The sequence below is a fragment of the Helianthus annuus genome, chromosome 7 (assembly GCF_002127325.2).
Source record: "Helianthus annuus cultivar XRQ/B chromosome 7, HanXRQr2.0-SUNRISE, whole genome shotgun sequence".
NCBI classification, from domain to species: Eukaryota; Viridiplantae; Streptophyta; class Magnoliopsida; order Asterales; family Asteraceae; genus Helianthus; species Helianthus annuus.
In genome coordinates, this window is record NC_035439.2 from 147,647,161 (window position 1) to 147,748,585 (window position 101,425).

General features: G+C 37.2%; 5 protein-coding genes, 5 long non-coding RNA genes and 4 pseudogenes across 19 annotated transcripts; all 14 read left to right on the top strand.

The window, feature by feature from the left end:
- The first annotated feature begins 9,395 nt into the window (after positions 1–9,395).
- LOC110867500 lies at positions 9,396–10,937 on the top strand (annotated as a pseudogene).
- Positions 10,938–11,201: 264 nt separating this feature from the next.
- Positions 11,202–13,054, top strand: LOC110869206. 2 transcript variants are annotated; one of them, XR_002552984.2, is made up of 3 exons: positions 11,202–11,430; positions 12,415–12,526; positions 12,625–13,054. It is a non-coding gene; the product is annotated as an uncharacterized LOC110869206 (long non-coding RNA). The 2 variants fall into 2 exon arrangements; XR_004863013.1 differs by having other exon boundaries at positions 11,334–12,526.
- Positions 13,055–16,774: 3,720 nt separating this feature from the next.
- LOC110867501 lies at positions 16,775–17,914 on the top strand. Its single transcript, XR_002551646.2, has 3 exons — positions 16,775–16,974; positions 17,168–17,222; positions 17,324–17,914. It is a non-coding gene; the product is annotated as an uncharacterized LOC110867501 (long non-coding RNA).
- Positions 17,915–19,876: 1,962 nt separating this feature from the next.
- Positions 19,877–22,446, top strand: LOC110869207. Its single transcript, XR_002552985.2, has 3 exons — positions 19,877–20,342; positions 20,866–20,988; positions 22,393–22,446. It is a non-coding gene; the product is annotated as an uncharacterized LOC110869207 (long non-coding RNA).
- A 215-nt stretch (positions 22,447–22,661) lies between these two features.
- Positions 22,662–24,392, top strand: LOC110869208. Its single transcript, XR_004863014.1, has 3 exons — positions 22,662–22,852; positions 23,456–23,921; positions 24,089–24,392. It is a non-coding gene; the product is annotated as an uncharacterized LOC110869208 (long non-coding RNA).
- Positions 24,393–26,805: 2,413 nt separating this feature from the next.
- Positions 26,806–28,717, top strand: LOC110867231 (pectinesterase 2). The gene is made up of 2 exons (XM_022116358.1): positions 26,806–27,499; positions 28,404–28,717. Exons 1-2 carry the CDS (start codon positions 26,806–26,808, stop codon positions 28,715–28,717), a joined length of 1,008 nt encoding a protein of 335 aa, XP_021972050.1.
- A 443-nt stretch (positions 28,718–29,160) lies between these two features.
- On the top strand, positions 29,161–41,846 carry LOC110867502 (annotated as a pseudogene).
- Positions 41,847–45,184: 3,338 nt separating this feature from the next.
- LOC110867233 (pectinesterase 2) lies at positions 45,185–47,514 on the top strand. Its single transcript, XM_022116359.1, has 2 exons — positions 45,185–46,076; positions 46,808–47,514. The coding sequence occupies exons 1-2, from the start codon at positions 45,185–45,187 to the stop codon at positions 47,512–47,514; spliced, it is 1,599 nt and encodes a 532-aa protein (XP_021972051.1).
- An 8,692-nt stretch (positions 47,515–56,206) lies between these two features.
- Positions 56,207–65,215, top strand: LOC110869209 (annotated as a pseudogene).
- Positions 65,216–66,621: 1,406 nt separating this feature from the next.
- LOC110869210 lies at positions 66,622–74,177 on the top strand. Of its 9 annotated transcripts, none has more exons than XR_004863018.1 (12): positions 66,622–66,885; positions 67,230–68,248; positions 68,318–68,377; positions 68,502–69,265; positions 69,359–69,411; positions 69,507–69,609; positions 69,717–71,284; positions 71,892–71,944; positions 72,025–72,087; positions 73,011–73,194; positions 73,285–74,003; positions 74,102–74,177. It is a non-coding gene; the product is annotated as an uncharacterized LOC110869210 (long non-coding RNA). The 9 variants fall into 9 exon arrangements; XR_004863017.1 differs by having other exon boundaries at positions 67,230–67,424; positions 67,551–68,377; XR_004863020.1 differs by having other exon boundaries at positions 66,623–67,037; positions 67,230–67,424; positions 68,089–68,377.
- Positions 74,178–75,047: 870 nt separating this feature from the next.
- LOC118480511 lies at positions 75,048–75,789 on the top strand. Its single transcript, XM_035975431.1, has 3 exons — positions 75,048–75,227; positions 75,315–75,383; positions 75,468–75,789. Exons 1-3 carry the CDS (start codon positions 75,066–75,068, stop codon positions 75,684–75,686), a joined length of 450 nt encoding a protein of 149 aa, XP_035831324.1. The 5' UTR covers positions 75,048–75,065; the 3' UTR covers positions 75,687–75,789.
- Positions 75,790–82,707: 6,918 nt separating this feature from the next.
- Positions 82,708–86,795, top strand: LOC110867235. Its single transcript, XM_022116361.1, has 4 exons — positions 82,708–83,731; positions 83,811–84,035; positions 84,121–85,029; positions 85,150–86,795. The coding sequence occupies exons 1-4, from the start codon at positions 82,708–82,710 to the stop codon at positions 86,793–86,795; spliced, it is 3,804 nt and encodes a 1,267-aa protein (XP_021972053.1).
- Positions 86,796–88,495: 1,700 nt separating this feature from the next.
- LOC110867236 (pectinesterase 2) lies at positions 88,496–90,615 on the top strand. The gene is made up of 2 exons (XM_022116362.1): positions 88,496–89,189; positions 90,248–90,615. Exons 1-2 carry the CDS (start codon positions 88,496–88,498, stop codon positions 90,613–90,615), a joined length of 1,062 nt encoding a protein of 353 aa, XP_021972054.1.
- A 2,964-nt stretch (positions 90,616–93,579) lies between these two features.
- Positions 93,580–95,373, top strand: LOC110867503 (annotated as a pseudogene).
- The last annotated feature ends 6,052 nt before the right edge of the window (positions 95,374–101,425 follow it).

Sequence of the window (101,425 nt, forward strand, 5' to 3'; positions counted from 1 at the left end):
CCAAAAACAAACGCAAAGCTTTTCAAGAACAAAAACATCTTTCTAAAACTGAAACAGCTAAAGTTGCACAACCGAAGGCAACAAATACGTTTGTTAAACCGAAACAGATTTGGAAACCCAAATCCAAAGCAGCAATGTCTCCAATCCTTGAAATTAAAGGGGACTTGTGTTTGAAAGAAGTGTCTTATTTTGATGCTTCAGGTAAACCCAGGACCACGATGGCCTGGGTACCAATGTCTTACTAATCTCCTTAATTTTCAGGAACAACCAAGGAGGAGCTGTTGACAATCTCTGGAATGTTGATAGCGGTTGTTCCAGAGATAAAAAACGGGTAACATTTCACTGTTGCAAAAAGTTCAAATTTTTTTACAGATGATATGTTTCCTTTGGAGGAGATTAGAGCAGTAAGATAAGATCAGCAAAAGGTACCGTTTAAATTCAGTATTTTGATTTGAATTTGATTAGTCTTCAATCTGATGACAGAACGGTTAAACAAAAATATTTTTCTCTTTTCTTTTTCTTAGTTTATACCTGTGTATATATAGTGTCCTTTCTCTAGTAAATGGTAAATTTGCGCAAAAATCCAAGATTTATGCACAAATTTAGGGGGAGAGAGAGACATATATAGAGTTTAGGGGGAGAAAACTCAGAAAAGAAAAATATAAAAAGAAAAATATAAAAAGAGTTTGCTGTATATATATGTATTGTTTTAGGGGGAGAAAATGAGAAAAATACAAAAACATTAAAAAAAATGAAAAAGCTAAAAAGAAAAATTGCATGAAATGGGAAGTGAAATAAATGTTCGTGTTAAAGGGTTTGACTAACACATGTAAGGTGCCATAGCTGAAAAGACTAGGATCTACTGCGATATGTCGATAGGCTTGACGCTTAAAATGATAAAAGATACTAAGTGATATAAACATAACGAACTATGTATCATGTGGGTAACATACCAACGGCGTATGATTTTATGGTCTTAAATCTTGCGCTGATAGATAGCCAACATCTGAGGTTTCGGGTCTTTATATTGTTGAATCATCCGGGGATATCTTGGCTGTTCTTCTGCTTAGAACTAAAATTGTACATGATCCCAGGAAAGAAAGTCACTTGGAATTAGCTCATTTCTATTTGAATATCTGTATGTTGTCCCGATACACACAATTTTGATCTGATTCTGAAATCTTCTCTGAAAAAGTCGTGTACCTCCTCTGCTGCATCCAGATATATGCTGACCTGGAGGTGCTAGGCAACGTCAGCTTCTGCTGCATCCAGATACATGCTGACCTAGCTGTACGTTGTCGCGCTATAGATCTAATACACCCGAAAGAGGCCCTCTAGTGCCCAAAAGAAACCCCAAGAAACCTATATCAAATTGAGAAAAACTCATTTGATCTGTATATTATACCATCTCTGCTTAAGATCTATTCTGTTCTCTTCTCAACCTACTCCCAGTTAAGATTTCAGAAATCTGGATTGGACTTGTGAAATATGTGGTAGGGAAGATACTTGCATGATAGAGTGTGCTGTTTATATTTCCAGGATTTGATTAGTATTTATTTGGGTGTTCATTGTTAAGAAATAAAAACATGATAAAACAGATTATATGCAGACCTAGACACAGTCAGGATATCTTAAAGGATGACTTCAGTATACTCACCTGCTACGATGAATCGTTGTGCTTACCTTGATCGCGGGGGTATGTCTTGGAATGGGACACACGGGTATAATAGTATAATATTACCTTAAGCATATCACGAAGTTGAAAATTGAAAGTTGAGCGTTAAAGTTTAAGTGGACAAACATATTGGCAATCGCATAGACCAGTTTGATTAGGCTCGTGCTGAAAAGTGTTCCTTAGTCTGCCTGAGAACGAATTTTGATCCCATTGCAATTGTAATTGTATATTATGGTAGTTGTTTATATTTTGAGTTTTTATTTGTTTCTAGTTTTTTAAAATAAAAAAAAAATGAAAAATTCAAAAATACAAAAATAGTGTCTTGCTTTTCTATAAAACCAAAAATCCAAAAATAGAGTGTTTATTTGTTTTCTTAAAAATAAAAAAATTATAACCGTTCTTGAAGATTTGACTGATCATCAAAAGTTAAAAGAATTTAAATTGTGAAATTTTATGTACCTAGTGTTCATGTGGTACTCTCCCTGTTGCATAAGAAATGTTTGCTTATGAGTTTGTGAGCATGTGCAGAACTTGATTTCAATCAAGGACAGGGGTTGATGAAGACTGAGATGCTGTTAGTTGCTAAAGAAGCCCAAAGCAGCACAACAACAAGATGTACCTGAGTCGGAAGAAACGGATACGAAACGCCGTCTGACAGTGAAAGTGCATTTGAAGAAGTACCGTGTACCTGCTTGAAAGATGAAGATTGAAGAAGAAAAGAGCTGCTGAGAATCCTCCTCTCACATTCTTTTTGACAAGATTTTCAAGCAAATGCTGATCGTGATCCTGATATGAAACTAACCACAAGAGCTGAAGAAAGAGACCCAGTGCTGAGAGTTCAGAAGTCAAGAACTTCCACAACATCTGCAGCATAGTGACAACCATAGATTTCGTTGAAGACGTTGCTGAATTCAAGTCATGAAGACAATTTGATGGCATCAGTCTAGGGGGAGATTGTTAGGCCCTAAAGTGTGAGACTGACGCATCAAATTAACACAACGGGTTATGGTTACGAACTGGGCTTTACCGGGTTAGTTTGTATTAGGTTTTGGACCTTTACAGGTCACTTGGGCCAAGCTATAGGCCATGTGGGCCAAGCAGGCCCAAGGGGAGCCCATGTAGGGATTTGGACTTGAGTTAGTATATAAACAAGTTTCTAACTTGTTTTAGGGTTTGAACTTCATTGTTACAGAATTCCTAGAGAGAGCTAGAGGAAGGCGATTTGGTTGTGATCACTTGTACTAGACGGTTTTGCTTATTCAAGTAATAGAATCGTGTGCAAGTGGTTAAAGGTGATTCGGTATTGTTCTTTGTTTTTCATATTTTTCGGTTTATCTTGAATCATCTTGTGATTGGATTCCGCACTCTCACAAGATTAGGTTTGATATCATTGAAAGATCCGGTTAAACGGGACTTACAAAAGTGATGATAAATATGTGAAATTGTTGTTGTAATAATAGTTCTGGATGATGTTTATAAACACTAGACATAGAGATTTGATTCTTGATGTAAATCTTGGTGAAAATAGCTAGTTATGAACTAGTTAGTAAATATGTAGAATTATGCCCATTAGGTGTTTGTTAAAATGCCTAAATGAGAGGTAAAGTGTTGAAATTCAAGTGAAACGCGTAATTGGCAAACTTGACTAATTACATGAGATATGAGATAAAACGGGTTCTAATCATAATGTTGATTTGCCGTAATCGTGCATATTATATGATTAAAGGTAGTTGACTTTAGAAAGTCGAACTAACCTATGATGAAGTCGAATAGAAGTTTCGACACAAAGTCCGTAAGATGAAATAGTCATAATAATGATGACTAATCTAACCATCTTACGAATTATGATGTTAGTTTGACTCTTGACAAGCTAGATGGAGGCTTGGGGAAAGAAGCGGGTCAAACGGATCATATACGTGGAAAAGAGCATAACCCGGATACAAGGTAAGTAAAGCTTACACTCTAGTTATTTAATACCTATTGGTTTGATAGGTCGTGAATAGTTAGTCTTGTTTTAAATTATGATGTTCCCACACGGCAAGTGCGGTCCGGAACAAAAGACAATGGTCATAAATCATGTTTAGTGGATAAAAAGGAGCTAATGCGGTTAATTAGTCATGAAATGACTAAAAGATAACGAGTTTTTAAATGGTTACCTTATAAGGTAAACCATTGCAAATAATAAGAGTAAAATGGTACTTTGGTCACTTGTTGACAATAATCATTAATTTGGGGAAAGACACGTTATAGCATGGGTCATAATGGGACAAAGGAATCAGTAGATGATTTACAAGTAAAACGACTATACGGTGTAAACCGGAGTTAGTCATATGGATAAGATGGTAATAAATATCATCTCATAGAGTCTCATGGTCCTTTAGACCAAAAGGGTCAAAAGGTGAAATTATCACCCTTTGACAATATCGACTAATGGTTTGTTGAGCTATATGATCATAGAAATAAAAATCAGATGGATATGTACATCGCTATCGCTTAGCGGCTACTAAGGCAAGGTATAAAAACAAATCAATATATTGATTCGGGCCAGGTATGTATATTTGGTCAATTCATCATTAGAACTTGAAGTTTAATGAGGGCTAAACAAGTTAAAATGGACATTTGGTTATCTTTTAAATAAGCCGAATGATTTAAGTTATAGACATTGTGTTTTAAAATCATAATGGCTATTTAAACAAGATCCTAGTTTAAAAACTGGAATTTTGGTCAATTACGACATGAAAAGTCTTTTGTTGTAAAGGAAGGATTTAAGATGACCAAAACGCCCTTGTAAGCAAAATCGAGCAAATGAACCTTAAGAGTTGTGTAAAAACAAGTTATATGATCAAGCAAATACTTTGAATAAGTATAAAGAGAGAAAAGGGTAAATCTTGGGTCAAATGACTCAATATGGGTCTTTGCCGTAAAATGATAGTCCGAGGGATAAAACTCGGAATATATGGATCTCCACATTAATCCACAACAAAAATAGTTGTAGTGGAAGATTACTTGGTAAGAAATGTGGAAATATAAAGCTAGATACAGATGGAAGCGAATCGTGTTTAAAATATACTTAAATACCCTTAACGGGTCAAAATAAGCATATGAGCAAAAACGGGTTTAAATTGTGTAAGAAACCTATGATTAGAACCTAACATGGTAGACAATATTAAATTGAAGAGGTGCATGTGAAATAAGGATCAAACAAATATGTTTGTTTGATAAAATGGATAAACGGTTTAAAATTCGGTAAAACGGTAATGGGTCGAAGGCTAGAAGTCTCAAAACTTATTATGTCGGATGTTGGATTTTAACTCCATAAGATGGAGAATTAAATTACGGACGCGTAGGAAAAAGAATCGGGTAAAACGGATTAAAAATGAGTGAGTTATGCTCGTTTTCGTGAAATCGAGTCTTGTTGGGAATTATGCAGCACCAGCAACAACAATCTGTCGAAACAAGATAGTGGCATAGCGCCACGGCCAGGCATGAAACCCGTCGCGTGACGCGACGGGTGGTGGCGTCACGCGAGCACCCCCCGTGGCGTAGCGCCACCGCTCAACAGTGTGGATTTTTCTTGTTTTGTTACGTTTAAGCACGGAACTTGTTTATACTCGATTATTAAAGTGTCAAAACTAATAATTTACATGGTTTTGACCGTAGGTGAAGATGGACCTAATCCGGATGAAGATCAAGCGGCGAGCAAGAACCGAACACACGTTAAATGAAGCTTCCGCGTCAAATCTTGATTTGTGTTGCTATAAGTGAATTATGTAAACACTTATAAATTGTTTTTGAAATGTTGTAAACATTTGGGAATGTTGGTATGATAAGTTTTTGTAAAGTCACATTTTAGCATTAAAATGTGTATCTTATTATATAAACCTTGATTAATTGAGACGGGCGTTACATATTAATAAAACAAAATAAATCAAACACACACACATATACGAATGTGTGGGTGCGTGCGACCAGAGGAAAAGAAAACAGGGACCAAACCCTAGTTCTTGATCAATTCCATCAAATTCAGCCCCTAAATCAAACAATCCTGAATGCATGAAGCTGAATTAGAGCCTATAACATCATTTTTCACAAGGTATGTTGAGAATTTGATGTATGCATATGTATTGAGTTGTTGATGAAATCTAAGATGCTCAATTAGGGTAAAATTCTGTTGAAATTATGATAAGATTAGTGAAATCTATATGATTCTAAACAAGTTTGATAAACATAAGTAGAACAAATGCCATGATTAGGTATTTAGTTGAATGCACAAGTATAAACAAATGGGTTTTGATGTATAAGATTGAAACTCATGAAATTTGAAGGTTAATAATGATGTTGAACAAGTTATAATCAGAAATTTGATATAAAACGGGGATAATAAACATTTCTACTTGTTAAGTAGGGGTTTTGGTGGTTAGAAAACTTCAATAACAAGGATGATATGGCTAATTGTAAAGTATACACATAAGGTGCTTGACAAAACGCCTAAAAGATGTTGATAGACATTAATTGTGGTGTTTGGCTAAATTAACAAGCTTTAGTTATGAGCCGAAAGGTTCTAATGACAATTGGCTTGTGCATTTTAGGCAACACGGCTGAGGCGTCGGGAAGTCAAGCCGGTGCGGACACTCGTTTGAAGGAAAAGCTCTAAGGTACGTGGCTAAACGCTTCGTTAATATGGTTGTTTAGTCTTATGCTATCGTTAATAATTGGTACGTTAGAATATGAGATTTTAGTGGTTAAGTTTGCTCGAATGATGAACTTCATAAGGGCAAACTAAACGGGTCAATAAGAGAAGGTACAAACCGGGTAACGGGAGTACCTTATATGTAGATCTTAAGCCCGGGTGACGGGTAGTGATTATCAAACACGTAAACCGGTAATGGGAGCGTGAGTGTTGAAAATAAGGAACCCGTGAATGGGTCTTCCTATTATGAAGTAATATTCCGTCCGTGTGGTTTCGAGTAAGATGGGACAAACGGGCTAAATCAGCAAAACAATAAAGTATTTGCTGCAGATTGAGTTTCAGGTGGGCTGTATAAGCTTGGCCTGGAATTACATGAGGCGTCTGGAAGCTACTGTTACGGTAGCAGATAAATCGATACAGTAGTTTTCTACTGCCTTACGGCAGACTAGTGATGCCCAGTGGCTACCGTAACTTACGGTGGCTACCGTATGTTACGGTAGTGCCCAGTCACTTTTGTTGAATTTTGCATATCTTAGTTAATCGAATCCGTTTTTGAGCATAGTTTCGATTATGCCAATTTCTAAGGACTATGATACTAATGTTTGTCAAAATTTCTAGCTTTTAGGTAATGCAAGCACGTGGATGATGAACAAGTCAATGCTTCCGAACCGAACACATTCAAGATCTAGTTCCGCAACTTTTTGTTATTATTAGTTATTAGTAAGACTTATGTAAAAGAAGAAATACTTATGTATCCTAATGTTGTCCTTAAACAATTGTTAAACTCGTAAGTATTAAGCTATCGGTATTGTAAATATTTTGGGTTTGACGTTTATAAGGATTAGTCTTATCTTGTCCATAAAAATTTTCTATTTATAAAAGTAGAGTGTTACAGATTACATGCTCTCATAATCAGAAGCATGAAAAAAAACACCGAGCACGTAATCAGAAGAATTCGATGGAAAAGCACCACGAACTTCCATGTTCTAACAAGGCTCTTTCATCTGCAAATTCATAGGATAATTAATAATCAGAACATTGTGCATATCCACCAAGGAGAAACTATCTCAGCCCAAATACTTGCTCTTCGATAGTTGCGTTTCGTACACGTCTAGCACATATTCCAACTTCTTCTTCACATTCACGACTGCATCATTGCAGTTCTGTCCAAATAAAAACCCCTTCATACACATCTCCCACAGTAATTTCGTAGACGCGGGTTCAAGTTTCTGAGACTCCACTTCCATCCACACAGATTCCACTGCAGCCTTTTTCGAGTCCTTGTTTACCAGATCTGTCCCCTTACCGATGTATGTGCTTGATATGTGCTGTATAATCGCCCTTGACTCTAATGAGAAATGTCAAGAACCAAAAAACAGAGGTCTAGGGTTCCAGATCTGAAAACCTAGAAACCAAGAACCTCAAATTGCAACAGAAGACTAGAACCAACTAAGTCACAACTAATTTCTCTTAAGATTCAACAGCTTATTGGTTCTCAACGATTACGATTCTTCAAGAATTCAAAAGATTCTTTCATTTAATCTCAGCCGATTCTTCAATTTTAGAACTCTAATCAAACAAGATAGAAGTAGCAAGAGGATTTTTTACACCCTAATCGCTCAATGAGATGACAACAGCGGAAGACCAAAAACGACGTCAATCTACGTGGCAGAACAACGAACAGAAACCCTAATTGGGGTTGAGCTTGACCAGTGTATCACTTATTAAACAAAAAATGAAAAAATTGGTGGTTTTTCCTTGAACAATCAAGAGCCCAGCCTAGGGCTCTGATACCATGTCAAAAACACGGATGTACACAAGAACACATAAAAAGCGACAAGGACGATGACGAAAACTTTTATTAAGTAATTATACCCAAACCAAAAAAGACCACCAAACCTTAGAAGAACTTACACATGTGAGTTCTTCAACAATACAAAACGATTAACTGATCAATTTGATCAGTAGATTTAAAGTACAAAGAGATAGACTAATTGAAAAACCTCAATACAATTGGTGATCGAACTTTTGGGTTACAGTCGACGAAGATGAGATGCAGCGACCCTTCTGAAAACAAGACGTGTGCACTTCTTTTATATACCAGCAGCTCCGCACACCCTAAAGCCCACGAACAAATCCAGCCAAACAATCTGCAGCTTTGAAGGATACCAAGACACACTTCTTACTATGGCCTAGACGCAATTCTATAAGGAATGCCAAATCTTTGGAACCATAGATTTCATTTTTGGTAGCGCGAGAGCAGTTTTCCAAGATTGCAATATCTTTTTCCGAAAACCATTACCAGGAGGCGGGTTAGTAGTAACGGCTCATGGAAGAAACAACGATTACGAACCTACTGGGTATTCATTTCAAGGGTGTAAGGTAACCGCCGCACCCTTAATCCGAGTAAGTATGCAAAAGCATTTCTAGGAGGGCCATGGTTTGGGCTGAGTCGAACCGTTTATATGCAATCTTTTCTTGATGGGTTGGTGGACCCACAAGGGTGGCTTGATAGTTGGGGTCACAAGGATACTGCTTATTGCGGAGAGTACAAGAATTATGGGCCAGGTTCTTCTACTAATCAAAAGGTCAATTGGCCCCATTACCATGCCATAACGGATCCAAAGACAGCTAAGTTTTTCATGGTGGCCCATTTCATTTCGGGTCATAATTGGCTTCCTAAAACCGGTGTGCCTTTTACACCAGGGTTTGAAAACCGTCCCGTTCTACTAAATTGAATACTGATCATGCTATAGGTGGGATTTTGTTGGGTACATTTACTAACTCAATAGTATATAATGAACACTATATTCCTCATCTTGAGAAATAAAACATGACGGAAAATTGGGTCCAAGATGTAAATCTTGATCAAAACTCAAATCAAAGAAGACTAGAGGATCATGGATTGGTTTTTGATATCATAGTCCCTATTATACGTGATTATATAATGAAATCTTGTATAGTCTAGTTTGTGGGCTTCCCCAGGCTTCGAAGATACCTTCATAGTCCTAAAGTATTGAAATATAATTCATGAGCAACAAGTCGCACAAATTCGGTCTTGTTATGGCCAAATCTGATTTTCGAAAGGCGGCTCTGGAACTAGCCATGGAAAGGGCACTTAACACCGAAAGCCACACCAAATGGCTCCGTCAAAAGTGTCGTAACGAGCACGAAAGGGCTGCATGGGCTGATTGTTTGAAGCTCTATGAAAACACAATTTTGCAACTAAACCAAACCCTAGACCCAACCACCAAGTGCACCACTTTCGATGCGCAAATATGGCTTAGTACCGCGTTGACTAACCTCAAGACTTGCCGCACTGGGTTCGTGGAGGTTAATGCTTCCAACTACATGTTAGCACTCATGAATAATAATGTGACTAAGCTTATTAGTAATACTTTGGCTATTAACAATGGTTCAAGGACGCCCGTAGAGAGTTACAAAGATGGGTTTCCGAAGTGGTTTGGGCCCGGCGATAGAAAGCTTTTGCAGACTGCGGCTCCTAGGGCGAATATTGTTGTGGCCCAGGACGGTTCGGGGAACTATAGGACTATTAAGGCCGCGAAGAGAAGTGGGAGTGGGAGGTTTGTTAATTATATAAAGAGGGGGGTTTATAGGGAGAATATTGAGATTGGGAATAAAATGAAGAATATAATGCTTGTTGGTGATGGGATGAAGTACACCATTCATCACCGGTAGCCAGAGTGTTGGAGGCAGCTCCACGACGTTTGATTCCTCCACCATTAGTAAGTAACCGTTCTCTAAATTTTTAAAAGACAATATGTGTGACTTTTAATAAGTTGAAAGTGTTTTAACACGTTTTGTTTCCATCTAACAACAGTTGTAACCGGGTCCGGATTCATTGCTCGTGGCATAACCTTCCGCAACACCGCGGGCCCACAAAACCACCAAGCCGTAGCTCTACAGTCCGGGTCCGACTTATCGGTCTTCTACCGTTGCGGTTTTGAAGGATACCAAGACACCCTCTACGTCCACTCGCAACGACAATTCTACAAAGAATGCTACATTTACGGCACCGTCTATTTCATCTTCGGCAACGCGGCGGTAGCTTTCCAAAACTGCATGATCTACCGAAGACGGCCCATGACTTCCCAAAAGATCACCATCACGGCCCAAGGCCGAACCGACTCAAACCAAAACACCGGGATCTCTATTCAGAATTCTCGGATCATGGCTGCATCCGACTTAAAACCGGTATTGGGCTCATTTAAAACCTTCTTGGGCCGGCCCTGGAATCAATATTCTCGAACAGTTTTTTTGAAAAATTATATGGATAGTTTGGTGGACCCGGCTGGATGGTTAGAATGGGATGGGAACTTTGCTCTTAATACTTTGTATTATGGAGAATATATGAACACTGGACCGGGTTCTTCGACTAGCCGGAGAGTCAAGTGGCGTGGGTATCGGGTTATCACTAGCTCGAACGAGGCTTCGAGGTTTACGGTTGCGAATTTCATCGCGGGCCAGTCGTGGTTGCCCAACACCGGTGTGCCATTTCTTGCTGGACTTTAAGTTCTAATTGAACTTTTGTTGGATAATTTGTGTATTCCTTTTGACTGTTTTTTTTTTTGGTATATTTGTTGACACTTGTTTTCTTTGTTACAAATTTCATTCATTCATATAATAAGAGTTTGCTCAGAATTTCTGGTTAATTATAATAAATCTCTGATTTATTTATTTTTTATACAATTACCAACCATTACTTGTATGATCTATAACTATGTCCCTTATACTTAACACATGCAAATTTAGATTGTGATATTATCTTTTCTACCTGATAAAAGCCATACCTAGGGGACACATGTCCTCCTACTAGGGCCTCTAAATCACATTTTCCCGTCCATTTTCTAATCCCTTCATTTCCCTGATGTGAAACCCGACACGGGATCCATTCACACTAATTCGGGTCCGCTTTACATCTCATATATAAACACACAACCCGTTCCTTTTGTTTCGCTATTCTTCATCTTCTCTCATACGTAACGGCGATTAGGGTTTTTTCATTCTTTTTCTCATCCATCCCTGAAAGATCTCCATCACCAAGGTACGATTCCCTTTTCTATCTATTCATCATCTTGATTCTTGATGCTTATTGTCGATTCTTGATTATATTTCTTTTTCTTCCATTCATCCGATCGTGCATTCTTATTTTTTTTATTCGTTTATGTTTACTGTATATTGTAGTTTAGATCTTAGTGTATATAAACCTTATAACCCGCTTCCACACCCAAAATTCATAAGATCATCTAGGGTTCTGCCACTATCGCGGTTCTTTCATCCAATACATCTCCATCAGTAATTCAATCCAGTCTTCATCATTCAAAAGATTTGTTTTTTTTAATAATCTATTTCTTTTGTATGTCTAAGCGATCATTAACAACCAACAATTTTGTACCTTCTTTATTTCTTTTGATTTCTCCCTTTCTTCTTCTGATTCACTTCCACTTAATCGTCCCCCAGCTTTGATTTTCTTTCCGTTTTTTTTTTTCATGTTCTTTGTTTCTAGGGTTATCACAGATCTATTGTATCTCTAATATATTGTCTCATCTTTGACGGTTTTAGGGTTTCCAGGAATCAATAGTTATTTTTGTTATTGCCATTGTTTCACCTTCTACGATTTTATGATTTTCAACAACTAGTGTTATTCGCTGTCGCGCGTTGCGGGATTACAAAATGTTTTTCCGCAAGTAGGGGTTTCATATTATAGTTAATATATGGATTAAATGTTGCATTACATGGTGTAGTTGTTGTTTCAAAAGGTGTTTTAGTTTCTTCTACATTAGGGTGTTACAAAAAACTTTAACTTCCTACTATTAGTAAAAAAACAGCAACTTGTTTGTCAGTTTAGGGTCTGCAGCTGGATTTAGGTGTTGATCTTCTAGTTGATGGCTATGTGACCCTTGTTCCTTTTATGAGTGGTGTTCTTTGTTACCTGCAATTATTATATATTTTATAGTTGGCGAATGTTTTTCAGTATGGTTATGTGTTATTGTTTGTTGAATTTGAATACCTTCGGTTTGGAGAATAGGCCTTTTGGCAGATGTTGTGATTTGGTTTCTTGGTGCGGGTGTTGTTGGTTGTGGGGTTGTTGACGTCGGTGTGTTGTTGCTGTCAATGGTTGTTTCCGTTTGTTCTTTGAGGTACGTGGCTCTGTTCACAGTGCATCGTAGTGTCCTGTTTTTGTTGTCTTTTTTTACCTGAATATAAAACCTAGCTTCCTTGTTTTTAATTACTGTAGCGAAAGAAGTGGGGTTTCTTTGTTCAACATTTCCTCGCATGGTGTTCCTAGCAATTGATAAGCAGGACGATCAAATATTGTTGCGGTGATGTTGCCTGTGTTGTCTGTGTGGTGGCTCGAATGCGATACCTGAGTACAATTTTGGTGGAAAGGTGATGTGTAAAAGAGAAGTTGTGCTTTGTTTATAAAGTTAGAAAGTATTTGTTGGTTATTGACTTACAGGTGATTTGCTGTGTTATGGTTTCCATCACGTGTGCAGAAGCATTGTTCAACAGTTTGCAATCATCCCTAGATAACAAACTTAAAGAGCATATTAGTTAGGTAACACTATTTGTTAATGAAAATTGAAATCAATTAGTTTCCACACATTTATACTGTTTTCTTTTCTTTTTTTCTTATTGGTTAACTCGGCAGAGACCAAAATGTTTAACACATAGATCAAAAAGTGAATCTGATATTTTTTTATTTTTTTTTATCCAAACCGCATCAAGAAAATGCAAACAGTATAGATCTTGTTGAACCTCTTTTGCCCTAAGCCCAAAGCATAAGCAGAAGAATTATATAGAACACAGACCCAAATCCATCTAATGAGTTCAAGATGCACAAATAAATTAGTTGATCATTTAAAGTTTTCTCATTAGAAGGTCGAACAAACAACCAAGTTACTTATATAATATAACCACACATTTACATACAAACGATAAATTTTAAAAAGAAACCGACAAAAAAGTTCGTTTAAGTATGCGTGTTGCGATGCGCTAGACCAAACTGTAGATTGCATTTTTCATGAGCTTTTCAAATAGAATAAAAAGATTAAAACTACCTTAATATTATAGATGTGGAGACGACACCGATCAAAGTGTTCGTTGAAGTACGTGTGTGGTCTCTAAGGCTCTTATCGTCAATATTCAACACAAATCCCGAATCCATCAATCAATGAAAGCGAAAAATGTTATATAAGAGAAAAAGACATACAACAAAAAAAATTCTAATACGAACAATAGCTGAAGAAATAAATTATAAATATGAATTCAATTTCGACCTATAAAATATGTGAGTAAAGAGGTTAGTTGAATGACATGTTATTAAATGCCTAGGGTTTACAAATGATACTGAGATTTACACGGGGCTAATATCTCTCATTCTATCAAATGTCTACCTAAAAGAGTGAAGTCATTATGACAACTTTAGCTTCAAGTTGGAGTCGGACCTGCAGTTAACAAACCAATTTGGTGTTGACTGAACTATATCTTCTTTATGTTAGTGACCATATGAAGGTAGACATATCAGGATTGGTATTTATATAAACCCAATCAAGAAACAATAAATAACAACACCCAATCAAGCCATCTAGACTGGATCGTTTTTGCTAGTCTTGTCGACCCAACAATATCAAGTGAACAAATAGACCAGACCAAATTACTGGGCCGAGCATGTTTGATGAAATGATCATTCTTTACAGTTATCAACTTTACTCTTACCTAACAAAGTGAAAGTTATTTGTTTGTGGAATCGTTTAGGAGGATTAGTAGTTTATCTAGTTCACATGAAACCCGAATCACTTTTACGACCCAATAACAATAGGGATGAGCAAATGGTACCGGTACCAGTACCGAATCGGGTACGTTTTCTGTACCGATTCGGTACCAACTTTTGACATTTTCGATACCGGTTAGGTACCGGTTTTTACGCTAAAATATTGAAACTGTACCGGTACCGAACTGTACTCTACTGTACCGTACCGGGTATATCCGGTACCGGTACCTACTTTTGGAGATTTTCGGTACCGGTTTGGCACCGAACGGGTACCATGCTCATCCCTAGATAACAAACTTAAAGAGCATATTAGTTAGGTTATATTATTCCTTAATGAAAATTGAAACGAAACTTGTTTCTACACATTTATACTGTTTTTTTTCCCTTTTTTTTGGTTGGCTAAGTCGGCAGAGACCAAAGTATTTAACACATAGACCAAAAAGTTAAGCTGATCTTTTTTTATTTATTAATTTTCCTATCAGACAACATCAACAAAACACATACAATATATTTTGTTGAACCTCTTTTGTCCTAAGCCCCACACCCAAATCCATCTAATGAGTTCAAGATGCACAAATAAATGACCTGACCATTTGAAATTTTCTCATTAGAAACTCGAACAAACAACCAAGTTACAAATATAATATAACCACACATTGACATACAATCGACAAAGTTTTGAAAGAAACCGATTAAAAAGTTCGTTTAAGTACGCGTGTTGCGACGCGCTAAACCAAATTGTAGATTGCAATTTTCATGAGGTTTTCAAATAGAATTCAAAGTTTAAAACTGCCTTAATATTATAGATGTGTGTGGTCTTGTAAGGCTCTTATCTTCAATATTCAACACAAATCCTGAATCCATCAATCCACGAAAGTTAAAACCCAACTACTAAAACATGTAAAAATGATAACAAATTTAATAAAATTAGAATTATTGATTTTTGCATAAAGCAGATTTCAACATTTAAAAGCATAGAGAGTCACAAAGCATCTGAAAGTGGATCTTGTAATTAGTAATAACCACAAAAATTTATTAGGTCAGGAAGAACGCAAAACTGTTTTGGTAAACGTTTGATTCTACTTTCCTGTAGCTATGAAGGTGGAAATATGCAGTTAAAAACCCTAAATGACACAGCTTCAAAATATACAGAATAAAACGATTCTGACGAAGACATATACCTGATCTTCAAATCTTGAGGGCAGAATTCGAAGCACCAAAAGAACTGAAAGGGGGAACATGATTTAGCGGGGGGTGGGGGCCTGGGGGGTTATAGGACTGAAACGTGTTAATAAAACACGTGCTCATACCCTGAGGTTAACACGTGCCGGCAATGGAGAACCTCATCAAAAACCGGAGGGAAAAAAATAAAGAAAACAAGAATCGAACTTGGACATTAATATTCGCATAGGAAACCATGAACCAGTATGCCAAAAGACCGTATATGAAAGAACGGTGAAGAAACCCTTTTTATAACAAAGCCAAAAGAGAGACAGGCAAAAAAAAGAGTAAACTTCCGTTTTGCTCCCTGTGGTTTGGTCATTTTAACGGTTTTGCTCCAATAGTTTAAAAATAGCCATTTTCCTCCCTGATCTTTTGAGTTTGTCGCAAGTTTGCTCCCTAATCTTTCGAGTTTGTCGCCAGTTTCCTCCCTGATGGAGTTAGAGGCGGGGGTAAATGAGTTAGAAAAATCAGGGAGGAAAATGGCTATTTTTAAACTATTGGAGCAAAACGTTAAAATAACCAAACTATAGGGAGCAAAACGGAAGTTTACTCAAAAAAAATTAACCAAACCAGCTGTCATGAGATGGTTACTGTTCAAACGCTACAAAAATTAATATAAGGATAATATTTTGTATCCTAAATTTGTCTTTTCACCTTCTTTGATTTTAGGGCTTTTAGGAAATAATTGTTATTTTTGTTGATTCAGTTGTTCACCAACATATATAATTTTGAAACTTTATTTATTTTCTATAGGAATTGAATTGGCACCCGAAACTACAAAAGATTATACATTTGCATTCAGCTTTCTTTTGGGATTTGCGATTGTAATCTTATAACATTAGTGTTTTGATTGCAGTGTATTTGTCTTTATGATTTCATTCTGATTCATGAGTTATTATGTTTTCTAAACCCGTATTAAGGTTTGATACGTGTATATCTTTTTGGTTAATCACATATCTGACGGTGTTTTTAAGCTATTAGGATTAGAACTTAAGATTAGTATCGTAATTATCAAATGATAGTACATAAGAAATTTATTATGTTTTTTAGTTTTGAGTTAATTTCTGTTTTCGTCCCTGTGGTTTGTCAAAAATCACTATTTCAGTCCATTAGTTTAAAAATTGCGATTTCAGTCCCTGTGGTTTCACTTTCGTAACCATTTCAATCCATTATTCTGTAAGTACAGGGACTGAAATGGTTACGAGGTGGATTGAAATGGTTACGAAAGTGAAATCACAGGGACTGAAATCACAATTTTTAAACTAATGGACTGAAATCACAATTTTTAAACTAATGGACTGAAATAGTGATTTTTGACAAACCACATGGACGAAAACAATAATTAACTCTTTAGTTTTCTTAGTGTTTACTGATTAATGTCGGTTAACAGCATCGGAAGGCAGTAGATGTGAAGTCGTTGCTTGCTTATGTGTTTTGTGATATTCTGATGTTCAATTGTGATGCTGCGTGTGTGTTGTTCTTTGGTAAATACGATGGATTTCGTTAGGGTTATGTTTAGGAGATGAGCAAAGAAAGCCACTGAAGCAACAAAGAAGGGGCCAGAATGTGCTACAGATATGTGGCAACATTGTAAGTTTCTTCCACTTGGGATTATTTGAACTTTATTATTTTATATATCTATATTGGTAGCATTGTATTAATTGTTAATAATAATAATAATGTCTATGTTAAATAAAATCCCATTTGATACGTCTTCAAACTATTTAATTCACACGAAGGCTACTATTCAAGCTATAACCCTTGGTTTTGTTCCGTTTTGTAGGGGATTTTGCCATACCAATGATGACAAGCACAAATTGTTTGTCCAGCTTTCTCAGGTAAACTTCATGCACACGACCCCTCCCCAAACACAAACGCACCCATATGTGTAGTGTGTACTGTTTTTAACTATCTTATTTGGTTGTACTATTACCTTCAGGAAAATATAGTTTTGAAGGAGCAAATTGAAGTTTATTGAGTTTCAAGCGATGCAGCTAAGCTTTTTCTACTAAACCATAATTAGAGTATCTATCGTACCTAATAAAAGCCATAATTAAGGGAGATATGTCACCCATCTATAGCCTCTATTCCTCATTTTCCCGCCAAAAGTTGCATCGCTTTGTTTTCCCTGTGGTGAAAGCACACGCGGGATCCATTTACAATTTCTAGGTAAAAAAATATTATGACCCGCCTTCATACCAACTTAACCATAATTCCGTTCCAGCCGCAATCATTCACCCATCTATCTTCTCTTTGTTCTCTCCATAGAACCAACTTTCGATCATCCAAAAACAAAAATCCCTAACGAATTTTTTTTGAGGAAGATGAATGTGTTAGCAGATTTCAATCTTCTGATTTTGTTCGGCCCAGCTTTCTTCTTCAATCTAAAGGTTAATTTTCTTTGATTCATCTAATTGACACTAATTTTCTGTATTTTGGGTTTTCTTTTGGAGGTATTTTTGCCTGTCAAGGAATGAAATCAAGGGAGCAGAAGTTGTGTGTCAGGGAAGCATACCCATTTGAAGTCATTCTCAGGCAATTAGATATTTTTGCCTAACATTTTTACTTTATGAAAAGTCAGCAATCGATGATGGTTACAGTGAAACCGGACTAGGGTTGGCCGGTTTATAGGGTTAAACATGAATCCCAATAAAGTCAAATAACTTTTCGGAAGTAAATCTATATATATTTATTTTTTTATTTTTGTCAAAAAGCAGGTTGTATACCTATCATTAACTTGGGATTCATGGCATTTGAACTTGGAGCCTACAAGTATTTATGTGGTACGATGACAAATGATATTTACTCTTTCTTTATGTGTTTAATGATGTTTATTATTTCACTTTTACATAATTTCACTACTATGATAATTTAGTGGATGGAATATTGAGCAGTTATTTGTAGGGCTGTAAACGAACCGGACGTTCAGTGAACAGTTCGTGAACTGTTCGGCGGGAAGTTCGTTTATGTTCGTTAAGTTAAACGAACGAACATGAACAGAGGTTGCGTTCGTTCGTTTATGTTCGTGAACGTTCGGTAATGTATTCGTTTATGTTCGTGAGCGTTCGGTAAGGAGTTCATTTATGTTTGCTTGTTAATATTTATTTGTGTTAGTTCGTTAAAGGTTTTTATATGTTGTATTTTGTTTTATTATTTATAGTTTTTAAAATTTTGAAACCCTAGTTATCTTACATGCCTCTCACAACATCCCTCATTTCACTATTTCAATTTTAGTTTGTGTTAAGGATTAACGAACTCTTATTTTGTGTTTATCATGTTTTTGATAATCACGCCAACTCTGTTCGGATAATTATGTTAAGTGTTTCTTTATTTTTTGTGGATTCTTCGTAATGTTTGTGATGAAAATGCAGATTTTATTCTAAAATGAATATTGTGTTCATAAACGTCGTTTGTGTTCATTTATGTTCATGAACATTTGTTTGAGTTCATTAGCATATGGTAAGTGTTCGTGAACAGTTCACGAACATGTTCGTTTCCTTAATGAACGAACACGAACAAGAAATCTCGTTCGGTAAGCATTCGTGAACAGTTCATGAACAAGCTTGTTCCTTAACAAACGAACACGAACATGGCCTTGTTCGTGTTCGTTCGGTTCATTTACAGCCCTAGTTATTTGTGTATGATATTGTCAAGAAATGCTTGAGTCATAAACTTAGAGAAAAGTAAAAGCCCTATGTACCCGAGCCATTAAAGATAGGTGTTGTTGCTGGAGTTAGCTCTACATTGTTTGCATCTACCTTCTTGAATACTGTTTACCCGTCTACGTTCGAGGTAAAAGGTCAAGCTTTTTCACTTATATACAAAAACAAGGAAGGTGGTGATCAATTGATGATCATATGGAATCATATTTAATATATATTCATCTACTACAAATCCACTGGTAGACTCCTCTATAGATGTGGCAAAATGGGCGGGTTGGATAACGGGTTAAACGGGTTAACAATGGTGGGTTCTGGATGACTGGTAATGAATTGTGTGCATTTGTTTTAAAATTATTTGTAAATAATAAATTAGTTACTTGTGATTACATTAACAGCATCATTACAATAGTGATGTCTCAACTAATTTACATAGGTAGCTACCAGAGATGGAATAACTATGGCACCGAAACTAATAAAAAAAGACACCGAGTAATAGGACATACATTATCTTGCAAGCTCTAAAAGCATTATAAGCATTGTATATAATAATGATGAAAAAGTTTGTATTGCAGATGTAGCGTGCAATTGAAGGTACCCATTATAAACATATTCTTTTCAATCATGGATCAATATAGGCATGTACCAATTTATCCATTTCTTGCGCACATGCATGTTCTTTTTTGCCTGACCATTTTGACCTAACCCATTTTATTACCTCAAAAGGGCCAATGATTTATAGTTCGCTTTGGCCACCCAAAATGGACCCATTTGGACCTAACTCATTTTATTACCTCAAAAGGGCCAATGATTTATAGTTCGCTTTGGCCACCCAAAATGGTTGAGTCAGCCCTGCTGATTGCTATCTAAAAATTCTTATGTTTTTTTAATTATGGAAAACAATAAACTTTTTAAATTTAAGGTACGGAAATTACATTTGAATTCTATTAAATGTGTTAAATGAGTTGTGTTCATGAGTTGGAGGGGTCGAATTTAAGTGTTTTTTTTTCAAAGAATAGGTTAACTGGGTCGACCTATCTTTTTTTGTGATTGGATAGCATACTCGATCCATAGCTCAATAGTAAGTTGTTAGATTTGTAAAATATGTACAGATTTTTGTATCCTCTTTTGATTATTTAAAGAATCTGATAAATGTTTAAAAAGTATTTTATATTTTCAGCCTATTTGTTGTTTGGTTTGTTTCAGGTTTGATATTTGTACGGGGATGCCATATGGTTCAACTTCTCTTGAGTCCTCAATAAGCTTTTTAAATTTTTATTTTTACTTCAAGATATTAAGGTAATCTTATTAACGATGCTGGAATTTTCTTTTCTATTTTTTGAGGAGTTGTGAATTAATTACTTCAATATACATATGTTTTGATCCAGCCTGACACGACTAAAAGGCTTAGAAAACGACTTTTTTTAAACCCGGTTCGTTTGACAAGATGTGTTGGGTAGTGTGTTGGCCAGTTTTATTTATATGCATCTTTAACCGATTCGGCGGTGCTTTAAAGGAAACATTTCGAGTGGGTCAAAAGTCACCCAAAATGTATTTTAAAGAAAAAAATCTTCTTAAATCGCTACCGAATGTAGAGAGTCACATGCTCGTTGTCGGTACATTTAAATGTAATCTTATATAACAACTAAGGTTTATTTTAAATAGCGTCTTGGTAGTTACAAAATGAATAATCAATTAACATTGAAGTTGTCATATACTCATATACGTTACTGAAAGTAGAGAGTCACATGCTCACTGTGGATACACACATATATGGTGGATATAAGATGATTGTAGTGCGATATTATTATTGTATTTGTAGGTGGCATGAGGCTGGAACATACAATGTTAATACGAAAACTGGAGCTCTAAATGGTTTGATAAGAAATGTGGAGTATAGTCATGGCTCTAACAACGGCTTGACGATTGCTATTGATTTTTTGCGGTAATCTTTGCCATCTTATTGCTCAAAATAGGTGTTTGTGTGTCAAGTAGGAAGTAAATAATTCTTTTGAACTGCAAGTTTTGGACTTTATATGAAGTATTTATTCAATTTCAGACTTGATGTTGGAGAACTAAAAGTACAAGTGGCTGCTAAAAGGGTCATAGAAAGAAGTTACTGGTGTAAACATGTAACAACTGCCACTAAAATCCATAATTAGGATGGTAATTAGGTAATAAGAAAACCCTAATTAAGAAACCCAAGTGATTCCGCATAAACCCTAAAATTTCCAGAACAATCGGAATCAGGATCTAGGCCCCTAAAACTCAGGGGGGGGGGGATAAACCCTAGCCAACGATTATCTTCATAACTTTCAATCAAATTCGAAAATTGAAAAACTGTCAACACAGCAAGCCTAGTTACACACGTAGCTACCCTATGAACATAGGTTACCACTCGCGTAGCGCGACGCCTATAGGGGGTACCCCTCGCGCTACGCGACGGTGTCAAATTTCGGGTATAAATAGAGGGGGTTGGGACTTGAATTCTGTCTTTGGAACGACGTAAATCCGAGTTACGTAGATCAAGTTATCACAGAAACAGTCCAACACACACACACAATTATCGAAACGCTGCCGCAATCAGGGTAATAACTCGATCGCTATTACGGTTCAACGTCCGATCGATTATAACTATCCAACGATAGTCCGGGTGCTGCTCAATTGAGCTTGTACTTTGATTATTCGTCGTGATTTCGACTTGAATATTAGAGTGCTGTTCGAATTCGGACTATGCTCTGTTATTCGTTGTGAATCCGATTGAATTATCGAGTATTGCACTGATTAATCGTTGTGAAGGTTTAATCTCGTGAATTGACGTAATTGTTGTATTAGTTACTAACCTGTGTGTGTGCATTGTGTTAAAACTAGGTGTAATCAAGGCTAATCAGTAGGCTTATATCTATTGCTCGTTAATCTGCAATGTGAGTCATTCTTCTTTTTAAATTGTTTTCTCACAGTTTGTGAGTAAGTATTACAATACCTCAAATTATTTTCAAGGTTATAATTACAGGGATTAAGTCTTTGTAATCATCAAATTACAGCTGGTATGTGGGGTATTGTGCACATTACTGTTATTATCACTCTATGTGAGTGAATATTACTCTATGTGAGTTATTATTACTCTGTGTGAGTACACCGTCACTATTAGGGCAACGGGACCCAATAGTGGTATGACCACAGTCACAGAAATGAATCGAGTGACAAATACCCATTCTTGATAATTGGTTGATAGAAACATTGTAATCGCTCTTAATACTGTAAATTATAACTAACGGGTCGTTTTAGAAAACAGAATGATTCACTCAGTATTTCCCCGCTGACAAAACCTTTTTCAAACATGTTTCAGGTGATCTGTGTGATCCAGGAAAAGTGCAGTAAAGCACTATCAAGCTCAGAGAAGTGGCTCAGTGTAAATAAACCAATAAAACGTGGTTTGAAAAATAAAGATTTCTGTGTGAAATCAACTTATTGTAAATTATGGGATTTATCCCTTAAACTTTGTGTAATATATTAAACGAGCATTTACCGGTGAAAAGATCCTGTTGTAAAAAGACTTCCGCTGTCGCATAAATTAAATACCACGGGAACTGCCTCGCGGGCCCCGACTCCGTCCAGGGTGGGTCGGGGGCCGTGACATAAACATTTGTGCATTCATTTATGATCAACCCTCATGTGTCAGATTTTGATTCTACATGAGGGCATGTTTCTAACACCAGTGATTGTAGGAACCCCAGCTACAAGGATGAAGAAGGTGGCGAGTAATGTAGTGAAGAAACGAGTCTTTGAATTGTTTGCACCTTTCAATGGTATGTAAACTTTTTTTTTCCTTTACATTTTCGTTTCTACAATTGATACCGTTTAACAATAGTGTTTAATGTCTTTAATTTGTTGAATATATTTCGACCCGTTTTGTCTTAAGTTTTTATATTTTGACCGGGTTAATTTTTATTAGCTATATTGTGACCCATTAAAGCATATGGCAAATCAGCAAGTTGTTTAGATTGTTCACAATAACCCCAGATCAGTAAAGTATATTTTTATTTCATATTTTAATTGTTCAATCATTTATGCTTTGTTGTGCGACATTAACCAGTTCGGTTTGGTTTGATTACAACAATGGTAGTACGAGACTATGAGGGATTGGTTTGAACACTGTTTAGAGTAACATTTTTTTTGGTTTTGAGATTTGGCATTAGCGCGTTAAATATGGTGAGAAAAATTATATTAGTTCAGTCATAGTCTAATTTTAGAACAAGATAACACCTTGGTGAACTTTGGACTCCTTTAACCGGTTTATTTTTAGCAATTCTTTTATATTGTGATGATATAGATTTGGTAGTGATCTATTTGGTAGCTTCTATCATCTATGATGTTTTATGCATTAATAAAACACTTTGGCATGTTGCTAGGCATATGTAGTCTGCTGCTGCTTTAGCTGTTGAATTATGCATATGGAGTGTAGTTGCTGATTTTTACAGAAGGTCGTCTGAGCCGTACAATGAATGTGGTAGGTCACAACCTACATCTGATGCGCTTTCAAAAGGTGCCTTGTAGTTGAGGAACATTACTATCTTTTTCTCTTATAGAATCTTTATAATATTTATGCGCCTAGCTAAGGATCAAATATTATTATTTAGAGGGAAAGAAAAAGGCGACGAATGAACGCCTAGATATGGCTGGTGTAAAGGACATGTAAAATTGATATTGTTGGAAGATCCTGCTAGCAAAGAGAGAAATCTTATTGGCAATAAATAAGAATGCTAATGTACAAGCGTTTAATGTAGTTATGAAAGTGAGAATCGAAGTGGGTAAAAATCAATGTATTCAAGTTTGTTTGACAAGGGCAACATTCGATTCAGGAGTTGGGAGCCTAAGGTAATTTATTCTTTTTCTTTTTCTTGCTTCTTATGCGTTTGTTCCTTCCTGTGTGTTTTCACATATAAACAAAGATGATTTTGTTCCTTCCTATGGCTGGTGTAATTTGATGTTTTGTTCTTACTCCTTATGTGTTTTAAATGCTTTTTTTGTTTTGTATTTGTTAGGATGACTGGCAGAAGGAGAAAATGGACTTTATTCAAGGCGTGAGCCGCATTTCGACATTACCAAGGACCAATGTAAAAGAGTCAAGCAAGCTTTAGAGCTAGAAGTTTAGGATAAGTGTAAATATCTAGCTCTCATGTTTTAATAGGTTCGTCTAGCATGGAGCTTATGCAAGTAGCTGATAAGGCAACCATAGATAAAAGGTTGAAGCTTATGTTGAGGTTTTTAGGACTCTCAATGATGCTAGACAACATGTTAGACAAAGATGTTGATTGAGTATATCAAGCCCTTACTTGATTTTTGTGATCAAGTGTTATTTTGTAAAAGAATATTTACCAGACACAAGACACAAACCTGATTACATAATATTTACCTGCTATAAAGATTTAGATAATATATTCCGACTGTTTTGTATATATAATTCAAAGATTTAATTAATTCAAGAATTTAAAACCACCCTTTCTTCGTATTTAGGAAAGTATTTTTAATCACAAAATCTATCACATGGTATATTATTATTTATTGAGTCTCAACCGAATTCTTAGGTATAAGATTGAATATATTGTTTCAACAGTATTGTCTAATTTGTTGAAAGTTTTAGATGGTTCAAAATTTTGAAAAAGTAAATTATTTGAACTAATATCATATAATTAATTTCAAGATTTAATTCATTTCAAAAATTTAAACCATCATTTCAGTGGATCGAATTGGGCTTATTATGTTTCCTATATAAGACCCAATTCCCTTTTCTTATATAAAATAAAATACTTTACTAATCTATATACTATAGTCAATTATTTGTTACAATCTTTTCTATATTTGGGTTCTTAATTAAAATTTTGGCGCTTAAATAGTGTTAAGAAAAAACTTACAACGAACTCTAACTTCCTATAGTCATAGAAGATTGCTTCCATACCTAATGAGTTTTATCTTATTGGAAACAAAATTAGCAGTGTTGTTGGACAAACAATGCATCAATGCAAGGGCACTTGAGTCAGCAATATTGCTATTGGACAAATAAATTGGGATTACTATAGATATATTTTTAATTGATTGCATTATTTATAGCCTTTGCTTATTTCACTTCACTTGTGTGATCTACATTTGGTTATGAGTTCATATGCTTTCATTATTCGCTTTTAGATCTGGGTCAAAATTACCAAGTAGTTTTCAAGTTGAAAAATTGTTTTCAAACCAAATAACGTATTTCCTTCATTTACTTATCTTTTCGATTTTGTTAGATCTATAGTACGATAGTTCGTTGTATTTTAATCTTCAACTTCAGATTTCTCTAATAAGTCCATGTGTACAGTTTCTTTATGATCAGTGTAAACGTATTTTTTTTCTAAGAATAAGAAACATATCATTTTTCAACACCGCGAAATTCGCAGGTATTATCACTAGTAATTCTCATATTCAACAAGGAAATACCATAAAAATAAGAAAATGAACTTTATGTGATTATTAGTTATTTGTTCTAGCGGTACTAATTTACGATGATTAAAGGCTTTGGATTCAAGTATGACACAAAGGTAATTCATAATTGATACAATCGTACTTTAACAAGCCAGATGAAGTGAGTTGTAAGATGAAGTGAGTTGTAACTGGTTGAATCTAAAATGTGTATGATTTTTTAAGTAGTAAATCAATACAAATCTCATTTTTTAAGTAGTAAATCAATACATTAGTATATGAATCGATTAATTTTGTAATTATTCCTTAAAAAGTGAGATTCACAAACTAAAGTATCGATTTACTATTTTTCCTAATCAAATGAGATTCATAAACTAATGTATTCATTTACTATTTAAAAAACAGTTTAGTGTTTACTAAAACACTAAAGGCTGTTTGGCAACTTCTGAATGGTTAAGTACTGAACCAGTAAGAGAGGTCTCAACCATTAAGAGCCATATAATGCTTAATCGTTCAGAGGCAAATGTCTGACTAATTCAAATTACAGGTCTTAACCATTCAGACTCAGTATAATGTCTAACCATTCATTGAGACATTTTCTCGAAAAACATACAATCTGAACCATTAACTATTGAAACGGTAAAATGTCCAAACCATTAAGAGCCACATTAAGAGCTACACAATCAGCTCTTAAAAGCGGAGGCTGAGCCGGCAAAATTCACCAAAACGACGGGCTTAGCCGACGCTTTTCACCAAACGTACAGGCTTAGCCAACGCTTTCTATCATAAAATGTAAGCTAAATCCTAGCTTTTTTAGTCGATGAAGTTGATGTAGCGGCTTCTGACCACAAAAAATAGGGTGATTACTTTGGTTAAGCCTACAACTCCGGGTCTGTTTTGGAAATATTTTGTTCAAATTCGACTATGCAATTTTTTTAGTTCCTACTTCTTTTGTAATAAAGCATGTAACCGTTGTGACACAAGCCATGCAATTAACTTGTTACTTAGTTTGATTTGAATTAGCATTATCTTCAAACTTTGAATATCATGATATAAATAAAGATCATAACATGAAGTTTTATCACCATTTAACATTACTTACAAATTAATAGTGAAAGTCACTCTTTTCCTTTGCTTCATTTCACTCCTTTCTTTTTCATCAAAACCAACCACTCTCACCGCCGCTGTCACCGTCGGCACCATAACCTGGTGGTGCCGCCAAACCCCGCACTGCAAAACATGCAACCACTACGTACCCAGATGCTACAGCTTCACCGCCCCCATAACGGCTAAATAATTCCTAGACATGACCATACAATCAGCCATTGATGAAGCACGTGCGGCTTGTTACAAAACTCGCGCGATCAAGTCCACGTATCCAAATGTCCCGGGTAAAAGCTTGTGGGGTAGCTGCGTTGACTACTTTGACCGGACCGCGTTCACACTTAACATGGTCCTAAACACTCACCATGACCTCCAACCCACCCCACTAGACGTCCAAACATGGCTTAGAGCGGGTTTAACCTACATAACTGTTTGTCACAAAGGGTTTGAGTTGATTAACATGACCAACACCATGTTACCCGTAATAACTACCAGTTTGACCGAACTAATAGTTAACTCTTTAGCTATTAGTGTTATTTTTCCATCTTGTAATACTAATGGGCTTGTTAATGTGAATTTTAGCGACGAATACAAGCTTGCTGATTTGGCGAATGAAAAGCCCGACGTTGTGGTGGCTCAACATGGTTCGGGTGACTTTAAATCCATTCAAAAAGCGGTTGATTATGCGATGATTCACCGCATGCCCAAAAAGAGGTTTGTGATTTACGTGAAAGCTGGTATTTATAAAGAATACGTGGAGATACCAGAGACAGTTAAGTATATCACGATGTATGGTGACGGAATAAATAAGACGATCATAACCGGTAACCGACATTGTGGTGGTGACATGCTCAAAACCTCCAAGGTTGGTGACTTGCAGGGATCAGCAACTTTTAGTGAGTTCATGTCTACACATTTTGTTTTGTTCATTGTTAGAATAATGGGCATTTTCCAACAAAATTTCCACAAAAACGATTTTATCATAAAAGGGCCGTGGGAAACAGTTTCCTACGCATTTCCCACGTAATTATTTTCCTATTAATTACCTTTTTTTTTTTTTCTAGTAGTGGTTAGACTATAAACAATAAACTTATTTTATTTGGATTATTTTCCATTTTCCTATGTCAATTTTCGTTGGTAATTCGTAGGAAACGCTATTTCCAGTGAATTTATGACGAAAACGCTTTCAACGAAAAAAGAGTTGATAAAACAATTTTTAATCGCCGGTGAGCTGGTAGTGGAGTGGTAAGGGGGAGAACTCGTGTTCCAAGTGACCCAAGTTCGATTCCTGCCCCCACTATTTAGCTTCGATGACACCTGGTGATGATGGAACACTAGGCAAGTAGGAGGCGATAGCTAGTTCGATCCTTGAACTGAGCAGGTTTTACCTCACCGCATTGTCGTGCGTTCGGGTGAGTCTTCATGGGCTTCGGCCCAAGGTGAGAGTTTTCACCGATTCGGAGGCGGGTGTATCTCGATGTGGTGAATTTCGACAGTAGATCATTTAGAGGATTTGTTGGATCAATGCAGAAGTCTGGAGCCGCAAATTTATCACCCGGGGCATCACATTCCGTAACACTGCAGGGCCACAGGGAGAGCAAGCCCTTGCGGTCCTATCTTCTTCCGACAAATCAACATTTTACCGCTGCAGCTTTGAAGGATACCAAGACACACTTCTTACTATGGCCTACACGCAATTCTATTAAGAATGCCAAATCTTTGGAACCATAGATTTCATTTTTGGTAGCGCGAGAGCAGTTTTCCAAGATTGCAATATCTTTTTTCGAAAACCATTACCAGGAGGCGGGTTAGTAGTAACGGCTCATGGAAGAAACAATGATTACGAACCTATTGGGTATTCATTTCAAGGGTGTAAGGTAACCGCCGCACCCGAGGTTAATCCGAGTAAGCATGCAAAAGCATTTCTAGGAAGGCCATGGTTTGGGCTGAGTCGAACCGTTTATATGCAATCTTTTCTTGATGGGTTGGTGGACCCACAAGGGTGGCTTGATAGTTGGGGTCACAAGGATACTGCTTATTGCGGAGAGTACAAGAATTATGGCCAGGTTCTTCTACTAATCAAAGGGTCAATTGGCCCCATTACCATGCCATAACAGATCCAAAGACAGCTAAGTTTTTCACGGTGGCCCATTTCATTTCGGGTTATAATTGGCTTCCTAAAACCGGTGTTCCTTTTACACCAGGGTTTAAAAACCGTTCCGTTCTACTAAATTGAATACTAATCATGCTATAGGTGGGATTTTGTTGGGTACATTTACTAACTCAATAATATATAATGAACACTGTATTCCTCATCTTGAGAAATAAAACATGACGGAAAATTGGGTCCAAGACATAAATCTTTATCAAAACTCAAATCAAAGAAGACTAGAGGATCATGGATTGGTTTTTGATATCATAGTCCCTATTATACGTGATAATATAATGAAATCTTGTATAGTCTGGTTTGTGGGCTTCCCCAGGCTTCGAAGATACCTTCATAGTCCGAAAGTATTGAAATATAATTCATGAGCAACAAGTCGCACAAATTCGGTCTTGTTATGGCAAAATCTGATTTTCGAAAGGCGGCTTTGGAACTAGCCATGGAAAGGGCACTTAACGCCGAAAGCCACACCAAATGGCTCGGTCAAAAGTGTCGTAACGAGCGCGAAAGGGCTGCATGGGTTGATTGTTTGATGCTCTATGAAAACACAATTTTGCAACTAAACCAAACTCTAGACCCAACTGTAGGTCCCTCGGAGGTTGAGGTTAAACCTTATCCTTGTTATGTATAACACACTAGCAAGTGCGGAATCCAAGCTAGAATGCAAACCGGTAGTTTATATGAGAACACAAGCTACAAAGAGAAAGGTAGACACACAAGATATCAAAGTTTTCTCTTGTATTTAAGTGGACACGGTTACAGCCCTTGACCAAACTGAAAATACGCTCTCTACAAGACTAAGTTCACTCACATACTGAAGTGAACACATTATATGACTATATATACCCATCACAGATTGTCTGGTCGAAGGATCAGATAGACTGATGTCACACCCTCAAATTGCCACTTAGGGAGTATCCCTGTTAGGCGTGTGACCACTAGTAATGAGCCACCAATTACATTGAATCCATAAGTTTAAAATAAAGTTTCATCATTTTCATAGTAATAAAATCCAAAGATAAGTAATTCGAAAACCATCAAGTTCAGCGGAAGCGTTAATGTATCATAATGTAAATACTTTCCAAACAACCATAGTAAATAACTGTTTGATAAATAACTCATCAATGCAGCCATGACCACTCACGCCCTCCGGCTAGTAAGTTCCTGTTCCTGAGTACCTAGCGACCTGCGAGCATGTAACAAGTGTGTCAGACAAAGCTGGCGAGTTCACAGTTTTAGAAAACGTTTGTTACCAGTTGTATGTAAAACAGTTCAATAACCAATGCAAGTAATATTGTTAATATCTCAATTCCGAACAAGACGGCTCCTGAAATACATGACTGCCCTTCCCACGTACTCCTATCTAGTACTGGGCCACGACTGGGTCATTAGTTCACATCCGTCCTCTCTAGGAGCGGTGTGAGGGTGCCAAACCTAAGTAGCGCTACTAACTAATACCCGTTACCCTCCAGGTAACATAACAAGGGACTTACAAGAATGATAGGTGAGATTATTAACCAATATACTCGTTTTTACCCAAACCACTGACTGTCCCCAACCACTGGGACACATGCTCGAATGTAGTGAACTCACCTTTGGTTTGCTCGGCAAGATTAGTTTCTTGTCTAACAGTTGACCACAAACGCCCTAATATGGTTACCAACAACAATCAGTCTCATGTGCACATAGCTCGCATGTTACACGTACAACTAATACACATAACCCTTGTTCACACAATACACAATTATTTTGCATGTAGCACCCTCATGCAATTCAAGTCGTAACAGTAAATCCACTGACCCAGTATCATCAAGCAATTCACTTAGCATGTAACACCATGTAGTTATACTAGATTATCAGTTCCATTTATAACATAGCTCAAATGCAAACCCCATTTTACAAATTAGACTAGCAATGGTCCGATAGCATAATACACACATACACATAGTATTCACGTACACTTCAAAGTCTAATATGAAATCGAGTTAATTACGTAATCCGTCTACCTATAGTCGAGGGGTGCGGCCTTAATACAGATCTGGCCCAAACGGCCCATAATCTCAATACTTAACCAGAAGTCTCGTGTTATCGGTCCATTAACTGTAATACATTTGTTCAATTAAAATACAATTCACTGCACGTGTATTGTCGGCCTGTTTATTAATTATCTGCCCAATAGGTCTTAGAAGGTCCAATAGCTTGTCACTAATAAACTAGGCCCATGTGATCATATTAGTGAGTCAGGTCCGTTATTTGATAAGTGGTGTCGGTTCTTATACATTAACATTGATAGTCAAAATAACAAATTAAGATTGCATGTGTACACCCAGGCCTAGTCCGTGCGTTTCTGTTAAAAATTAGTTTGCTTAAAGGTAACCTACTTAGTTTCTACCCCCCATTTGTAATTCCCTGTTATGCGAGCCCACCACTCAAAGCCCCATGTCTAACCCTCCTTAATATCCGAGTGCATGTGGGCGGTTTCACATGTGAAATTGGCCAGGTCATTCCCACCTTAATACCCCTTAACATCACTGCCAAAACTGACATGATGTCCCCCTATTTACATAGCTCAATGTTCAACACATAACACAATCACATAACCGCCACTTTCACAAGTTTCGCTATTCCCAACCACACAACATTTTATCATTTGTGCACATGTTTACTGACAAGGCTAATAAGTGTGCATATTATCCTTTGTTTAGATTTCACATGGCCACATCCTTTCAATGGTATTGCACCGATACTACCACATGTATGTCTATTAACATATCACATAACATCATTATATCACACACCTTTGATTACACCACTACCAACCTACCACATGTTTCATGTTTCCATACACACATTAAATCCAAGCATCATCATCAGCAATTTTTTTGATCATCACTAATGTCGGTTGCAATTTATTATCACATGGCACAGGTATTATTTCTAACATATTAACATGTGTTCACACAGAATCAATAGCCAATAATTAAACAAACAAGAGTTACACTAACCGGTGATGATGATGATGATTTCGACTGAGGTTTTGCTACTGCCGTCACTCAATAGATAGGTAGGGTTTGTTGTGTTGCAATTGTGAGACAAAAAGAGTGATCACGCACAATTGTATTTTAAAGCCAAAACCTAACAAGTGGGCCGGTGATGTTTGTTAAACAATTAGCGACATGGGCCGATCATTTTTACTAAACCACACAAGTATTCGTTAAACAAATAGTGACAAACAATGATTTGGGCCGATACTCCACCACAATTCGTATAAGTATTTGGGCCTAGACTCGAACAATCGTACACACAATGCACATCTACCAGTTATATTAGCACGCTAAACAGGGTTACGGGTCAAATAGATATATTAAAACAAGAACGGGGAAGTCACAACACCAAGGGTACTAACCTTGAAATTTCGAGTTGTCACATCATCCCCAACTTGAAAGAAATTTCGTTCCGAAATTTGACAAGTAAGCATGAAGGAGTGAAGCGAGGAATCAAGATTATTGCGGATTTTGCTCAGGTGTGACATCATCCCCAACTTGAAGGGGAATTTCGTCCCGAAATTCACTTGTTTCACCCAGTTTAGACTTGTCGTTAGGAAAAAGATGAGGATACTTAAGCTTCATTTGATCCTCCCGCTCCCACGTGAACTCCGGTCCACGTCTTGAGTTCCAACGAACTCTAACAATCGGAATACGACTATGCTTACGCACCTTGACCTCTCGGTCCATAATCTCAATAGGCTCTTCAACAAACTGCAGTTTGTCATCAATCTTCAGCTCTTGGAATGGTGCAACTAGTGTTTCGTCTACCAAACACTTCTTCAACTGTGAAACGTGAAAAACATCGTGAACATTGCCCAATTCAGCAGGCAACTCAAGCTTGTAGGCGACCTTACCGATCCGTTCCAGAATTCTAAATGGCCCAACATATCGTGGATTAAGCTTGCTACGCTTCCCGAAACGTACAACACCCTTCCACGGTGAAACCTTCAACATAACACGATCACCTACTGCAAACTCTAACGGTTTGCTACGCTTGTCAGCGTAGCTCTTCTGGCGGTCACGCGCTGCTGCCATGCGGTTCCTGATCTGAACAATCTTTTCCGACGTTTCCAGTACAAGCTCAGGACCCGTAATCTGACTGTCTCCCACTTCGGCCCAACAGAGAGGAGAACGGCATTTCCGCCCATACAATGCTTCGAACGGAGCTGCCTTGATACTAGTATGGTAGCTGTTGTTGTAGGAGAACTCTATCAATGGCAAATGTTTCTCCCAACCTTTCCCAAAATCAATCACACATGCCCGCAACATGTCTTCAAGCGTCTGAATGGTGCGTTCACTCTGACCATCCGTCTGTGGGTGATAAGCAGTACTCATGTCGAGGCGTGAACCGAACGATTTGTGCATAGCCTGCCATAACTCAGAAGTAAAACACGGATCTCGATCTGAAATGATAGAAGTTGGTACCCCGTGCCTAGATACAACCTCCTTAAGATAAACTGCTGCCAGCTGTAAATACTTATCTGTTTCTTTGATGGCCAGAAAGTGTGCTGACTTCGTGAGACGGTCGACAATTACCCAAATAGTATCGTTCCCCGCCTGCGTTCTCGGTAATCCCGTAACGAAATCCATGGCGATTTGTTCCCATTTCCACATGGGTATCTCTGGCTGCTGGAGTAGACCCGAAGGTTTCTGGTACTCTGCTTTGACTCTAGCACAAGTCAAGCACTTACTCACGTATGTTGCGATGATAGCTTTCATATTCGGCCACCAGTACAAGGCTTTGAGATCCTGATACATCTTATCAGACCCCGGGTGAACAGAGTATCGAGACTTATGTGCTTCATCCATCACAAGTTCGTGAAGATTGCCAAACAGAGGAACCCATAATCTCCCCATAAAATAGTAAATACCATCAGACTTTTGCTCAAACTTCTTGTTCATACCACGCAAACCCTCTGCTTCGATGTTTCCAACCTTTAAGGCCTCTACCTGAGCTGAATGAGTCCGTGTGGGTAGATCAGAGTGAATAGTAAGCTGTAGAGCACGAACACGCTTCGGCTTCTTTTCCTTGCGGCTAAGAGCATCTGCTACAACGTTAGTTTTACCTGGGTGATACTTGATGGCACACTCGTAATCATTGAACAACTCTACCCAACGACGCTGACGCATATTCAATTCTTTCTGGTCGAAGATATGCTGAAGGCTCTTGTGGTCAGTATAGATGGTGCATTTCGTACCGTACAGGTAATGCCTCCAAATCTTTAGTGCAAAGACCACTGCTCCTAACTCCAAGTCGTGTGTCGTGTAGTTCTTCTCGTGTACTTTCAACTGCCGAGAAGCGTAAGCTATCACCTCTCCCGTTGCATCAACACGCAACCGAGACCCTGAATCGAAGCATCACAATAAACCACAAAATCCTCGGTACCATCTGGTAGGGATAGAATGGGCGCGCTGCATAATTTTTGTTTCAACAGTTGGAAAGCATCCTCCTGTTTCGTTCCCCAAGAGTAAACTACCTTCTTCTGTGTTAACGAGGTGAGTGGCTGAGCGATCTTCGAGAAGTTCTGAATAAAACGACGATAATACCCTGCTAGACCGATAAATTGCCGCACCTCCGAAGGATTCTTTGGTGCCGCCCAATTTCTAATGGCGTCGATCTTGGCAGGATCCACATGTATGCCCATCTCATTAACTATATGCCCCAGAAAATGTACCTCCCGTATCCAAAAATCACACTTAGAAAATTTCGCGTACAATTGCTCCCTCCTCAGGAGTTCTAAGATAAGGCGTAGATGCCGCTCATGATCCTCCTCATTCTTGGAATAAATTAGAATGTCGTCGATAAAAACGATAACGAAGTCGTCAAGGTATGGCTTGCACACGCGGTTCATGAGATCCATGAAGACCGCTGGTGCGTTGGTCAACCCGAATGGCATAACCAAGAACTCATAGTGACCGTATCGCGTCCGAAACGCTGTTTTGGGAACGTCTTCCTCTCTGACCCGCACCTGATGATATCCCGACCTTAAGTCGATTTTTGAATAAAAACTTGACCCTTGCAGCTGGTCAAACAGGTCGTCGATACGAGGCAAAGGATAACGATTTTTGACCGTCACCTTGTTGAGCTCGCGATAATCTATACACATCCGAAAAGACCCATCCTTCTTCTTCACAAATAAAACTGGGGCTCCCCAAGGGGAAGAGCTAGGTCGGATGAAACCCCTATCCAACAACTCTTGGAGTTGGTTTGACAATTCCTGCAATTCCCCAGGCGCAAGACGATAAGGAGCACGAGCAATCGGGAATGCCGCTGGGGCGAGGTCGATCTGGAATTCCACCTGACGATGTGAAGGTAAACCAGGGAGTTCCTCAGGAAATACGTCAGGAAATTCACGAACAACTGGAAGATCCTCAATCTTCCTTTCATCAGACTGTGAATCAGTGACAAGGGCTAAAATAGCAGGATAGCCCTTACGCAGGTACTTCTGAGCCTTCATTGCTGAAACAATACTAACCGGGTCCCACTGCGATGACCCTGAACCGATAAAGATTCTCCACCAGGGAGGGGGATACGTACGATCTTCTCCTTACAGAGAATTTCCGCCTGATACTTGGACAACCAGTCCATACCGATAATCACGTCGAAGCTTCCAAGAGTAATGGGAAGTAGGTCAATGTCGAATACTTGACCCAGAAGATCGAGTTTACACCCAACTAGGACATGCGAAGCTTCGATTGTTTTACCATTTGCTATCTCTACTATGTGTTTCATCACGAGAGGTGTAGGACTTAACCCTAACTGAGAATTGAACCCCAAAGACACGTAACTCCAATCGGCACCAGAGTCAAATAAAATAGAAGCAAATACACCGTTTACTGAAAACGTACCAGTAACCACGTTGCCGTCTTTCCGCGCTTCCCCAGCTCCTAACACAAACCCGCGCCCACGCGCAACATTACCCCCATTGTTTCCAGCATTGTTATTCCCGTTGTTACCCCCTGTGTTCTGCTCAGTTGAGGGCAGTCTCGCTTGAAGTGTCGCTCGGCCCCACACTGATAACACCCTTTTTAGGTACCCAGGTTCTGCTGAGTCTGTTGACTACCCGACTGCTGTGATGGCTGCTGCTGAGCTGGAAGTGTAGCCCTACAATCCCTAGCCACGTGCCCTGATCGGTTACACCGATGACAAACCCGAGCACACTGTCCCTTGTGATGATAGTTACACTTGTTGCACAAAGGTAGCTTCCCCGCATATGATCCCTGCCCTGACTTGTTACTCTGGTTTTGATTCACTGATGATGACTGACTGAAACTGCGGTTGCTGCCAGTATCCATCTTCTTCTGAGGCTGTGCAGAGTTGGACCCCTTGTCCATATCGTTCCACTTACGTTTGCTATCAGCAGCAGACGCAGTGGAAGTAGTAGCGGCTGTAGCAGTGCTAGAAATACGTGGTGGTAATGAATTGCTCTCCACCTCTTGATCAACGATCTTGTGAGCCAAACGAACAATCTGAGTTAAGTTATTAAGGTTCGCCGCAGTAACCAAACCCTTCACCCGTGGAGGTAATCCCTTGATAAACAACTCAATCCTTCGAGGCATAGGTCGAGACAAATTCGGACACAAGTCAGCCAACTCATACGACCGCTTCACATATGCTTCAATCTCGGATCCCACCATTTTCAGATCGTAATACTCGTTTTCTAATTTCTGTATCTCATCACGAGGACAATATTCCTCCCTCATCAACCCTTTAAAGTCGTCCCACGTAGTGGCGTTCGCCGCCTCAATGCCCAACAACTGAACCTGGGCATTCCACCATGTCAGGGCACCATCCTCGAGCGTGCCCGCAGCATACTTCACTCTGTCCCCAACCGGACAGTTACACATCGCGAATACGGACTCTGCCTTCTCGAACCAGCGCAAGAGTCCTACAGCCCCTTCAGTTCCGCTGAAGGTCTACGGCTTACAATCCATGAAGGTTTTGAACGTGCAAACAGGCGGATGGTGCGGATTCTGTTGCACCTGTTGACCAGCCTGATAAGCCGCTAAGGCTTCAGCCACGCGAGTGTTAATGAGATCGGTTAACTCAGCCTGAGTCATAGCAATATGGCCACGTCCACCACCGCGGCCTCCACCATGTCCACCACGACGGCCTCCACCACGTCCGTTCATGATTCTATAAATATGAGAAAAAGGAACGAATTAACAGACAAGTTCAAGTAGATATCAAGTATTGCTATGGTATTCACAGTTTTCGACGTTCTAGTACAAGATTGACTAACAACGCGGAATTCCTTTTTCACACTAGTCGAGATTTACTGGGATTCACATGCACCCCACGTTGTTATTATGTGTGCACCCATAATAATAACCCAATTTGCATGTTTATCTCAGTTCCTCCCAACTCGTGTTAAAAGGTTTCCCCAAATTCAAGCAGCACGACCAACGGCATCACAACATAGAGCATGTAGTTCAAGAAGAGTCCTACTCTTAAAACACGTAGCATAGACCGTTAGCATATGAGTTCGTATTGTAATGTCAAGTGTGCGTTTGAGTGTGATACTAATCATGAGTATGTATTAAATATGTTATGCATTAGTAAATAAGAGACGAACCTTGCTGCCTGGAGCTGAGTGTCATGGTCAATGTCGGATCAGTTCAGTTATAGTCTGGTTTTATAAAACGTTTTAAAACCAAGTTCACTATAACCAGTGGCTCTGATACCAAACTGTCACACCCTCAAATTGCCACTTAGGGAGTATCCCTGTTAGGCGTGTGACCACTAGTAATGAGCCACCAATTACATTGAATCCATAAGTTTAAAATAAAGTTTCATCATTTTCATAGTAATAAAATCCAAAGATAAGTAATTCGAAAACCATCAAGTTCAGCGGAAGCGTTAATGTATCATAATGTAAATACTTTCCAAACAACCATAGTAAATAACTGTTTGATAAATAACTCATCAATGCAGCCATGACCACTCACGCCCTCCGGCTAGCAAGTTCCTGTTCCCGAGTACCTAGCGACCTGCGAGCATGTAACAAGTGTATCAGACAAAGCTGGCGAGTTCACAGTTTTAGAAAACGTTTGTTACCAGTTGTATGTAAAACAGTTCAATAACCAATGCAAGTAATATTGTTAATATCTCAATTCCGAACAAGACGGCTCCTGAAATACATGACTGCCCTTCCCACGTACTCCTATCTAGTACTGGGCCACGACTGGGTCATTAGTTCACATCCGTCCTCTCTAGGAGCGTGGTGAGGGTGCCAAACCTAAGTAGCGCTACTAACTAATACTCGTTACCCTCCAGGTAACATAACAAGGGACTTACAAGAATGATAGGTGAGATTATTAACCAATATACCCGTTTTTACCCAAACCACTGACTGTCCCCAACCACTGGGACGCATGATCGAATGTAGTGAACTCACCTTTGGTTTGCTCGGCAAGATTAGTTTCTTGTCTAACAGTTGACCACAAACGCCCTAATATGGTTACCAACAACAATCAGTCTCATGTGCACATAGCTCGCATGTTACACGTACAACTAATACACATAACCCTTGTTCACACAATACACAATTATTTTGCATGTAGCACCCTCATGCAATTCAAGTCGTAACAGTAAATCCACTGACCCAATATCATCAAGCAATTCACTTAGCATGTAACACCATGTAGTTATACTAGATTACCAGTTCCATTTATAACATAGCTCAAATGCCAACCCCATTTTACAAATTAGACTAGCAATGGTCCGATAGCATAATACACACATACACATAGTATTCACGTACACTTCAAAGTCTAATATGAAATCAAGTTAATTACGTAATCCGTCTACTTATAGTCGAGGGGTGCGGCCTTAATACAGATCTGGCCCAAACGGCCCATAATCTCAATACTTAACCAGAAGTCTCGTGTTATCGGTCCATTAACTGTAATACATTTGTTCAATTAAAATACAATTCACTGCACGTGTATTGTCGGCCTGTTTATTAATTATCTGCCCAATAGGTCTTAGAAGGTCCAATAGCTTGTCACTAATAAACTAGGCCCATGTGATCATATTAGTGAGTCAGGTCCGTTATTTGATAAGTGGTGTCGGTTCTTATACATTAACATTGATAGTCAAAATAACAAATTAAGATTGCATGTGTACACCCAGGCCTAGTCCGTGCGTTTCTGTTAAAAATTAGTTTGCTTAAAGGTAACCTACTTAGTTTCTACCCCCCATTTGTAATTCCCTGTTATGCGAGCCCACCACTCAAAGCCCCATGTCTAACCCTCCTTAATATCCGAGTGCATGTGGGCGGTTTCACATGTGAAATTGGCCAGGTCATTCCCACCTTAATACCCCTTAACATCACTGCCAAAACTGACATGATGTCCCCCTATTTACATAGCTCAATGTTCAACACATAACACAATCACATAACCGCCACTTTCACAAGTTTCGCTATTCCCAACCACACAACATTTTATCATTTGTGCACATGTTTACTGACAAGGCTAATAAGTGTGCATATTATCCTTTGTTTAGATTTCACATGGCCACATCCTTTCAATGGTATTGCACCGATACTACCACATGTATGTCTATTAACATATCACATAACATCATTATATCACACACCTTTGATTACACCACTACCAACCTACCACATGTTTCATGTTTCCATACACACATTAAATCCAAGCATCATCATCAGCAATTTTTTTGATCATCACTAATGTCGGTTGCAATTTATTATCACATGGCACAGGTATTATTTCTAACATATTAACATGTGTTCACACAGAATTAATAGCCAATAATTAAACAAACAAGAGTTACACTAACCGGTGATGATGATGATGATTTCGACTGAGGTTTTGCTACTGCCGTCACTCAATAGATAGGTAGGGTTTGTTGTGTTGCAATTGTGAGACAAAAAGAGTGATCACGCACAATTGTATTTTAAAGCCAAAACCTAACAAGTGGGCCGGTGATGTTTGTTAAACAATTAGCGACATGGGCCGATCATTTTTACTAAACCACACAAGTATTCGTTAAACAAATAGTGACAAACAATGATTTGGGCCGATACTCCACCACAATTCGTATAAGTATTTGGGCCTAGACTCGAACAATCGTACACACAATGCACATCTACCAGTTATATTAGCACGCTAAACAGGGTTACGGGTCAAATAGATATATTAAAACAAGAACGGGGAAGTCACAACACCAAGGGTACTAACCTTGAAATTTCGAGTTGTCACATCATCCCCAACTTGAAAGAAATTTCGTTCCGAAATTTGACAAGTAAGCATGAAGGAGTGAAGCGAGGAATCAAGATCATTGCGGATTTTGCTCAGGTGTGACAACTGATCGAAAGATCATCTATCGATCTGAAACCTACCGAAGGATCCACATATACCTCGAAGGATGATATCCTTCGAGGTCCATCTACATCCATCGAAGGTTTATCCTTCGAGCTCATCGAAGGATATAAACAATCCTTCGATGACTCATCCTTCGACACAAACATATTACAAAACTATGTTCTAACTGTTTGGCCAAGTCAAACCAAGAGGATGGTTGACTTGGTCAAACATACATCAAACACACATATTAACAAACATAAGACGTAAACAAGACTAACAAAAGACATCGTTTTATATCATGACAAAATACAGACAAAGTACAGACACAAGTGCACCAACACCAACCACCAAGTGCACCACTTTCGATGCGCAAACATGGCTTAGTACCGCGTTGACTAACCTCGAGACTTGTCGTGCTGGGTTCGTGGAGGTTAGTGCTTCCAACTACATGTTAACACTCATGAATAATAATGTGACTAAGCTTATTAGTAATACTTTGGCTATTAACAATGGTTCAAGGACGCCTGTAGAGAGTTACAAAGATGGGTTTCCGAAGTGGTTTGGGCCTAGCGATAGAAAGCTTTTGCAGACCGGGGCTCCTAGGGTGAATATTGTTGTGGCCCAGGACGGTTCGGGGAACTATAGTACTATTAAGGCCACGATTGATGCGGCCGCGAAGAGAAGTGGGGGTGGGAGGTTTGTTATTTATATAAAGAGGGGGGTTTATAGGGAGAATATTGAGATTGGGAATAAAATGAAGAATATAATGCTTGTTAGTGATGGGATGAAGTACACCATCATCACCGGTATCCGGAGTGTTGGAGGCGGCTCCACGACGTTTGATTCCGCCACCGTTAGTAAGTAACCGTTCTCTATATTTTTAAAAGACAATATGTGTGACTTTTAATAAGTTGAAAGTGTTTTAACACTTTTTGTTTCCATCTAACAACAGTTGTAACCGGGTCTGGATTCATTGCTCATGGCATAACCTTCCGCAACACCGCGGGCCCAATAAACCACCAAGCCGTAGCTCTACGGTCCGGGTCCGACTTATCGGTCTTCTACCGTTGCGGTTTTGAAGGATACCAAGACACCCTCTACGTCCACTCACAATGACAATTCTACAAAGAATGCTACATTTACGGGACTGTCGATTTCATCTTCGGCAACGCGGCCGTAGTTTTCCAAAACTGCATGATCTACGGAAGACGGCCCATGACTTCCCAAAAGATCACCATCACGGCCCATGGCCGAACCGACTCGAACCAAAACATTGGGATCTCTATTCAGAATTCTCGGATCATGGCTGCATCCGACTTAAAACCGGTATTGGGCTCATTTAAAACCTTCTTGGGCCGGCCCTGGAAGCAATATTCTCGAACTTTTTTTTGAAAAATTATATGGATAGTTTGATGGACCCGGCTGGATGGTTAGAATGGGATGCGAACTTTGCTCTTAATACTTTGTATTATGGAGAATATAGGAACACTGGACCCGGTTCTTCGACTAGCCGGAGTGTCAAGTGGCGTGGGTAACGGTTATCACTAACTCGAACGAGGCTTCTCGGTTTACCGTTGCGAATTTCATCGCGGGCCAGTCGTGGTTGCCGAACACCGGTGTGCCATTTCATGCTGGACTTTAAGTTCTAAATGAACTTTTGGTTGGATAATTTGTGTGTTTCTTTTGACTCTTTCTTTTCTTTTGGTATATATTATATGTTGATTTGTAATTGTTTTCCTTGTTACAAATTTCTTTCATTCATGTAATAAGAGTTTACTCAGAATTTCTGGTTAATTATAATAAATCTCTGATTTATTTATTTTTTATAAATTTACAAACCATTACTTGTATGATCTTTAACTATGTCCCTTATACTTAACACATGCAAATTTAGATTGTGATGTTATAATTCTCATATTCAACAAGGAAATACCATAAAAATAAGAAAATAAGGAAAATCAAGTCTAAAATGATGAAAACAATGAACTTTATGTGATTATTAGGTCTTTGTTCTAGCGGTACCAAAATTTACGATGATCTAAAGGCATTGGATTCAGGTCTGATACAAAGGTAATTCATAACTGACACACTAGTACTTGAACAAGCCAGATAAAGTGAGTTGTAACTGGCTGAATCTAATACGTGTGTGATTTTTTTTATTATGTAGGAGTAATGAGATATGTAAAATATGGATGAATAGTGGAAAATGACATAACGAGTGGGACGTTGTGGCATACACTTGTACTTGTAAGCTATATGCGTTGACTACTTTGACCCGATCGTGTTCACACTTAACAAGGTCGTAAACCATGAATATGACCTCCAAAGTCCAACCCACCTCATTTGGCGTCCGGACATGGTTCAATTGTAGTTTAACCTACATAACCGTTTGTTACAAAGGTTTCAAGTTGATTAACATGACCAACACCATGCTACCCGTAAGTTATTACCATTTTGACCTAACTAATAGTCAACTCGTTAGCTATTAGTGTTGCTATTCCAGTTAGTTATATTAATGAATCGTTGATGTTAAATTTAGCGACGAATACAAGCTGACTGATTTGGCGATAAAAAAGCCGGACGCTATGGTGGCTCAAGATGGTTCAAGAGATTTTAAAATGATTCAAAAAGCAATAGATCCCGCGGTTCATCGGAGGCCCAATAGAAGGAATAATACACCAAGTGATCACCCAATGACAAATGAGGTCTAATGCAAAATTCAAACTTTTTAAAAATTTTCCACTTGAAACTAAAACATATATAACCGTAACATTCCTAGTCAAAATAAATGTATTTTTATTGAGTGTTGTATTAATTAAAGTATTGTGTTTTCTAAGAATTATGATCTTTAGATATTACACTTATTCTAGAATATGAAATATTTTAATTCTACTCTAATGTATTGAAATCTATAACTATGAATAAGTTTTAGATTATTAGCATTTTTATTAATTAAATAAGGGTAAATTACATTTTTCGTCCTTTATGTTTGTATCGAATTGCAATGGGTGACCTTTAACTTCAATAATTACAGTCACAATCCTTTATTTGGAAAACTCGTTACATCTTTCATCCTTTAGCACTAACAAGGTTAAAATTTTAAGTTAACTTAAAACATGTGCCTTGCACATGAGGGTAAACTGGTAATTTCACTTTTTTTGTTTTTATAAAAACCCTGTCTCTTCTCTGATCCATCTCTTTCCCTCTTCCCCTTCATCCAACCTCCACCACCACTATCATATCCAGCCATCGCAGCCGCCACCACCACCACCACCGTAATCAGTAACACCACTTCTGTCTCTTTATAACAACTCCCCCACTTCACAATTCAAGATAAAAAGATACCTGTTCAAATTTCATACTTTACACTCCAATACAATGAAAGCCTCCAGAAAGAAACCTGATGCCTGCCTTATTATTTTTATAAATAAAGCATTAAAAAGTAGGCACCTACTTATAAAAATGGGGACACACACGAGTGCATAAAACCCATGAAAATAATTCTCTGCAGATTTTTTGGGATAAAAAAACTCAACAATCTTTCACCGTTTCTTGAACTTGGTTCTCAAAAAGGTTATGAATTGAATCCAATTTTTGCTAATTCTTGGTCTTTACTTGTTAAAATTAATAGTCAACATGACTTTTTAATATTTAGTTTACTGTACATATGAAATCTTGTTCTGGTTGAAGAATCAGCCAAACCTTGACTGCTATCACCGCGAGGGGACGTTGTGGCTGATGACCAAACTCCAAGTCTACTGCAATCGCTTCCAATAACACCTGTTTCCGAACAGATTTTTCTCCCTCCAACTATGGCGGCTAGGGTTCCGTCATGAACCCCCAAAGGCGATGGTGTTGCATATTCTAGATCTGTCGAACGAATGTAAGATTCGCATGTTCTAGATCTGATTCCAACATTTCGGAGGAAGGAAGGAATATGACACCAAATTGTATAGAGAGAGAGAGCTGAAGAACAGGGATGAGTTTATGGAGAGAGATGAGATATGATTATTTAATATATTTTATAAGTTTTTAATTTTCTTTTTTGTTTTATTTATAAAATATTTTAATTAGATTGGTAAAAAGACCAAAATGCCCTTATACATATAAACTTAACTGAAAATTTTAACCTTGTTTGTGCTAAAGGATGAAAGATGGAACGAATTTTACAAATAAAGGATTGTGACTGTAATTATTGAAGTTAAAGGTCATCCATTGCAATTCGATACAAAAATAAAGGACGAAAAGTGTAATTTATCCATTAAATAATTAATGTCTATTGATAGATAAAGTGGTAAAGATAATAAGTTTGACTTAGAAATAACGTTATTAGTAAATCAAGACATCAGTTTATGAATCTCATTTTTTAAGTAGTAAATCAATACATTAGTTTATGAATTTCATTTTTAAGGAAAAATAGTAAATCAATACGTTAGTTTATGAATCTCACTTTTTAAGGAATAATTACAAAATTAGTCATCTTTGACCATAATTTTTCCAAAACAGACACTGAATTAAACAGTCTGAACCATTAAGTACTAAACCAGTAAGATGTCTAAACCTTAAAGCGGAGACTGAGCTGGCAAAATTCACCAAAAGAACGGGCTTAGCCGACACTTTTCACCAAACGTATAGGCTTAGCCAACGCTTTCTATCATAAAATGTAGGCTAAATCCTAGCCGTTTCAGTCGATGAAGTTGATATAACGGCTTCTGACCGCAAAAAAAAAAAAAAAAAAAAAAAAGGGATGATTACTTTGGTTAGTCTATTTTGGAAAAATTTTGGTCAACTTCGACTATTTTCATAATTTTCCTTTATGATACAAACTCTTACCAATATATGCAATTTTTTTAGTTCCTACTTTTGTAATAAAGCATGTAACCGTTGTGACACAAGCCATGCAATTAACTTATTACTTAGTTTGATTTGATTTCGCATTATCTTCAAACTTTGAATATCATGATATAAATATAGATTATAACATGAAGTTTCATCACCATTTTACATTACTTACAAATTAATAGCATTTCACTATGAAAGTCACTCTTTTCCTTTGCTTTATTTCACTTCTCCTTTCTTTCTCATCAAAACCAACCACTGTCACTGTCGCTGTCACCATCGGCACCATAACCTGGTGGTGCCGCCAAACCCCGCACTACAAAACATGCAACCACTACGTCGCCAGACGCTACAGCTTCACCGCCCCCATAACGGCTAAACAATTCCTAGACGTGACCATACAATCAGCCATTGATGAAGCACGTGCGGCTTGTAACAAAACTCGTGCGATCAAGTCCACGTATCCAAATGTCCCGGGTAAAAGCTTGTGGGGTAGCTGCGTTGACTACTTTGACCGGACCGCGTTCACACTTAACATGGTCCTAAACCCTCACCATGACCTCCAACCCACCCCACTAGACGTCCAAACATGGCTTAGCGCGGGTTTAACCTACATAACTGTTTGTCACAAAGGGTTCGAGTTGATTAACATGACCAACACCATGTTACCCGTAATAACTACCAGTTTGACCGAACTAATAGTCAACTCTTTAGCTATTAGTGTTACTTTTCCATCTTGTAATACTAATGGGCTTGTTAATGTGAATTTTAACGACGAATACAAGCTTGCTGATTTGGCGAATGAAAAGCCCGATGTTGTGGTGGCTCAACATGGTTCGGGTGACTTTAAATCCATTCAAAAAGCGGTTGATTATGCGATGATTCACCGCATGCCCAAAAAGAGGTTTGTGATTTACGTGAAAGCTGGCATTTATAAAGAATATGTGGAGATACCAGAGACAGCTAAGTATATCACGATGTATGGTGACGGAATAAATAAGACGATCATAACCGGTAACCGACATTGTGGTGGTGACATGCTCAAAACCTCAAAGGTTGGTGACTTGCAGGGATCAGCAACTTTTAGTGAGTTCATGTCTACACAATTTGTTTTGTTCATTGTTAGAATAATGGGCAGTTTCCGACAAATTTTTGACAAAAACGATTTTATCATAAAAGGGCCGTGGGAAACAGTTTCCTACGCATTTCCCACGAAATTATTTTCCTATTAATTACCTTTTTTTCTAGTAGTGGTTAGACTATAAACACTAAACTTATTTTATTTGGATTATTTTCCATTTTCATATGTCAATTTTCGTTGGTAATTCGTAGGAAACGCTATTTCCAGCGAATTTATGACGAAAACGCTTTCAACGAAAAAAGAGTTGATAAAACAATTTTTAATCGCCAGTGAGCTGGTGGTGGAGTGGTAAGGGGGAGAACTCGTGTTCCAAGCTACCCAGGTTCAATTCCTGCCCCCACTATTTAGTTTCAATGACACCTGGTGATGATGGAACACTAGGCGAGTAGGAGGCGATTGCTAGTTCGATCCTTGAACTGAGCAGGTTTTACCTCACCGCATTGTCGTGCGTTCGGGTGAGTCTTCATGGGCTTCGGCCCAAGGTGAGAGTTTTCACCGATTCGGAGGCGGGTTTATCCCGATGTGGTGAATTTCGACAGTAGATCATTTAGAGGATTTGTTGGCCATTAAAAAAAATTCTGGCCAACTTATACGCATTTCCTACCGACTTATTTTCTTTTTTTCTATAAGTGATTAGACTATAAACACCTAACTTATTGTGTTTGGATCAATGCAGAAGTCTGGAGCCGCAAATTTATCGCCCGGGGCATCACATTCCGTAACACTGCAGGGCCACAGGGAGGTCAAGCCCTTGCGGTCCTATCTTCTTCCGACAAATCAACATTTTACCGCTGCAGCTTTGAAGGATACCAAGACACACTTCTTACTATGGCCTACACGCAATTCTATAAAGAATGCCAAATCTTTGGAACCGTAGATTTCATTTTTGGTAGCGCGAGAGCAGTTTTCCAAGATTGCAATATCTTTTTTCGAAAACCATTACCAGGAGGCGGGTTAGTAGTAACGGCTCATGGAAGAAACAATGATTACGAACCTACGGGGTATTCATTTCAAGGGTGTATGGTAACCGCCGCACCCGAGCTTAATCCGAGTAAGCATACAAAAGCATTTCTAGGAAGGCCATGGTTTGGGCTGAGTCGAACCGTTTATATGCAATCTTTTCTTGATGGGTTGGTGGACCCACAAGGGTGGCTTGATAGTTGGGGTCACAAGGATACTGCTTATTGCGGAGAGTACATGAATTATGGGCCAGGTTCTTCTACTAATCAAAGGGTCAATTGGCCCCATTACCATGCCATAACAGATCCAAAGACAGCTAAGTTTTTCACGGTGGCCCATTTCATTTCGGGTTATAATTGGCTTCCTAAAACCGGTGTTCCTTTTACAGCAGGGTTTAAAAACCGTTCCGTTCTACTAAATTGAATACTGATCATGCTATAGGTAGGATTTTGTTGGGTACATGTACTAACTCAATAATATATAATGAACACTATATTCCTCATCTTGAGAAATAAAACATGACGGAAAATTGGGTCCAAGACATAAATCTTGATCAAAACTCAAATCAAAGAAGACTAGAGGATCATGGATTGGTTTTTGATATCATAGTCCCTATTATATGTGATTATATAATGAAATCTTGTATAGTCTGGTTTGTGGGCTTCCCCAGTCCTCGAAGATACCTTCATAGTCCGAAAGTATTGAAATATAATTCATGAGCAACAAGTCGCACAAATTCGGTCTTGTTATGGCCAAATCTGATTTTTGAAAGGCGGCTTTGGAACTAGCCATGGAAAGGGCACTTAACGCCGAAAGCCACACCAAATGGCTCGGTCAAAATTGTCGTAACGAGCGCGAAAGGGCTGCATGGGCTAATTGTTTGAAGCTCTATGAAAACACAATTTTGCAACTAAACCAAACCCTAGACCCAACCACCAAGTGTACCACTTTCGATGCGCAAACATGGCTTAGTACCGCGTTGACTAACCTCGAGACTTGTTGCGCTGGATTCGTGGAGGTTAGTGCTTCCAACTACATGTTAGCACTCATGAATAATAATGTGACTAAGCTTTTTAATAATACTTTGGCTATTAACAATGGTTCAAGGACGCCTGTAGAGAGTTACAAAGATGGGTTTCCGAAGTGGTTTAAAGCTTTTGCAGACTGCGGCTCCTAGGGCGAATATTGTTGTGGCCCGGTTCGGGGAACTATAGGACTATTAAGTGTCACACCCTGACCACGTAGGACAACAAACCGTGGCGGAAACGTCGGGGAGTGTTGTAACAGAAGCTATCGTTTCATAACCATGGATACAAAAAGTGTTTCGTTTTATTGATAATATTAAACATTACATTGTCTTAACACATCACAAACAAATTACATATCGACTCTCATTGTTTTTATGTCACTAAGGCCTCGTCCAGATCCTATGTGACGCATGCATCCTAGAATTCAATCAAGCAACATCACCTGAAACATATGTAAAAACAAAGTCAGCAAAGAAATGCTGACGAGTACATAGGTTTTATAAGAGTGTCGGAATCATGGACCGTTTATATGTTGCAGTACTTTATTAGACTACAAGAGTCAAAATACAAACCTTGTTTTAAAAAGTGTCTTACAACATATTTAACCAACTCAAATCAAGTGGGTTATAGTTTGTAAAATCTTGTAGCCATGCTTCTTAACCCCAAAAACATTTGTTTTAGAAAACCAACTTGTAAAACATCTTGTAAAAACTTGTTAAAAACTCGTATCTTTTATATCTTTCAGAAAACATCGTTGTGTGACATCGTTTAAAAATCATTTACCCAAGTGAACTAAATAACGCCACGGTATGTAATATGATGAAAACACTTATATATAAGAAGTACCAGCGGCGTATCTACCATGCCTTCATCACATTTGTAAGTGCAGTTCCTGCCGGGTAACTCTCGCTTATCAGTTCTGCGTCAACCAAAGCAGAAGTCCAAGTTAAAGTCAACGATAATGAAGAATTCAAGACCACATGAAGACCATGCACTGATCAAGGGGGAGTTTGTTAATGCACTTTGGGTGAAAAGTGCATTCCTTCCAATTGTTAGGGTCTTTATTGTACATATCTTGGAACTTAGTCCAAGGTTTATCCTTGGACAATTTGTCCAAGTTTTGGTCTAGAACTTTGGTCAGGGGTTTGGTTTTTGTCTGAGTTTTGTCCCTAGTCTATATATATGTGTTGTATAGGATTAGGGCAAGAAGAAAGATAGAACAGAGAGAAACTCTTGAGTGCTTGGTGCACCTCTCACAAGATCCCATCCATTCTCCTGGTGTGAATTCTAGAGAGAGAGAGACTATGTGTTAGTGAGAGAAAGCTAGGGTTTAGATCTTTGTGATCTAAACCAGCTTGTAGAAGATGATGTATACTCGTTTGGTATGTAATCTGTGATGATTGTATTGAAATGAATGAGTTTGTCTTGCATCTTCTTCCTCATCTACCCTATTTTGTTCTTCATGTCTTGAATCAAGTGCAATGTTTGATGTTTGTCATCGATCCAGTGCTTTCACAGTGGTATCAGAGCATGGTTACCGATTCAGAATGGTCTAACCGCCTTCCAAATCACCATTGCTCTTGATTTGATGTTTGTTTCCGCCAAACATCTTCAAGACTTGAAGATTTTGGTCCAGATATGAAGATATTCGAGCTGTGTTGGAGAGAACTGCTGGGTTTTTGGAGATCTAGGGTTTTGATCCAAAAAAAAAAAGGTTTGTCTGAGTTTAAAACTCTGTGTTTGTGTTTCTGGGGTTTTGGTGAACCAGTGTGAAGTCACACTGGGGAGATAGTCCGGAGATTGGTTATTGAAACTTGTCTGAGTTTTACACTCTCATCAACCTATTCCGAATTTTTAATGATGATGGATTTGTTCCGAGTTTTGAGTTTATGTCAATTCCGAATTCTGGTCAGAGTTTTTAAGTTTAAATGGATTCCGAGTCTTCACTTTGTTTCCGAGTTTTAAAGAAAGTTTGGATGTTCCGAGCTTTATAGATGTTCCGAGAGTTATAATATGGATGTTCCAAGTTTTTAGATGTTCCGAGTTATGTTGTTTGAAAGTGCAAGTCTTCAAGCTCTCAATTCCGAGTTTTTAATCATTCAAGGTCCGAGTTTTACAAGACATCTCAACTCCGAGTTTTTGAATCTTTCAGGTGTTCCGAGTTTTGCATAGTTTCAACAGTCCGATTATTATCTTGTGATATTGTTTCTGAGTTTTTATGAACAGAGGATCAAAGGTTCCGAGTTTTAAGTTTTAACATATTTCCGAGCTGATTTCTCCGAGTTTTAGAAAGGCAAAGTTCCAAAGGCAAAGTTCCGAGTTTTCTTTTATGTTCTTTGGTTTGTCCGAGTATTGAAGTAAATGTTTCTGAGTTTTCCGAGTTTTACCTTGTTTTTTTTTTCTTTGAGTCAGAGTTTTAAGTCTACTTGTTAATCCGAGTTTCCTTCACTCTATGTTTTCCATCAGAGTTTCTTTGTGAAACATCAGTCCAAGCTTTAACATTCAGAGTTTCTTTTGAAACTTTAAGTTGGTCAGAGTTTTCAGAGATTAAGTTGGTCTGAGTTTTCAGAGTTTTAGTTCGTCAGAGTTTTCAGAGATTAAGTTGGTCAGAGTTTTCAGAATTTAAGTTGGACAGAGTTTTTAAAAAAAAAAATCCTATCGGCATTTAAATGACTTCGATTTTTAAAAAGATTTTTTTAATAGTCAGAGTTTATTAGCTCACAATTGAGTCCGAGTTTATTTGTTTTGTTCCAAGTTTCTGTTAGGGATGAGATCGGTACGATACCGGTACCGTGCCGGTACCGATACCGTAAATACCGTTACCGAAATTGAGGAAATGTGGATACCGATTACCGTACCGTATTTATAGATTCGGTGCCGGTACGGTATCAGTATCGGTACCGGTATTTCGGTACTTTACCATATTGGTACCGCTTTGGTGTCATCCATTGTTTTACCTAAAAAAATTTCATGTGCAACCCATCCATCAATTACTGATTGAACTGGAGTAATATATAGAGGAATGTAAACAAAGGGTAAACATATTAAGTAGTCAAAAAAATCAAAAGGTAAACATTCATGGGTTCGACTTTTAACATCCAAAATCCAACATGTCTAAAAAATCATCATAATTGATTAAAAATAACCAAACAAAAGAAATTTGATATTGGTTTTTGTAAAACAATGTTCAAGAAAATATAACTTCATAGTGGGATCTAAGATAATAGCAAAATATATAAGTCATTAATAAATTCGGTACTAATACCGGTATTTACCGAAAAATACCGGTACCGATACCGTTTTTTACCGATACCGAATTTTGAAAAATCTATTACCGATACCGGTACCGTTTATGATCGGTACGGTACGGCATCGGTACAGTACCGGTATGGCACCGGTACGGTACCGGTATTTCGGTAAAAAATCTCATCCCTAGTTTCTGTGTTTCATCCTTTTTTCATTGTTTTTGTAGTCCAGGTTTCCGAGTTTATCTCTTTATTCTTAAAGAGTCCGAGGTTTGAGTTTTTTTTCTTGTATAAAAGTTCTGTTCCGAGTGAAGTTTATGAGAAACTTCCGAGTTACTTTTTAAGCCTTAAAAGGATCAGAGTTTGTTCCTTTAAACTTAATCTCCGAGTTTCTTTTTAAACCTGATGATCATGATTGCTCTGGTCCAGTTTCCCTCATCCGAGTTTCCTTGAGCTCAAACCATCCGCGTTTCTTTGTGAAACTTTAAGTCAGTTTCGGGTCACTGAACTTATGTTGTCCGGATTAAATGAGGGGACGAGACGCGGTAACGGTGGTCCACGGTATTCTTTTCAAGATTCTCGGAGTTCGGATTTGGTACTTACTAGAGTTTTGGGACAATCTTGGATATTATCGTGACTTGGCTTGAACGTTGACAGTTTACGAAGAAAAAGGGGGAGTAAAAATTTACTATTTTCTTCGTAAATATAAAGCTTGTGCATGAAATAGCTCGTGTGTGATGGAGTTTTGTCACGTGTGTTTATGTTATTAATCAAGTGTTGACGTGATGAAGCTGAATTCTTGGTTGACGACTAGTTGAAGATTGAGCCTTATTTAGTTGCTGTTTAGAGTAGAGAAGATTAGTTATGGTCTGAAATAATGTGGGGCTTCTTGATTTGAGGGGAAGGTCGGAGATGAAAGCCATCGGGGATTTAGCGGATTTATGAAGATAGGAGATTGATCATGAGGATACATGACAAGATGAGATCATACATGAAGGGTTGAATACTTTTGATCAAGATGGTGGATGTACTTTTACAAAGTTCGGTTTGTTATCGAACTGAGCTTCATGTTTTTGCGGAATTTGAAGTGTTCAAGGCTGGGCATTGGAAATTCAATGTTTCTTTCTGCTGTTGGTTAGGTTTGAAGATTAATGTATCGAGCGATATTCTTACATGTGGTTGTAGGTCGGTTCGCGTTAACTTGATTCAGGAGTAGATTGAGGGGGAGGATCTACAGTGTTTGATGTTGGATTCTTCGGGTTTCACAAAGCGGCCATTTAAGTGATCGTCAGCAAGTCTTTAATTAGAAGGGTTGAAGATCATTGTGCTCTACTTAAAAGATCAAGTCTCAGCTAAAGTTGAAAGCATGCATGATATCATTAGTCAAGGGGGAGTCTGTAAGTGCAGTATCCGGTGATTGAAGATTATCGATGCCACACAGAACTGATGCAACAGTTAAGGGGGAGACTGTAAGTGCAGTTCCTGCCGGGTAACTCTCGCTTATCAGTTCTGCGTCAACCAAAGCAGAAGTCCAAGTTAAAGTCAACGATAATGAAGAATTCAAGACCACATGAAGACCATGCACTGATCAAGGGGGAGTTTGTTAATGCACTTTGGGTGAAAAGTGCATTCCTTCCAATTGTTAGGGTCTTTATTGTACATATCTTGGAACTTAGTCCAAGGTTTATCCTTGGACAATTTGTCCAAGTTTTGGTCTAGAACTTTGTTCAGGGGTTTGGTTTTTGTCTGAGTTTTGTCCCTAGTCTATATATATGTGTTGTATAGGATTAGGGCAAGAAGGAAGATAGAACGGAGAGAAACTCTTGAGTGCTTGGTGCACCTCTCACAAGATCTCATCCATTCTCCTGGTGTGAATTCTAGAGAGAGAGAGACTATGTGTTAGTGAGAGAAAGCTAGGGTTTAGATCTTTGTGATCTAAACCAGCTTGTAGAAGATGATGTATACTCGTTTGGTATGTAATCTGTGATGATTGTATTGAAATGAATGAGTTTGTCTTGCATCTTCTTCTTCGTCTACCCTATTTTGTTCTTCATGTCTTGAATCAAGTGCAATGTTTGATGTTCATCATCGATCCAGTGCTTTCAAAACATTACACCCGTCCTGTTATCTAAACACTAACCAAAAACCAATCGTTTACCCAACTCGTTTAACTTGTTCAAATCGTTTTCAAATCGTTTCCAAATCGTTAACTCGTTTAAAATCGTTTAAATCATCCTTGTTTTAATTGTGAAAACTATATATGGTTGTCTCGCTAATAACATTTCGTGACTCGACCACCTCGTTTCTCACTTCTCGAGTTAATAAACCACCAAAGGGTAAGTTAACAAACATCAGATTCAGTCGTTACCCACAACCCCACACATAACCATGGGTGCAGTAAAATAACGGGATTTGTCAGATCCTATGGTACCATAACCTAATACTGGTCGGCTTGATCAATGCTAATGAATGTCATTTGTTATGTAACTACAGCCAACAAGTTTGTTCACTTTATTGAAATCGTTATTAGTTTTGTATAAACCATCTTAATTGTTTTTGAAAAACCATCGTTTAAACCTTGAAAATCATTTTATACATATGAATCACCCCAAAACAATTGAAAAGAGTAAAATAGGGGAAAATGTACTCACATGTAGTGCAAACTATCCTCAATCAATAGAACTTTAAACAACCTCAAGCAAACCAAAGGAATCAAGTAGCACCTAGTAATCGAACCACTAGTCAAACAATAGACGCCTAAATCGGACGATCGGATAGAATGAAGTCTCGTAAACCAAATGAGTGTTGGAACTCATGTGACATGGTTTAACAAAGCTTACATCCTAAATTGAAACCTAACCTAAGTGCTTTCGACCCATTGCGACCCATTAAGGTAGGTTACGCTACTTTAACGCGTCGTGCGCGCAATGCGCATTTGAGACGTCTAACTAGTCTTATGACAAGTATTACATGCCAAAACATGTTTAATTATGTTACATAATCAGTTACATGACAAAAGTTTGGGTTACATATGCTTAATTACCAATTATGTATGAAAAGGGCATTTTGGTCATTTACCAATGGCATATAAACTACCTATCATGCGACTAATTAAACCTAAGTGACCATAAGGTATAACCTCGGAAGGTTATTCCCTACTCTACTATGGTCACTTAACATGTTTGGTCGGATCCTAATAATCGACCAAACGGGTCGTGTTCGAAAGTCTAAGCGGGTGTTTAGTCCGCTTGACTTTCGGCTCCACACAAGCACTAATCTAAAAAAGTGACGAGCTAAACATGCTAGAACATGTTTAGTTAAGTTAGAAAACAGGTTTTGATATCAAAACAAACGGTTTTGATATCCTACAGTAGTTTGGTTACAAAATACGCGAGAAAACGCATTTTGGCCGAAACTACGACTCATCACTGAGCCTAGATAACGTGGTAATCAGTAGGTATAGTCACTAGGGACTATAACCATCGTGATTACGCTCACGTTATGAAGTTCAAACGAACTTCGCGTTGACCATAAACGGGTCAAAGAAGAAAGTCAAACGCAGTTTGACTTTAACGACAAAAACGAATGAAAAGAACAAAAGAATACTTACAAAAGGTCCCCGCAAGCTCTTGATCCGATTTACTCTCAGGTATGAAGCATAAACTTCAACTTAGAGAGCTAAAATCAGATTCAAGTGTGCTTTGGGAGGAAGTGAGGGTGGGTATTTATAGGAATTCAAGAACCGTTAAGATCGTTCATCGAAAACTGAGCTTTGATCTGGACCTTACATGTGTGCCCATGGTTTTCTAAAACCATGGGAGCCCCTAATATGAGTCATAATGGACTAGGTTCATTGAATACCAGCCCATGGTTTTGCAAAACCATGGGTTAAAACCATCAACACTTCAAAATGGATTAGGTTCATTGAATCTGGTCAGAAATTTCAAAAATGGTCCCTGCACTTGTAAAACTTGATTTTTTGCACTTTTAAGCCCCGTTAACCCCATTTCAAGGCTCTAAAATAAAGTTAAAGAATAGGGAACTCAAAACATGCTCAAAAATATCTCGGATGTCGGTTCGTTTGGTCGTACGGTCGCGTTATTCGCTTAATTACGACGGAAGTCGTAACGAACGCAAAAACGATCCAAATCAAGCGACGAATGGATTTTTATCATGCCAAACACTAAAACATAATATTTTAATGATTACATGAAATTTTGGATGTCCGGATATATTCAGAACGTAAAATAAAGTTGTGCACTTTTTGACGCTTTTAGTCCTATTGATCAATAAAGTTTATTTTAGCATACCGAACCCCTCAAAGCCTATTTCTAAGCTATGTAAAGGTTATATAGGGTATGTTTAACTTATGATCAAGTTCCAGAATGTTCGTTACTATACAAATCGGTATAGTTTCGCAGTTTGACACAAATAGTCCCTGCGATCGAACAAACTTGATTTCAACACACCAAACCATCCAAAACTTATTTCTAAGTTATGTGGAGGTTATTTAAGGTATGTTAAGCCTATTTCACTATTCCGGAGTGTTTGTTGCATTAAACTGGTTATATTTACGCATCAGTGCGCGTATAACCTTCCAGAAAGCGATTTAAAGCTTGAAATTGGAATCTAATTAAATTGAAAAATCACCAAACACAAATACACACGTAACAACACCAAAACACATATAATAACACTAAATCACATTGTTTTATTTATAATCAACATTGTTTTACATTGTACAACGATTTCAGAACACAGTTGTCACATTAAGGCCGCGAAGAGAAGTGGGAGTGGGAGGTTTGTTATTTATATAAAGAGGGGGTTTATAGGGATAATATTGAGATTGGGAATAAAATGAAGAATATAATGCTTGTTGGTGATGGGATGAAGTACACCATCATCACTTGTAGCCGGAGTGTTGGAGGCGGCTCCACGACGTTTGATTCCGCCACCATTAGTAAGTAACCGTTCTCTATATTTTTAAAAGACAATATGTGTGACTTTTAATAAGTTGAAAGTGTTTTAACACGTTTTGTTTCCATCTAACAACAGTTGTAACCGGGTCCGGATTCATTTCTCGTGGCATAACCTTCCGCAACACCGCGGGCCCACAAAACCACCAAGCCGTAGTGATGTCTGTCGTAATGGACATGCAAAAACCTATTTAAACTATTAGTATAGAATAAGCAGGGTATCGAACCAAGGGAGGACTGTGGAAAGCGTTTTTATGCTAAGTATTGATTAACTGTTACTGAATTGAGAAAATCGGTTTGTTTGATTTTAAGAAATAGCTAAATTAACGAATAAAAATTGTGTTTTAAATCAATGAGAAGAAAGATAGTTCCTCCAGATTTCAGGTTTTTCAGTTAACTTCAATTATGTATTTAATCGTAACCTACATAGACATAGGTGTTAATTTTTGATTAACTAATTGTGATAACCAACGACTAAGTACTCCGGTCAATACATAACGGGAGGTTATCGAATGATTATCAATTACAATTTACAAACCCTAACCCCATGTCAAATATATCCCAATTACTAGAACTCTCGGGAACTGAATGCTTAGAAATTAAGGTTTAAATAAACGCAATTGTTTACAATCAAATAATCAAATCAATGGTGAAAAGCATCGAATGCTTAGATCACCAGGTTAAAACGATTGTATCAAACACATAATATTCATTAACTTACAACAACCCTCCATCCGGAGGAAACCACAAAAAGTTTAGCCGCTCATCTCGGTTGAATGATCTTCACTAGCTTGATACCCGGTTGATCCCATCTCAATATCCATCCCTTCTTTTTGAAATAAAATAATAACAATGAATCCAACCAATATGCTTGTGATGATGAATTCCTTTTAATGTTGTTGACTTTTTTTTTTCTCTTTGCCTGCCGTCGAATATGATGATATGTTGTTGACTCCCCAACCTAGTTGTTCCTTGCCGCCACTAATGATGTTGGATAATGTGATGATGATGTTCTATTCGATGTTCAAGAAATATATTAAATCCTTCCACCCCAAAACCCTATGGCTGCAATGATGATTTTAATTATATGAAAACGTAAAAACCAAAACCCTCACATGCGTCCACGTGCTCGAGCCAGCCGCCCCTTGCATGTGCCATCCAAAAAAAATCCTCTTAGACTTTAGGTCTTGACACACCTGGGTCGTAGGCTACGCAAGTACCTCGTAACTTACGAGTTAAAACTTCTGTTTCTTTTATTTCCATTACATCTCCACTCGTAATATACGAAGCGCAACTCGTAGGCTACGATTTACAATTTCTGTTCCCACAATCATGAAACACCGACAACTCGTAAGCTACAATCTAAAAACCATAAGCTACGATCGAATTCCCTTTTAAACATCTCCTATTCACACCAACTTCCATCAAATAACACATCAATCCCTGTACTTTATTTCTCCTAATCTCCTTCATATACAAACACCAAATAACTTTCAACTTAATACCGAATGGCCCCTGAACTTATGATTTCATTGATTCTTGAATATATAAGCTTCACACAACTTTCATAAGTGACCGAATTAGTCCCCGAACTTCATTGTTCCACACTTCTTCCACCCGAGAGCCTTTATATTACCCGTACAAGCTTAAACATCCGTCTTTGAGCTGCGATATCCCATCCAGTGCTTATACTTTCATCTTTAACCCTCGTAAATGCACCGATTTACGTACTTTACCTGCAAAACACCAAATTCTCATAGTCACTTCATTCCAAGCAAATAAACACATCAAATACACATAAATCATTATATTTAGACACTCGAATGCTCGGGTTTCACCCTCTCCATCACATTCCCACACTTACCTTTGCTTGTCCCCAAGCAAACCAACTAGAACTACTCACCATAGCAACAACACCTCTAAACCTCTTAACCGATTCAACCTATTCAGTCCAAAGTCATACCCATCCCATAGACTGACACAATCGAGATTGACAGCTTGACAAGCAGCTAATGCAATTTCAAAAACTTAAGACTTGTCTATCTAAAACTAACATGTTTAAAATTAAACACATGCTACACACCCCTCACAATGTACTCTCCTCTCGGGCTAATATCTGGACTAGCGTGTAATGTGCTAGTATATAAACACTCAATAAGCAAACATGAAATCCTGCAATCATAAGCTTGTATGACAATCACACCTCCATTGTATCATCTAACATGACACATATCAAAAGGACTTTCGGGTTTTGGGCTTAGGGTAAAGGTAGGAAAATTTTTAGGTTCTTTTTCTTTTCTAATTGGCTCACAAACAACAACCAAACCGTGATACTTTATTCAAACACAGCTTATACTATTGGGTTGGTTTCTACCCAAGAACATAAACGACATTCACAATATTTCTATTTTTGTTTTTTTTCTTTTTCATTTTCCACATATTTTTCTATTTTCCTTTTTCTTCATTTTTTTTCTTTTTCTTTTTTTTTTCATAGCAATATTATCACGGTTGGGTTTTCACAATAAACAGTGGGTGAACAAACGAAAGGTAATTAGGCTCAACAGGGCTACTAAGAGAAATTTGGTGTAACGGGAAATCCTAATGCCTTTATCATCTATGTGCACATGTCAAATCCACAGTCTCAGCATGCATCGAATCATACAAGTTCTAACACAGAATAACACGTAGCCTGCACTCAACAAACGAATTCATCATATAATGTATCCTATCCGTCTACAGGCTCAAGATCTCACCAAGAAAAGGTAAAAAGGTTGACGACATGTAGCATATGCAATTAAAACATGTTACCCCTAGATAGACATCTCTTTTCAACTCATTTCCTATAGAACACTTGTCAAACCTACTCTCATGAAACTTAAAGGGACAACCATGACAAGGGACTAATCTAGTCTACTACCGGTAAGAAGCCTATTAGTGATTGAAACTTCAGGTTTTCGTATCCAATTAGCTTGTTCAAGGCGATGAAAAATTTTAAAATTTTAAAAATTTTCAATTTTTACCAATTTTCATCGATTTCAACCACATCTCAATCTCTTCAAGCTTTATTCACAATCCCTTCCCGGGCTCCCCCATCCCCACACTTGGGATACATTGTCCCCAATGTATGGTGCTTTTAAAATATAAGCCCGGGAAAACAAACCAAACAAACCAAACGGCTAACTCTTAAAACAAATAACTAAACACACTCCCATAACACACTAAAGTTTTAACACCACCAAAAACAAAAACAAAAACAAAACGAAACAGGATAGCGAAACACATGCACCTGATCAGAAACAAGTGAGTGTCTGTAGCGGTGTAACTGCTGCGATCAAAACCGGAAAATATGCATTCAATATAGGATTTTATGATGTCTCATCGGGGATGTTGCAAAACATCCCCACACTTGAATCATTGCCTCCGTGAAGATAAATGCGTAGAAACCTGTCAAAACACAACACACCAAACGAACCAAAACGAAATACAATACAATACTCTACATCCTCGGGCTGCCTCCCGAGAGCGCTAAGTTTTAGGTCTTCAGCCAGACCGTACCTGATGTACTCAGGGTGGTTCATCTGAACGCTTGCCTCCCCATTTCTCTCCATACATCATCGTCCAATCTTGTGGAAGGTTCGTAGCTCCACGCCAGTTGAGTTCAACCTCAGCCTTGTTGCCCCACTCACTCCCACTGTCGGGTGGTTTTCCCGCAATTGCTCTTCCTCTCACAGCTGTCTTGTTCAACTGCCTTCCATCATTCGTTAACTCAGACCTGCAAAAATTACCTCCACCCGAACCAATCTCATTAGTAGCACCTGTGGGACTCACATCATTCAGAAGATCATAAGCAATAGATTTTAAAAATACATTGAAATACAGCTTACGATTCTTGTAACTTAAAATTACCATCCCATTCCTGCAGTCGATTTGTGCATTTGCTGTATACAGAAACGGGCGACCTAAAATTACCTTCGGTTGTGCGTAGGTCGGTGCGGTTGCATAATCAACCACCATAAAATCGACCGAGTAGTAGAACTCGCCGAGCTGAATTACCACATCCTTTACAACCCCTCGAGGTTGCTTTAAACTCGCATCCGCAAACATGGCCATTTGATCAATTGCGTGTAACGGACCAAAGTCGTACTGGTCATAAAGGCTACCAGGAAGAACACTCATCCCAGCTCCATAATCCAACAATGCCTTGTGGATTTTGAACTTTCCCACTCGAATCGGGACGACCGGCTCTCCTGAGTCACACCCATCTCCATCCTCATTTGCGCCACTTAAACATGCAATCACATGGGAAACAGAAGAAGTTAAAAATTTATCATTCAAACTGTTTTTAGGAACGAAACTTACCCCGCTGACTGGTATATTCTTCCCGTGCTTGGGGTTCGTTTGAGTGTCACTGGGAAGCTTCCCGTTTTGCTGTTTCAACTCCTTCACATCGGTTGCAAGTTGGGCCATTTGTGTGGTTAATGACTGAACGGCTTTATCTCGCATCTCATCCTTTTGAGCAAGATTTTTCAATTCAAGCCTTTGATTTTGTAAATCAAGTTGAATTGCTTTCAACATCTCCATCATATCATTATTCACCTGACCATTACCTTGCTGGTAGTTCCTTTGATAACCGACGTTATTTTCCCTCTGATAGTTATTTTGATTTCGGGGCTGGTAATACTGATTGTTGCCTTGGGAACCCGGATACCTGTTCCCACTACTTTGCAGCATATTCACATCATCCTGCTTACTAATTATATTAGGGCACTGATCAGCGATGTGCCCTATATCCCCACAATGACCGCACAACGGGTATTGTCCACTAAAATCTGGTGGATTCTCTACTGCTCTCACTGTTGACTGTCGTGCACTTCTAGAAGATTGAGCCTTGCGTTTTGACGCCCTTGCGGTTCTTTCTAGATATTCCCAATCATCTTCTTCGTAATTCATTCCAAAAGTACCATTGGATATTGAATTTACATCCCTGGCATCTTCATCTGTTAGACCTTCATGGAATGTATTAATAAGCTCCCACAAATATATCTCATGATGTGGACAGTTCTTGAGCATCATTTTGAAACGATTGAACGCTTCGTGAAATAACTCACCGGGCTGTTGTCGAAACCCTCGAATATCCTTCCTTGCATTGTTAGTACGCAAATGAGTATAGAACTCATCTAAAAATTGTTGTTGCATTTCATCCCATGTGAAGATCGAAGCTGACGGTAGCGAATGAAACCATTGCTGTGCTTTGTCTTCAAGTGTGAATTGGAAAAGTACCAATTTCACATCATCAACTGAGAAACCTTGGCTACTAATTGTGTTGCAACGTGCATCATATGCAGCAATGTGTAGATATGGTTCTTCATGTTCGTGACCATGAAACTTAGGCAGACTGGATATCGATTGTGTTCGAACTTCGAATGACCGCCCTCCTTGTAATTGCGGGATCACAACCGGTGATGGGTTGTTAACTATAGCAGGCCTGAAGTGGCTCTCTATGCCCCGAACTGGACCTTGATTATGTCGTCGTGGAATTCCTTCTGGTAAAATCACCGGTCGATGTAGGTTTCGTGGCAGCGGTCTTGCCTGACCCTGCATCTGAGGTGCCGGCGGTGGTAACGGAATGTCCACTACCGGCCTTCTCGGAGCAGGCTGCTGATTGAGTGGGTCAGGTTGATGATATTGTTGTGGCATCTGTTGTATAGGCGTTGGTTGCACATATTGTTGATACCCTACGTTCCCTTGATTGACTCTCTCGGCCGCACCCAATCCGACTGTTTGCCTCTCGTAGTTACCCGTGTTAACCACTTGTCTCTCGTTTGGACCCATGTAGTTGTCATATTCCTCATAGCCATCATCAAAATCACCTGAGTTATTTCCTTGATCATAGATGGTTGATCTATAAAGATTTGGCATTGGCTGACTTTGCTGTGAAATAACCGGTCGAGTGGCTTGCTGAATTGATGTTGCATTAGGTGCTTGAGTTTGAATCGGTGATGGAGTGTCATCAGGAATGATTCTAACGTAAGGAGACGACTGCTGTAAATTGACAGTCTGGGTTGTAGTTGGGTGTTGAAGAGATGTTGTTTGGGTGGAAGTTGGTTGATTGTTATCAAAGTTTGGGAAAAAGGTTGAGAAAGATGGTACTGGAGATGTAGAAGTAGGTTGTGTAGATTGTGGTGGTGGTGGTATGGTAGTGTTTGGTGAAGGTTGGGTAGGTGTTGGCGAGAATTGTTGTGGTTGTGAAGTTGCGGGTTGTTTCTCCGGTGTTGCTAAGTTCTCCATTGCTTTAGATGTTGGTATAGGTGATTGTAGAATCTTGTTCTCACGATGTAGTACTCGTTTTGTATACTTTACTGTTCTCTCGATCTCTGGGTCGAACACTAATGGTGATGACTTCCCGGAATTTCGAGTATGATGCATACACTTACTAGATCACCTGCACAAACAAAAACAAGAAAACCTCGCGTAAATCTGAACAAAACAGAATAAACTAAAAAGACACTATTTTTGGATTTTTGGATATTTAACTAAACTAGAACTTAACACTAAGCACTTTGCACACGCCTCCCCGGCAACGGCGCCATTTTGATGTCTGTCGTAATGGACATGCAAAAACCTATTTAAACTATTAGTATAGAATAAGCAGGGTATCGAACCAAGGGAGGACTGTGGAAAGCGTTTTTATGCTAAGTATTGATTAACTGTTACTGAATTGAGAAAATCGGTTTGTTTGATTTTAAGAAATAGCTAAATTAACGAATAAAAATTGTGTTTTAAATCAATGAGAAGAAAGATGGTTCCTCCAGATTTCAGGTTTTTCAGTTAACTTCAATTATGTGTTTAATCGTAACCTACATAGACATAGGTGTTAATTTTTAATTAACTAATTGTGATAACCAACGACTAAGTACTCCGGTCAATACATAACGGGAGGTTATCGAATGATTATCAATTACAATTTACAAACCCTAACCCCATGTCAAATATATCCCAATTACTAGAACTCTCGGGAACTGAATGCTTAGAAATTAAGGTTTAAATAAACGCAATTGTTTACAATCAAATAATCAAATCAATGGTGAAAAGCATCGAATGCTTAGATCACCAGGTTAAAACGATTGTATCAAACACATAATATTCATTAACTTACAAAAACCCTCCATCCGGAGGAAACCACAAAAAGTTTAGCCGCTCATCTCGGTTGAATGATCTTCACTAGCTTGATACCCGGTTGATCCCATCTCAATATCCATCCCTTCTTTTTGAAATAAAATAATAACAATGAATCCAACCAATATGCTTGTGATGATGAATTCCTTTTAATGTTGTTGACTTTTTTTTTCTCTTTGCCTGCCGTCGAATATGATGATATGTTGTTGACTCCCCAACCTAGTTGTTCCTTGCCGCCACTAATGATGTTGGATAATGTGATGATGATGTTCTATTCGATGTTCAAGAAATATATTAAATCCTTCCACCCCAAAACCCTATGGCTGCGATGATGATTTTAATTATATGAAAACATAAAAACCAAAACCCTCACATGCGTCCACGTGCTCGAGCCAGCCGCCCCTTGCATGTGCCATCCAAAAAAAATCCTCTTAGACTTTAGGTCTTGACACACCTGGGTCGTAGGCTACGCAAGTACCTCGTAACTTACGAGTTAAAACTTATGTTTCTTTTATTTCCATTACATCTCCACTCGTAATATACGAAGCGCAACTCGTAGGCTACGATTTACAATTTCTGTTCCCACAATCATGAAACACCGACAACTCGTAAGCTACAATCTAAAAACCATAAGCTACGATCGAATTCCCTTTTAAACATCTCCTATTCACACCAACTTCCATCAAATAACACATCAATCCCTGTACTTTATTTCTCCTAATCTCCTTCATATACAAACACCAAATAACTTTCAACTTAATACCGAATGGCCCCTGAACTTATGATTTCATTGATTCTTGAATATATAAGCTTCACACAACTTTCATAAGTGACCGAATTAGTCCCCGAACTTCATTGTTCCACACCTCTTCCACCCGAGAGCCTTTATATTACCCGTACAAGCTTAAACATCCGTCTTTGAGCTGCGATATCCCATCCAGTGCTTATACTTTCATCTTTAACCCTCGTAAATGCACCGATTTACGTACTTTACCTGCAAAACACCAAATTCTCATAGTCACTTCATTCCAAGCAAATAAACACATCAAATACACATAAATCATTATATTTAGACACTCGAATGCTCGGGTTTCACCCTCTCCATCACGTAGCTCTACAGTCCGGGTCCGATTTGCGGTTTTGAAGGATACCAAGACACCCTCTACGTCCACTCACAACGACAATTCTACAAAGAATGCTACATTTACGGGACCGTCGATTTCATCTTCGGCAACGCGGCCGTAGTTTTCCAAAACTGCATGATCTACGGAAGACGGCCCATGACTTCCCAAAAGATCACCATCACGGCCCAAGGCCGAACCGACTCGAACCAAAACACTGGGATCTCTATTCAGAATTCTCGGATCATGGCTGCATCCGACTTAAAACCGGTATTGGGCTCATTTAAAACCTTCTTGGGCTGGCCCTGGAAGCAATATTCTTTAACGGTTTTTTCGAAAAATTATATGGATAGTTTGGTGGACCCGGCTGGATGGTTAGAATGGGATGCGAACTTTGCTCTTAATCTTAATACTTTGTATTATGGAGAATATAGGAACACTGGACCCGGTTCTTCGACTAGCCGGAGTGTCAAGTGGCGTGGAACTCGAACGAGGCTTCTCGGTTTACCGTTGCGAACTTCATCGCGGGCCAGTCGTGGTTGCCAAACACCAGTGTGCCATTCCATGGTGGACTTTAAGTTCTAAGTGAACTTTTGGTTGGATAATTTGTGTGTTTCTTTTGACTCTTTCTTTTCTTTTGGTATATATTAATAGAAATAAATGAATTTTTTACCATAAAAGAATTCGACCCATTCCCCAGTCTCCCGCACTGCTCAAGTAAGTGTGCGACTCCGTATGTTCATTATTAAAGAAAAAAAGATGTGGACTGGATTTTTCCTCCACGGCGATATATGTTGATTTGTAATTGTTTTCCTTGTTACAAATTTCTTTCATTCATGTAACAAGACTATAAGAGTTTACTCAGAATTTCTGGTTAATTATAATAAATCTCTGATTTATTTATTTCTTATAAAATTACCAACCTTTACTTGTATGATCTATAACTATGTCCCTTATACTTAACACATGCAAATTTAGATTGTGATGTTATAATTCTCATATTCAACAAGGAAATACCATAAAAATAAGAAAATAAGGAAAATCAAGTCTAAAATGATGAAAACAATGAACTTTATGTGATTATTAGGTCTTTGTTCTAGCGGTACCAAAATTTACGATGATCTAGAGGCTTTGGATTCAAGCCTGATACAAAGGTAATTCATAACTGACACACTAGTCCTTGAACAAGCCAGATAAAGTGAGTTGTAACTGGCTGAATCTAATACGTGTATGTTTTTTTTATTATGTAGGAGTAATGAGATATGTAAAATATGGATGAATAGTGGAAAATGACATAACGAGTGGGACGTTGTGGCATACACTTGTACTTGTAAGCTATATGTGTTGACTACTTTGACCTAATCGTGTTCACACTTAACAAGGTCGTAAACCATGAACATGACCTCCAAAGTCCAACCCACCTCATTTGGCGTCCGGACATGGCTCAATTGTAGTTTAACCTACATAACCGTTTGTTACAAAGGTTTCAAGTTGATTAACATGACCAACAACATACTACCCGTAAGTTATTACCATTTTGACCTAACTAATAGTCAACTCGTTAGCTATTAGTGTTGCTATTCCAGTTAGTTATATTAATGAATCGTTGATGTTAAATTTAACGATGAATACAAGCTGGCTGATTTGGCGATAAAAAAGCCGGACGCTATGGTGGCTCAAGATGGTTCAAGAGATTTTAAAACGATTAAAAAAGCAATAGATCCCGCGGTTCATCGGAGGCCCAATAGAAGGAATAATACATCAGGTGATCACCCAATGACAAATGAGGTCTAATGCAAAATTCAAACTTTTTAAAAATTTTCCACTTGAAACTAAAACATATATAACCGTAACATTCCTAGTCAAAATAAATGTATTTTTATTGAGTGTTGTATTAATTATATATATATATATATATATATATATATATATGGAACCCATTAAGTCTAACCAACCCTTAACTCAATCTTCACCATTGGATTTGGCTGAGATTAAGTCTCAGCCACTTAAACTCCTAAAAATAACTGTTGTGGTGGCAGTTCCGGGCAGTTGTGTACTCTCCCATGGTTTGCGGCCCATTTTCTCCACTAGGCACGGTTGCTATAAAATTGGGACGTGGGTAGAAAGCAGTTGCCGATGGGTAGAAACCAGTTGCCGAGCAGCCTTATATAATGTAAACCCTTGAATCAAAAACGCCGTACCTTCAATCGTTTGATTTATGGGTAAATATTGATTTGAAGTTTTGAAGGTAATGTGTCTATAATCCTATTTATTGCTCACTTGATTGATTCCCTCGAACAGACTTCAGACTTCTGAAATCTGATTAGTTTCTTCTTATTGAATCCTTCGATAATATCTTCTTAAATCCATTGTGTTAATTACTTGATGGAAGTGTTGAAGGTAATTTTTCTATCATAAATAGTTTCTGCCCTAAATCAATTTGCCCTAATTATGCCCTGGTCTATTCTATTAATTTGCTCAATAAACATTCATAGATGTCAAGTATGTTGAAAGTTTAAATTTATAACTGTTTTTTTTTTCAGCGTTAATTTTGTTGTTCAATGTACTAACTGTAGTTGATTTTTTGGTTAGGATGATGAAGAAGAATCCTTAGGCACGAAAAGAACATGTGACAACATTGGGAGGTGTTTTGTAAGCATTAAGTATTCATATAAAGATGGTGAATCTGAAAATTTTGATTGCTGTAGTGATGTTTCTAATAATAATCTTTGTGGTAACTGGTAAGATGCCCTTTGATGGCCCTTTCACGAGCTTCCCAATCGAAAGGTATATCCCACACTATACCATATGAAAGTTTGTACCTTTCAATCCTTAGTTCATCGGTATTGATCATGTTTAAACTAAAATGGGGGATAATATGTTTCTTTTTGTTTCTGTCACTTATGAATACAGCACACAGAACGGGCTAAGGCTACAAGGACTCATGTTTTAAGTAGTAAATTTTGAGAAGCACTTTGAAATCAGCCAAAGTTAATTCATTTGTTTAAACTTTTGAAGTTATGTTGGATGTGTTGTGTTATTTTGATTGAAAGGTGTAAGTATGCTATTCTATCTGCTGTTTCTTTTTGTGTTTGAATCTCGTATTTGGATTTTGAGGTTAATTTTTTATAACATAATTAAAAATTGATTGATTTAACAGATACAGTTTAGTGGTCATTTTTTGTAGAAAAATCCACTTAGATTTATCCACAGAGTTGCTTTCATGGTTCTGAATCCGGGTTCATTACGAGTATTAGAATTACGTCTACTGTTTACGGTAATTGTTCTAAATTAATGTGAGATTAGTTTGCATGTGTTTTCTTGGAAACCTAGGGTTATAGTTATCGGAACCTTCCCTTTATATGTTTTATAAATTGTTATGATTCAAGATGCGAACTTCTTTAATAGATTATCTTTTGGAATTATGATAGTTTTATGACTAAACTTGCAGGGCTCTTTTTTTAAATGCTAAGTGCATGTATTCGGTAGTTGATGGTTATTCTGTTTACATCAAGGGTCTCCCAATGAATGCTACACCTGCTTTCTTGGAGAAAGAGTTCAAGAAATTTGGTCCTATTACGCCAAATGGCATTCAAGTTCGAAACAACATGGTACATATCCATTTTATTTTTTTCTAAGCGTTTGAACCGTTTTTTTTTTTTTTTTTTGTAACTTTGCAGGGATTTTGTTTTCGCTTTGTTGAATTTGAGGTGCCTGATGCAGTTCAAAAGGCGATTCAGGTGTGCACCGGTTTTTGTTTATATGTTACAATAGATAGAAAATGCTAAAAAATTGTCTATTGAATATTTCATTCATCTCCAAACTTATTGTTATTCTTGTGACATGTGTCTTATGATGTTTTAGGCGTCGCCAGTCGCGATCAATGGATGCAATGCTGTTGTTGAGGAAACACGCTCGACAAACACATATGCAATTAGATTACATGTGGCAAATGGATTGGTTAATGGGTTGAAATATTGAGTAACTTGGATCATAGTAGATAAAAGCATTGAGAACATATTATTAAAGCATATAGGTATAATTTTCTTGAAACAGTAGCGCGTGGGAGATTTCCTATTTGAAGGGGCGGTGGATTCAGAAATGAAGGAATGAGGGGTCGTGGAAACTTCACCGGCGGTAGAGTGTGCAAACGTGATTTTGGGGGCAACAGGTGTGGTGGTCGTGGTGGTGATGGATATCAAGGGAAACCAGGGAATGGGTGTTAATAAGAATATGGCATCACGGGTTCCTGCCAATGCTCGAGTGATGGGGGGGGTTTAATGACTTTGATTTACTCTTATTGGCTTAGTTAGGATTTTTTTTGGCTATTTGTCCGGTGTGCAGTTTTTTTAGCGTCATGTCATATTGGGTGCAACACCTATGGCTGCATTCCAAATATGCTTGCAGGTGTGGCTGACATCATCACTTCTTGCTGATGGGTTGGTAGTTGCTGAACAGGTAGATGTTGTTTGTTTTGTGTTATGGTTCAAGTGGCAAACGATCTACCAGAACCGAATGGTGTCCAGGAACCTTTAGACCCGCGTAGGACTTGAACGAAGCCTCTATCATTAATCGGTTTCACTTTTTTGTTAATCTGTTCTGCTCAAGATTTTGAAGCGTTCATCATGGTTAGTATAAATGTAAATTGGTTGAGGTAGTTTAAAAATTATAAATTTGGAGAAATAGGTAATACTCTCTATTTTTTGCCTTTGTTTTCTCAGAGTTCGTAATTTCCGCCATAGGAGAAAAATTGCTTGCGAAACACATCTTAAAGGTTCTTTCATTTTTCAACTTTTGAGGTCATTTTTTCCTTTTAATGTTAATTTTATGTATAAAAAGTTTATTGAAGCTAATCAAATTCTTTTATAGGAATATCATCTGTTGTATCTCAAAGTCAAGAATCTTTGTTAATGGTAGCTGGGTAGGGGATCCACTGCAGAGCTCTTGGTGAGGACCTCATGACCTTGAGACAGTTAAGGCTACATTTTTTTTTTTTTTACTTTGTACAACAAACCCACTCATTAAAATCACGAATATGTGTTAGCCTATTGGCCTCGCCTAAATCCCAAATATATTTAGGCAGGTTGATGCATTTGGAAAAGACTCATTTGGGGAAGCAGAGAAAAGATCTCAAGGAAGTCAACACTCAAGTAGTGGATCAAATAGGGTCTGCTCCTTTATTGTATATGGAAAAATGGACGGGATGACCCATTTTGGTAAAGGGTTGAGGCCAAAATGATTACTTTTACATACTCAATGTTGAAATTGTCAACAGCCCGTTTAAAGACTCAATGTTGAAGTTGACTCCAACGTTTCTTTTTCAAGTTTTTAAGCATATTATAAGTATAAATGTGAACTCATTTGATGAGTTCATATCCACACATTTTAGATCTTTTTAAATAAATATTTTTTTTCTTTGTAAATAAGAAAAACTTATGTCATTCCAACGCTAAAAAAAATCCGTCCACCGGACGGGTATACCACTAGTAATACATAGGATCGGGACAGTAAAACCCACTTTTTTTAAATAAAGAACTGGGAGCTTGGAGTAAAGGTTAATGAGTTGATAAATTTTGGGTAATGAGCTTGCAGGTGGGCTTAATTCTTAAAAGATTGGTTAGTAATGGTCCAATAGACTAATAGGTTTAGAAGGTTGATATTTGTTAATATATTAATAAGCTATTGTTTTACTTTTGTTAATATATATTTTTTATATCTGTAAAAACATAAAATAAAAAAAGTTAGATTATTCTTTTTAAGTTATGTCAAAAATTTTCATGGGTGTCATTTGAATTTTGATTTCACAAAAGATCATGGATGTAGGGTTCCACGCATACACCTTTTTAGGTCTGCCCCTCTGTTTCTAAGATCATTAGCTAATAGTTTCATGTTTACGTGTTGATCTTTATCTTGAATATTTGAATTTGTGACTTAAAAGGCAAACCTTCTGAAGCAAATCACAACATGGGTATAGATTTATTTGTCAAGAATCTTTAGGGACCGATCAATTCATTTCAAACTTAGATTGCAAAATTAATGACTCAGAATGTGTTGTAATAGTAAAACGCAACAAGTAAATATTTGTGTTCATAGATTCATTCACGTTGTTACTATATAATAAATCAACAAAACCCGTCCAACGGACGGGTATTAAACTAGTTAAAGTATTGTGTTTTCTAAGAATTATGATCTTTAGATATTACACTTATTCTAGAATCTATATCTATATATATAATAAACAAAACCATTGAGGGACACTTGTCACCCTATGGTTTAAGACAACTCAGCTGCACATGTGGCAGTACATGTGGCATAGGTAGAATTGAAAGATTGGGCAAGCTTCTCTCATACGATTCGTTACTCTCTCTTTCTCTTTCCAATTAAACCATAATAATCAAAAATCGTCTGTGTCTCTCTCTCTCTCAATACCATCGGCGATAATCTTCAATCGGATCTTTCATTCATCATTCAACGGATTTCAAGACTCTAAACTCGACGGTAATCGTATTTTGTTGTTTGATTCTATTATTTTGTAGTTCGATTTGTCTGTTTTCGTTTACACTTTAATGATAGTTAGGTTTTTAGTCGAACCTTCAATCGGATCTTTCGTTCTTCATTCAACGGATTTCAAGACTCTAAACTCGACGGTAATCGTTATTTTGTGGTTTGATTCTATTATTTTGTAGTTCGATTTGTCTGTTTTCGATAACAGTTTAATGATAGTTAGGTTTTTAGTCGACGGCGATGTTATTTAGGGTTTATCATCCACGTTGATAGTACGAAGTTGATTTTTGATAATACTCTTATTATTTGGTTGTGGAAAATGCTCTTATGACTTTTCTTTACTGATTGAATTTTTTTTTAGTGCTTGATTTATTATGATTATAGTTAGGTTTTTAATCGGTGATATTAGGGTTAAATGATGAGTTAGTTAGTGAATGTTTGTTAAATATTGAATTTATGTTGTCTATTTGTTTTTTTTATGCAGAAGATTTATTTTGGTTTGATTGTATGATTTTAGTTCCATCTTTTGATGAACACGTCCTCTGTTGTTAGTTATTGTTGAGTATTAAACCGCGGTTGATGTTTTTTTTGTTTACATCTTGAATGTTATTTGAAAAGTCTCTTCATATGGACTGGTTGTTTTTTGTTTTAGGAGAGCACATTGATTCTTGATACTGAATATTTAAATTGATACGCAGAGTTTTGTTGTTTATTTTTTTTACTAATCAGTTTGTATTTCGTTTGAAGCAGAGATGGTGTACGGATTCGCAGCCCGTGTGTGGAAGAACGACAAAAAATCGCTGGTTAGTATAGATATTATAACCATTTATAATATCACTAATATTATAATTGCCATTAACGAGTTTGCCTTTTCCTTTTACAGAAACTTACTGCTGATTTTGTTAAATGGATTACAATTGAATGCTTCACAGTTGAGCTGGTGAAGGTATGTGGTAGATGTTGGTAGTATATGTTGAACAAGTAGGTTGTTTTTAGACAATGATTAGTAGTATTTTTTTTTGTTCGGTCATTATGATGATCATTATGACTTGATATATTTTGGTGATACACTAATACTTTTTTTTGGCTATATTTATCTGTGGCTATTATCATCCGTAGAATTAGGATGCGTGTCTCCTGATATTGATAATGTTTTTTGCTACATTTTGGTGTTTATATTTACTTCCCTACAACTTGGTGACTTATGCATTTTAAAATTAAGTGATCCAGGATTGAAATTGTGTGTTTGGTATAGTAACCGGTACTTTTAAAGCATTAGTAAAAACTGGTGAACAATAGTTTTGGGTTATGTTTGGTTAATTTCAGTTTTTTAAATCAAGAAATGTCATTGGTAAATAATTTTTTTAATTGTGAAGTTTCTGTTTTCAATTGTATAGTTGTTTAAAAACTTTAAACGTTATCCTTTAATCAAATATTTCTTTTGTAAGTTTTAATTTAGTAACGGTTTTGACTTTCAAAATTCTTAATGCTGTTTTATGTATTTTTGGAAGGAAAAAACAGATTTCAAAATTCTTAATATGGATTTTAAAACTTTAAACTCATTGTAATTACGGTGATTATTTTTTTATTAATAACTTTATTTTTCAACTTTACAAATGTATTATTTTATAAATTTGAGTTTTCTATTAATAATAGTATTTAATTACGCTAAGTATTTTTTTTATTTTCAAGTTACTCCAATTTTTAGAAATTCTACTAAAGTATATCCATTTCTATAAATATCTCTTTATAATTACGGTAATTATTTATTTTATTAATAACTTTAATTTTCAACTTTACATAAATAATTTAGCTGATTTCTTATATATATGTACATACTGATTACAATTTATTTCATCCTCAAAACAGTTTCATCATATCCTGGTTCTATTTCATCGAAATGGATGAAAATAATGTGAGTATGTTAAACAATCTTGATTGGAGATCAAAGTTGTTTACCATAAAGGTCAAAGTTTTAAGACTCTGGATGCGTGTGAATCCAAAGAGAGAAGGCGAAGTACTTGCTATTGAAATGGTGTTGATGGATGAGCAGGTTAGAGTTTGAATATCATTTTAATCTTAAACATTTATTTGACTTTATTTGTTGATATTTATGTTAACGGTTTTTGTTTTTTTATATTAGGGGACGAAGATCCAGGCTACTGTTTGGAATAAGTTTATGAAAAAACATGAAATTTTGCTTAAAGAAAATGAGTCTTATTATATTTATAAATCTCAACTTTCTGTGATTAAGTCTAATTTCAAACACTTTGGCAAGCAACATGCTATTAGCTTAAACTTTGATACATCTGTTAAAAAGTGTGAGGACTTTGATGGAAGTGCGCACGGTATCTGTTTAGCATCATTCCAGTCCATTAAAGCCGGTGAAGTGGATGTCAACTATCGAGTTGGTTTGTACTTCATCATATATAACAACCACATCGGCATTTCTGAAAATATGAACATATTTTTTTAAAATTATGGATTTTGTGTTGAGTATATTTGGGTTTGATCAATTTCTGTCTTTTACGGATTTTATTGGATATGTAGATGAATGGTCTGAACCAGAGGCGACGAAAACAAAGATGGGAAAAGATAGCAAATATATGAACTTGCAATTGTTGGATGAAGAGTTTATTTATTGATTTACCTAATTTTTGTTCATTCGAAGTTTAGTATTATATATTTATTCTTTTATGATATCCTTTGATTTTTTAAATTTCTATTCATGTAGGGGTATTAAATTAAACTGCACCTTATGGGACGAGTACTATGATGAGATGTTTGACTACATTCAGAGCCATAAACAGGAAGTCCATGTTGTTCTTCTTGTGCAGTTTGGTAGTTTCAACAAGTATAAAGGTATTTTAATGTTTATAATCTTGGTTTATTTTACATAATTTCTTATATGATTTTTTAAATTTCAATTTCCATTAATTTATATTAACTTTTTTTCTCAGGGAAGACAACACTCTCTAATGCTTTCCATATAACAAGATTGTTTATCAATGCGGACATAGAGGAGATTCGGTCATTCAAAACCAAGTAAATATGGTTTTAATTAATAAGAACTACTTAATGATGTTAAAATTTTAATATTTTATTTTATTGTAAACAGGTTTGTGGAGAAGATATGTAAAACATCCTCTAATGGCCAAAAATCAATTGGTTCATCAGGAAGTATCAGTGTTGCAGACGATTTTTTAGTTAAGCATCCGTTTTCCAATTTCCGTGATGTTACTTTGTTTGAAGAGGTATGTATCCAATTTTAAATGTTTTAAATAAATACATTAAAGACACTATTTTTATCAATTTATACATTCAATCTCTATTTTCCTACATTTAATTTTAGCCATGTGAGGTCATAGTTGTTGGTACCGTCTTGGGTATTGATGATAAAGACGACAGGTATTACCTTGGTTGTGAAGAATGCAACCGAAAGGTGGAAACAACCTTGGTCATAGATGAGGCTGAGGACGGTGCTGAGGAACCCAAGTTTAAGCAGGTTTTGGTTTGTTCAAATCCTGAATGTCCAAAGGAAGTTGTCGGTGCGACACCAGTGTAAGTTAATGGTATTTGTTGTTAATTTATAATCGCTTTGCTTATATTACCAGTTTTTACCAATGTTAATTGAATCTATTTTGTGAACTACTTTTTGTCCATTTAGTTTTAGGATTCCGATCAGAGTACAGGATTTTGCAGCCATTGCGTCATTGACTTTATTTGACCGTGAAGCCTGAAAAATGTTTGGGATGACTGCAATTCAGCTGCTTGAGAAGTCAAAAGTGGAACAGGTAAATTATGTTAAATCAGTTTCTTTATAAGTTGTTATATATGGTACATATTATTAATGTCGATATATGATATTTATGTTTTCAATAAATTTTAATTCACGTATTATAGGCATCTTCGTAAGAGAAAATCATGCCCTATCAGTTTAAAATTTTGAATGATAAAAAGTATGCTTTCAAGATTCAGATTAGTCACTTCAATATTGACAACCACACTGATGGGTATGCTGTTCATAAGCTGGTGAATGATCCAGCTATTATTGAATCTTTGGAGAGCCGAATTCCAGCTGATCAGGTTAAATTATACCAACCTTTTAATTAAAGACATCTTAGAAAATTATTTATTTTTGTTGTCTCTGATTTATTATTTTATGAATTGAAGGGTGTGGACGAGCCGGATGCTAATGTTTCACTTAGCGATTTATCAACTCAAAATCCTTTTGCTCTAAAGGTATGTAATAAATCTTAATTTCATAAAATACCAAATTTGTTATAGATTTTTTTTTTAGTTTCTAATGTTGAATATATCATACAGGAGGCTGTGGATTCTATTGGGGATAGCTTCACACCCGATTGCACATCTAAAGATTGTTCAAAGACTTCGTCTGCGGAACTGAAGCGTAACCTTGCGGACGTTTATGAAGTTGAAGAAACCACGTCTCTATCATCAACGAAGGTTAAAAAGACTGGTGACGCATATGTCACAATTGATGGTGTGGAAACCATCATGTTGGTTCCAAAGATTGAAAAGTAGTTCATGTTTGAAGTATGTGTTGAAAAAACAATTTGGCTGTTTTCCTTATTTTGATTGTTTGGTTTGGTTTGGATGTTTGATTGGTTAGGACAATTTTTGTTATGGTTGGTTGTTTTCTTGGTTGGTTATTGGACAAAGTACTCTTTGTTTTTTGAATATTGCATATGATTTATAATAATTTAAGGTTTATATTTTGGTTAAGTTATGTTTGTTTTATTGTTTTGCAAATTTGTCAAGTTTTATTATATACACAAAAAATGATTATCCAGGTATAAATTTTGTGTTTTATAAAGTATTATTGTTAAAAGTGTTATTGCTTTGGTTTTATTTTTAAATACCAATTACACATTTCATATGAACTAATTTAAATACTATATTAATTTTATAATTAGTAAAACTATATTTTTAAGGATCTTCAATATTTTCAAACATATAATATGAGATTATTAAAAAAACGTCGAATTTTAAATAAGTTACCAACAAATAAAATTGTAAGAATTTGTTTCCTTTTTTAAACTATATAACCGAAAATCTTCAATTTTCCAGAATAAAATCAGCGAAATATTTATAGATTTACCTCCAAATTATTTTGATTTAAATTGTTTCCTTTTTAAAACTTATAACCGATTTTTTTTAAAATTTTAAACTTTCCTTTTTTACAATACACTTCAACACTATAAGAAGCTCTCTTCTTATTTCATACTACACACACTTAATGTTTTAGTCTAAAAACAAAACACCCTATCACAACATTCATGCATTTTTGAAGTTTGATCTTTCGTAATTTCTCATACACGTAAGTGTTGTCTTTCTGTGTTATATTTATACATTTAAGTTATTCAAATACCTATCTTAATTCATTTGAATGTTCTATATGATACAAAATTAGGAAATGCCTAAACGTGCAAAGCCTCAAACGTTACCTTCATTTCCACTTCCTACTGTTGCCCAACCTTCGAATAGTACGTATTTTATTCTTATTTCTATTTACGAATATAATAAAAAATCGTATAATATCTAAATATGTTACGTACCGTTAATTTTACTTAAATTGTTTTAGTTGGTGTTGGTAGAAGTCCTTTGTTTAAGATTACAAATGGTAATGTTTCCAATTTTCTAGACATGAACTAATTTTGTTTTCATAAATTGCCTTATTTTTTATATGCATTTTATTTTTCAGTTCATCCTAATCAAGTTGAGCGTCAAGAGTATGCTAAACGCAGAAAATTAAGAAAACTATATTTGGATAATAAAAGACTTAAAACAAATAATAGATCTTCGAGTTCTCAAAACGTCATTCGATCATCCAACATTTCAATATCCGATACAAATGATTGTCGTGTTGTAACACCAATTCGATCATCCTCTTATATCAATACCATGGATAGACGTATTTTGCCAACCACACCGTTACATCAGGTTGGTCTTATTTAATTACATATAAAAATGTGTTTATTATTAATGTCTTTCTTTTGATTAACATAACCAATTATACAAACCATATACATATTTCATACCGTTAATTTATCTTTTTTTTTGTTGCAGTTGAATATAGAAGAAGTCCATTATCTAATATTACAAATGGTCAGTTCTATTATTTTTTACGAATGAATACAATTGTTCATTTATAATTTGATATTTGATTGACATGCCTCTTTTTTTTTCAGTTTCTCATAATCATGTCGAGCATCAAGAATGTGTTGAACGAAAAAAAACTAGGAAAGTATATTCTGATAACAAAAGTCGTGATGCCAAAAATAAATCTTCCACTTCAGAGAACATTATTCGCTCAACCAACGTTTCAGTATCCAATAGTAATGAAAGTCGTGTCGTAACACCAATTCGTTCATCTTCCACTCCACAGAACGTCATTCGGTCAACCAACGTTGCACTTGAGTCTAGAGGAATTCCTTTGTCTGACATTACAAATGGTAAACTCTTTATTTTTTTAGATAGGTTTTAAATTTTAAATGTATTTTTTTGATTTTTTATGGATATCCATGTTTTATTTCAGTTGCTCCTAATGATGTTGATCGTCAACAATCAGCTGAACGAAGAAAATTTAGGAAGTCACATTTAGATAATAAAAGAAGTCGTGTGAATAACAAATCTTCCACTTCTAAAAATGTTACTCGGTCATCCAACGTTTCAACCTCCACTTCAATTGGATGCCCGATCGTAACACCAATTCGTTCATCGTCGTATATGAATACCATCGATCGACATTTTTTTTGGCCAACCACACCTTTAACAAGTCTGTGGTGGTATTTTTTAACGGAATTCATATTTTTTATTATGATTTTGACTTTTTTATTTTATTTCCTTGATATCAATGTATAGGTGTCAATGACAATTTGAATATTTATAGGAGTCCATTTTTTACATTCCAAGTAAATACAACTTCATCAACTCCACTTTCAATAAATCAACAATTGCTGTCAAGTGAAAGATCAAATTTTAAGACGATACGTAGAGGTAAAGAAAGGTTGTCTAATAAAGGTCGCTGCGTACATCCTATTCCAATGGTTGACTTATCTTCCGAGGATCCTATTATTCCTGAACAATTAGCTGAAGGTCCATATAAAGGAGTTTCTAATAGTAAGTAGCTTATACACTCACTACTTTAAATTTCATTTGAAGAACCTAACTATATTATTTTTGTAACAATGATCACAATTTGATATTTATATTGTTGTATAATAGATTATTTGGATCATGGAGATCAAGTAGTTGTATGTGGCGTATGTAACGCTAAGCTGTGGAAATTTGAAGCCGCCAAAGGAAGGGTTTACTTAGGAAGAACAAGTTACACGCTTTGTTGTGGTTATGGAAAAGTACATCTTCCAGATATTAGATATTAGACGACAAGAGCAAGCATTTCTTACTGAATATTCATCGTTTTAATTCTGTGTTTGCTTTCACTTCAATGGGTGGTAAAGTTGATTCGAAAATAAATAGAGGAAATGCTCCATATGTATACCGAATTAGTGGCGAGAATTATCATTCATTGGGAAGTCTTCTTCCTAAACAAGGTGCTGAACCAAAATTTGCGCAGCTTTACATTTACGTAACAGATAATGAAGTGTGTAATCGGAAAACCGTACTTAGGTATCCTTTCAAACCATTTCATTATTTATTTGTTTGATTTATTATTGTTTTTATTCAATATAAAACCCTTTACTGATACATGTAGCGTTTGTATTACAATTGCATTACAGTAACCACTACGTCAAAAAAGGCTTACGGCCACACAAAAAAAGTGTGACCATATGCCTTTCGCCACACATTTTTTTTCCAACTCAGGTGTGACCAAAGGTTGAGTCATCGTAGGTATCATACGGCCACATTCACGTTTAGTGGCTGTAGCAACTTAAAAGTGTGGCTAAAGGGTACCACTATGATCTTGCTGGAATTAGACATTATGTACAATAAGTGTGGCTAAAGGGTAGCAACAGCCACATGAATTTATTGTAAGTGTGGCAGTTTCTATTATATGGTCACATAAAAATTTGTTTCAGCCACATCAATTTAAAAGTAATGTGGCAAAAAGAGTTGTTTTAATTAAGCATTTCATCCATTAAGTGCGACTAAATGGTACCAACAACCACATGAACTCATTGTAAGTGTGGCCGTTTTATTATTTAGTCACATGAGTTTACTATAAGTGTGGCTAAAAACTATTTCTAGACACACAAAGCAGCTTTGTAATTTTAAATGTGACTATTTTCTAACCTTTAGTCATACATAAAGTTTTGTAATTTTAAGTGTGGCTAATGGCTAATCTTTAGTCACATATAATTTACTTTTCACATGACGTTTGCTATCATCCGGTCACATAAAAAACAAAGTAACGATAATGTGGCTAATGATTATATAAAGCCACATGAAACTTTATAATTTTAAGTGTGACTATTATCTAACCTTTAGTGACACATATTCATTTTGCCTATTATGTATGATATCATTTTGCCACATAAAAAAGACAAAATAAAGATGGTGTGGCTAAAAGATATGTAATGCCACTTGAGTTTTTTTTTATTTTTAAGTGTGGCTATTGTATAACCTTTGGTCACACATAACTTTTTTCCCATGACGTTTGATATCATTCAGTCACACAAACAAGAAACAAATAACTATGGTGTGGCTAATGGTTATATATGGTCACACAAAATTTTGTGATATTAAGTGTGACTATTGTCTCACCTTCAATCACACAATCTTTTTTCCAGTGACATTTACTATCATTTCGTCACACAAACAAAGAACAAAGTGACAATGGCATGGCTAATAGTCATGTACAGCCACTTGATTTTGTAATTTTGAGTGTGACTATTATTTAACCTTTGGTCACACATATTTATTATGGTTTTATGTGACCATTTTCATGTAATTATTTATTCTGTTTTCATTTTTTTGTAAAATAAAAACTGAAATAAACATGAGACAATCTATAAACCAATTAACATTAACAATGATAGTCTAAAATCCATACATAAATTTTCAATTTAAATATTAATTAAAGACACAAACTTCTAATCATAGCCTATCTATAAAAGTTGCAAAGAGAGACAAATGTACACAAAAGCTAAGAGTTATTTCTTGGTTGTTTTCTTCAAGTCCATATACTCTCTACTTGCATACGAGGAACAACTGCTGCCTTTGCTTCTTCACACTTCATTTTCTCTCCTTCCTTCTGTGCAGCAACCATTTCCCTTTGCCTCTTCAGCTCACTAGTTATTAAACATGATCCATTTGAGCATAGAAATATAAGTTCAGCTCAATAGTTATTAAACATGATCCATTTGAGCATGAAAATAGGGGTGTAAACAAGGTCAAAGGCTCAAGGCTACTCGTTATTGGCTCGGTTAAAAGCTCGAACAAGCCGAGCCTTGAAGCCTGAAATAGAGCTCATAAGTTATCGAGCTCGAGCTCAAGCCTAAAAGTACAAGGCTCGTCTAGGCACGCGAGCTTAAACGAGCCCAACCAATTTTTTAGTTTTTATATATGATATAATAATGATAAGATTAGCGAGCCAAGCTCGAGCTGAACTTTGGCTCATTTAAGCAACATTGAAGCGAGCTCGAGCCTAGCTTTTAGCTCGTTGAGGTTGTTCTCAAAATAGCTCGAGCCAAGCTCAAGCTTTGGGTTTTACTCACAAGCCGAGCTCGAGCTCAAATAAGTAGGCTCAAACCGAGCCGAGCTCAAGCATAGTCAGGCTCGGACTCGGCCCAGCTAGTTTACACCCCCATCCAATTATATGTTCAAGTGTATAAAGTTGGATACATAACTTACTCTAGTCTAGCCCTTTCATCTGTGGCGTTAATTAACCAACTTATTTTGGGTGAGTGTGCGTCAATATCAGTTGCTTCTATCCATCTCCTGCAGGATTTAGTAGAAAAGACCCCAAAAGTGTGCGCAATCACTTGAGACGGCTTAATAGCATACTCAAACTCAGTAGCAGTCACTTAAGAGCTTTATATACTGTTTTGAGTTGACTCGGTAAGCCCCGAACCAGTATCATCCATTTCTTCGGTGCTCTTAACATCTGTATGTTCCCCCGAGACCTTGTCAAGATGACCATTAACATCCTTGGCAATGCCATTACTCACTAGGACCACAAGAGGATCAACAGCAGATATATTCTCGACATTCACATCGTCTTTACCACACTACCTCCGTAACACTTACTGACATAGCCCGATGAACAACGCCATTAGTCTCCGACATCAACGGATCAACAGTCACCCCTTCATTCTTAAACTGCTCAACATTAACACCACCTGCATCACCAAACTCACCAGCACTCACCTGGACACTCAGGTTCACAAACACATAGGCGGAATCACCGTTTCCATTACAGTTACCATTACCACTGACATTACAATAAACAATAGCAACACCATGGACTGCATTCACACAACGACACTTCTCCTCCTCCACCTTACAAACCATCTCACTGCAAACAGTTTCAGCACCAACCGTCATTTCGAAACGTTCGCAAATCCTTAACAGATTCGGATCCGGATTCGGTATGATCCAGATGCGAAAAATCAAATTGAACATAAACCGAACTGGAATCTACCAAATCAAATCATTGTACGACATTATAACAAAAACTCAAACACCATCCACCATATTCTAACTACCTCACTCATAGATTTGTTGAAATTTGACAGAATCCTCAAATATATGATATGAGGCAAGATGTATTTGTAGATTAACCTATACAATAACAGTGTATCTTAAAAGAGCAGTTGGTATGCAACCATAATTCATTGCCTCCGTCTTCAGATTCTTAGCAAGTGAAATCATCCTGAATCGCTGGTCTCAGAGAAATACAAAAGTTGTACATCCTTCCTCCATAAACCTAGGGTTTTAATTTCAAAATTAGGAGTACTCTGTAGGGGAGAGTGAGCTGGTTGCAGACGAAGGCACTGGAACAGAGTGATGAGTAGGCAGAGTGAAAAGGATGGAGCTTGATGAGGGATGAACAAGAACTGAAAATTTTGGGTGTATTTTGTGGGTGGGAAACTAAAGATGGTCACGTAAACTAATTAAAGTGTAATGATATACAACTTATAGTCACATTTTTTTTTTCATAACCATTGATAAGTTTTAGACACACATAAAAACTTATAAGTGGCTAATAAATATTACTTTTTAGTCACATAAATTCGTAAGTGGCCACATAGATATTATCTTTTAGTCATATCATTAAAAATCTACTGTGGCAGTTAGTAAAATTTGGCCATACTTTTCTACTGTGACTAGTAATTGTCACATTTTTTATTGAAAGTGTGACTAAAGGTTTGAAAACGATGTGTTTTCGTTACATGAATTTAAAAATTATACAAATACCGTGACAGTAGGTCACATTTGGCCACACTTTTCGAGCTGTGGCTAGACTGGCTAGTAAATGTCACATTTTTTTAAAAAAAGTGTGACTAAATGTTTTGAGGTGCGATACAATGGTCACATTAATAACAAAATGTGTGTCTAAAAGCGTTTTAAAATATTATAAATGACATTTAGCCACACATTTAGTCAAAATTGTGGCAGGCTTGTGTTTGAAAAAGTGTGGCTAAAGCCCAATTTTGGCGTAGTGAACTCAAAGAAAGCAGCTTCCGCAACTTCTGATTTGCTTGACACTGAACTCATACAGTATCTTAAGCTGGTTTTAGATTCAAATAATCAGCTGGTGAAAACTTATAGGCGTGTACGAGATCGGTTGGTTGATAATCCTCATGTTGACCTAAAACTACGGCTTAAGGCAAATAGGTCTAAAGATGGTCGTACATACAACCTACCGACGTCGTCCAAAGTTGTTGCGCTTATAGTTGGAGACCTTGAGGAAGCTCTTGATAATCGTGATGTAGTTGTTGAGTCGAAGAAAGATGGTCTACAGCGTATAAGCGAGCTTCATCCATCGTATCTCGCTCTTCAGTATCTAGTGTTTTTCCCTTTTGGTGAAGATGGTTACCGAATTGATATTCTTCATAGAGAAGGAAGGGCGTCAACGAAGAAGAAAGAGTCAAAAGGTACAATGAGAAAGTATTTTGCCTACCATGTTCAAGATAGAGTCAATCATTTCTCTTTGATTCTTAATGCTCGAAGACTTTTGCAACAGTTCTTGGTTGACGTTTATACCATGATTGAAAGTGAACGATTACTATTCATACGTCTACAGCAAAGGAACCTCAGATCTGAGACATATGAGAACCTTAAGAAGCTTGGACAAAACGGTAATCCAGATATGTCAAATGTTGGAACACGCGTACTACTACCGTCTTCGTTTACCGAAGGATCGCGTTATATGAGGGAGAATTATTATGACGCGATGGCCATTTGTAAATGGTTTGGTTACCCCGATTTCTTCATTACGATAACTTGTAATCCGAAATGGCCGGAGATTAAACGATTTCTGAAGGACAAGAACATTAATTCGGAGGATAGACCGGACATTCTATGTCGATTGTTCGAAATGAAGCTTGACGCGATAATAAAAGACTTGCGAGAGAAATCTTTATTCGGCAACGCATCGGCAGGTAAGCATCCATTTAATTGAATTACTTTATTATAATATTAATAAAAATTAGTATTTTAATATTAATTATCATATTGCAGTTGTGTATACGATAGAGTTTCAGAAACGAGGTCTACCTCATGCCCATATCTGTCTGTTCTTAAATGACGAAAGCAAGCTTCCATCGGTTGACCATGTTGACAATTTTATTTCTGCCGAGATACCTGACAAAAACTTAGAGCCAGATCTGTTTAATCTTGTCAGCGACTACATGATTCACGGTCCTTGTGGTGTTGCAAAACCAAATTGTCCGTGTATGGTAGAAGGTACCTGTTCGAAGATATTTTCCAAAGAAGTTCTCTGAGCAGACTACTCTAGATTCGAATGGATATCCGGTATATAGATGAGCAGATTCAGGATTTTTTGTTGAGAAATCTGGTATTCAGCTTGATAACAGAAGCGTTGTTCCGTATAGCAAAACCCTTTTGAGACGTTATCAGGCACACATTAACGTCGAATGGTGTAACCAGGCTGCGTCCATAAAGTATTTGTTTAAATACATTAATAAAGGACCAGATAGGGCAGAATTTGGTTTTGTACAAAATGCCGATGAAGGTCAGCTTGAAGATAGTAAAGATGAAATCAAAGAGTATTACGATTGCAGATATCTATCGGCTTGCGAAGCTACATGGCGCATCTTTGCATTTGATGTTCATTACCAGTATCCATCCGTAATGAGGCTTCCGTTTCATCTACCAGATAAACAAAACGTTGTATACGGCCCTGATGACGATCTTGATAGTGTTCTTCATAAATCATCTGTTGCTAGTACGATGTTTTTGGGGTGGATGGAAAAGAATGAAAAAGATCCGCTAGCGCGCAGTCTTACTTACGTTGAGTTTCCTACTAAATTTGTTTGGAAGCAGCAGGAAAGGGTATGGGATAAGCGGATAATAGGCAAAACCATTGGTCGAATTCACTGTGTTAATCCTTCTATGGGCGAGGCTTACTTTTTAAGAATCCTTCTTAATAAGGTAAAAGGGCCTAAGTCTTTTGAAGAGATTCGTACTATTAATGGAGAAGTCTTCCCAACATTTAGAGATGCGTGCTATGCTAGAGGCCTTTTAGACGACGACAAGGAGTATATAGAAGCTATCAAAGAGGCATACTACACAGGTTCAGGATACTATCTTCGTAATCTGTTTGCTACAATGTTGGCGTCTGATACATTATCAAGGCCGGAACATGTTTGGGAAAACACATGGGAGTACCTTTCGGATGGTATTTTATACAATCGTCAAAAGCTTTTGAGGATCGAAGGTACGCAAATTGCTATTTAATATTTTCATATTTATGTCTTATTATTAAGTGTTTATGAAATTTATTTATTATTTATAAGAATTTTAATAATTAAATAAGTTTTTCTTATAATTGTAATAGGTTTGTCTCTTCCAGAAGAACAAATAAGGAACCTAACGTTGCTGGAAATTGAGCGTTACTTATTACGTAACAACTCAAGTCTAAGTCGGTTTCCGACTATGCCTCAACCCGACAGTGAGTCAATATATTCGGCAGACAACCGATTAATTGCTGACGAGCTTCGGTACGATGTAAGCGCTACTGCCATCGAGTTTAATAATAATTTAAGAAGCCTAACCAATGAGCAGCGTTTAGTGTTTGATGAGATAATTGCAGCAGTTAATAGTAATGCTGGCGGTGTGTTCTTCGTCTATGGCTACGGAGGGACTGGAAAGACGTTTCTGTGGAAGACATTATCTGCATCTATTAGATGTAAAGGAGATATTGTACTTAATGTTGCATCAAGTGGTATCGCATCTCTTTTGTTACCTGGTGGACGTACTGCACATTCAAGGTTTCATATACCTTTGAATTTAACAGAAAGCTCGATGTGTTTTATTAAACCGGACGATGACGTTGCTGATTTGTTAAGGAAAACTAAATTGATAATTTGGGATGAAGCACCGATGAATCATAAACATGCGTTTGAAGCACTTGACCGAACAATGAAAGATATTTTCAAATGTGAGATGACCTTTGGTCGTAAAGTTATGGTGTTCGGTGGTGACTTTAGACAGATACTTCCGGTTGTACCAAATGGAAGTAGGCGAGAAATCGTTAATGTTTCAATCACTTCGTCGTATATTTGGAGTAGTTGCAAGGTCCTTACGTTAACCAAAAACATGAGGTTAACCGTAGGAGCGAACGCATCTGATATAGAAGAGATTAAAGCTTTTGCGAATTGGTTGCTCGAGTTGGGGGAGGGAAAAATTGGTGGCAGTGACGATTGTGAGGTGGTTATAGATATTCCTGAAGATTTGTTAATCAAATGCTCTGAGGATCCTATGTCAGATCTGATCGACTTTGTATATCCTTCACTTCTCCAACTGTACAAAGATAAAGATTATTTTGCTGAAAGAGCTATACTAGCACCAACAAACAAGGTTGTTCAAGAAATTAATGAAAGATTGCTTGCTTCGTTTCCTGGCGATGAAGCCGAGTATCTGAGTTCTGATAGTATTTGTCAAACTGATCAAGCAAAAAACCAAGCACATGCGAGACTATATTCTCCCGATGTTCTCAATGGTCTTAAAATTTCTAGTTTGCCTAATCATCGATTAGTCCTTAAAGTTGGTGTGCCTGTAATGTTGCTTCGTAATATTGATCAAAAAAATGGTTTGTGCAACGGTACTAGACTGCGGATTACTAAAATTTATAGACGTGTTATAGAGGCTGAGATTATATCCGGCGGAAACATAGGGACCAGAACGTTTATTCCACGAATCAGTTTGACACCGTCAGATAAAAGAATTCCTATCAAGTTTCAACGACGAAAATTCCCGTTAAATGTATGTTTTGCAATGACTATAAATAAAAGTCAAGGACAGTCTCTATCAAGGGTTGGATTGTATTTGAAGTATCCAGTTTTCTCACATGGTCAGCTTTATGTTGCGTTATCAAGAGTTAAAAACAGAGCCGGTGTGAAGTTGCTTATACTAGATAAAGATGGGAATGTAACGAGTAAAACAACAAATGTAGTCTACAAGGAAGTTTTTTCCGGCATTTAAATAGTTTTATGTTTTTTTCTTCCAATGTATGTATTTGTACAAAACATTTCATTTCAAAGTAAATAATATGGTTTTGATTGAAGCCCGCGTATTACGCGGGCATTAACCTAGTATGAAATATTTTAATTCTACTCTAATGTATTGAAATCTATAACTATGAATAAGTTTTAGATTATTAGCATTTTTATTAATTAAATAATTAATGTCTATTGATAGATAAAGTGGTAAAGATAATAAGTTTGACTTAGAAATAACGTTATTAGTAAATCAAGACATCAGTTTATGAATCTCATTTTTTAAGTAGTAAATCAATACATTAGTTTATGAATCTCATCTTTAAGGAAAAATAGTAAATCAATACGTTAGTTTATGAATCTCACTTTTTAAGGAATAATTACAAAATTAGTCATCTTTGACCATAATTTTTCCAAAACAGACACTGAATTTCGTGTTTACTAAAATACTAAGTGGTTGTTTCACATCTTCTGAATGGTTAAGGGGCTGTTTGGCAACATCTGAATAGTTAAGTGCTGAATTAGTAAGTGGTCTGAACCATTAAGTGCTGAACCAGTAAGAGGTCTGAACCATTAAGAGCCTGTATAATGTTTAACCGTTCAGAGGCAAATGTCTGACCAATTCAGATTAGAGGTCTTAACTATTCAGATTCCGTATAAATCTTAACCATTCAGAGGCAAATGTCTGACAGACATCTGCTCGTGAAACAAATAGTCTGAACCATTAAGTGCTGAACCAGTAAGAGGTAGTAAGAGGTATGAATCATTAAGGGCTTCATTAAGAGGTAAACAAACCGCCCCTAAGTGCTGAACCAGTAAGAGGTCTGAACCATTAAGCGGAGAACCAGTAAGAGGTCTAAACCATTAAGAGCCAGTATAATGCTTAACCTTTCAGAGGCAAATGTTTGACCAATTCAGATTATAAGTCTTAACCATTCAGACTCAGTATATATTTAACCATTCATTCAGAACTTTGCTCGCAAAATAAACAGTCTGAACCATTAAGTACTAAACTAGTAAGATGTCTAAACCTTAAAGCGGAGGCTGAGCCGGCAAAATTCACCAAAAGAACGGGCTTAGCCGACACTTTTCACCAAACGTATAGGCTTAGCCAACGCTTTCTATAATAAAATGTAGGCTAAATCCTAGCCGTTTCAGTCGATGAAGTTGATATAACGGCTTCTGACCGCAAAAAGTTAGGGATGGTTACTTTGGTTAGTCTATTTTGGAAAAATTTTGGTTAAATTCGACTATTTTCATAATTTTCCTTTATGATACAAACTCTTACCAATATATGCAATTTTTTTAGTTCCTACTTTTGTAATAAAGCATGTAACCGTTGTGACACAAGCCATGCAATTAACTTATTACTTAGTTTGATTTGATTTCGCATTATCTTCAAACTTTGAATATCATGATATAAGTATAGATTATAACATGAAGTTTTATCACCATTTTACATTACTTACAAATTAATAGCATTTCACAATGAAAGTCACTCTTTTCCCTTGCTTTATTTCACTCCTCCTTTCTTTCTCATCAAAACCAACCACTCTCACTGTTGCTGTCACTGTCGGCACCATAACCTAATGGTGCCGCCAATCCCCGCACTACAAAACATGCAACCACTATGTCGCCAGACAATACAGATTCACCGCCCCCATAACGGCTAATCAATTCCTAGACATGGCCATACAATCAGCCATTGATGAAGCACGTGCGGCTTATAACAAAACTCACGTGATCGAGTCCACTTACCCAAACGTCCCGGGTAAAAGCTTGTGGGGTAGCTGCGTTTACTACTTTGACCGGACCGCGTCCACACTTAACATGGCCCTAAACCCTGACCATGACCTCCAATCCACCCCACTAGACGTCCAAACATGGCTTAGCGCAGGTTTAACCTACATAACCGTTTGTCACAAAGGGTTTGAGTTGATTAACATGACCAACACCATGTTACCCGTAATAACTACCAGTTTGACCGAACTAATAGTCAACTCTTTAGCTATTAGTGTTACTATTCCATCTAGTAATACTAATGGGCTTGTTAATGTGAATTTTAGCGATGAATACAAGCTTGCTGATTTGGCAAACGAAAAGCCTGACGTTGTGGTGGCTCAACATAGTTCAGGCGACTTTACATCCATTCAAAAAGCGGTTGATTATGCGATGACTCACCGCATGCCCAGAAAGAGGTTTGTGATTTACGTGAAAGCTGGTATTTATAATGAATACGTGGAGATAGCAGAGACAGTTAAGTATATAACGATGTATGGTGACGGAATAAATAAGACGATCATAACCGGTAACCGACATTGTGGTGGTGACATGCTCAAGTCCTCAAAGGCTGGTGACTTGCAGGGATCGGCAACTTTTAGTGAGTTCATGTCTACACAATTTGTTTTGTTCATTGCTAGAATAATTGGCATTTTCCGAAAAATTTTCGACAAAAACGATTTTATCATAAAAGGGCCGTGGGAAACAGTTTCCTACGCATTTCCCACGAAATTATTTTTCTATTATTTACCTTTTTTCTAGTAGTGATTAGACTATAAACACTAAACTTATTTTATTTGGATTATTTTCCATTTTCCTATGTCAATTTTGGTTGGTAATTCGTAGGAAACGCTTATTTCCAATGAATTTATGACAAAAACACTTTCAACGAAAAAAGAGTCGATAAAACAATTTCTAATTGGTGGAGTGGTACGGGAGTCCTGGTGTTCCAAGTGACCCATGTTCGATTACTGCCCTCACTATTTAGTTTCGGTGGCACCTGGTGATGATGGAATACTAGGCGAGTAGGAGGCAATTGCTAGTTCAATCCTTGAACTGAGCGGGTTTTACCTCACCACATTGTCGTGCCTTCGGGCTAGTGTTCACACGCTTCGGCCCAAGGTGAGGGTTTTCCCCGATTCGGAGGTGGGTGTATCCCAATGTGGTGAATTTCGCCAGTAGCTCATTTGGAGGATTCGTTGGCCGTTAAAAAAAATTCTGACCAATTTATACGCATTTCCTACGATCCTATTTTCTTTTTTTCTATTAGTGATTAGACTATAAACACCTAACTTATAGTGTTTGGATCAATGCAGAAGTCTGGAGTCGCAAATTTATCGCCCGGGGCATCACATTCCGGAACACCGCGGGGCCACAGGGAGAGCAAGCCCTTGCGGTCCTATCCTCTTCCGACAAATCAACATTTTACCACTGCAGCTTTGAAGGATACCAAGACACACTTCTTACTATGGCCTATACACAATTCTATAAAGAATGCCAAATCTTTGGAACCGTAGATTTCATTTTTGGTGGCGCGAGAGCAGTTTTCCAAGATTGCAATATCTTTTTTCGAAAACCTTTACCAGGAAGCGGGTTAGTAGTAACGGCTCATGGAAGAAACAATGATTACGAACCTACCTACTGGGTATTCATTTCAAGGGTGTAAGGTAACTGCCGCACCCGAGCTTAATCCGAGTAAGTATGCAAAAGCATTTCTAGGAAGGCCATGGTTTAGGCTGAGTCGAACCGTTTATATGCAATCTTTTCTTGATGGGTTGGTGGACCCACGAGGGTGGCTTGATAGTTGGGGTCACAAGGATACTGCTTATTGTGGAGAGTACATGAATTATGGGCCAGGTTCTTCTACTAATCAAAGGGTCAATTGGCCCCATTACCATGCCATAACAGATCCAAAGACAGCTAAGTTTTTCACGGTGGCCCATTTCATTTCGGGTTATAATTGGCTTCCTAAAACCGGTGTTCCTTTTACAGCAGGGTTTAAAAACCGTTCCGTTCTACTAAATTGAATACTGATCATGCTATAGGTAGGATTTTGTTGGGTACATGTACTAACTCAATAATATATAATGAACATTGTTGGTATCATCGTCATCGGAAACCCAGGACCAGTCAGAACGGATCGAGTTGTGACCGCATACACAATCATTCTCAAACAAACCACAATAATCACAATACTTCATCATGAACAAACTAACCGATTATTTGCATAATGATAGAGAACTAACCGTATGAAACTGAACAAACTTGAACTATGGATAATCACAAACTTGCAATATGAAACAATACACAAACTGAACTTTGATAACGAAATTTGCAGTACAAGAATTCTGGAATGGAGCCGTGCATATATACGTGATGAACCGGTGTGTCTTCAACCGTTGCGTCTCTTGCTGAAGAGATACGACCCTTTGCAAAATAACTGTACATTCGGTTATGAGTATACTCCCACCGTTTCATCATTTGCACAGCCCAAACCCAACTTGTTAAACCTAATGGACTTCTAGTGTTTGACCCAATACATAACATATGGCCTCCGGCCCAAAACATAAACATAAAACACATAAACTTGTTCGACCCATTAAGAAAACTAAAAACAATAATAAATACTACCGGCCCGAAACCGATTCTCGGATGGACTTGATTATCTTCGTTCTTCATTCACCGCCCTAAACAAGAACATATGAGTCTCCAGCCGTGATTACTCCTTGCGATTGTTGGTGACCTCTATCTTGACCACCACTTCATCGTCACTTGATTCTTCGAGCCAACCGTCGTTGTTGCTTGAATTTCCAGCCATGACGTTTGCCTTTTTCCCACGCTCTTTCTTCATGTAGTCGAAGTACCACTCGACTAGTTCCAAATAGTAGATGTAGGCTACCTTGACTTCATATGCATAATCCGGTTCATAACCGTATTTGGCCGCGATCACATCCCACAAGTTCTTTTCCATTACTTCCTTGAACCCTCCATTGTGCTTTACAATGCGATGTAACAATATGAGACTAAGGTCTCGGCCATCAATCAACTCGGGTGGCATTGCCTTTTCACATACGATTCCAAGAAAATCCGTAATAAACCAAATCAAGATTTCTTCGAATGGTGCATCGAAAAACTTTTGGTGATTCTTTAATTCTTCGTGCAAAGTTATAAGGTCTCCCGGTTCTACACAACTTTCCATAATCATGTTCCTTTCGATGACGTCTTCCTCGAGTTGTGAGAGAATTAACGCTCGTTCCCAGAGCGTTTCTTTTGATTCACGCGGGTTATCCTTTTCACCTTCAATGTAAATTAAAAGCGCCTTCTTTGCTTTCTTGGAATACACAATTTCTTTCTTTCTTGCCCTCGAACTTTCACCGTACACCCTTTTCTTGTTCCTTTCCTTTCCGAGTTCCCTTTCGTAATAATCACCCAAACATTCTTGGAATTCTTTCTTTTCTTTCTTGTAACCGTTATCAATGCCAAGATTATCATAAAACGTGTTAAGATAATCTTGTTCTAAGTCAACCTCCGACTTATCTTCATAAATGTCGAACCCTTTCGAGCGACTTCCAAACATCTTCTTTAACAAACATTTATCCCCCATTGTAACCGTTTCTATCCCTTGAAACAAAAGTTGTTCTAGACTTAACACGTTCTTGTCTAGACTAGGAGCGTAACTTACACATGGGATTGTTTTGTCTTTGCCATCCACCGGGACTCTAACTTCTCCAATACCATGCACAAACGAGAAATCCTTCCTACTCTCGTTTGTCACTACCCCAAAGTGCCTCTTGAAACATTTAAACACATTCCGGTTTCCCGTCATGTGTGTTTTGAATGTAGGATCAACAACCCATATCGAATCCCATTTACCGCCACACGTATCCTTAACCACATAATCACTTTCAATTGGTAATGGCGATAAATTAATATACTTACTTGGGCAAATCGAGGCGATATGACCAAATTGCTTGCACTTGAAGCAACGAATTCCCGGTTTCCTTGGCCTTCCCACCGGTGCATTTGCCTTCTTACCGGGCTTCTTCACGAACCCCTTTGGAACCATTTTCTTTGGAAACTTCTTTACCGATGACTTCCCGGTTCGTATGGTTGGCTTCCCCTGCGCGTACTCATCCTCTCCCGCCGCCCGGCCGCACTTTCCACTACGAACAACATCTTCACCGTAATCGGTTTCAACAGATTTTCCCTTGTCTCCACATACCCGGTTCCCATCATGATCACAACCCTTACCGGTTCCTGTTACACCTTTGGCTCTGATACCAATGATGGTATCATCGTCATCGGAAACCCAGGACCAGTCGGAACGGATCGAGTTGTGACCGCATACACAATCATTCTCAAACAAACCACAATAATCACAATACTTCATCATGAACAAACTAACCGATTATTTGCAGAATGATAGAGAACTAACCGTATGAAACTGAACGAACTTGAACTATGAATAATCACAAACTTGCAATATGAAACAATACACAAACTGAACTTTGATAACGAAATTTGCAGTACAAGAATTCTGGAATGGAGCCGTGCATATATACGTGATGAACCGGTGTGTCTTCAACCGTTGCGTCTCTTGCTGAAGAGATACGACCCTTTGCAAAATAACCGTACATTCGGTTATGAGTATACTCCCACCGTTTCATCATTTGCACAGCCCAAACCCAACTTGTTAAACCTAATGGACTTCTAGTGTTTGACCCAATACATAACTTGTTAAACATAAACATAAAACACATAAACTTGTTCGACCCATTAAGAAAACTAAAAACAATAATAAATACTACCGGCCCGAAACCGATTCTCGGATGGACTTGATTATCTTCGTTCTTCAAACATGACGGAAAATTGGGTCCAAGACATAAATCTTGATCAAAACTCAAATCAAAGAAATCTTGTATAGTCTGGTTTGTGGGCTTCCCCAGGCCTAGAAGATACCTTCATAGTCCGAAAGTATTGAAATATAATTCATGAGCAACAAGTCGCACAAATTCGTTCTTGTTATGGCCAAATCTGATTTTCGTAAGGCGGCTTTGGAACTAGCCTTGGAAAGGGCACTTAACGCCGAAAGCCACACCAAATGGCTCGGTCAAAAGTGTCGTAATGAGCGCGAAAGGGCTGCATGGGCTGATTGTTTGAAGCTCTATGAAAACACAATTTTGCAACTAAACCAAACCCTAGACCCAACCACCAAGTGCACCACTTTTGATGCGCAATCATGGCTTAGTACCGCGTTGGCTAACCTCGAGACTTACCGCACTAGGTTCGTTGAGGTTAATGCTTCCAACTACATGTTGCCACTCATGAATAATAATGTGACTAAGCTTATTAGTAATACTTTGGCTATCAACAATGGTTCAAGGACACCCGTAGAGAGTTATAAAGATGGGTTTCCGAAGTGGTTTGGGCCCGGAGATAGAAAGCTTTTGCAGACTGCGGCTCCTAGGGCGAATATTATTGTGGCCCAGGACGGTTCGGGGAACTATAGGACTATTAAGGCCGCGATTGATGCGGCCGTGAAGAGAACTGGGAGTGGGAGGTTTGTTATTTATATAAAGAGGGGGGTTTATAGGGAGAATATTGAGATTGGGAATAAAATGAAGAATATAATGCTTGTTGGTGATGGGATGAAGTACACCATCATCACCGGTAGCCGGAGTGTTGGAGGCGGCTCCACGACGTTTGATTCCGCCACCGTTAGTAAGTAACCGTTCTCTATATTTTTTTTTCAAAAAAAGTATATAGTAAAATCTCACTCGTAGCAAATTATTTATACTGTCTAGAAAGAATGGGACAAGGGTAGACAGACTAGACTGCTCCCAGTAAAATCCCGACTTCAAAACTCATAAAAAGAAGTTTAAACAAAGAAAAACCAAGTCATGGTTTTGGGTTCCAATTGTCAACAATGCTTAAAGTTCTTTAAAATCTAGATAGCTAAACAGATTTATATTTCTTGGGAGTTAAAAGTCTTCAAATTTCATAAAATAAAATATTAACTTTTGAAAGACAATATGTGTGACTTTTAATAAGTTGAAAGTGTTTTAACACGTTTTGTTTCCATCTAACAACAGTTGTAACCGGGTCCGGATTCATTGCTCATGGCATAACCTTCCGCAACACCGCGGGCCCACAAAACCACCAAGCCGTAGCTCTACGGTCCGGGTCCGACTTATCGGTCTTCTACCATTGCGGTTTTGAAGAATATCAAGACACCCTCTACGTCCACTCACAACGACAATTCTACAAAGAATGCTACATTTACGGGACCGTCGATTTCATCTTCGGCAACGCGGCCGTAGTTTTCCAAAACTGCATGATCAACGGAAGACGGCCCATGACTTCCCAAAAGATCACCATCACGGCCCAAGGCCGAACCGACTCGAACCAAAACACCAGGATCTTTATTCTGAATTCTCGGATCATGGTTGCATCCGACTTAAAACCGGTATTGGGCTCATTTAAAACCTTCTTGGGCCGGCCCTGGAAGCAATATTCTCGAACAGTTTTTTTGAAAAAATTATATGGATAGTTTGGTGGACCCGGCTGGATGGTTAGAATGGGATGCGAACTTTGCTCTTAATACTTTGTATTATGGAGAATATAGGAACACTGGACCCGGTTCTTCGACTATCCGGAGTGTCAAGTGGCGTGGGTATCGGGTTGTCACTAACTCGAACGAGGCTTCTCGGTTTACCGTTGCGAATTTCATCGCGGGCCAGTCGTGGTTGCCAAACACCGGTGTGCCATTCCATGCTGGACTTTAGTTCTAAGTGAACTTTTGGTTGGATAATTTGTGTGTTTCTTTTGACTCTTTCTTTTCTTTTGGTATATATTATACTAGTTTAAGAACCCACGAATTTCACGGGTTGGTAAAAGGAAATATCTTCAGTATCACCATTACCATTGATATAAATATTATGATTTTATACACGTTAAAACACAAACGAATAGAATAGAGTACGACAAATTGAAATACATGAATATGCAACGATCACAATTCGTTGAAAATCTCTTTATAAACCACATTAATTGTTTTATCTGTAGGTTTGCCGTTGTTGTCAAGTATTAGTAGTTTGACTCCATTTCGCGTTTTATCCTTGATTAAGCAACACACGATTTGACCATGAGAGAAGACGGGTTGTTTCAAGTGTAAGCCAACTCCAGAATGTAGATGTCGTTGACATAAAATTTAAAATGGAACAAAAGTTCCATTACTTTTGTAATGATTGATTTACAATGAACTCACAAAACCAAATATGAAGTTTGTCCTTTTACATTTTATTTTTTGTGCTTTCTTTTATGACATTTTATTCTACAAACTTATAATTAGCCCCTAAATACACAAATGAATTGATATAGGCAACATAGCCAAAAGCGTTTCAAAGTTGTAATTGTAACACATGCCTTTAACATTCAATGAGCCAAAAAACACATAATTATCCATAACATAACCATTGCAATAAAAACATATTAAACCCGACGATCAGATAATTGAATAAATGTAAATGAATTTCAAGTATTAGAGACAAAAAGGTAGAAACTCCATATAAACATTCTTCGCCATGTGTAAAATCTTGTCTACTTCTTGCGACTGCTAAAAAAGTTGTACCATATTTATATACAGTTGTACCTACGGCCCAAGTTCTTCCCTTTTAATTCTGGCTTATTTGACCATAGGATCCCAGCCCACATCTTCCAGATGACCCAATCATTACGACCTATACATAACCATATAAAGCAGTTGACTTTTTAGTCAAAATAATACATATGACTAACTCACATGGGTATCGGAATTTCAATCTATGCTTATGCTATAAGACTTGTAGCTTGCGCATGCCCGTTGACCCGTTCATTGAACATGCTTAGTCTAGCCTTCACCTTTAGCAGATTTAGAAACACACTCCAAATGAATAGTTTGCTTTTCTCTCCGGGTTCAGGTTCAGGTGATGTACGGTATCCATATAGCAATTGGTACACCCTCCACTCTCATTATTGATGACAATTAGTTCAAAGTCAATTATTCTTAAAAATCTATCTGTTAAAACCCTTTGAAGTACCAAGTTTGACTTTTTTTAAGTCAAATCCCACCTGATAAAAAAGGATAGATAGAAAAATTGCACAAATATCTATCATTTTCATATAAAAACAGCCTTAAACTTTTAGCATTTATTATTGTTATCATTATTCAAACCCTTAAAAAATATAAACACAACAAACACAAAAGAAAATGATGAATGAAGAAATACCTTGGGGTCTCATTGTGACTTTTCAGCTCTAGCAACCAGGTTCACACCAAACTGTAAAAAGAACAAAAAAGCTAAATGTCAGTTTGCAAAAAAAAAATAAAAATAAAAGTACTGGTGAAATTCAGAAAACTTATAAAACATGGTGCCCAAAAGCTAAACAATAGAATGATTACTGTGGCGGTGAAATTGGTTTTAGTAATAATAACAATACATAAACTATAACAAATTACGAAAGTTGATTAGGAGAATACTTAATTAATCATTTCGCTTGTATGCATATGAATAAAGAACCAAACATCAAGAGATATGATACAGTGACATGGCTAAAAAGAAAAGGCAATAATATAAAAAACTTAAAAAAGAGCAAAAAGACCAAGCCAAGTCTGTAAACCTATATAGTTACTCATCTAGCAAAAGATCATTGTTTAAGTCAAGCAAAACACCATCATTTAACCAGTCAACCCATCTCAGACACCTTAGTGCTTAACTTTCCCCAGTACACATTTCCATATATGTATATATAATCTACCTTCCATACATGTAGTGATCCTTAAAAGTGTGATTTACTGAGGCAAGTATTGGCATAAAATAATTATCTATGTGTGTTTCTTAACTTGTGAAATGTACATAGCTCAATTTGTTTGATCGATTCGTGGTTCACACCCATTCCATCCACAATCTATTGCAATGTCTAGCTTTTACCATCTTTTAGCCCGAATCGCCACCTAATCGCCTTTTGCTCCTTTTCGTTCAATGTACTCATCACCTTCTCTAGATCCACAGACATCGTTTGTTTTATCAATATCTCCTTAGGTGTCTCTTCTCCGGATCATCAATAATGTCCTAAGAAACCAAAATGTAAGATTAATATAGTGTTAATTATATTATTCAACGTTTATTTATTAGGATTTTTTAATAAGCACACAAGCCAAGTTAGGTTTCCAGTGTTTCCAGCAATCATCAACAACTCTCAAACATACAAAACTTTCAAAATGGATGAGAACTGCAGCAACAGACTTTGATTCTTAGTTCATTTAAGCAATACGACTTTGATTCGCGAAATTTCCCCATTTTGTAAGCATCACCAATACAAACATTAATGGCTGCAACATCAGATCTTGACCTACTGTAGACATGATGATGCTAGCTAACGCATAATGTTCAAGTGAAGGCTTATATTCACCCTTGGCATCACAAACAATACCCATAAGTCTTTGGACTGATGCTGCTTATATAGAAGCAGTTGAAGCATTTGCTTTGCGAGTGTCAAGAGCCATTTGACATAACTTCTTAGCCTCATACATGGAGTGGCCTATTTAAACCGAACCCGCTACGCTTACCCACCCCATCTCAGCATCTAGATAATATTTCACAGTCTTACCAATTTGACCGCCTTACCCTTCGTTTAGCTACCTACTAAATTTTTTAAGACATTTAGATTATTTTTACAACAATGAAAAAGAACAAAAACATGTTTGCAACCCAACTTGTTTGTTTGACTCGCATAGAAAATAACCTGTTTAAACACGGACCTGTTACCGATCCCATCTAACCCATATAGTCACCTAACTACACTAATAGTTTTAAAAGACATGATACTTCATATTTGCAGGGTATGTATGTTGAATTAAACATACCAAACCATCTTCCTCTGGTGAAATTCCCCTAACAACCTATCTCAAAGCTGTGGATTTTTCTCCTTAAGAATGTTGCATCTTTCTTGCATAAAACAAAAATCTGATATCATCAATTTCATTTCTTTAGCTAAAATTCATGGTCGTTTTACCCATGATATCGCAATCGTGAATATACACAAATGATTACTTTATTAACTAAAATTTTATAAGAATTAATAAGAAACTTGACTAACATTTGTGGCTTTGTTGAACTTTCCAAACTCTTTCGGGTCATCTCTAGTATCTTCGAAAAGTTCTTCGGGATCCAGCTCCGTCAGTGCCAAGTCGGTGGCTATCTAATTATCAAAGGCAAAGGTTGGAAATGTACATACAGAATTTGTCAGTCTAAGAGGCCAAGATTATCAAATAAAATGATAAGTTGATAACAAATCGTTGCTCTTCGAGCCTAGGGTATCAAATGGTGTCACATAGAGGGATGTACCGGCCGATTTTCAGTAAAAAAAAATCATTGAATTAAACCTTCACAAATCCTTAGCATGTACTTGCTGATTGGTCCAACCACATCTAGCAGATTCAAATAGATGCTTAAAAAGTTTGAACATGAAAAAAAGATCAAATTCTTTACCAAATATATCCAAATTGAAGAAAAGCGTAAAAGTAATTTCAGGTGAGCATTACACCAAACACCTGCTGTTGATTTGTAATTGTTTTCCTTGTTACAAATTTCTTTCATTCATGTAATAAGAGTTTACTCAGAATTTCTGGTTAATTATAATAAATCTCTGATTTATTTATTTATCTTTATAAAAATTACCAACCATTACTTGTATGATCTATAACTATGTCCCTTATACTTAACACATGCAAATTTAGATTGTGATGTTATAATTCTCATATAAAAATAAGAAAATAAGAAAATAATGAAAATCAAGTCTTAAATGATGAAAATAATGAACTTTATGTGATTATTAGGTCTTTGTTCTAGCGGTACCAATTTTACGGTGATCTAAAGGCTTTGGATTTAAGTCTAATACAAAGGTAATTCATAATTGACACCCTCGTACTTGAACAAGCCAGATAAAGTGAGTTGTAACTGGCTGAATCTAAAACGTGTATGATTTTTTATTGTGTAGGAGTAACGAGATATGTAAAATATGGATGAATAGTGGAAAATGACATAACGAGTGGGACGTTGTGGCATACACTTGTACTTGTAAGCTATATGCGTTGACTACTTTGACCCGATAATGTTCACACTTAACAAGGTCGTAAACCATGAACATGACCTCCAAAGTCCAACCCACCTCATTTGGCGTCCGGACATGGCCAATTGTAGTTTAACCTACATAACCGTTTGTTACAAAGGTTTCAAGTTGATTAACATGACCAACACCATGCTACCCGTAAGTTATTACCAATTTGACCTAACTAATAGTCAACTCGTTAGCTATTAGTGTTGCTATTCCAGTTAGTTATATTAATGAATCGTTGATGTTAAATTTAGCGACGAATACAAGCTCGCTGATTTGGCGATAAAAAAGTCGGACGCTATGGTGGCTCAAGATGGTTCAAGAGATTTTAGAACGATTCAAAAAGCAATAGATCCCGCGGTTCATCGGAGGCCCAATAGAAGGAATAATACACCAAGTGATCACCCAATGACTAATGAGGTCTAATGCAAAATTCAAACTTTTTAAAAATTTTCCACCTGAAACTAAAACATATATAACCGTAACATTCCTAGCCAAAATGAATGTATTTTTATTGAGTGTTGTATTAATTAAAGTATTGTGTTTTCTAAGAATTATGATCTTTAGATATTACACTTATTTTAGAATATGAAATATTTTAATTCTACTCTAATGTATTGAAATCTATAACTATGAATAAGTTTTAGATTATTAGCATTTTTATTAATTAAATAATTAATGTCTATTGATGGATAAAGTGGTAAAGATAATAAGTTTGACTTAGAAATAACGTTATTAGTAAATCAAGACATCAGTTTATGAATCTCATTTTTTAAGTAGTAAATCAATACATTAGTTTATGAATTTCATTTTTAAGGAAACATAGTAAATCAATACGTTAGTTTATGAATCTCACTTAAGGAATAATTACAAAATTAGTCATCTTTGACCATAATTTTTCCAAAACAATTAACAAACACCGAATTTCGTGTTTACTAAAATACTAAGTGGTTGTTTCACATCTTCTGAATGGTTAAGGGGCTGTTTGGCAAGATCTGAATAGTTAAGTGTTGAATTAGTAAGTGGTCTGAACCATTAAGTGTTGAACCAGTAAGAAGGTCTGAACCATTAAGAGCATGTATAATGTTTAATCATTCAGAGGCAAATGTCTGACCAATTCAGATTAGAGGTCTTAACTATTCAGATTCTGTATAAATCATAACCATTCAGAGGCAAATATCTGAACCATTCAGACATCTGCTCGTGAAACAAACAGTATGAACCATTAAGTGCTGAACCAGTAAGAGGTCTGAACCATTAAGGGCTTCATTAAGAGGTAAACAAACCGCCCCTAAGTGCTGAACCAGTAAGAGGTCTAAACCATTAAGCGGAGAACCAGTAAGAGGTCTAAACCATTAAGAGCCAGTATAATGCTTAACCGTTCAGAGGCAAATGTTTGACCAATTCAGATTTGCTCGCAAAACAAACAGTCTGAACCATTAAGTACTGAACCAGTAAGATGTCTAAACCTTAAAGCGGAGGCTGAGCTGGCAAAATTCACCAAAAGAACGGGCTTAACCGACACTTTTCACCAAATGTATAGGCTTAGCCAACGCTTTCTATCATAAAATGTAGGCTAAATCCTAGCCGTTTCAGTCGATTAAGTTGATATAACGGCTTCTGACCGCAAAAAAAATAGGGATGATTACTTTGGTTAGTCTATTTTGGAAAAATTTTGGTCAA

Excerpts from the sequence above, each read along its gene's own strand:
- LOC110867231 (XM_022116358.1), top strand. The coding sequence starts at position 26,806 with ATGACCATACAATCAGCCATTGATGAAGCACGTGCGGCTTGTTACAAA. Across the intron at positions 27,500-28,403 it reads GCAGGGATCAGCAACTTTTA|GAGGCGGGTTAGTAGTAACG; the intron begins GTGAGTTCATGT and ends AACCATTACCAG.
- LOC110867236 (XM_022116362.1), top strand. The coding sequence starts at position 88,496 with ATGGCCATACAATCAGCCATTGATGAAGCACGTGCGGCTTATAACAAA. Across the intron at positions 89,190-90,247 it reads GCAGGGATCGGCAACTTTTA|GGTGTAAGGTAACTGCCGCA; the intron begins GTGAGTTCATGT and ends ATTCATTTCAAG.
- LOC110867233 (XM_022116359.1), top strand. The coding sequence starts at position 45,185 with ATGAAAGTCACTCTTTTCCTTTGCTTTATTTCACTTCTCCTTTCTTTC. Across the intron at positions 46,077-46,807 it reads GCAGGGATCAGCAACTTTTA|AAGTCTGGAGCCGCAAATTT; the intron begins GTGAGTTCATGT and ends GGATCAATGCAG.
- LOC110867235 (XM_022116361.1), top strand. The coding sequence starts at position 82,708 with ATGACATTTAGCCACACATTTAGTCAAAATTGTGGCAGGCTTGTGTTT. Across the intron at positions 84,036-84,120 it reads TTGTCCGTGTATGGTAGAAG|ATTCAGGATTTTTTGTTGAG; the intron begins GTACCTGTTCGA and ends ATAGATGAGCAG. Across the intron at positions 85,030-85,149 it reads AAAGCTTTTGAGGATCGAAG|GTTTGTCTCTTCCAGAAGAA; the intron begins GTACGCAAATTG and ends TAATTGTAATAG.
- LOC118480511 (XM_035975431.1), top strand. The coding sequence starts at position 75,066 with ATGCCCTATCAGTTTAAAATTTTGAATGATAAAAAGTATGCTTTCAAG. Across the intron at positions 75,228-75,314 it reads GCCGAATTCCAGCTGATCAG|GGTGTGGACGAGCCGGATGC; the intron begins GTTAAATTATAC and ends TATGAATTGAAG. Across the intron at positions 75,384-75,467 it reads AAAATCCTTTTGCTCTAAAG|GAGGCTGTGGATTCTATTGG; the intron begins GTATGTAATAAA and ends TATATCATACAG.